At 48.1% G+C, this 138,821-nt stretch overlaps 10 protein-coding genes and 2 long non-coding RNA genes across 25 annotated transcripts in view; 7 read left to right on the top strand and 5 right to left on the bottom strand.

Annotated features, from left to right (window-relative positions):
• kcnv1 (potassium voltage-gated channel modifier subfamily V member 1) overlaps positions 1 to 4,444 on the top strand; it is an 11,948-nt gene extending 7,504 nt beyond the window's left edge. For all 3 annotated transcript variants that reach the window (XM_040030957.1, XM_040030956.1, XM_040030955.1), the window contains one exon: positions 3,137 to 4,444. In XM_040030957.1, the coding sequence (XP_039886891.1) occupies positions 3,137 to 3,648 (512 nt within the window). In that variant the 3' untranslated portion in view covers positions 3,649 to 4,444. The remainder of the gene's footprint in view (positions 1 to 3,136) is intronic.
• Positions 4,445 to 15,655: 11,211 nt separating this feature from the next.
• Positions 15,656 to 33,278, bottom strand: LOC120733005. The gene is made up of 3 exons (XR_005695722.1): positions 33,264 to 33,278; positions 31,864 to 31,868; positions 15,656 to 15,782 (listed from the first exon to the last, which is right to left on the bottom strand). It is a non-coding gene; the product is annotated as an uncharacterized LOC120733005 (long non-coding RNA).
• On the bottom strand, positions 21,003 to 23,554 carry LOC120733002 (glycogen synthase kinase binding protein). The gene has a single exon (XM_040030977.1). It carries the CDS (start codon positions 22,427 to 22,429, stop codon positions 21,656 to 21,658), a length of 774 nt encoding a protein of 257 aa, XP_039886911.1. The 5' UTR covers positions 22,430 to 23,554; the 3' UTR covers positions 21,003 to 21,655.
• Positions 25,561 to 31,535, top strand: LOC120733006. The gene is made up of 2 exons (XR_005695723.1): positions 25,561 to 26,220; positions 26,956 to 31,535. It is a non-coding gene; the product is annotated as an uncharacterized LOC120733006 (long non-coding RNA).
• A 1,441-nt stretch (positions 33,279 to 34,719) lies between the features above and the next one.
• On the bottom strand, positions 34,720 to 39,200 carry LOC120733004. The gene is made up of 5 exons (XM_040030980.1): positions 39,101 to 39,200; positions 38,900 to 39,017; positions 38,184 to 38,358; positions 38,004 to 38,063; positions 34,720 to 35,282 (listed from the first exon to the last, which is right to left on the bottom strand). The coding sequence occupies exons 1-5, from the start codon at positions 39,163 to 39,165 to the stop codon at positions 35,035 to 35,037; spliced, it is 666 nt and encodes a 221-aa protein (XP_039886914.1). The 5' UTR covers positions 39,166 to 39,200; the 3' UTR covers positions 34,720 to 35,034.
• LOC120732994 (mothers against decapentaplegic homolog 4-like) lies at positions 39,167 to 59,662 on the top strand. The gene is made up of 13 exons (XM_040030954.1): positions 39,167 to 39,259; positions 43,016 to 43,211; positions 43,818 to 44,066; positions 47,589 to 47,763; positions 53,092 to 53,220; positions 53,295 to 53,510; positions 53,592 to 53,732; positions 53,830 to 53,883; positions 54,198 to 54,381; positions 54,463 to 54,631; positions 55,252 to 55,390; positions 56,347 to 56,513; positions 57,111 to 59,662. Exons 2-13 carry the CDS (start codon positions 43,116 to 43,118, stop codon positions 57,150 to 57,152), a joined length of 1,761 nt encoding a protein of 586 aa, XP_039886888.1. The 5' UTR covers positions 39,167 to 39,259; positions 43,016 to 43,115; the 3' UTR covers positions 57,153 to 59,662.
• A 337-nt stretch (positions 59,663 to 59,999) lies between these two features.
• On the top strand, positions 60,000 to 66,904 carry LOC120733003 (acidic leucine-rich nuclear phosphoprotein 32 family member E-like). 2 transcript variants are annotated; one of them, XM_040030978.1, is made up of 7 exons: positions 60,000 to 60,206; positions 63,629 to 63,778; positions 64,336 to 64,458; positions 64,615 to 64,774; positions 64,989 to 65,107; positions 65,227 to 65,293; positions 65,717 to 66,904. In XM_040030978.1, exons 1-7 carry the CDS (start codon positions 60,153 to 60,155, stop codon positions 65,794 to 65,796), a joined length of 753 nt encoding a protein of 250 aa, XP_039886912.1. In that variant the 5' UTR covers positions 60,000 to 60,152; the 3' UTR covers positions 65,797 to 66,904. The 2 variants fall into 2 exon arrangements, with proteins under 2 accessions (XP_039886912.1, XP_039886913.1); XM_040030979.1 differs by lacking the exon at positions 60,000 to 60,206 and adding an exon at positions 63,494 to 63,529.
• Positions 66,905 to 69,440: 2,536 nt separating this feature from the next.
• plekho1b (pleckstrin homology domain containing, family O member 1b) lies at positions 69,441 to 82,573 on the bottom strand. Its single transcript, XM_040030970.1, has 6 exons — positions 82,272 to 82,573; positions 81,419 to 81,565; positions 74,854 to 74,994; positions 73,319 to 73,423; positions 72,181 to 72,279; positions 69,441 to 71,664 (listed from the first exon to the last, which is right to left on the bottom strand). The coding sequence occupies exons 1-6, from the start codon at positions 82,296 to 82,298 to the stop codon at positions 71,011 to 71,013; spliced, it is 1,173 nt and encodes a 390-aa protein (XP_039886904.1). The 5' UTR covers positions 82,299 to 82,573; the 3' UTR covers positions 69,441 to 71,010.
• Positions 82,574 to 84,472: 1,899 nt separating this feature from the next.
• creb3l4 (cAMP responsive element binding protein 3-like 4) lies at positions 84,473 to 91,431 on the bottom strand. Of its 6 annotated transcripts, none has more exons than XM_040030968.1 (10): positions 90,935 to 91,431; positions 89,658 to 89,876; positions 89,264 to 89,528; positions 88,047 to 88,156; positions 87,866 to 87,955; positions 87,677 to 87,783; positions 86,859 to 86,927; positions 86,235 to 86,319; positions 85,760 to 85,850; positions 84,473 to 85,413 (listed from the first exon to the last, which is right to left on the bottom strand). In XM_040030968.1, the coding sequence occupies exons 2-10, from the start codon at positions 89,796 to 89,798 to the stop codon at positions 85,103 to 85,105; spliced, it is 1,269 nt and encodes a 422-aa protein (XP_039886902.1). In that variant the 5' UTR covers positions 89,799 to 89,876; positions 90,935 to 91,431; the 3' UTR covers positions 84,473 to 85,102. The 6 variants fall into 6 exon arrangements, with proteins under 6 accessions (XP_039886902.1, XP_039886900.1, XP_039886901.1 ...); XM_040030966.1 differs by having other exon boundaries at positions 89,658 to 89,801; XM_040030967.1 differs by having other exon boundaries at positions 90,940 to 91,431.
• Positions 91,432 to 92,287: 856 nt separating this feature from the next.
• On the top strand, positions 92,288 to 96,363 carry LOC120733001 (histidine N-acetyltransferase-like). Its single transcript, XM_040030976.1, has 4 exons — positions 92,288 to 93,107; positions 93,899 to 94,018; positions 94,116 to 94,340; positions 95,074 to 96,363. Exons 1-4 carry the CDS (start codon positions 93,042 to 93,044, stop codon positions 95,626 to 95,628), a joined length of 966 nt encoding a protein of 321 aa, XP_039886910.1. The 5' UTR covers positions 92,288 to 93,041; the 3' UTR covers positions 95,629 to 96,363.
• A 1,706-nt stretch (positions 96,364 to 98,069) lies between these two features.
• LOC120733000 (zinc transporter ZIP1-like) lies at positions 98,070 to 103,714 on the top strand. Of its 4 annotated transcripts, none has more exons than XM_040030971.1 (4): positions 98,070 to 98,440; positions 99,419 to 99,672; positions 100,646 to 100,776; positions 102,144 to 103,714. In XM_040030971.1, the coding sequence occupies exons 2-4, from the start codon at positions 99,471 to 99,473 to the stop codon at positions 102,807 to 102,809; spliced, it is 999 nt and encodes a 332-aa protein (XP_039886905.1). In that variant the 5' UTR covers positions 98,070 to 98,440; positions 99,419 to 99,470; the 3' UTR covers positions 102,810 to 103,714. The 4 variants fall into 4 exon arrangements, with proteins under 4 accessions (XP_039886905.1, XP_039886907.1, XP_039886909.1 ...); XM_040030973.1 differs by lacking the exon at positions 98,070 to 98,440 and adding an exon at positions 98,447 to 99,163; XM_040030975.1 differs by lacking the exon at positions 98,070 to 98,440 and adding an exon at positions 99,171 to 99,284.
• A 3,335-nt stretch (positions 103,715 to 107,049) lies between these two features.
• On the top strand, positions 107,050 to 132,371 carry LOC120732993 (CREB-regulated transcription coactivator 2). Of its 3 annotated transcripts, none has more exons than XM_040030952.1 (16): positions 107,050 to 107,263; positions 113,427 to 113,528; positions 114,787 to 114,897; positions 115,909 to 115,970; positions 117,125 to 117,193; positions 118,206 to 118,312; positions 118,656 to 118,682; positions 119,018 to 119,097; positions 119,402 to 119,451; positions 123,250 to 123,515; positions 124,872 to 125,347; positions 125,439 to 125,657; positions 125,738 to 125,926; positions 128,152 to 128,223; positions 128,604 to 128,805; positions 128,887 to 132,371. In XM_040030952.1, exons 1-16 carry the CDS (start codon positions 107,096 to 107,098, stop codon positions 129,075 to 129,077), a joined length of 2,391 nt encoding a protein of 796 aa, XP_039886886.1. In that variant the 5' UTR covers positions 107,050 to 107,095; the 3' UTR covers positions 129,078 to 132,371. The 3 variants fall into 3 exon arrangements, with proteins under 3 accessions (XP_039886886.1, XP_039886885.1, XP_039886887.1); XM_040030951.1 differs by having other exon boundaries at positions 125,735 to 125,926; XM_040030953.1 differs by lacking the exon at positions 117,125 to 117,193 and having other exon boundaries at positions 125,735 to 125,926.
• The last annotated feature ends 6,450 nt before the right edge of the window (positions 132,372 to 138,821 follow it).

Here is a 138,821-nt window from a genome sequence, read left to right as displayed (position 1 = left end):
AAGAAATGGAAATCCTGTCAGAGCGAAACCGCTGCTGTGAGATTACAGCCGGGAGGTTCTCCGAGGACAACAAAGACCAGAATATATATAGATTCTCATCCTGGCGAATGAGCGAGGAAGTATGATTACGTGAGCCCGAGTGTGTCAGGCTGACGTACGAGCGCTTTGATCTGAGTGATTTGGGGAAGGCTGATCATCCCTGGACTCAGCTCATGAATAATAAAAGGAAACGGCAGAGGGAGGAACTTTAATCATCTTAAACTATTGAAAGAAATAATACAGAGAAAAGGCAAAGACTGAAGTCGAGCTGTAAAACTGAGAGAAAAATAGGTTACAAGTGTAATCTGCAGGTATAACAGCTGAGGGTGACTAACGGTCTGCTGCGCAAACACACTCACTGAGCACATCACACGCCAGAGTCCTGAAGAGGCTTCATCTCCTGTGACCTAAAAACGATAGGGAACCACCGAGGGAACTAAAGATCAGGACTGAAGATCCAACAATACCACCAGGATCTCCAAACCCTGACGTTGTGAAATGAACGTTTCAGAAAGCTTTTTATATACATATATACATATATACGTATATATATACGTATATATGTATATATATACGTATATACATATATACGTATATATATACGTATATATGTATATACGTATATATTAGGGGTGCAACGATATTCGTATCGATATTGAACCGTTCGATACAGTGCTTTCGGTTCGGTACGCATATGTATCGAACAATACAACATTTGTAATTTATTTTATCAACTTTCCTTCTGACGATGCTGTCTGTGTTGAGCGCTCAGTGAATCTGCATTCGACTACTCCGCCTAGGCTGCACTGTCGAGCGCAGATCCACTGAGCGCTCAACACAGACAGCATAGTCAGAAGGAAGAGCGCAGGGCAAGCTAGCAAGACAGAAGTTAAGCTCTCCTTGCAACATGGACCTCCCCCACCCTCATTCAGATCTGGCGTTTGGAATTATTTTGGTTTTCATGTGACGTATGACCCTGAAGGTAAGCGAGTCATGGACTAAAGTAAAACAGTATGTTGGATGTGCCATGCAATGCTCAATTACATGGGTGGGAACTAGTGTGTTAGCGCAGTTAGCTCGTTAACGTGTTGGCCGTCTAGCCCCATGCACGGGGCGATCGGCGGTAGCTCGTTAACGGAGATTTGCCGTGTTGTGGCATTAAGGTCATTTCAACGAGATTAACCTGAAAGCACTAGTGGGAACACAACGAATATGACTGCACATTTACGCCGACATCATCCTAGTGCAAAGACAAAAACAACAAGCATGCTACTAACTTTAGCCGAGTCATTTAGACAGCTGTTAGCACATGATTCTCCTTTATGCTGCTGAGAATATAGCCCAGAAGAAGCGGATAGTATAGCTTTTATTTTGAGACATTTCTCTGTAATAAACTCTCTTTTCCAAAGATGAGTGATTCCTCAATCAGATACAGGGCTTGCAATATCGCTAGCCCGACGTCCCGGGGCTAGCGATTTTTTTCAGTCGGGCTACCAAAATCTATCTCTGCCCTGCCCGTCGGGCTATTGTAGGAAGGAAAAATATATGTCAATGCTTTTGCATTCTTTCAGAAATGTAGCTGGGTAATTATGTCATTGGCATCGGTGAGCCACTGTCAATATGTGACATATTGAAATCACGTTTGAATTTGCACTTGTTTTTTTGCTTTCACTTTGCAATCGAGTGAACTGTGTATAGAGAGCGACAGCACTGATCTGTGAGTGATGATAATTTGCGCACCAATTCCTCTGACATCGTCTTATTAATTGTTAGCTTACTATGCAAACATGACAAGTGAAATCTCCCGCAGCAAGCTTAAACATGTGAGAGGTTGATTGTGCAGAGAATCGCTGAGCTTATGTGAGTGCGTGTGTAAAACCAGCAGCATATATATTTGACTACGATGACCTGGATGACTGAGAACCTTCACAGACAGATATATATTTTAGTTCTGCTGAGCCAAATAAGACAGGTCAGGGTGAAGAAGTGACAGCCAAAGAAAAGCTTACCACAAAACGGAGAAGTTATGACAAATCAGACTATAAGGCAAAAAGAAAGTGCAGCTTTATGGTTTCATGGACAAAAGAATTTCTGTGGCTGCAATACGACGAGCTAAATAACCAGGGCTGCACATAAGTGGTCCGCAGGTGCGCATTCGCTGTCAAAATAAAAAACACGCACAAGGGTTAGGGTTAAATTTAAAAACTGTACTTTTGAGTTAAAATATATATTTATAATTTTAATAAATGACAAATTAAAAAGGCATGAACATTTTTTTTGTATCGAAAAAATATCGAACCGTGACACCAAAGTATCGAACCGAACCGAACCGTGAATTTTGTGTATCGTTGCACCCCTAATATATATATATGTGTGTGTGTGTGTATATATATTTTCTCTGCATGTATTATTTTAGGGTCTACCTTACAATATAAAGCACCTTGAGGCGACTGTTGTTGTGATTTGGCGTTGTTTAAATAAAATTGAATTGAATATATAGGCAGCACGGTGGTTAGCACAGCAAGAAGGTCCTGAGTTCAATTCCCCCATCAGGCCGGGGTCTTTCTGTGTGGAGTTTGCACATTCTCCCCGTGTTTGTGTGGGTTCTCCCCGGGCTCTCCCGTTTCGTCCCACAGTCCAAAGACATGCTCTTTGTGGGGACAGGTGAATTGAAAAATCTAAATTGCCCATAGGTGTGAATGCGGGAGTGAATGGTTGTCTGTCACTGTGACAGACTGGCAACCTGTCCAGGGTGTACCCCACCTCTCACCCTATGACAGCTGGGATAGGCTCCAGCACCCCCCACGACCCTGAAAAGGATAAGCGGGAGCGAATGGATGGATGAATTGAATATATATGTAATGTGACAAAGAATCATAACAACTTGCCTTGAGGGTCTTTATATTGTGAGGTAGGCCCTGCAATAATCCAGAGAAGGGAAGGAAAAACTCGCTTGGAACAGGAAGAAACGTGCAGCAGAACCAAGCTCAGGAAGGGAGCTGTTGGGTTAGGGGGAGGAAGTCGTGAGAAAGACAGGATTAATAATAGTAAGAGGTGTATAAACGCCGTCTGTGACCTCCGTCTCTCTTCCTTCCAGGTTTGAAGTCTCTCGGTATGACCATTGCGCAGTGCTACGAGGAGGTCGGCCTTCTGCTCCTCTTCCTCGGTGTGGGCATCTCCATCTTCGCGACCGCAGTCTTCGCCCTGGAGCACGACCTTCCTGCCACCACCTTCACCAGCGTTCCCACCGCCTGGTGGTGGGCGACCACGTCTATGACCACGGTGGGCTACGGGGACGTGCGGCCTGACACGGCGGTGGGTAAGGTGCTCGCCTTCCTCTGCATCCTGTCTGGGATCCTAATCCTGGCGCTCCCCATCGCCATCATCAACGACCGCTTCTCTGCCTGCTACTTCACCCTGAAGATGAAGGAGGCGGCGATACGACACGGCGAGATGCTGAAGCGGCTGGCCCGTGGCTCGGTGGGGGAGGCGGGGCCGGGCGTGAACCTGAGGGACGCCTATGCCCGGAGTGTGCTGGAGATGATGAGGCTGCACGGGCGGGAGAGGGCGAGCACTAGAAGCAGCGGGGGCGACGAGCTGTGGTGGTAGCAAGAACAGCTCCGCCCCTATGCCCTCTGACCCCTCTGAGAAACGCACACACGATGACCCCAGCAGCAGCAGAGCCCGTGATTGGACAGGAGGACGACAGCAGGAGGACGACAGCAGGAAGACGAGTGTGAGCATGCTTAGACCGCCCCGCTGTACGTCCTGTGTGTCACGTATGTGTCCAGCAGCAGCGTGTTCCCGTTTAACTCGTGACTTTATTTACAAAACACATTTTCTCTCTGAACATTAGCCCCACCCCCAAAATAATTAGGCGGCGCAGATGTCTTCCTCATGGGCAGTGGGTGTAACTCTGCAAGTCTGAACATTAAAAATCCTCAGATGAGCGCACTCAGGCCTGTTCTGATTGGCTGTTGGGTTTGTCTTACATGTCTCAGATGTCTAACACTAAATCTGTGCTTTGATCTTAAGCTACATTCACACGTTTCCCTCAGAGGCAATGAACCTCGTGTTCAATCATCATCGTCACGATCAATAAAGCTTTATTCAAGGATGGTTTGTGATTCATTTCTGTCATGGTGTCGATGTGGAAGGTAAATAAAATACAGACTCGGGGGGAGGAGATAAACTGAAAGCTAGCCATCATTATAAAATTACTCATCATTACGGAACATTAGTATATCATCATCATCATCATTATTATTATGTCATCAGCTGTTATTATAATGTTATTACACTAATATTATTATGTCATTCAATTCTGTTTTATTCGAACAGCGCCAAATCACAACAACAGTCACCTCAAGGCACTTTATATTGAAAGGTAGACTCTACAGAGAAAAGCCCAACAATCATTTGACCCCCTGTGAGCAGCACTTTGGCGACAGTGGGAAGGAAAAACTCCCTTTTAACAGGAAGAAACCTCCAACAGAACCAGGCTCAGGGAGGGGCGGGGCCATCTGCTGTGATTGGTTGGGGTGAAAGAAGGAAGACAGGATAAAACAGCGGTCTCCAACCCCCGGGCCAGTCGTTTGGTACCGGGCCCTGAGAGTTGAGGCTCGGGTGGGAAATTTATGGGGGGGGGGGGGGTTTATTGTTTTTATTGTTAACTCAGTTTCCCTGGGTCTTTTCCTGTATGTTATGGATAAATATTCTTTTTTCTGGTACCGGTACTGGTTTTATTTTGTTGTATTTATCTGCGACAAGTAGATATCTACAATAACTATATTATACAAACTGGAAAAAACAGAGAACAACATCATGGAAAACAAAACAGGAAGTAAAACTGGGACGCAAAACTGAACGACAAAAACAAAGAACTAACAAGCAGAAAAAACCATAACTGAAAACGGCCCAGGACCACAACGGTTCCTCCGTTTAAAACTTGTCACTGATGCAGACTCAGAGACTTCAGGGAGCTGCAGAACTGAAGAGTGCAAATATCTGAGGCTGAGGCAGAGCCCAACGAAGCAGCAGAGACATGAGCCCTCAAACACGTCACTGTGGGTAAAAAGTGTGCTGCAGACCAAGCTGGCATCCAGTGAAGGCTTTCTTAGTCCTGCGTGGACAGTGTTGGTGAGTAACGGAGTACATGTGCCGCCGTTACGTATTTAAAATACAGAATATGAGTAACTGTATTCCGTTACAGTTACTGTTTAAAAAGGTGGTATTCAGAATACAGTTACTTTGTTGAAATAAATGGATTACACGGCGGTATTTTCCTGTTTCATATGTTCGGCTAGGCCCTCTCTGTTTTTGGTAATTCCACGCCCCAAACACGCATTAAGAGGCTCTAATGTCTGTGTCTCAATCTCACGGCCCATGTCACCTCTACATGCTGCCGCATAATGATGGGAAGAAATATTATTGTTCAAAAAATGATTTTAATATGAAGGCAACAGGCAGAATGCTACAAGCATAGCTCTAAAGAATGTAGCCTCATGGGCAGTGTAGTCCGTGTTGCAGGGAGAATGGACTGCCATACACGTTATGGGTCTGTGAGCGAGGGAGGGAGAGAAAGGAAAAGTACGAGCTGTCACCGAGCAGAAACGGGAGCTGGAAGCATGTAAATATAATAATAACCACTGCAGCCAAGTCAGTGCCTGACGAGCCCAGTTGTAAGTAAGCTATTAAGACTCGACTGTACACTGTGTTCGTGTTTTCCTCCGAAACCATAAGTTCTGTTGGAGCAGCCTTTCAACGCCTCTCTCTGTCTCTCACTAGCAAAGTCGACCCAGACAACAAAGTAAAGCTAGTTTTCAGCTACGAGCCCGACACGAACCCGACGTATTAGTCAGAGGTCCCTTTACTACGGAGCCGCGGACCTGTTTTATATACGCGAGGAATAGTTTTCTACACAAGATCGCTGCAAAAAGTGCAGCCTTACCTAATGTCCACCTACTGTTACTCATTTATATTAAGATTTAAACATCTTGAGTGTGTTGGTGGTGTTGGTATGGAGAGTAACCTTCAGTAATAGTAATAAATCACACAGCAATAGGACATTCATGTAGTTGTAAAAAGCATGATAATATATTAACTAATCCAAAGTATTCAGAATACGTTACAAAATACATTTTGGGGCATGTAATCTGTAATCTGTAGTGGAATACATTTTAAAAGTAACCTTCCCAACACTGTGCGTGGACCAGTGTTGGTCAAGTTACTTGAAAAAAGCAATCAGTAACTAATTATTGATTACTTCCCAAAAACGTAATCCTGTTACTTTACTCATTACTTATTTTCAAGAGTAATCAAATGGAAAAGTCTCTTTTTAAAACTTGTTTTATTAGTTTTAACCTTTTAACTTTATGCATCAAGCAAAAATTTAATTATATACAACATTCTCTGACTAGAAGAAATTAGTTTAACATTTAAACCTATATTCTGCACATTCCAGCACATAAAATAAAATATTTTTTGTGTTTACACTCAGTCTCTCAAATAGATGCAAGTAAAACACAGCAGAAAATAAATAAAGTCACAGACTCAGCGGTCCTGTTGCTCTATTTTCACCTGTAAAGCAGGAGTGGGGTAGGCGGAGGTTTACCCTGGTGCAGGTGTGCCGCGGTCAGTGGAAGAATCCGCGAGTTTCTCTGTGAGTTTCCCATTACGTCGTAGCTACTCGGTGCTTGTTTGGAAGTTTAGGGGTTTTTTTGCTGTAAAAAGAAGTTTTCTTCCCACGCACAGCGGACACTAATGTTTTTGTCACTTTTTATGGAATCAAACTCAAAGTAAGGTCAGTACTTCCACGCTTCAAACGCTGCACGCTCATACTCTCTCTGCACTCGATATATGATCCATTGTTGATTTGCACACAGCTGTTGTCACGACCGTCGCACTTGCTTACGTCGCTGTCATGAGACATTCTCGCAAAAGAATAGTAACGCAGTAACGCAGCGTGCTTACAGGAAAGTAACAGTAATCTAATTACCTTTTTTACAATAGTAATCCCTTACTTTACTCGTTACTCGAAAAAAGTAATCGGATTACAGTAATGTGTTACTTGTAACGCGTTACTGCCCATCTCTGGCGTGGACACCAAGCTAACTGCTGAAGACAGAAAATACAGTCTTTTATTCTGAAAGGCTCAATGTGCACAATTCAATTAAATTTTATTTCTACACCAAATCCCCACAACAGTCACCTCGGAGCACTTTGTATTGTAAGGTAAACCCCAAAGAGAAAACCCCAACAATCACATGATCCCCTATGAGCAGCACTTTGGCAACAGCAGGAAGGAAAAACTCCCTTTTAACAGGAAGAAACCTCCAACAGAACCAGGCTCAGGGAGCCTAATCTTAAAAGTAGAGATAGTGTCTGTCTCACACTCAGGATAAACTTAACGTGTCTGGACTATCGTCTGCTGGAGGTCAGAGGTGAGGGTGGACTTTCTCCTCGTGAGCTTCCTCCAGCTGAGAACGTGTTTCATGATTGTTGACAGGAAGCCTAACAGGAGCACTCGGGTGATGCTGTTAATTTGGACACATGATCTGAGTTGTGTCAGCTGACAGTTGTTCATCATGGAAATGTTTCCTGGGATGGTCTGCAGGTGAGGGGACGTCCAGGAACACGTGAGCTCAGCTCTCATTGGACAGATTTATTGTTTGTTTGAATTAACGAGCTCTCAGCAGTTTTCTGCTGAAGAATAAAAACTTTCCTGTTCACAGGTGGGACTCATTGACTGAGCCTGGTTCTGTTGGAGGTGTCTTCCTGTTAAAAGGAAGTTTTTCCTTCCCACTGTCGCCAAGGTGCTGCTCATAGAGGGTTGTCAGATTGTCGGGGTTTCCCTCTATTATTGTAGGATCTTTACCTTACGATTTAAAGCACCTTGAGGCGACTGTTGTTGTGATTTGGTGCTGTATAAATACAATTGAAATGAACTGAGATGATTGGTGGAGGCTGTGAGGTCAGCACGGTGAAGGTCTGAGTGAGACGTGAGATGTTCACGCACCTCAGTGATGGCTCTGACCCTCCTGTGGCATCGTCTCACAGTGGACGCACACCTGAGCGGCTGCAGCAGGAGGTCCCCTGCGGTGTTTCTGGTATCCTGCTGCTTCCTGTTTCCAGGCCACTGCTCTGCTGAGGTCACAGAGGTCGCCTCAAATACCATGGTAACGCCTGAAGTCGTGAATCCAACCACTGGGTGTTTAAAGCAGCTCTCATTTCTGTGATCTCTGCAGATGGTCAGCATCCTCTGTCAGTGTGACCCACCATCATCATCTCCTTCACCGCCATCAGCCCGCCCTCACTGTCTGTTAGATCAGGGTAAGTCTCTACATTTTTCTTACTTGACTTTATTTTCCCACCTAAAAACCTCCAAACAGTCTCTCAGTGTGACCCAAGTCTGTGCCACAGATGCATGCTTCACTCCCAGTGTCTCTAATTTGATCTAATTTCATTCCAACTCGCCTGAAGCTGCAGGAAGCCTGCTGTGACCGGTTGAATGCATGCCGGAGGCCGAGAACACCGCAGCATGAGCGTTCAGAAAGCTCGCCACGTGTAAGGTAAACATGACAGTCTGAACACGTGAACATGTCTGTGTGCAGGTGTCTCAGAGGACATGTGAAGCTGCTGCGTGTTGAGGACACGCTGATGCTGACTGAGGGTTGTTTCTGCAGCACAGGTACAGATCACATGACCTCCTGCTGGCTGCTTTCATGGCTGACCTGGATTCTCGGTTTGATGCCAGCAGCAGTGCAGTGACACAGAAACTGGAACATCACATTTGCATTTCAGGCATTTAAGGAGGAAGATCGCAGACATCCACAGAGAGCGGGAGAGACTGCAAAGGGAGAGCAGAGAGACACGGGGTCCAGGAGGGCAGAGGTCACAGCGTTGGGGTTCATCTGTAAGTCTGAGAATTCAGAATTCAGAGAAGAAAATATCCACCCTGCCCTGATCTCGCTGTGACTTAAAAGTTCATCAGTAGCTGAAGTCACGTGGGAAACGAACGAGTGGTAATGAGGCTAAAAGCAGACAAGACCTGACCTGCAGCTCGCAAAGGAATCTCTGCTGATGTGATCTGACTCCATGAAGCACCTGAACACCTTCTCCGTGTCATCACAGCACCCCGGGTACTCTGCCTGGAAATGTCCAAGGCTAACCAGGCTCAGGGAGGGGCGGGGCCATCTGCTGAGAAGGAAGACAGGACAAAGACATGCTGTGGAAGAGAGACAGAGGTTAATAACAGATATGATTCAATGCAGAGAGTCTGTGAACACATAGTGAGTGAAGAAGAAACACCCAGTGCATCATGGGAAGCCCCAGCAGGCTACGTCTATTGCAGCATAACTAAGGGAGGATTCAGGGTCACCTGGTCCAGCCCTAACTATATGCTAAAGTTAGAAGCCTAATCTTAAAACAATCCACGCTGATGATGGTGGTGATGATGACGGTATTGTTATTGGTTACCGAAAGGCTCATTTTTGTTCCTTCATGCATTCAGCTCGCCTTCTCACACAAAACGTGTGAATAACGTGTCGGAGTCGGTTTAATCTGGTGTGATTAAAATCATGAGCATGGATAAAATCTCAGTGTTGTCTCTGAGTTCAGATCATGGCTGTTCTTCAGAAACTCTCCTGCTGACGGTTGGGGGAGGAGCCTGAAGCGAAGCACAGCAAAGCTGCTGAACCTCGGAGCCAGAGGAACGCTGACGCTGTGCAGCTGCACTCCAAACACTGAGGCCGCTGGATGAAAAACAGGAGCAGTTAAATCATTTCAGCCAACAGGATGAAGGTCCTCACATCTGGAAACACTTTCAGGAAGTCGCAGGCTCTGTTGTCAGAGGCGCTCCGAGTGTTTCTTCGGCTCTCCTGATGATCGGAGTGTCGCAGCGGTCAACCTTTGAGCTGTTTTATGTCCCACTGTAATGAAGCACAGACAGTCTTGCAGTGAGGACACGGAGGCCCATTTAGAGGAACATGAAGTGTATTCGCCTAAAAACCACAACCAAACTCCAGAAGCTGAGAGCTGAGGGTGAATCTGATGCTGCGTTTGCTCTTCCTCTGCTCAGGTGCAGGCTAATTAAACGCACAGACTCCAGGACGTAGATGGTGACGGACAAGCTTCCCTTCAAAGAGCCAAACAGAATCAGAATCAGCATACTTATTAATCCCTAAGGAAATGATGTGGGTTACAGTTGCTCCAGCACAGTAACAGAAGCAGACTAAACTATTTAACAGTACAGTATGTTACAGATTTACAGATTTAATAGCACACTATATACGAATCACTCAGTAATAAATATCAAAGTGTTACGATTCGATGTTGTCACAGTGTTTTGTTTTAGGCGTGACTGTTATGTGTTTCCTGTTTTACTTTGAAGGTCTGTCTTATCTCAGTGTGTTCAGATTACGCTTCCTTGTCTCGTCAGTTCTGATTTGCCCCAGCTGTGTTTCCCTCCTGTTGTCCATTCCCTGATTGCTCCCTCTATGTATTTAAGCCCTGTGTTTCAGTTTGTCATGGTTGTGATCGCTGCTGTGTTGTATATAGGTTGTTGTATATAGGTTGTTGTATATAGGTTGTTGTATATAGGTTGTTGTATATAGGTTGTTGTATATAGGTTGTTGTATATAGATGTAAATAGTTGTCGATATATTTTTTTTTACTCTGTAGCTGTAGGGGTGAGAAGCCATTTTTCTTTGGGAACCTTTTCTCCTGTTTTTGGTTAGGGAGGCAGGTAAGACACCTGTAATTTTTGTTTGGGGTTTTCTGTGAAGGCAAGCCAGCTGCATTTCATTTCTAGAGTTTTTGTTTGTTGTTTTGGCCATGCTCACCCTGACGCCTGCTACCTTTTGGGACTTGATAAATTGACTGGCTGTTGTGAAATCTGTGGTAGCTGTTTTTTGTTGGTTCGTCTTCCTTGAGAGCAGGGAGTGTGGGGGCATTTCTCCGTATTTTTATTTTTCTTATGTTGCACGCCAGTTTTCCCTGGGCTGGGGTGTAACAAAAGACTGACGGCAACATTACTGAGTAGAACAGTGTGCAAACAGGCTGTAACTATTGCAGCGTTTACAGTGTGTTACATGGAGGAGTTATACAGGGAGCCCCAGGCAGGAATCACTTCCTGTGTTGTTCAGTGGTGCATTATGGGTAATCTCAGTCGCTCACTGAGCGTGCTCCTGTGACTGCCCAGCATGCCATGGAGTGGGTGGGAGGTGTTATCCAGCATCGTCCTTATCTTGGACAACATCTGCCTCTGAAACACCACCCTAATAGGGTCCAGCTCCATCCCTACATGCTTGTGATCAGTTTGAGTCTGTTGGCATCTGTGACCCTCAACCTGCTGTCCCAGCATGCAACAGCACAGAGGATCGCACTGACCACAACAGACTCTCAGAAAATCCTGAGCGTTGTCCGACAGACGTTGAAGGACCTCAGAGACGACTCTGGCCCTTCCTGTAAAGCGCAGTGGTGTTTCTAACCCAGTCCAGTTTATAGTCTGTATGTACTCTGAGGTACTTATAATCCTCCACAACGTCCATGTTGACCCCGTGGATTGAAACAGGGGGTCACAGGTCTTCCTGGTCTTCCAAAAATCCACAGTCAATTCCTTGGTCTTTGCCACATTGAGCTGCAGCTCATTCTGCTCGCACCGCGTGACAAAGGAGTCGCCCACAGCCCGGTATTGTGACTCATCACCCTCACTAGTGCATCCAGCCACCAGAGTCATCGGAGAAAAACACCTTGCAGGCAACATCCTGGAGTCTTCAGGAGTACGTCCTGACCCTCTGCAGGTGAGGAAACACCTGAGCTGACCCAGAGCAGGCTGGAGCGACGCAGCAGATGCTGATTTCATGTTTCTTGGACCTGTTTGTTCCGCCTCACCATCAGCACGTTCACATGTACACGCTGTGACTGCTGGAAGCTTCTTCTGTATCTGACCTGCTGTAGTTCTGCTCCTTCGCTCAGTAATGGGTTTGTGTTGGTGCGGTGTTTCAGGTGGTGTGAGCTGGATTCAGGTGTGTCCTGAAGGGTAGTGATGTGACGTTCTGTATCGAGGCTTCGAAGCTTGTGTCGAGTAATGGAGGGGGCGTTTCCGCGATGCGCGTATCGAGGCTTGCTTCATTTATGGGAGGAGCTGAAAATGATGACGTCTGAAGCCTCGCTGCCCGGCTGTACCACGTGATTGGTTTATGAAGTGGTTCGAACTTTGCCGCGAGCTATGACAGCGATATAAACCCCTCAGACTTCATTCAAAATGTGGGTGTTTGATGGAGAGTTGCGGTTAGTGAGAGTTTGGAGAGAGTTTGGAGGTTTATGAGAGTGAGGAGAGAAAGTCAGGAGAGAATGGAGCCAGCTAAGAAGAGGAGGATGTCCTCCCCTGTATGGGAACATTTTGATCTTATTCCTCCCAACAGGGTATGTAAATTTCCACAGAAGATGTATTTTCATAATACTGATGGTGCAACACAATTTATGTTAAGCTGTCTGTACTTTTGTACAAGGTGAGGTGTTTGCTATGTGCCAGGGAGCTGGGATATAACAACAACACCTCATCCATGCTTAGGCACTACAGAGCTGTGCATGAGAATAAGGGGAACACCGATTGTGGAGCAAGACCAGGTGAGCCATCAAATGCCAGGATAATATAGCATGCAGTAATGTTGCTAAATGATATAACAATATTATACAATGCAATAAGTTACGTGTGTGATATTTATATTTGTGCTTTGTCTTTATTGTCTTTCCTCAGGAGAACAATCTCAAATAGATGAAGACCTGGTTAGCATGGTGATTGAGGACTCCCAGCCATTTAGCATTGTGGAGGACAAAGGATTCAAAAGATTTGTTAAATCATTAAATCCTAGCTATGTTCTCCCCACTGAAGGTTATAAAAGCAGTGAAAATTTAGTTTTTACAGAATAAAATATGGGCAGGACTGATGTCTCAGTGTGTAGCTGTCCATACCTCAACGTTACAAAAGCACGTCCAGTAGATGTCCTACTAGAGCAAATGAAGCTTCAAGAAGCTTTGCGCTGGGGTGAACCAATTGGATGAAAAGCTTCAGTGCTTCATGAAGCTTCATCTGCCCATCACTACTGAAGGGTGATCTGGGCTGTTGGTCGGACCCTCCTCATCTGTCTGCTCTCTCTCTGCCCCCCGAATTAGTCCCGGAGCAACGAGTGAACAGGCCTCACACGGACATCCTTCCCACTGTCGTCAAAGTGCTTGCTCATAGGGGTCATATGATTGTTGGGTTTTCTCTGTATGTATTATTGTAGGGTCGACCTTACAATAAAGTTTTAAAGTGTGTGTGTGTGTGTATCAGGATGATGTCACATCCTGTCAGAGGTGTTTATCGAACAGCAAAGGAAGCATTCGCTCGTATCTGAACTTTACTGAGGCATATTTTTTATTCTCACCGACATAAAATGAAAACCATCACTGACTCGCTGTCCTCTGATAACACCCTTCCACCCTACGGTCACTTCCTGAACCAAATCCAACATGGCGGCAGCAAGGACTGAAATTGACCTTTGTCTGTATGTTTATCAGTTCAATATACCTGTGTATACATACATACATTATGTATGCATACAGTCTGTATGCATACATAAAAGTTAACCCTCACGTTAACTTTTATCGAGTGGGGAAATAGTTAGTGTTCATCCTCCAGCTTCACTGTGTTTGTAATGCTAACATAGCTGTGTCGCTAGCATTCGTATATCATTATATACCAGCTAGCCCAACTTCAGTAACCCTACAAACGTCACTGCTGTTTAGCTTTCTGTCTTCATTTATGTTGGAAGTGATAGCAGAGCTGTACGCTTGAATTAGTTTCAAAAACCTCTCAGTCAGAACATGCTATATCATGTTTATGTGGAAGCTAGCGAGCTAACTTCCTGCTAACTTCTAAGTCTGTTAAATGTAATAAATCCTGTTTTCATGGATGTTAAACTTAAGTGTTACACCTGGTAAAGCAGCAACGCTGATCATTTTATTAAAGATGAAAGAATTTAGACAGTTTTTAACTCTCAGTGATGCTGCAGTGTTTGTTTGACTTTGGGACCTGAAGCAGAGTTTGGGCCCAGGCACAGCTAATGATGTCAGACTTAGAGACCCTTTCTCAATATGCGTACTTGTGCGTACTTGTGTACTCGTGATACGTCATCAGTCGGAGACCAAGTACTGTTCCAATTCGAAGTACGCATCAAGCCGAGAACGCGAAAAAGTCCCGGATGTGTTCTCGCGCCGCCCGTTTTATCGAGCATGCATTGGTGGTGACTTGTGTGGACTTGGTACAGCTATATATCCCAGAATGCATTTCGTCCAAAACTCAAACGCGGCAATGGTGGACGAGCGGGGCTAAAAACTTAAATATTACTCTTTCTGGGTCACAAAATAAACCTTTAAGTTATTTTCAAGCGAGAAAGTAGCTGTGTAAACTTCAAATATCTGCTCGATTTATCAAGATATCATACATTTCCAAACGCGCTCCGACGTTTTCGGAGACGTCTGTGACCCGCCAGCTCCATAGCAGACGGCGAGGTCGAGGATTATTAGAGCCGGCGAGAACGGCGGACTCCCGGCACATCGTTTTCAACCCCCCCGCGGTCTTTTCGCTACTCAGGTTAAACAAACCCCAGCAGCTGTCTATTGTATTGCGTGTCCACTACAATAAAAACAAAAGCGTTCTAACATCTCATCTGCTTGTTTTTATTAAATGGCCTGTATTTATGGTAAATGGCCTGTATTTATATAGCGCTTTACTAGTCCCTAAGGACCCCAAAGCGCTTTACATATCCAGTCATCCACCCATTCACACACACATTCACACACTGGTGATGGCAGCTACATTGTAGCCACAGCCACCCTGGGGCGCACTGACAGAGGCGAGGCTGCCGAACACTGGCGCCACCAGGCCCTCTGACCACCACCAGTAGGCAACGGGTGAAGTGTCTTGCCCAAGGACACAACGACCGAGACTGTCCGAGCCGGGGCTCGAACCGGCAACCTTCCGATTACAAGGTAATTAAGGTATGTACGCGTATGTACAGTACATGTACACTATTTTTATTAATGGAGATTTCACTACTGAGGTTAAACATGATATATAAGTCACTTAGATCACTTCTAAATGTTAATATTTGGTTTATTTGAGTTTTTTATTTGTTCCTGAGTAAACCGGTTTGGCTGTGATTAAAGCTTCATAACATATTACTCAGTTAAATTAAGAGGGGACGGCAGTAAAAACTCCAGACCTGAGACATCATCAAGTACGCTGGCGTTCCAATTGTACAAATCACGAGTCCGTGCTCACGTTCTCGGCAAGTCCGGTCTCGCCGAGAACGCGAGTACGTACTCACGTACTTAGAATTGAGAAAGGGCCAAAGACTGGATAGACATAGGCTGCTGGGGGATTCCCATGATGCACTGGGTGTTTCTTCTTCACTCACTATGTGTTAACAGACCTCTCTGCACTGAATCATATCTGTTATTAACCTCTGTCTCTCTTCCACAGCATGTCTTTATCCTGTCTTCCTTCTCTCACCCCACCCAGTCGCAGCAGATGGCCCCGCCCCTCCCTGAGCCTGGTTCTGCTGGAGGTTTCTTCCTGTTAAAAGGGAGTTTTTCCTTCCCACTGTCGCCAAAGTGCTGCTCATAGGGGGTCATATGATTGTTGGGTTTTTCTCTGTATGTATTATTGCAGGGTCGACCTTACTATATAAAGCGCCCTGAGGCGACTGTTGTTGTGATTTGGCGCTGTATAAATAAATAAGGACATGCTGGTGGTGATTCAAGCTGTCAGCCTGATGACGGAGGTCGGGCCAGAGGTGTCCTGAAGCAGCAAACAGAAACAAAAACTTGGAGGCAGAACGAGGTCAGGAAGGTCACACAGAGAGAGAGTCGTGATTGGCTTGTTCAGAGAGGCGAGCAGCAACCCTCTCTGAGGTAGGAGGCTTCACCGGTGAGACAAGCAGAGGATGGAGACGAGGACGAAGGCTCGTCACTTTGTGGGTCATCCTGCTGTTTGACGCTCTGATGAGCACTTTGGGAGGAAAAACAGTAATTCTTAAACTAAAGGATGGAACAGCGTTAATATTTCAGGGCTGAAAGCAGATCTGCTCTCAGGGAATGTCACTCCCAGAATTCCCAGTGTTCCCAGAATTCCCAGAGTGGGACGCCTCATTAGCCCCGTTCTCTGAAAGGCGTAAAGCGTTCCGTGGAGCTGTGAGACAGCTGAAGCAGAAGTGTCTCAGACTGGACGGAAACATTCTGTTTCCTGTCTGCGTGGCGTTTTCAGGAGGTGGCCGTGACCACGCGCTCTGAGAACATCAGCTCTTTGTTTCTGCGTCCTGACGACACTCCAGAACTCTGATGACAGACGCCAGCGTCTGAGCCGCTGCAGCAGGAAGTCCTGCGGTGTTTAATGTCAGCCTGTGGCAGGAATAAACATCCTGGAGTGCATCATCACAGAGTGAGCGCGGGGAGCAGCGAGCTCCGCCTCCGCCTTGCAGCTGGAGCTGATGGAGAGGCAATAGCAATGGAATCTGTTCACCGTCAGCCCGACAGACGCTGGTCTGCACACGCTCACGGGTCGACGCGACACAGGATACAGGATACCTGAACTGGTCCCGGACGCTGCACAGCAAGCAGGAGGCACCATGCTCCGCCCCCGGCTCCGCCCTCCCAGTGCAGGACGCTGAAGGACTCAAAGATTTATACCTGGACACAAATCCACAGAGCGAAAAACACTAGAGGCAGTGAGGAGCTCCTGCAGGCCGTGGACTGAACATCCCTGTGATGCTGCTGCTTACATCACTTCCTGTCATCTCTAGTAGACGCCGCCTGTCAGCAGCTGCCGGCTTCACTGTGAGCGTCCAATCGGCACTGAGCCACACCTGAAGCAGCAGGTAAAGGCAGAGGGTCATGCTGGATGTCCTCAGCATCATCTGGAGCTCCGCCTCTTGGCCGACACGCAGACGCCATCGAAGTGGAACCAATCGCTTCTCTGCTGACAGCGATGCAATTGAAGTCCAGCACAGAGCTTCTGTTTGTGCAGCAGCGCCTACAAAGACGCCAACGTGTCAGAGCCGAGCCATCGGGCGATGGCAAGGTGCCCCCCCCCATCTTTGATATACAGGCTGTGGTTGAGACACAGCACGTTTTATATTTAAACGTGAGGGGCGGGCTAGGTCTGAGGTCAGAGCCGAAGCTGTTCTGTGCTCTGAATCATCCTCACTGCGATCGGGTCAGAGCGGCGGAGCATCATCAGAGCTTCATCGGACGCTGACGGAGGCTTAGCGAGGCGCAGAAGAAGAAAGCTGTAAATATTTGATGGCACTCGTCTCAGAGAGGAAACTGACTCCTCTCCTTCCTTCATCATAGCTTCTCCTCAGCAGAGCAGCTCAAAACCTTCATCCTGGAAAGTTGTTAAATGTCCTTGATTTAAAGTCCAGATTTCCACTGAACATTAAAGGGCCCAGCCAGCAGGGTTGGCAGTTTGATTCTCGGCCTCTGCCTGAGATAAAGGGTGTTTGGGTAAGACGCTGGCAGGTTCAAGCTGCTGAAAGGTCTCATTTTCTGTGCTTTGATATTTTTCAGAGGATCAGCATGTGTCAGAGACGCTGACGCCACATCAGAGGCACAAAGCACCGTTTCAAGCTCCCAGCATCCTTTGCATGATATTTGCACTGTCTGCTTCATGCTTACATTGTTAGAGTTCCCTGCTATTGTACTTGTGTATACAAGTACATACGTTAATATAGTGTACTGACGTCTTGCGGACTCTGTTTTCATTATTTCAAACATGCTGCTGATTATTTTAACTCTTTAAAGCCAGCAGGCTTGAACAGGTGCAGCTTTTACTCTGAAGGTCTGTCTGCTTACATCCTGTCTGTTCAGGGTTCTCTAATGTCATGTCTCTCGTCACAGAGTAAACAGTGTTTCGTGTCCCAAACATTAAAGTAAACACGAGCGCAGCCGGCAGCCAAACTGAGTGACTCACGCCGCACATCAAAGTGAAATTAGTGCTGCTCATCCCTGCGGAGCTCTCTCTGCTTCAGTCCTAAAATAAATGCTGCGATACGCGCCGGCGCTCACAGGCAGAACTTCGTTTCATCATTCACTGCATCCTGACGAGCACCGGCTGCTTCGACACCACGAAACAGAAGAAGAAAATCAACAACCAATAAAAGTGAGGGTTCAGCCTCCAGTCGTACCAACATGCTTTCAGTGCCTGGCATTAATGCTGCTTGCAGCCATGTTCACCTTTGCAAACCTAAATCAGCTGGTTGGATGACCCACTGCTAAGAAGGAGTCAGTCAATAATTTTCAACATAACTGATCTGTTTTTAATGATGGACGCTCGATCAAACCTGAGGCAGAGGATCGGTCATGCCGACCACGAGTTTACAAAGTAAGCGAAGAACAAAGCAGAGAAGCACGGAGAGCATTAAAGGTTTCTGACTCATACAAATCCTCAGTGTGCTGTGCAGAACGTGGGCCCTGAAACGGCCCCCTGGGGTGCCGAAGGTCCAGTAATACAGCTCAAGACATCTGTAGCCTGTCGCTGTTGCGTGAGGGCAGCACGTTCAGAGCGACAGCTGACCTATCACCACTGAGAACACGCAGCAGCGACACTGCTACATCACTCTCCTCGCTGACGTTCAGGTAACGTGCAGTTGAACCTGCACCACCGAGTCGCCACGAGACAGCCTGTCTTATCTGTCAGGGACGAACCCGAAGCCTCAGCGTGGGTGCGCTGTGACATCATCACAGGAAGAGCCCTCTTTTCTCTGTCCACTCTCCAACAGAGAGGAACGTGTTCCTTCAGTGTGCTGGCGGCAGCAGGGCACAGCGTTGGTTCAGCACTCCTTCACAGTCAGTGACGACAGCAGTGTGTGCTCCGGCCCGGCTCTACTTTCTCATCATTTAACTGTTTCCGTTATAAAATACATCTTGATATTCTATCTCGTGTGTTCATGGCTTGATTCTTGATGTCAGTCAGCTGATGAATCACCACCATCCGCCTCAGCTCTACTTCTGACCCTGCAGTGACCTTTAGCACAGTTTAATCATGTGACCTGTGCCAGCTCACCTGTAGCAGCTCAGGTGTTCAGAGGCGTTAGGACAGAAGCTTCGTGGTGTCGTGCTGCCCTCTGGTGTGTGCATGCAGTCATTGCACTGCAGAGCCTCTACATTACATTACATTGGTTGGATTCAGTCTGAACTCCATTAGAATAAAAACTCTGATGAAGTCTTCGTCTCATGAACCATCATCATCATTTTTGTGCTTCATCAGCTGCTGGCAAACTTCACGTGGAGACAGCTGTGTACCACTGCAAAGCCTCCGGACCACCGGTCCCACAGCCCGTCAGCTCCTCATGCCCTCGGACTCATGTCCACACTCACCACATAAACATCTTGCATGTCTGCACGATCGGAGTCCACGGGTTTGGTACGGTGGGAGTCACAGCCAGAGGGTCAGAGCATCGAGCAGGAAGCCTCCTGCACCCTCCAGTCATGTGTTCTGGGAGGAGAGCTGTGCGGCCATCATCACCACAGAGTTAATGTGATCTGTGAATTGTGGTACGTCCTGAGATTTGATTTTCACCCAAGTGTCATCCACATATCTGAACCAATGGCTTGGTGCTGTTCCAGGGTAGGATAGCAAAGCCCTCTTTTCCACTTCTTCCAAGTACAAATTGGCCACGATGGGTGAAACTGGGGAGCCCACGGCACACCCATGTTTCTGCCTGTAGAACTGACCCTTGTATATGAAACAGGTGGAATGAAGACACAGTTCAAACACACTAGGTCGATGCTGAGAGCGGTCCTGTTGCTGCGGTTGGGGTCATCATGCAAGTGAAGAGAGATGTAACATTGTACGAGATCATGGTTTCACCTGCCTGTTCATCTGTCTCTCACCTTCTCAACACAATCCAACGTGTTCTGGATGTGGTGTTCAGAGCTGCCCACCAGCGGGTTGAGGTTGAGCCAGAAACTTGGAGATGTTGTAGGTGACAGAGTTGATCATGCAGATAATCGGTCTTAGAGGTGCACCCTGTTTATGTAACTTCGGTAAACCATACACAGCATTGTTAGTCAGTCCGCTGGTTTCAGTCATTGTGCAGATGTCCTGTTTGTAAGGTTGGAAACCTGCAGTCAGCTGAGACTGAAGAACTCACCTGAAGATGACGAACACGCTATGTCACATGACCAGAATCAACTTTTTCATTCATTCATTCCCAGTTTACTCAGAGGATCATTTAACTTCTCACTCTGCTTTTTTACTTAAAGATTCTTTATCAAATTTTAATTTTATTGTAATGTTTTGGGGGTTTTTTTCTAATATTTATTCTTTTCAGCCTTTAACATTTTACTGTGTATTATTGATCTTTATTTTATCTTTTATTCTAGTTAATTGGCCATTTTTTCTTTGTTTGATATCCTACTTTTATTATTTAAAGTTGGATTGCTCCTCCTGGCTTCTGTAAAACAGAAAATTTGTGATAAATAAAGTAACTTTCTTGAATTTCTTCTCCATGAGTCTGTTGGACCTGCTCCTATGAGGACTCCATGAAGTAACAGAGCAGGTACAACAGGGGGCGCCACAGCCCGCAGGACCCACAGCCCACCACAGGTAAACATGTTTTTCTGCAGGAGTCACCCTGCTGTGACACAGGGGTGGGGGTGGGGTGGGTATTTAAAGGCTGATAATGAGCGTGTGGCCTCTAAGACCACGTCAACCACAGGAAGAGGAGGGGGGCGTGTGTGCGTGCGCGAAGGCTCATTACTGAGCTTCAAACCATCAGACTTGTGCAGTTAGAATCAAACATCTCTATTGACTCATCTGGACAATGTGGCAGGTTAAACCAGCAGGTGTGGTCAGAGTGTCCCTGCTGGAGTCTCCTCCTGCAGGAGGTCCTCGGACGAGGGTGGAAAGCTTTCAGACCTCCTAGAAAATAAGACAACGTGTTTCCAGGTTTATTTCCTGATGTGAGATCAGCTGATTTCACATCAGTAACACCTGTCTGAAGCTACCTATGCTAATCAGCTGATCGGTCTTATGGATCTGTCCAATCAGTGTATTCGTCCAGGTGTGATTCAGTAACGGCACTGCCGGTGCTCTGACAAAGACACTCTGCACAGGTGTGAAAAAAAAACAGGTGAGTTTATTAAGACAACAAAAGCCTGAATACTCAGGAACGGCAGGTACTCCGGTACGGAGCAGAGGCATTCTTCACACAACAAAAAGTACAACAACACAAGTCCTGCTGGGAGTTCCCACAGGTGAGAGCACCTGAGCCCACACAGGCCCAAGGGGCAGCCCGGCCCCCTACCTGTGCAGGTAAAACCCCACCATGAGACTGTAAACAAACCCAGCTGCTCATTTGCACGTGAAGCAGAGAGCAGCCACATGTGTGCCTGGCAGCAACCTCACCTTTACCTGGCCTCAAGGTGAGCACCCCCCCAGTCAAACATAAACATCATTAGCATAGCTGAGCTAGCTGCCGGCCTCGCGACCAAACGGAGAAATTAGAAAAAGTCCGAGCGGAGTTTCCGGTGAGCGGCTCAGGTGTGAGTCCGTGCCCGGTGTCCGGGCTCAGTCTCCGCAGTCCGCGGACAGCTGCAGCCGCCTCACGGCCTCCTTGATCAGGTTCCCGGAGAGCAGCAGCTCCTGTAGCAGCCGGTGCGGGTCGTCCTCCGGCCCGCCGAGCCGCTTTCGGTTCCAGGGGCGAATCCGGTCCCAGTCCGAGTCTCCGGAGCCGGGCACGCCGTACGGGCTCGGCCTGACGCCGGCCCGCGGCCCCCGGCGGCTCCGGAGCCGCATGCAGTAGCCGGTCCGCGCCTGCGTTGGAGCCCCTGCACCGCCGGCCGCCGGTTTGGTCACGGGGCCGCCGGCGAGGCCGTGCAGACGGCTCACCGACACCGGCGTTTGGGCGGAGCCGTGCAGCTGCAGCGCCTCTCCGATCCGCGTCACCAGTGCGTCCACCTCCGCTGAGTCCACGGTCACCGACTGCTCCAGCAGCAGGTAGTCATGCTTCCGGCACGGCATGGCGGCTGTCCTCCGTCTGGTCCTTCGTTGTGTTGGTGCGGGTCGGTGCTGTGTGGGTGCTCGGTGTCCTCGCTGCTCTCTCAGTTCATTTGTAAACAATGGCTGACGCGCTGCGGACTGTACCAAGTGCCCGCAGAGGCGGGGGAGCGGGGCGAACCCAAACACAGAGCCGGTCCCGACAGCGCGGCGCCGAGGCTCCGGTTCACTCTTAATCCACTCAGGCGCGCTCCTGCTGCTCCGGTGCCAGAGCTCCGGACGAGAGCACCGGAGCCCCGCGAAACGGGGCCTTCCCATTCCGCCCCCCCCCGGCCCCGCGCGCATTGGGCCGCTCCGCCGTCGCGGACGTTACATAACGGCGCGTGTGCAGGCAAAACAAACAAAGGCCCGAGTCCGTGTCACACTCACAGAGGAGCACGCGCACACGCTACTCCCCTGCTGTCTGCTAGCCCGTGCGCGTTCACGAGTCCACTGGACTGTGGGAGCCTTCAGGTGAAGGTGGCACGCGCTTCTGCACCTGTATAAAATCATCCCGGAGTGTTTCCGGTTTGTCTTCCTGTCCCCCATTCAATAAACTTTATTAACATGGCGGGAAACTCAAGTCACTGTTGTTATGGTGGAAGTCCCGTGTGTGCGCGCGCGTGGGAACACGGTGTACGTTTGTTTCTGAGAAGTAGCAGCCGGTCTGAACCTGATGCTCCGTCGCCAACGAGCCTCACCACCGTAAAAGGAGCTACTATCACTGCAGACACGTGGTGCAGCAGCCAATCAGAGCGCTCGGCTGAGGTTTCCTCCGTGTGTGTGTGTAAAAACAGTCACCACTTCCTGAAACAGCAGCACATTCTTTGGCTCTGAGTGTGTCTTTGGGCCATGTTTAAATAAAGCGCGAGCTGTAAAGGAGCCGTTTCAGGCTGTGAACCAATAAAGTTTATTTGAAACGTGTAATCAGCAGAGCAGTGATGAAGTCACTCTCAGTTCAGGTGAGCAGGTGAAACACAGGTACCCTTCATCTGTCTGCCGTCCTCTGATGAACGCGCTCAACTTATCACAATCCCACTGTCCTCACTCACACCTGAGCTTGGCGGCGGGCGTCCATCTTGTAATATACACGTTCTAACATACATGTTCTAGAACATTCTCAAGGTTTCGTTCGGGCCAAGCAGCGATGACCTCACAGTGAGGTGTCGTGAATGATGTTTGAAGATTTTAGTCGTGTCCAAATTCATGGGCTGCATCCTCCTGAGGACCCGGCCTTCGCAGTCTACGTGGGCCGGGTCCTCAGAAGGTCGGGTAGGCCGGAAGTAAAGGGCTGTGAAATTGGACGGTCTCGCCTTCTGATCTGCGTCAGCGCTGTCTCGGTGGAGTTTAATAAACTCGGCCATCTGCTCCGTGCTATCTAAAATATAACAGGACACTGATGTAAACTCTCGACCGTCTCACACTTCTGTTTAATCAGTTTTCTGTTTGACGTTTAGTCAGCTGTGTGAAAACCACCCAATGGATTAATAAAGTTTAATCTAATAACTTTAATCTCACTACTACTAATCTACTCATGAACAAATAAAAACACTGAGAAAAGACAAACAATAACATTTGTAGGTTGTCTAAGTGACTTATATATCACGTTTAACCTGAGTAGCGAAAGTCCGCGGTGATCTGAACATGATGTGCCGGGAGTTGTGCCGTTCTCTGCGGCTCCAGTGACCCTCGAGCTCCCGGTCAGCTATCGAGCTGGTGGGTAGCAGACGTGTCCGAAAACGTCGAAGCACTTTTGCAAATATGTGGTGTCTTGATAAACTGAGCAGATATTTACACAACTACATTCTCGCCTGAAAATATGTTAAAACTTTATTTTGTGACCCAGAAAGATTAATAAGAGTAATTTTAAAACTAAGCAGCTGCCGCCATTGTTGGAAACTGGAATTGGCTGGGCCGCGCTATGAATTCTGGGATATGGTGGGCCATGAAGGACACACCCGACCCATCCTTCAAATTCGGGGAAAAGGAGGACGCATTTGTCGGCTGCATTCGGAGGAATCAACGAATTTGGACAGCCTTCATCGCGTCGCTGTGACGTAATCGGTCTACAGATGCGTCCTCAGGAGGATGCAGCCCATGAATTTGGACACCCCCTTTGACACAGCACACTCTGCCACCTGTGTCCCGTCCGATGATCTGATTGGTCAGGGTTAGGTTTTGACGTTGGAGTGGTTGGGTCCTGCTAGCACCACTGCGCTACATCAGTCCCGATGCCTTCATGTTTTCATGCTTACTGCTGACCAATCATAGTTCTCCCACAGATATCCAAGCACCTCCTTCCTGTGCGTCACAGTCACCTGGGGACTGCCATGTGTCCGCTACATCACCACGACGACGTCCCCAAACTCTGACGTGCTCAAACAATGACGTCACCAACGACAGACTGGCAGGATGAAACATGGACGCTCTGGAAACTGAAGGCAGTGCAGAAACATCTGAAGTCGTCATTCTTATGAGAGACCTGTCAATCACAAGGCCTCACCAGTGAGGTTTCACAGCCAGCTCCGCCCCTTGCTTATCACGTCCGATTTGAAAACACAGACACATGACACGTTACAAGCGTTGTTTGTAACGTGTCAGGTCAGACTGGCTGAAGCCAGATTTGTGTGTAACGCTGGATTTTCAGAGTAAAGGTCGAACCTTCAGAGTGAATCAGTTAGCCCAGCCTGCTGTCAGGTATAACATGTCTATTACATGTTTATAAAAACCAGGTCAGACTGAAAATGAGAGCTCGCTGTGATGAAAGCACGTCCTCGCAGGTGAAAGTTTCACATGGAGCCATGTTCATGCCGACAGCAGAACCTCACACTGTTAATGTGAACCGTGCAATAAAGCGGCGCACCGAGTGCTTCCTGTCTGCACGTCAACACCTGAGCGAGGCTGTTTCAGAGGTCGCCTCCTCTGCTGCAGCCAGCGAGGGTTTGGCTGTGCGCTCCTGTGTTTGTGCAGGATCAGCAGGGCCACCTCAGAGCCGGCTGACATCAATAAAACACCCAGACACCAAAGCAGCGGCTGCTTCGCATCATGAACATGCTAACGGTGACGCGGGAGTCTGTGGGGACTGGCTCACTGCTGCCTCTGCTGGGCACCAGAGGAACTGCAGGACTGGTGGTTTATTCCAGGCTGGTTTCCTGGAAACTAAAATAATCTTTGTTTTAGCCGTTGAGCTTGAGAAACATGCCAGAGCGCCCCCTAGGTGAACTGCAAGGTTACTGACAGGAAGCGCTGCGGTGTTAAACGCAGTGGTTTCTGGGTGCTGATTGGAGGATTCATTTCAATGAATTTGTTTTTGAATCCCAGGTTTGGACTCAGTCAGCTGCTGGTTCACAGTGTGGGTTGTGTTTGCTAATTGGCGAGGCCGCAGAAAAGAAAACAGGCCTTTGAGCCAGAGGATCAACTTTGATAGCAGTGGGAGCGCCGCCAGCAGCTCGGGTTCACCGAGTTTGTTTCCTCATTCAGAGAGAGGGGGATGCCCCCCCCGCTCCACGAGGAATGTGAGGCGGCTGCACATGGCAGGAAGTGATATCACAGGATTTATGAGCCCCTGCAGTTATAAACACAGAGAAGGCGAGGCGAGCAGAAAGCAAACAAACCTCCTTCAGCTTTACTCGGCCGGCCAAAAGTCTATAGATACCCCTCTCTGTTTCAACGTGCACTGAGCCCCCAGATCAGCCGACTCCACCCCACTCGCACTCTGAGGCGGTGAGGTCAGAGCCCAGATGAAGACGGCAGATGATATCTGCTTCCTGTCAGTCAGACCGAAAACAAACATGTCACATGACTCCCATTAAATCCTCATTACAGCAGATTAGCAGCTCGCCCGCTCCTCGCTCTGAGCGACAGACATCGCATCATACACACAGAGACCTGCTAATCAGCACCATCCAATCAAAAGCCTCGAATTTCACTCATTAAAACCGGAGCTCAGCTTTCTCAGGCGCTCTGTTAATACAGTACCCTCACAGCAGCCGTGTCATTGGTCAGAGGAGGCTCCAGCAGCACAAACAGGGTCCAGACGGCTAACAGCTACAGCTGCCTGTCAGTCAAAGAGACCACGCCTCTAATAATGCACACAGGTGAGTTTTAGAAACCTCTTCCCCCGCACAGGTGTTATGAAGGTGGAAATCATCCAGAGAAAGGCGCAGCGTCTGCTTCAGACTGTAAACATGTTTATTGAACAATGTCTGTGGGGTCTGACTCACTGCTGCCTCTGCTGGACACCAGAGGAACTGCAGTGAGCTGAGGTGAAGCCTCTGAGTAAAATCTGTCATTGTGTACGGTGGACGTTTAATGACTGTCATTAAATCGCCGTCGGCCCCGCCCTCCTGCTGGTTCCGCCATGTTTGTACTGAAGTCAGCATTTCCATCAGGCTGAAGCTGAACCCTGTGCTCTGCCACAAGTAAAAACATGGATTACATAACAGTGCATGAAACCGCCACACACACCACGTGCTTTGTGTGTGAGCGTGGATGTACGTGAGCAGTGAGGGGTTCTCCTCAGCAGCCCCGGGGCATTGTGGGATTGATAAACAGAGCTGATATGACTGATGGGGCAACACCTCTACAGTTATATAACACACCCCGGGTATGTATGCATACGTGTGTGAACACACCCTGCACGTTGAGCTTTCCCAGTGACACACGGTGTCAGATGGAGGGTCTGAGAGGATGTTCCTCACCTGCTCTCAAGGGCTTTTAAAGTGGACTTTAAGGTGGACTGCTCATTTTGTTGTCAAACCCTATCAGAGCAGCTTTGTATGAGTCACAGTTCACAATAATGCTTCTTTATTTGACACTGCTGCTCTATCCAGCCCCTTAGTTCCTGCTCTGTCTGAAACCAGAAACGTACCCGCGGGTTGAGCTGACGACGGCTGTGATTGGACGCTTGCTCAGTGCATTTCCACCTGAGGAACGCAGCAGCTCTGAGGAAAGACGCCGGCTGCACGCTGCCACGCAACGCAGTGCTAACAGGTGACCTCACACCTGCACAGGTGGGAACAAGAACAGAGGAAGGAAGTAAAAACACATAATCTGATCTTCAAAATAAAACAGGAAGTGAACTGAAGACAGAGGAAAAGAAAGACCCAAAGAAACACAAAGCCCTCAAAACAAATACACTGATGAGCACGCGGTGAGCAGCTGTGTTAAAGCGTCGCGCTGCACACAAACTGAAGGCCGAGGCCAGCTGTTATCCGCCGGCCGGTTCAGTCTCAGTTTCTGAGAACACGCCACTGCCCCCGCCTCCCTCTCTTGCAGCCAAAACAGTCGACGTTGTTTTTGTTGTTGTTGAGACTGAGGCGGAGCACATGGGCCAGAGAGAGCGCTGCAGGACCAATCGTCTGCTCGCTGCCAAATAAGGAATCGCAACTTTATACAGACAGGTGAAGCCCTGCTTTCAAAGGTCAGAGGGCAAGAAACCAGAGAGACGACAGGCAAAAAGTCATCTCATCATAAAAACAAGAAGAAGAACTCAAACTGTGTAATCAGGTTTTTACAGTTGTGCTGATCAAACAGCTGCAGGAGTATCTCCCAGCCGGAATTGAACTAATTCCTTTTAAGTTATCCAGAAACCAGCAGAAACCAGCAGCACCTGCAGCTCCAGTTCCCACCAACCAACAGGCTAAAGACAGAAGTGCCACCTGCTGGCCACAGGGACACAGTGCAGGTCCAGCATCTGAGACTGCGAGAACAACAGTGACAGAATCATCATCATCAGTGTCGTGGTCACGATGATGATGAAGGCTTGGAGCAGCACACGGAGAGCAGCTGCACGAGTGGGCGTCGATTCCCCGAGTCCAGCCCACAGCACCACCCACTGAAACATCTGCAGCAGCTGGAGTTCAAACAATCTTTAATTCACACAGTTTGATTCTGACCAACATTTCGTGTTGTTTAAACGTTTTCTCTCAGCATCACCAAAATGTCCCGAGAAGAACGTTTTGGCAGCGGCCTCGTGAGAGACCGCCTGTTTCTGGCTAGGGAATAGGAAGTTGAACTTCTGTAACCCCGCCTCCTCAGCTCTGATTGGTCACCCATGCAGGTGCAGAGCAGCAGAGGAATCTGCAGCGTCATGCCGTGGATGTGCTCAGCGTCTAAATCCAGACACTCCAGCTGCCAGCTTCCTAGAAGGACTGCAGACAGCGTGCGGGACAGAAATAACCTGCTGCTGATGCTCCTGATATCATGTGACCCACGCCGAGTGTTTCTAAACACGTGTTGTTGTGTGTGAGCGATCAGATGTGTGAGTATCCTGACGTCAGGGATCAAGGAGGCGGAGCCGCTCTCAGGTCAGCTCTTGGTCCGAACACGTCTTCTGAACGTGAACTCAAACGTGAGCTGCCATCGTCACACCCATTTCATCACCTTCATCCGTCACTTCATCTTCGCTTCCAGATCTTTCCTTCAGGTCAGAACAGACTCTACGTGTCTCCTGACAGGAAGCCCGCTGTCCTGCCTGGGAGCGTCTCGTGACCTCGCCGCTGCGCCCATCGTGTGCAGCGCTCGGTTCAGACGCTCTTGGAGATACGAAAGAGTCCTGAATGGTTTCAGAGCAGACAGGCCGGCACGCTTAGTGCAGCGCCAGCTTCCTGCGAAGGTGACGGGAGCGGGGTCAGTGACCGGCGGCAGATGATGGAGGCGTTTTTTGAATCCACGAAGAATAAAAGTAGCCGTGAGCGGATGACACGCAGAGCACGTCGTCGCTGCTCGAGTTTCGGTGCAGTCAGATCCCGTGTGAGGCGGCAGTGGCGGGGGGTCTGAGGCCAGCTGGCACCCGGAGACTGGGTCAGGTGTCAGAGTTGAGCGGGTTCGCCGCTCTGGTCGGGGTCAACCCAGGACACGTGATCCCCTCCTCACACGGGGCCCACGGTTCTATTTTAATCCATTTAAATGTCACATTTGTTTTTAGCTCAAGGCCTGAAACAAACAAACGAGAAACCAGTCATGGTGATGATGATGATGGTGTTTAAAGTCCAGCCTGATTATTTTCTGCTGATAATTCTAATAAATAATTCCTTTTTATTGATATCATTTGTTAAATATAAACATTTCTATTTCACGTCCACTGTGGAGCGACTGCAGCTGAACAGACGCCATCGTGCACATGGCTCTCTGAACTTTATCGTTGATAAACGGCGCCCCCTTCAGTGAGGAGGTGACCTTTACCCTGATTATGGTTGCTTCGTTTTGAAGGTACGAGCTGTGACGATGCCTCTGTGCAAAGAAACAGCAACAAAACAAAACTGTTGCCATCCAACGACAGGTGAGTTCTGGAAACAGGTGATATTCTCCTGCCCGTCAGCTCAGACATGCTACACAAATACTGTAATACCTGAAGAGGTACCGCCTCTTCAGGCGAGTCATCAGTGAGGTTTCTGTAATTCCTCTAAATGAGGAAAAGATTAAGTGTTTCAGGAGGCAGATTAACAGTTTAGTGACAGAGTCACACCTGAAACACCCAACAGGTGGCCTCACCTGAAAAATTCAGTGAGAATCACGTGAAGGCTCAGAGTGTCAGGATCTAGCAGGTAAGATCAGAGCCCGCCCACAGACACACACCAAACCGCCAACAGCTTCACTTCCTCCGATGTCCACAAACAAGCCATCTTTTATATAGTCTGTGGTCTCCAGTTGCGCTGAGGTGAAGACGCAGCAAAGAATGTCCATAGACCCTCCCCCTGGTGTGGCGTTTAAGATGATGTCACAGGTAAAGTCCTGGCTGTGTGGGCGTGGCGTGAGGAATGAACGCGAGGGCCGGAGGAAATCTGTGCAATCCGATTAAAGCCGCCGTGTTTCCTCCTCGACGCTCGGTTACTTAAGTAGGTGAACTGAGCGTCACACCTGAGCTGCACTCAGCTCCGGTACCTGTTTCTCCCTCAGCGTCCGTCTCAAGCTCCTTCTCTGCTGTCCTGCAGGACGAGGTGAGGGCGGGAGGAGGACAGAGAGCTGGTCAGTGCTCTTGTTTACAGATGTAGAACATCTGTCGCTGCAGGGTCAGGGGTCAGAGCAGCACTCACGGTTTCAGTTCGGCGGTCCTTCGTGGTCAGAGCGAGACCGGTACCTGAGCATCAAGTGACAGCGGCAGCTCGGCTTCCTGCTGACCGAGGTCCCACATCGCCGCAGCGTTTACCTGCTCAGGTGTGTGGTTTCAGTTTGACGTCACCCTCGCCGTGCTGTAGGCCAGGAAACGTCACAGGTAAAAAACAGACCATCAAACAACCAGAGGACCCCCGGGGTCCAGGGACTCCCCGTGTTTGCGTGGGTTCTCTTTGGGTTCTCCGACTTCCTCCACAATGAAATGCAGTTCGTGGGGTTAGCTTAACTGCAAACACTAAAATTGCCCATAGGCGTGAATGTGGGAGTGAATGCGATTGGTTGCCCTGCAACAGACTGGCGTCCTGTCCACGGTGTACCCGGCCTCTCGCCCTAGGACACTGGGATAGGCTCCCGCCCCCCGCGACCCTGAAAAAGGATGGACAGTCTGTACCACCAGGGGGAACACACACATTCTCTAAACCACATGTGTCAAAGTCAAGGCCCGCGGGCCACATCTGGCCCGGTGCACATTTATATCCGGCCCGCGAGATCATTTTATATAGATGTACTATTATTGTTATGCATGGCCCGGTGATATGAGGCGCTAATAATATACAAACTACAGATCCCATGATGCAGCGCTGCAGAGAGACAAGTTGATTCTGAAAGCAGAGCCTTTCAGCGCCAGTGGGAGGCTGAATATATGTTTACAGACATGCTGGTAAACCGTGCGTCTTATTAGTGGAGCTGATGTGGCTGTAATTTAATTTAAGACGGCACTACGAGACAAAACGTCAGGATAAGCTGAAAAACCTAAACGCAGAAACTACAGAAAGTAGAATCTGACATTTCAGCAGACGTTTGTCACCAGAGCAAAATCACAAAGCGAAGCTGTTGTGAAATTTTTTATCGTAGCAGAGGAGCCAAAGCAGCCCGGTACCACTCTGAAGCTGCAGGATGAAGCTGTGCGACGGCTTCTGTCCAGACAAAACGCAGAGTTTGGCAAATGTGAGCCTGAGCAGAAATACGATTGCTGATCGGGTTTGTGAGATGGCCACTGATTTAAGAACACAGTTGTGTGAAAGAAGCAAAAACTTTATTGCATACTCGGCTGTGGATGAAAGTACAGACATGATGGACACTGCACAGCTGACCATCTTCATCCGTGGAGAGGAAATATTGGACATTAAATCGATGCACGGGACAGCGACAGGAAAAGGCATTTTTTAAAACGTATGTCAAAGTGTAACGACATGAAACTGTCCTGGGACAAACTTGTTGGACTTACAACAGATGGAGCGCCGGTGCTGTGCGGTGAAAAAAGCGGACTAGTCAGCAGGATGCGAGTAAAGATGCAGGAGGAGAAATGTACCTGTGAGTTAACAGCACATCACTGCATCACACACCAGGAAACGCTGTGTGGTAAAGTCCTAAAAATGGAGCATGTAATGATCCCCGTGACGCAGACCGTACATTTTATCTGAGCTAAAAGTTTAAATCACCGTCAGTTTCAGTCTTTTATGTGGGAAACAGATTCAGAGTTTGCAGCTGGCTGAGTTGGGATAAAAGTTCTCAACAGAGTTTTTGAGCTCAGCAAGGAAACCTGTCAGTTCATGGACATGTGTGATGCAGTGAAGACATTTCAAGTGAAGCTGTCACAAATGCACCAGTGCAACCTGCCTCACTTTCCCTGTTGCAGTAATGTTGAACCAAGTCAGCGCACTTTGCTGAGCTGCACCTGTGCAGATTCAGATGCAGCTGCAGTGTAACGATGCACTCAGGGAAAGACACTGAACGGCCCGCACAGTTTATTAGCTCCACTCCTGCAGCTCCGTCTACATGCAGCTCCAACCTTGTGTTTGCTCTCATTTATTTTTTCTGGGGTTTTGGCAGCATGTTCTTGTTTCTAACTTGCATAATTTTGACAGGATATATTTTTATGAAGAGCAAAATATTTAAAGAAAGTTATTTTTTTTTAAGTTTATTTAATCTGGATTGATATTCCTGTCTGTTTCTATTCATATTTATGTTTAAAAAACTGTTTGTGTTTATAAATGTTGATCTTGTTTGGCCCGCGACCTGACGTGTGCCTTGAGTTTGACGCCCCTGCTCCAAACTGTGCGTGCACGTCAGCTGACTTGCCATACACGTTGCTCCTTACAGGACATCAGTGTGTTTGAGTCTACTGGTCTCAACTGGAAATAACTAACACGTCTCTTGATACTGGCTCAACTCCCAGCTTCTGTAGTTGAACCAACGGTTTGGAGAAAAATGATGTTCTGGACATTTTCCAGTCTGGTTCCCACAAACTGCACTGAAACAGCTTTACTTAAAGTGTGTGGTGACATGTTGATGGCAGCAGACTCTGGAGAGTACACCGTACTGGTTATACTGGATCAAAGGCCTGTTCGGGATTACTGGTGTTGTTTTAAATATCGTATCTATCAGAGACATCTTTTACCGTCTGTGTGAATCAAGTGTTGTCATCAGCTCTGCCACCTCAAGGATGTGGCGAGGTCCAGTTCTGCCTCCAGGCCAAATGATGAGACCACAGCATCTCCTGTCATCTCTGTGCTGATGGCATCAGGTGTTCTGCTCTTTCAAAGCTTCTGAGTTTTATAAATTGTCTTGTTTGAATAATTGTCAGAAATCAAACAGTGGTTGAACCACAGCTTCCTCCAGCTAAATACAGATAAGACAGGAACTTTTGCTCCTGATCACATGATCTCAGCTTTTAAGGCTCTTCTGTTCAATAGCGTGTCAGAAATGTGTGCGTCCTATCTGACGCTTCAGTCTGAGAATCTGCGCACGGCTCGTTCGAGCTGCTTCTGTCATATAAGAAACATCTGTAACCTCTGCTGGACTCAAACGCTGAGCCTCAGGTGATTCTTCCTGCTTTCATTTCTTCTTGTTGGGATTTCAACCAATCACCGGCACTAACAGGAGGTCACATGTTACCTTCTTGCCTGTAAATTTTTGGTTTCATTTTAAAATGTTCGATTGAACGTTTAGAGCCGTGCGTGGTGAAGCTCCTGCTGAAACCTCGAGGCTTTTCAGGCACTGGAGTCCTCCGTGTCGACCCCACTGACATTTCTATACAAACAAGCTTTTATTAATATTAGTTTGTATTTGTATTTCAGGTTCTACTGTGAAGCACTTTGTGATATCTATAAAAAGTGCTGCATAAATACATTTTCCTGTATGAAAACGTGTTTTTGTTTTGAAGCCGACTCCAATAGTTTCTACCCACAAGCCATCAGGCCTTTGACCTGCTGCGCACACCTTTACACGCTCACTACAGCTACAGCACTCGACTGTGCAAAAAACTTGAGCATTTAAGTTTCAGTTGTTGAAGTGACAAACTAAATACCAACAATTGTCTTAAATTCCCTAAATATTAAATACTTTAGGATTTCATTTGTTTTTCCTTTCAGTATTTTTAGTATTATTTTCTTCTTAAATATTGCTGCACACTTTCTATCTGCTCATGTAAAGCTAAACAGTTTCATTATGGGTCAATGTGGCTACACTGTTTATCTGTACATGACAAGAAAACCTCATCTGCGTCAAACGAGACGGTTTAGCTCCTCCCACTAACCAGCAGGAAGGTGAAGACCTTTGAAAACGTCCTGTCTGACATCACGCAGATGCAGGAGAAGCCTGAGCTCATCATCAGAAACCCTGTTTAACATGAACGTCCGGCACCAGAGGAGTCACATGACCGGAGTCACATGACAGGAAGGGTAAAACGGTCTCGAGGGTTCAGTCTCCTGAGGCTACGTCCACACTGGCCCGGATAGATTTGAAAACGGCGTTTTCAAATCTATGAATGTGGAGGAAAAGCAGCGAGTTTGTTAAATGGACTCACAGTGAGGTGGAGTTGTTGCTGCAAGTAACACAAAAGTACAAAGTTGCAAAAGCGAGTGAGAGTTAAAGAATTTGAGGAAAAGCTTTTCGGAGCGCGTACAGACTGATGTTCATCTTTAACAGGGCTGTCAAACAGAACAGCTGCTGTGTAACGCCCTCCGCTACCTTTGTTTAATTGGCCACATGGCTAACATGCGTCATCGTTTTTAGAAAGTTTGCACTGTTTTCAAATCTTTTCGTTTTCGACAGCGTTTTGAAAACGCGGCGTTTTCCGTGAACGAAAACGCCGCCTCGGTGTGGACAGGACGCCAAAACGGAGAGAAAATGTTTTCAAAAGAACACGCATTAGTGTGGGCGTAGCCTGGAAGTCGGTAATGCATCTGTAGCGACCTCGCCTCCTTCATCCCATTTAAATGCGAAGCACTTCAAACCTACCAGCAGGGGCGAGTCCTCATCAGCTGACCCGAGCTCAGTGAGGAGTGGCGCCCAGCTCGCGGCCTCGTCGACGCCGCTTCTGCATTTTGGTTTTTGGAGCTCAAAGTGGATTTGTAACCTGAAGTGCACACGTGCAGCTCGTGACCGAACGGTCGCCGATGCCTCGTCTCTGGAGAGATGATGATTGGCCGAGAGGACAGACACATCGATGAACTGCTCCTGAGGACTCGGCGATGGCGTACAGACAAGAGCGAACGAACGTCTTTTATTCTTTTAAATGTTGGGAACAAAAACTTCAGAATTACAAACGACCCATTAAAAATTCCAACACACAGAGGGTCAGTGAAGGACACACGACCACTTCAGGAACACATACAAACCAACAGAAAACTGAACGCTCTGGTTTGAAAACAAAGAAATGCTTAATGCACCTGAGAGCATGAGCCAATCAGCAGCCTGAGAGCTGCGGCCTTCAGTCACCAAATAAAACTCGTGTACACTTGGAGAGGCGGTTCCAAAGTAAGAACAAACCTTTGGTCCCGCCCGTCACAGTTTCAGTCCCACAGCGGCTGCGGCTGTCCCGCCATCGACATGTACTCGTCCAGCTCGGCGTCCAATCGGCTCCGGGACGTGGACATGTAGTCGTCCAGCTGTTTGTCCAGTCGGCTCCGGGACATGGACATGTAGTCGTCCAGCTCAGCGTCCAGCTGCTTCTTCGTTGGCACCACCTTTCTGCTGCCACCACGCCCCTTTGAAATGGCGGCCCCGCCTATCCGCAGCTTTACCCCACGCCGTCTTCGTCCTGCCAGAAACAAAATTGATAGATTTACACAAACAGGAGTCAGCAGGTCAAAGGTCAGCAATGTAATGCCACTCCCTCTTTGGTTTGTTTCCATGGAGACAGGATTCACTTTTAGTTTTCCTGCTGTCGGTTCTTGTGCGTTTGTGTCCTGAGAGAAACCGTGAAGTTTCTTCATCTCTTTATTATCTGACCCTTTAGGCCCCTCCCTCCTGGGCGGCTCGCCCGCATGGTCATTTCCTGTTGGGTGTCAAGGCCAAGCCAGAACAAAGTCATGAGCCTGTAAATATAACCATGCAATGTTCTGTGGAAGCCCCTCCCCCTCTGTAACGCTCATAGGTACAGGTAACCCCGAGCTCCAGCCACAGAGGCTGTGTCCCGATTCAGGGTCTGCAGCCTTAAATTCAACCCAATTCAAAGGCTGCTCGAAATGTGGCCCTCAAATGCGTCCTTCATCTCCCTGAATTTTAAGGCTGTGGCGGTGTAGACTTCGTGGCCCAACATATCCCAGAATGCATAGCGTGGCAGTGGGTGTGGATAATTTTGCCGCAGACGGCAGAAGCGGAGCCGCCGAAGAGTGAACTGTGAAAAGTAAGTACTGAATATTATGTCACTTATTTCTGTGCGAATGTTTAATAATGAAGAACATTAAAACATGACTGTTGGCCACATGCCGGCAGAGTTATGTGACATTAGTGACGTTTGTACTAACTTGGTTTTAAAGCCTTTAAATATGCGCCGTTCGATAGTCGACCTTAATCTCACAGAGATGTGATGATTTTGTGGATAATTAAAGTCAGTCATATATCCACAAACACAACAAGCTGAAAGTCAGTGATGCTGCTCGGTTTGCAGTCCTGAACATCACGGCACAAGCAGGATTCACTGCACTGTTAATGTTAGCTGTGTTATATTGCTGCCTCTGTTCGGTGGTGTCGAGCCAAACGGACTTTAACGTGTGTTTGAACGAGCTGACGGTTCACTCGTTAAGCTGAAAGAAAGATGCTTTAATCACAGCAGTCACACATGTGTCCACTGCACCATCTGGGACTCTTCTTGTTTACACTCGTAATAACACAAACACTAAATCCTGCTTCTCTGGTGCTGTTGTGTAGCAGTGTGTACACCTGAGACCGTCACCTGTCTGTCTGTCTGCACTCTCTCTCTGTTTCTTTCTCTCTGATTGTGGAATAAAAGTATGAACATGTGTTTATAAGTTACACTTGTGTTTGAATCCTGCAGCTTATCACACATTTGATTTCCATGTGTGACGACTGCAAGTGTCCAGAGTGAGGACAGACTGAGGGACCCACTGCTGCACATCATCTGTGAGGCTTTGCAGCCCTGATGATCCACCAGGACAAACTCAGCAGTGTGTGAGGAAGAGGAGGAGGAAGAGCCAGCAGCAGCTGACAGATGGAGAGAATAGACAGACTGTTCCCTGTTTGTGAAGGACTGCTAGGAAAGTTTAACATAACTGTCTGTGCTGAATCAGTCTTATTAGGTAATGTTCAAATAATGTGATCATCCCAGTGTTTCCAGTGTGGGAGAAAGTACTCAGGGCCTTCAAGCTACACACTATGAAAGGCAGCAACAAGTTTAATGTTCAGAAACCTAAAGTATGTATCAGCAGCAGAATGGAGCTAAAAATACATGTTGGTTTCAGTTCTATGAAGCTTTGAGTATTTTGGATCAGTAGCTGCTGTGTTTGTTGCATCATATTGCTGTAACTGTTTATATGCTTTATATATTCTGAGCTAAGTTGATCTATAGTGTTACATCATATTCTATAAGGATGTTATGTGTTTGTAGACTTTCTGTCCAGTTTGACCCATTTAGTAGACGTCAGCCTGTTTAAGAGGCTCAAGAGGAGTTTTTATCCTCAGACCGTTCGTGTGTTGAATCAGCCACCAAAAGAACAACATTTGTCTCTTATATATGATACATCTATATATACACTGTCAGAGATGCTTGACTGTCTTTGAGTGAAGATTTAAGGTGATTGGAAATGTAAATAACTGCAACTTGAATCTTTACTCAAAGTAGAGTTCAAGCTCACCGCTGTAATAAATCATAATATAATAATAAATATAATATTGGCCATATTATATTTAATTACCACAGTGAGATGACTTTAGTCTCATGAACAACATTAACTAATTGTTATTTACTAGCTAATCTTAAATGACTGTTCAGCACAGAAATGAAGCCCAACAATCATGTTTCAGTCCCGTGGTCTCAGATACTCAGCTAATCAAACACAGCTCATGTAAAAACAAACACATGAACAAAAGATTTTCTCCTTCCTTTCTTTCAAATAAAGCCGTCTGAAACGCTTCCAGCAGTTGGTGTCATGGTTGCATTTCACAGGCCTCGCACTTCTTAGTGGTCCTTGAGCACCGTCAAGGCTGCAGACCCTGAATTGGGACACAGCCAGTGCACCAGAGCAACCTTTAGCCTCTGGCAAAGGGCCTTTGACCTCTGAGGAGGGGAGATTTCAAAGCTCTGACTCAGTAGGGATCAGCTTAGTAGAGCTACTGGGACACGCCCCCCTGGCGGTCAGCCCTCCAGCTGTATTTAAACGTCTTTGAATTTAACTGGCAGACAGTAGCTGCGCCATCAGATGCACGAATCAGAGCGCAGCTCTCCTAACCCCACCTAACAAGCCAAATCGCACCAACCTTTTCTGCACAGCTCAGCATGAAGCTGTGCTGAGAAACTCACCTGAGGTCAGCGGTCTCAGCTGGCTCCGCCTCCCGAGTCGACCGCGCAGACCTACTGCTCCTGCAGAGGAAACGCACGCACAAGTGGAGCACAGGTGAGAATTCTACTGCAGCTTCAGTCTAGCGAAGAAGGCCACACACTGCTGCCCCGCCCACTGCGCCCCGTGTTTCAGATACTCACGCCTGCAGGTGGAGGTGACCCGCGCTCTCCACCTGTATTTGTTCATGAAGCTCCAGAAGCCTTGATGCGCAGAGGCTGACGGGCGGCGAGTTACCCGCTGCCAGCCGAGTCGAGTCCAGACGCTCCTCTTCCTCCTCAGGTGACGATGCTCCGCCCTCTCAGAGCTCCCGGCAGCCTGCAACACAGAGACACAGCAGCTCGCTTTTACGGTGCAGTAGCTCGCCATCCACCTGTAAAAACGGATGAGTGTGCACGTGCTGGGAACCCTTATGATGACGCAGCGGTGACCCGTGTGGGCGATATAACGAATGCACTCGATGCACCGCGAGTTTTCCACGTACGATGGCTAAAATGACTTTATCCTAACTATCCAGTACAGGTTGCCATGGAATTCTGCACCAAATGCATCATTAACCCCGCCCCCCAACCAGACACTGTTCTACCTGCGCTGAGCGTGCATGTTTATACCAGAGAGGGAAGAAGACTGCGACAGAGTTTCAGACTCGCTGTCGTTTGATTTCACGAGGATGTCGAACAAAACCTCACACTGGTTTGGTCCCACAAACACCTCACGACCCCATCGTGCCTGGGATGGTTTCACTGTTTTCAACTCCACGTGGCGGCTGCAGCGTGTCAGACGAGCAGGCCGGTGGTCCTCCGATGAACACCTGGGCCGCCCTTCTTCACAGGTGACCTGTGACCCCTCTGGGACTCACCTGTGGAAGAAGCAGCGATAAGGGAGCTGACTTCATCAGCAGGACCACGGGCAGGGCAGCGGATGCCCTCTGATGCAACCTGGAGCAGGTCTGCTGTTCCACCAGGACTCTGGAGAAGCTGCCGGCAGAGAGAGGAGGGAACGTCAGCACAGTGTCCCTGACCTTTAACTTTGCAGGACGCAGGAGGTCATGGTAACTCACCGCTCGTGCAGGGATACCGTGGATGTTCCTCTGGGGCGACACGAGCCTGGCTCTGATGACTCCATCTGCCTCTGGATGCCGGACCCTGTTCACCTGCCGCCTGATTCAACAGGATAAAAGCTTCATTCAGCACGGAAACCGGAAAAAGCAGCAGCTCCGGTAAAACTGCCACTTCCTGATGTCTGCCTTCATATCGGCACTCTTCAAAGAGCCCACACACGACCCTGTTTATTTACACAGCTGTTTAACTCACACAGATATCTCCCGTCTTTGAGCCGGAAACGCAGATAAAAATTTAATTAATCTCGCTTCGTGGTTCAAAGGTCAGCCGAATTTAAGAGGAGGCCTCAGCGGCCTCGTGGTGTTCAACACAGTCTGTGAGCGCTCTCAGTTTCCGCAGGTAACACGGAAATTTCTAATTTCGCTCTGTGCTAAAGCGGCGCTGGCCCGCCATTTTGTGTCCGCGCAAAAAAAGCAGCGCTCACAGCTAACGTTAGCTTCCACAGTTCACCTGTTCAGTTATAATACGTCACGCACGCTTACCTGTATCTGAACGTCCTAACGGGAGAAGCTCACGGCCTAAAACAGACACACCTGTTACTAACTGTAAGGTCACTTCCGCTTGCTAACACTCGTGCTAATTAAGCGCAATGCTAACCCACAAGCTGCTGTTAGCATTAGTTTTACAAAGTTTAGTTTTTACAGATCAGCTAATTCCTCTCCACAGGTTGTAGGTGAGCTCAGGTGAGGTGAGCAACAGCACCTGGTGTTTCTCTCACAGCTCAGCCGCTAAATGTAGAGGCCAAACCGCCGTTAAAGTCATGCTCTGTCCGGGTTAACCGCAGCTAACGGCCCGCTCTGGGGTCAAGTTCACGTCTATAAGTCAGCAGCACACACACCTGTGTCAGACCCACAAACACAGAAGCCCACACAGGTGAATGTGTGTGTTCTCCTGCTGATTTATCCTTTAGAAACATGTTTGATCCGCAGGCAGAACTTTAAGGCTCCAGCAGTACAGAAGGCTATTTCTGCCAATAATTATTATTATTTTGTTTAACCAGGAAGATCCCATTGAGATTAAAAACCTATTTTTCAAGGGAGACCTGGCCAAGACAGGCAACAGCAAGTGTCTCACATTTACAAAAATTACTCAGTTAAACTCAGGCAGCAAAAACACGCATGCAAAAATAAATGAAATTTTAAAAAAAAGAATGTAATTCAATAAAATTCAGTTAAAATGACAAACAATCTAATTGAAACAGTTGCATGTTGTGGACTTGGCCTCAAGGATTCTTAGTTTAGATTTCAAACCACTTAATGAAAGTCGTTTCCTGCAGTCCGTTCCAAGCCGAGGGGGCTAAATGGACAAAATCTCTTTTGCCAAGTTCAGTTCAGGCGGATGAAGAGGATACTATGGAAGCCCGTTTCCGCCACTAAAAAAAAAAAAAAAGCTAGTATCCATAACTCGAAATTTCGAGTTATTTTCTCGAAATTTCGAGTTATTATCTCGAAATTTCGAGAAATATAACTCGAAATTTCGAGTTACTTTTCTCAAAATTTCGAGTTAGCTCTGCCAATCAAAAATATACGTGAATGAGGTCGCTTTCTTGTTACCCGGAAGCATATGGCGCACGACTGCGCACTCAAAAACGGATCCCAACAAATTAAAGTATGTTTGCTGATAGTAACACCATGTGATTCAGCTAATAACACAGGGATTTCATCATTTGTGAAGCCAGGCTGAAAACACTCAGCAATCTGTGCATTCACGACTGGATGTAATACCGGTAGCTTAGCTGTAGCATTTGTAGCTGAGGGCTTCAGCTTCCAGGTAACATGGAAATGACGTCATTCACGTAGATTACTGATTGGCAGCGCTAACTCGAAATTTCGAGTTGCTTTTCTCAAAATTTTGAGTTAATATGTCAAATTTCGAGAAAATAACTCGAAATTTCGAGAAAATAACTCGAAATTTTGAGTTATGGATCCTTTTTTTTTTTTTTTTAGTGGCGGAAACGGGCTTCCATAGGATACGACCAGCATGTTTCACTGCAAGCAGGGAACATATGAAGGCAGCAATCCGATTATTGCCTTATATGTAAAACTGTATAAATGAGAGTTCCTCCGAATGGCCAAAGCAGGCCGTCGTACCTGAGAGTAGAACTCACAGTGGTGAGTCTGAGATTTACTGTTAGTGATGAACCTCAGAAGCACGACACACAGTATCAACACGAAGCATTCATATATAGAATAGACATTTTTATCTGTCTCCAGCACAGATAAAAACGTTGCAGCAACAAACTGCTTCTTTGTATTAAAGAAAAACGTGACTTATTTTGAAAATCGCAGTATTAACTTCAGTGTTTTTACGAGATTCTCTTCATGTGGTTTGAAGGTGAGCGACTCATCCAGATATTTCTACGTGTGAACCAAAACATCGAGTCGTGGTTTAAAGGAGAAAACACAGTTAAAGAAAAATCTACAAATCAAAGGTTAAAAACAAACAAACATCCAAATTAAATTAAAGACTGGAAAGGTGGTCATGAGTAAAACATCAGGCTTGGTGGGTGGGGTGGGTTTTTCAAAATTGCCTTCATATTCTTTTTTTTTTTACTATATAAATAAAACAGAAGAAAATATGAGACATTTGAGGCTGGGACTTTGGTTTTCTATTAAAGCAGCATCACTGACCGCTCATGGCTTCAGTTGTGGATGCTGGTCCCCAAAGACGTCCACAGACTGGAGGCCTCGGCCTGCTCGGTGAGGGCGTTCTCCCTGTGGGAGCTTGACAGAGCTGCCGTCCTCGGTGCAGGACCAGTCAGTCTGGGACTGAAACCGCAGAGGTTTCCATGGCAGACGGTCGGAAAGCCAAGAGTTGGCCTGAAAGAGGAAGAGGACGTTTTATTGTGAAAGAGTGTGTGCAGCAGCTGCAGAGTTTTAGATTAACGAGAGGAACACACTCTTGTTTTTGTGTCTTTATTTATTGTAGGGCCTGAGTGCAGACAAATGTCACTCTGTCCCTTTTTGTTTCATCATAAAGGTCAGCTGTTTTTATTTTGCAGCTTCAATGTTTCTGTCAAACACGAGAAATGTGTTTCCTCGACTTTCGCCACCAGATGGCGCCAAACACACACACACACACACACACACACACACACACACACACACACACACACACACACACACACACACACAGGAGGGCTGTGATTGGCTCTCTCACGGCTGAAGTCACGCGCACAAACTTTCTGACAAGGCAAAGCGTGTTTCCGGCAGTATCACAAAATAAAAGCTGCAGTAACTGGTGCGGAAATGCGGGAAAATGAGTGAAAGGAGAGTTTTTGAAGCTGCATTTTGGAAATATTTTAGTTGAGTTGAGTTTTAAAACGTTTCTTTAACCCAGGAAACATCTCTAATAAGTGTTAATATATTTCCGTTAATCATTTTAATCATTTTAAGCCTTAATGAGTAAGCTTGCCCTAAAGGGATTTGATGCTTTTCTTTGTGACATGAGAATGAATTTAGGTTCACAATGAAGTAAAACTAGGTCGACTAAAAGAAAGGAAAACTTTAGAACCGCTGAGAGCTTAGAAATAACTAAAACTAGACAGCGAAAGCACGATTACAGGTGAATAACCGAATAGCCACTTTTCAATAACATAAAAAATAAAATAACATAAATTTTAAAAAGAACAAAAATGAAACCACGCAGAAAAATAAGGCAAACTGTAATTATCATTGTATAAAACTTAAATTGACTGTGCAGTGAACTCAGACAACGCACATAGGCAACATTACAGTGACATCGATGACAGGTGGCAGGTGTGCAGGCAGGAAGCACAAACAGGTAAACCGCAGGTAAACGCTCCACATCTTAACAACGCTCACAGTTTTGTCTCTGTGCTCTTATTTTGGAAGGCCCCAGAGGTCGCCAGACTTCCTGTTATGTCTGGCCGTCGGGGGAGCATGACATAGCCCCCACCTCCTCCTCCCCCCGGTGAGCGTGCAGACAGTCTGGATGCAGACGGAGTCGCACGCGGACGCGCCGACGGACGAACCTCCGGCCTCACGGACCCGGCAGCGGATCATAGCCGAGCGGAGAGCGCCGAGCCCGGTGAGTGCGCCGCAGGAGCCCGCTGAGAGCTTTTGTAATTCTTCTGTGAACAACTGTTGATGCAGCAGTCGGGTCAGCCAGTGAGCGTCAGGCATCGTCAGCATCTGATGACGTCATAGAGCCACGGTCACGACGTCATGTTGCTTACAGTTTAATGAAAAAATGAAAGGAATCAGTAGTGAGACGAGGATGTGCATGTGTGGTGATCCTGTCTCCTCCTCACCTCTCTGTCTGTCTCAGAGGGAAGTGACGTGTGTGGGGGGACAGGAGTATTCCTGATCACTGACCAATACGATCAATATCAGCCCCTGCTCTGTATCTGTGCTCAGGGACCGTATGAGGTCACCTGTGGATCAGCTATAGGATCTGTTCCTGGCCCACGGGCACACCTGAGCGTCCCACCTGTCTGTGTGTTCCTGTCATGTATTTCCTGTTCCTCTGGCTGGTGGGTTCACGTGAAACCTGACAACGACCTCAGCGTTTATCACGGGTCTGTGTGATATCACCGAGGGCACACAAGCCCCACCCACATAGATCTGTCCGGGGAAGTCTTTTTATGGATCTGATTGTTGAGCCGTCTGAGCAGATTCTGTTTTACTTTATCAGGTGACCATGTCGGTGCTCGGCCCCGCCCCCAGCAGCGCAGACGCCTGCCTCAGCATCGTCCACAGTCTGATGTGCCACCGGCAGGGCGGCGAGAACGAGGGCTTTGCCAAGCGCGCCATCGAGAGTCTGGTGAAAAAGCTGAAGGAGAAGAAGGACGAACTGGACTCGCTCATCACCGCCGTCACCACTAACGGCGTGCACCCCAGCAAGTGTGTCACCATCCAGAGGACGCTGGACGGCCGGCTGCAGGTACGGCGGTGAAAACCCGACAGAGGGCCCACAGGAAGGCTTGAGGCTCAGAGAGGAAGTAGTCACCTTATTTTATTCTGAAAGAGTTAGAAAGATAACAGGACTTCAAAGAAAAAGTCTTTAAAGTCTTCAGGCTCCGCCCCTCACCTGGTCTGCACCTGATCCTGTCCTTCCTGTGTCCTCTGTCGGCGCTCCAGGAGCTCCTCACCGCTGATATAATAATCATAATAATGATGATGATGATGATGATGGAGCTGTGAGCAGCAGCCTGGGTGTGTCCCACAGTCTCTCAGTAATTATGAGACCAGAGGACAGAGCACACCTCAGTCTGCTGAGCAGGTTCACACCAGGACCAGCTGATCCAGCCCACAGCGCACCCCTCCCCCCACAGTCCCACTAAAACATGAGACACCTTCTCAGGAACTTCTGAAACATTCACAGACCCTTTAAACCAAAATGTCCCCACCCCACGAACCGTAAAAGGAGACGTGGTTCACCTGAGGACATTGTCTCCATCCCCGCTCCGTCATCCTGTGTATGCTGCTGTTAAAATGTTTCTGTGATAAGTTCAGGTTGGTGGGAATACGCTTTAAGGATGCAGGGCTGGGCGGGGCACACAGGTGAGCCGCACACCTGTAGCAGGCTCCTGTCACGGAGCGCTGCTTTGTTAAACCTCAGCCTCCGTTCGCCGCAGCGCCGCCTGATGAGCGAGTTCTGGAGCGCGTGCCTGTGCGAGGGCGGTGGGCCTGAGCTGACGCCGTTTCAGTCTGAGGGTCGGCATGTGAGCGAGGAAGACCCGAGAGATCAAACTTCAAATGCATAACCAATAAAACGGAAGCGGTTAGAACCGCGTTACAGCGTCGGTGTGACTGCAGGATCCTGCAGAACGTCGCAGGTCTCACATCCAAACAGCAGCAGCAGGAGGAGGAGGAGGAGGAAGGGCAGGCTGGCTTGTTTTGTCTGAAACACAGGAAAGGGGCCGGGTTAACTTAAGCCAGACAGTCTGCTGTGTGTGTGTGTGTGTGTGTGTGTGTGTGTGTGTGTGTGTGTGTACAGCTGTCTTTGTGAGCACCTTGTTAGACTCAGGACCCGTTTGTGGCCCTCGCTTCAGAGGCTGTTTGAGGGTTCAGAGCCGGTTTCAGGGCTCAGGTTAGGGTTCAGGGTCGTGTGTGTGTGCGTGTGTGTGTGTGCGTGTGTGTGTGTGTGTGTGAGAGCGTGCGAGGACGGGAATGTGGACTCGTCTGCGACTCTGGTGGATTTCATACCGCAGAGTTTCCACACTGTAAGAAATGACGTGCTGCTGCAGACATTGACCCAGAGAGGACGAGATGATTTTGTCTCCCATTAAAAAATCGAGAAGCTCAGCCTGTGGCCAAAAGCAGAGCTTTGTCTTGACTTTTACATCAAATATTTCTGTTTCTGTTTGGTTTCTGTCGGCTCTTTGAGTTCTTTTCTCCTCGTTTCCTAGTTTTGCTCTAACAGGTGTTTTTACCTTTTAGAGGTTAAAATCTCAGCTTCATGTGTCAGAGTGTAAACGTTTCAGTCAGTGTTTCGCTCTCACTCTTGTCTTAAACATGAAACTTTTACTTCTTGTCTCATAGTTTTAGTTCAGCGAGTCGACGTTTTCGTCATCCTATAGTTTTGTTATTTGATTGGTTTAGTTTTGGATTTTGAAATCAAACCTTTTGCGTCTGAATTTTTTAATCTATTTTTTGTCTCAGTTTTGAATTATAAGCAGTGTTAGTGTAATATCTCACATATTTCTATCACAATCTTCTTCTCAGATATTTGACTTTGTCTGATTTTTTTCTTGAATTTCTTCTTTCAGTCGTAGATTTGCATGAATAAGAATAAGACGTCCTTTTATAATTTTCTTGTGCTTTTTGTTTGGTGATTTTTCTACCCGGGCCTCCGTGTAAACCACTGATTCTCCGTCACCTCGTCAGTTATGTTTCTAAATGATGTCCAACTCGGTCTTTAACGTGTTCGTATTTGAAGGAAAAGTGCGATGTGTGTTTCTTCTCTGATGAGCAGTTTGTGTTTTCACTTTTCGTAGTCAGGAGCAAACCGGAGTCGTTCCTTCTGAATGTGTCATCATGTGAAAGCTCTCCAGATCAAACAAACAAACCCTGGTATATTTGGTATCTTTGGAAAGTTTTGCTAAAATCTTTCTGTGTTGCTGTTTGCTTGTTTTGGGGTTTGGATGTTGTTTTTGCAGCATGCCTGCTTCTCATAGCTCAGAGAGGTGAACACGGCGACACCTTTGGAAAAAACCCAGAAAACAGGAACAAACACAAGTATTAGTTTGAACTTAACACTTAAAGTTTAAGAAACAGAGTAAAGACACGAGGAGAGTCTGAACGAACAGGCGGTCGTTCAAAACGTGGATAAAAGGTGATTTAAAAGAAAGTGCTGTTTCAGTTTACGTTCAGTGTGGGGACCTGGCTCTTTGAGCAGGTTTATGAGGACATTTTTTGCAGCGTGTGTGTGTGAGATTGTTTTGTCTGCAGTCTTATCCCTGCCCTTCACCTGTGCACACAGAACAGACCTCGTCCATCAGATTTAAAGCAGCACATTCACAAACCTGTGGCTTTGAGACGTTTACAGCCTGCGGGGATTTTCTGAGTTTAAAGTTTGTTTAGTGAACGCATCGGTGAGAATAAACATCCTCATTAGGGTTTTCCTACAATTAAGGGACCCGGTTAACACACAGCAACATTCATCATCAAACTTTTTATCGAACAACTTCTAAATACTCGGGACCCGCCTCTCTGTGGACTTCCTGCTCCACAGGGGGCGCTGTCGAGCTCAGCAGAAATGGTTCCACCTTTAGATGTTTCACAGGTGTTCTCCTGCAGTAAACGCTTTTTGTTAGAGATGTCACAGCACTGCGAGGTGCTTTACAGCGTCCTCCATTTTGGTTTGGGGCGTGAAGCGAGCAGCCTCCTGACAGCGTCGCCTTCACCCCGCTGCTCGTCCTGCACACCTGGAGCTCCTGCTGGGCTTTAACTGTGGAAACAGGCACCTGTCCTAAAACCTTAACAGCACAATCAGCACGCGTTAGCAGCATGCTAGTGTTTTATGGTCAGAATTAGCTTCACTGAGAGGAACTGAAGGAGGAAGAGTGCTTTTATCCAGGCTGGATTCATGGACACTAAAATCCAAAGTCTCTGTTTAGCTCCGCTCACTTTGATCTCACAGCGCCCCCTAGGTGAACTGCAGCTAATGTTTGTCTGAAATAGGACATTCAGATGTGCCCACACTCAGCTGAGGACAGAATACAGAGAAACGCCCCCTGCAGGCTGGAGCTATGTTGGCTCTGTGTTGGGATCTCACTGATGTCTGACCTGAACTTTTTGCAGCGTTCTGAGGCTGAGGTCAGACGTGATGTCATGCTTGTGGTTTGGCATAATCACCTGACGCACACGCACAGTGTTTGTGCTCAGCATGACTCAGTCTGCTGTCACAGAGTTTATTTAAGCTTACATGTTTCCTCGCTGACTGTCTGTCTCACCTGTGCAGGTAGCGGGCAGAAAAGGCTTCCCTCATGTGATCTACGCCCGCCTGTGGCGGTGGCCAGACCTCCACAAGAACGAGCTGAAGCACGTCAAGTTCTGTCAGTTTGCCTTCGACCTGAAGTACGACAGCGTGTGTGTGAACCCCTACCACTACGAGAGGGTAGCGTCCCCCGCCACAGGTAACCCTGCACACCTGCTGCCCAATGTGATTGGTCTGATTGGGCCGTGAGTCATCGGGCTGGAGCAGCGTTTGGTTTTAGGTGTCTTTGCTGCTTTGATGGAAACACGGTCACAGCTTTAAACACTGTGTGTGTCTGTGTGTGTCTGTTTCTGTGTGTGTGTGTGTGTGTGTGTGTGTGTGTGTTTCTGTGTGTGTGTGTCTGTGTGTGTGTCTGTGTGTGTGTGTCTGTGTGTGTGTTTCTGTGTGTGTGTGTGTGTGTGTGTGTGTGTCTGTTTCTGTGTGTTTCTGTCTCTGTGTGTGTCTGTGTGTGTGTCTGTGTGTCTGTTTCTGTGTGTTTCTGTGTCTGTGTGTGTGTCTGTGTGTGTGTGTGTGTGTGTGTGTTTCTGTGTGTGTGTCTGTGTGTCTGTTTCTGTGTGTTTCTGTGTCTGTGTGTGTGTCTGTGTGTGTGGGTTCCAGAGTGTCTTCGGAAATAGAAACGGTCACCGCGGTGTTTAGTCTGACTTCTGCTCAGACACGAGGGCAGATAACAGAGACGCTCCAAAACCTTCAGAGCCCAACAGGAGCGACAATACACACACAATCTCACACACACACACACACACACACACACACACACACACACAGAAACACACACACACACACAGAAATGCCAGTTAATTAACTAACATCCAATCAAAACCATCCAATTTCTCTCATCGAACTCGCTCTACCTTCTTCTCAGTCTGTTACTATGGTAACTTCACAGCAGCCATGTTATTGGTCAGATGATGTCATTGAATGCTCCAAAAGGCTCCAACAGCACAAACACAGTTGAAAGGTCCAGAACAATGACTGTAAAAAACATGGACGACGCGACAGCTCCCCAAAAATGAAGCCAAAACGTCTCTTTCGCCCCCTGGTGTCTGGCTGCAGTATAGGTCATAAACCCCGCCTCCTCCATGTTAGCAGATGGGACTGGGGTACGACTAAAAAAAATTTATTCTCCTCAGATAATTTTTTTCCAAAGATTCTTTCTTTTGTTATCAATAGTTCTCATCACGCTGATTTATGTCCAAGGGGTCTCCTCTCCCATAAGTTTGATTCTAATTCCTACCGCGGTGATGTTAAATTGGGGTGAAACGTCATCATAACAGCTTTGACTGGCAGCTGCAGTCACGGAGAAACTTGCGTATCTCTGTTCGGGAATAGCAGATAGAGCGTAAGCTCTGAGAGGAGGGCCAGCGTTTACGCTACGAAGACACGACCGAGTGTTTTAACCTGACAGCCTGAGGTGTTCTTCAGTAAACTGGACTACCCGACAGAAGGACCCGAGGCCCCGCTGCACTTTTTCGGTAAGTTAAACGTGTTTGTAAGCTAATCCGTAACTACCGTCCTTAGCTCGGTCCTGAGACCTAGCTAGCTAAGATGAGCACTAGGCTGTCAGGGTTCGTTTAGCTAATCTGTGCAGGTGAATGAATTTACTAAAGAAATCAAGAGAAACGCTCCGGGCTGCTCAGTCACTAATTACTGTTACTGTACTTTTATTACAAGTATTATACTGTAAAAGCAACAGGCTGCACTCTGCTTCAGCTCCTGTGCAGAGCTGATTATTAAATATGTGCAAACAACAGCATGTTTTCAGTCTCCACATGTGTAAAGACAATAACACCATTTTATTTTTATTTTTTTTAAGCTTGTACTTCAGTAACTCCTCATTAATAAGTAACTATGGATTAAACTGTAGAAGTGAAAAAATATATAAGAGAAGAGCTTCAGATCCTGAGTGTGTGAGGACAGAAGGATCAGCTTTATTTTAGATTTAAGTGATAAACTTTATAATTCAGTTTGTGATGATTCTGTTCTCTTTGTGATTACAGGAGCTGCCCTCAGATTCAGACCTCAGCACCACCCAGTGACAGCAGACAGATCATCCAACATGTTCACATGTTAACTGCAAAATGAACTGATGAAAACAGTACAAAGGTTAAAGTGCCACACGTGCTGTACTGAAAGCTGCAGCTGTTTTATTGATAAAATTAAAGACAAAAAAACAAAAGGATTAATCACTCATGTAACTGTGTCACTATATATCAGCATTAACAGGACCTCAGTTTGATGTTTCACAAAGCTGCTGATCTCAGACCTGCACAGCTTCCGTTTTAATCACTTGATGTACTCAGCTGCATGAAGAGCACGTTTGAGTTTCTCTGACACAATTAAATAAAACCTGATGAAGGTCAAAGGTCGTCACTTGTATGTTAAACTACAAACTGGTGATCTGGAATTCTTTCACAGTTTTTTGCAGATAGTGTGAATCACTTTATGGTAAATAACATAGTTATTCATACCCAAGTAACCAGAGGGGATCATATATTTTTAAATATTAAGCCCGGAGCCTCTGGGGAGTATCTGAGTATTTATAACATTACTCAAACCAAAGGTCTCATCACAGTGTTCATGAAATGCTGGGTTTATCCATCTTCTGGGGCGGGCCTACAGAGGAGTGCTGAAGATTTCCCTGTGAGGGAGCTGCTGGTGAAGATCATGAGTCCTGCTTGATCAATGCGATGAGCTTCAGTCTTCCTGTTGTTTCTTAAATGATGCCTTTTTCAGTGGGTCAACAGAACATCTGGCACCGGACAGCTGTGATAAAAGAAAGGGAAGAAGTTTCTCCAAACCTCTGGACCCAGGAAACCCAGCTTGGTCCTGATGGTCTCCCTCACTAGTTTCTCTCCAGGGTGAATGTAGCTGTTGATATAATATGGACTCTATTATTAAATGAAAAGAACAAATCACACTACACTACTGAAACGTTCTGTTGATGTTTTTAAAGTTTCCATGTTACCAGGCTGTAGATGGCTCTGAAGATTTAAACAGTTTTAGATCCATTACACTCACAGTCTTAAATGTTAAAATCTCAAAGGACAGCATTATATTTTTGATATTAACAGTAACTCTGGGCCTCTGTGGAGTGTGCAGATGATCTCATCGCTGTCTAAAAATGGATAACAAAACCTAAGCAGTGCTGAATCATTCAATAACACAGACTATTAGAGTAACGGAAGTGTAGCATCGCTAACTAGCTAACAACAAGCCTCAAACACATTGCGTATGCTAGCGGCTAATCTAGCATCTAGCACCTTGCTAATCTGTGTGTCTTTTTCATGACAGTGACATGGTTGTATTTACCTTAATTAAACAAGTCGTCAGTCGCGGTAAACCCATCAGCAAATAAACTGGAGCAGCCGGGCTATGTAAAAAGTGTAGGGGGCGTGTTTGCGGTCATGTCCAGCAGGTGTGTGGGCGGGAGCGTAACACAGTCGCTCCACCTTAAGTCCCTACTGCGCAGACTCTGGCAAGATGGCAGCTTCCAGAGGCGGGATATTTTGGCTTCATTTTTGTAGAATGGGAGGAGGTGCTGTCACGTTGTCCATGTTTTCTACAGTCATTGGGTCCAGATCAGGTGAAGCTAACAGACAGTTAGAAGCTACAGTTGCCTGTGTCACCATCCACCTGTCAGTCAAAGAGGCCACGCCCCTAATATTGCAAACAGGTGAAAAGGATACTGTACTCAGAAATACATGTACATTAGTGGGTAATCATGTCTTCCAAGCACCTGAAGCATTCTTATAAACGTATAATTAAAGTATTAAAACAACAGAGGAGCGTGCATCCGACTAACAGTGTGTTAAACATGTGGCTACAGACTGCTGCATATGTAGGCAGACGAGGGAAGAAGTCATAGGACTTCTCATGTGTTCAGACTCAAAATATGAAGGCTGATACTAGTGTTTTCTCTTCAGTGAACAGGGCCTCTTCACCAAAGATAAAGAAAGAGACAACGCCACCGCCATCTTAACAAACACTCATCTTCTTCCTCCTGACCTCCAGCTTCATCTCCTGAACTGAAGTCAGGGCTCTAACTCTTGAAAATGTGCATAAACATGCTTATTTATTCCCGATATTGTCACAGATAATTATTTTCAGCAGTTTAGACCTGCCGTCTCCGGATAGCTAAACAACAGCTTGTTGTAAGCTAACATCATGGCAAACTAATGTCAGGCTCCAGTGTCCTAAAATCATACTTTCCCTCTGATAAACAGTTTAACTACATTCTCAGACTGTATGAGAGTTTATTCACCAAGTGTCCGTGTCCTGCGACAAACAGCCACTTCAAATAAAGTATTACTAACAGTCATTAACAGGAGTTAACAGTCATCAGCAGGAGCTGACAGTCATCAATAGGAGCTGACAGTCATCAATAGGAGCTGACAGTCATCAACAGGGGCTAACAGTCATTAACAGGGGCTAACAGTCATTAACAGGAGTTAACAGTCATCAGCAGGAGCTGACAGTCATCAATAGGAGCTGACAGTCATCAACAGGATCTGACAGTCATCAACAGGGGCTAACAGTCATTAACAGGGGCTAACAGTCATTAACAGGAGTTAACAGTCATCAGCAGGAGCTGACAGTCATCAACAGGGGCTAACAGTCATTAACAGGAGCTGACGGTCATCAACAGGAGCTGACGGTCATCAATAGGAGCTGACGGTCATCAACAGGAGCTGTCATCAACAGGAGCTAACAGTCATCAACAGGGGCTAACAGTCATCAACAGGAGCTGACAGTCATCAACAGGAGCTAACAGTCATTAACAGGGGCTAACAGTCATCAACAGGAGCTAACGGTCATTAACAGGGGCTAACAGTCATTAACAGGAGCTAACAGTCATTAACAGGAGCTGACAGTCATCAACAGGAGCTAACGGTCATCAACAGGGGCTAACGGTCATCAACAGGGGCTAACAGTCATCAACAGGAGCTAACAGTCATCAACAGGGGCTAACGGTCATCAACAGGGGCTAACAGTCATTAACAGGAGCTAACAGTCATTAACAGGGGCTGACAGTCATCAACAGGGGCTGACAGTCATCAACAGGAGCTAACGGTCATCAACAGGGGCTAACGGTCATCAACAGGGGCTAACAGTCATCAACAGGAGCTAACAGTCATTAACAGGGGCTGACAGTCATCAACAGGAGCTAACAGTCATCAACAGGAGCTAACGGTCATCAACAGGGGCTAACAGTCATTAACAGGAGCTAACAGTCATTAACAGGGGCTGACAGTCATCAACAGGAGCTAACGGTCATCAACAAGGGCTAACGGTCATTAACAGGGGCTAACAGTCATTAACAGGGGCTAACAGTCATTAACAGGAGCTAACAGTCATTAACAGGGGCTAACAGTCATCAACGGGACTCTGATTGCTACAGTTGAGTGACTGGGGTACAAACGTCAAACCTGGGGTACAGTCTAAATGTTTGTAATGTCTGCTTTGACAGGTCCTCAGTCTCTCATAAAAGAGGAGTTCATGCAGGAGTGTCTGCAGATCGACCTGCCCCCCCACACCGACCCCTATGGCCACCCACGGCCTGTCGGCATGTATCCCAGCATGCCTTTGTCTCCCCCAGGTCAGTGTGCTGCTCCTTGCTGTCAGCGTGCGAGACGCCGTGACGCTGTTGTAACACAGTCGTGTTTCCTGCAGGCAGCAGCTCCATGGTGCCCGCAGCTCTGACTGCCGGGGGGGTCGGCGGCGGTTTGGACGGACCTGGCCTCCTTCAGATCGCTCCGCCTCCTAACCACGGCGGGCAGGCTTCACCGCCTCACTCAAATCCACCTCACACTCCCCAGCCCCCCCATCCCCCCACCCCAGCCTCCCCACATCAGCAGAGCCCAGAGTACAGTGGCCCCCACAAACCTGGTACTGTACCCTAAGTACTATGTACTACCTGTGCTTAGTACTACTTCTGTAGTATAATGAGTGTCCTGTGTGTCTCCACAGCCAACTGGGCAGGTAACAGTCCTGCCCCCTACACCTCTGCAGGACCGCAGCATAGTGGGCGGGGCAACCAGCCACATCCACCATTGCATCATCATCCTCATCATCATCATCAACAACACCACGCCCCCAACACTCACTTCTGTAAGACAGCATGTTAAATGTTACTGCTCTATTCAGTACTGTAGTACTGCGAGTACTGCAGTATTGCTGAGTACTGGGTCTGTGTTTGTTTCTGCAGGGTCACAGCATCACAGCACCGCTCCGTATCCACAGCCAGTATCCAACCACCCAGGTACCACACCTGTCCACAAACCCCGCCCCCTCACTCTGACCTCACTTTAATAATAAAGATTCAAAACATAGTGGCCGACATCGCCAAAATACAAAATGTCCCTTCTTAGTGAAGCAGGTCCAAGAAATGTTAATGTAAAAATAAAGTGCCCTGATACTCACACCTATCAGTCTGAGTTCCCTGAAACAAAGATGTCCTCACTTACAGAAGTAAAAGCTCAGGTAATAAAAGGTTGAGAAGCACTTTTGTCTCCAGTTTGTCAGGATGTTTGGGGAGCAGGTCCGCCATGTCCTGATCTGTGTCTCGATCCTCAGGTCCAGAGTTCTGGTGCTCCATCTCCTACTTTGAGCTGGACGTTCAGGTTGGTGAGATGTTTAAGGTCCAGTCCAGCTGTCCCCTGGTGACCGTGGACGGGTACGTGGATCCTTCGGGAGGAGATCGATTCTGTTTGGGACAGCTGAGCAATGTCCACCGTACAGCCGCCAGCCACCGCGCCAGGTGAGCGGTCATTTAGTGGGTGGCACCATGAGAGTTATTGTGGTGTTAGTATTTAATGTTGCTGATGTTGTTGCCCTGCAGGCTCCACATCGGACGGGGGGTTCAGCTGGAGTGTCGGGGGGAGGGTGACATCTGGATGCGTTGCCTTAGCGACCACTCTGTGTTTGTCCAGAGTTTCTATCTGGACCGGGAGGCGGGCAGAGCACCAGGCGATGGCGTTCATAAGATCTACCCTGGAGCATACATCAAGGTGAGTGCGTGGAGCGGTAGACGCCGCGAATGACCATCTGAGCCCAGACGGGCTCGGTTTCACTCAGGTCCAAACAGACGTAAAACAGACAGACAAAGACATGTTTGGGGATCGCAGGAAGTAAAGCAGCGAGTCCATCTTCCTTTTACAGATTTGATCTTCCTGATTTGTGAAGAGATCCGAGTTTCTCTGAGAGGTTTGTTTGGGCCGTGTTTCTCGATACTTGGACAGCTTTGTTGTAACTTCTTCAGCAGCTTGTTGACAGTTTTATAGGACATAGATTTGTGCATGATTGGACATAAAAGTGTGAATTGGCTCCTGTTTCTATCAGGTGGTTTTGGCTCTGCTGGCAGTTTTGCTCTTTGTTAACCCTAGCTCATTATGGCGTGTTCAGTACATGGCTGTTTTTGCCCACCATGTTCACGCACATTTACACCTGGATGGATCCATCACAGAGAAATGTGCGGTAGGTTCTTCCCCAAGGATATTTGGCATGCAGACTGGCATCGGACGACCACCTCTACCACCTGAGCTACAGCCACCCCAGTGTCTCACCCGTGTGCCTGTCTCACCCGTCTGCATGCCTCACCCGTCTGCCTGTCTCACCCGTCTGTGTTCAGGTGTTCGACCTGCGGCAGTGTCACCGGCAGATGCAGCAGCAGGCGGCAGCAGCTCAGGCAGCTGTGGAGACTCAGGCAGCAGCGGTGGTCGGTGCAATTCCTGGTCCAAACAGTGTGGGAGGAATCGCGCCTGCTGTCAGTGAGTATCACCTGCCCCACACAGCCAGTGACAGACAGGCACAGGTGTCATTTTTACAGTTTGGTCCGGAGAGCAGACGGTAACTCTTAAATCAGTGACAAGACCGTGTGCACCAACATTTAAGTATTGTGTCGTTTTATAAAGTATTTAAACAAAAGATTAATAATTCTGAAAAAGGAAACTGTCAGCTGTGTGTGCGTGTTTGTGCGCGTGTGTGTGGAGCGCCTCCTGCTGGACACACTGTGACTGCAGACGGAGAGTTTTTGGCCTGAAATTTAAATTGTGAGCTGATGGGCGGGGTTAGGCTGAAGCAGGAAGTGTGTGGAAGGTGAAGCGAGGCCTTCAACGAGTTCTCACTGATCTCTGATTTTAAGATCTGCAGCTCGAATGTTTCACAGGAAAAGGTCCCAATACAATCAGAGCTGACACACAGATGTAATCTGATTACCTGATTCTCCAGCACGGAGGACCAACAATAAAACATCCATAGGAAATAAATCAATTACTCAGTAAATGGATTCATATCTGTAAGTGCAAAACGATCATTAAAACTTAAATGTAGCCATTAATTAGGAGGTAACGAAAAAACGCCTGTGGGTCAGTCAGCTGGTCACCTTACTGTGATTGACAGGCGTCTCTTCTGGAATAAAGAAGTTCAAATCCATAAAACAGGAAAAGGAGAAATCAAAAAATAAACAGGGTGACAAAAGCGAATCGATGAATCAATAAATTATAACATGAACCAGATGCAGGGCTTAAAAGACTTACCTGCAGAGTGAATCGAGTCAGATTCGCGTTGGACATTTTGGGCCTCAGTGCGACTTCCTGCTTTTTCATGCATTTAATGTTATTTCACTTCCTTTTTACGGTGGGCGGCCTCGGCCCTCGGTGTAAGCCTCGTGGTTTTAATTTCACATGTTTTCGTTTCTGTGTCTCACCTGTGCTTCCTCCCGCAGGTGTGCGCTCAGCGGCCGGTCTGGGCGTGGATGACCTCCGCAGGCTGTGCATCGTGCGGCTGAGCTTTGTCAAAGGGTGGGGGTGTGACTACCCACGGCAGAGCATCAAGGACACCCCCTGCTGGCTGGAGGTGCACCTGCACCGAGCGCTGCAGCTGCTCGACCAGGTGCTGCACATGCTGCCGCCGCGAGAGCACGCACTCTAGGACCTCCGCGCTCTGCCCACAAACGTACCACAGCAGGGGTCGGTTCACATGGGTTTCAGACAATCAGCCAATCGCAGCATCTTGTCTCTGCTGTCATTTAAGTTCGTTTCTGTGGAAACCAGTGTGACTCGTTAAAGGGTCAGTTCACGCGAGCTTGGCGTCTGCTTGAGCATCCACGCTGGCCTGCAGTTTATTAGTTCCGCCCCTTATCAGGTGAACTGACCCTTTAAGCCTGATGTCAGAAATCAGCTGATTACCAAAAAAACCTCGTCATCGTCATCTTCCTCCTTCTGTTGGTTTTTAGTTCCTTTAGCTAATTGTCGACCAAAGAGCCATTCCTGTTCCTTTGATGACATCATATCCTGTTTACGTTGCGTTTCTGCTCCCTCTGACGGTCACATTATTTATTCTGTCGTCTGCTTTTTTTCTCACGTTTAACTCATTTAAAGGCTTTTATACTGAAAGGGTGTAAAGCTCTGAATCATCAGCTGTCTCTTCAAATTAAAAGTCTGGTGGATAAAGATCTTCGTCTTTGTTCGTCTTTCACTCTGCATTCAGACACTTCAGAGGAACACTCTCCTCTCCATCCACACGCAGTGATCAGGTAGGGCGCTCCCAGGAAGTCCATCCAGTCGTCAGGACGTTTCATCACTGATCCAGGTGACTTCTGCAGTCTCAGCTGACCGGATGATTAAAGATCTGCGCTGGAAACGATCAAACGAGGAACTTCATGCACGACAGCTGTTCCACTTAGTGCAGCAGGGAGCTGAAACAGAAAACAGGCCACGCCTGGTCCATAAAAAAGGCCACACCCCCTTAAATGTACTGACGCGTTCATGTGACCTGCAGGAAGCAGCAGTAACAACGATGTGCTCAAGTATGTCACATGATCTGTCTGTAGTCCACGTTCAGAACGCTGGAGTTTCTCCGCAGCTGTGGAGACATCTCAGCTCGCTAGCTACTGCAATCCAGAAACACAGTCCAGAGTGTAGCTAAACACATTTTCAGTTACTATGTTTAATTATTTTATTCTTAAATATTTAGTTTTTTAAGACCATTGTTGGTTTTAATCTAGTTTAAACCAAACCGCTCTGCTGGATTTAGCTAGTAGCTAGCGAGCTGATTGGAGACCAAAACAGCCAATCAGAATTTTTGCATCCAAGTCTGTGATTGGTTGGTTTTGTGGCACATTTATGACGTTGAGCGGTTGTTACTGTGTGTTTATGGATATTAGCAAACACTGAAACAGAGTTTTCTTCGCTCAAAGTAATTTTCTCCTCAAAATGCAACATTTGTACTTGCAACAATGATTTCTGTGCGCTCAGAATAGAGGTACAAAAATAAGGCCATTCGAAGGAGTATCAGGGCCACATTAAGAACCTGTTAATGATCGTTTGGACAATAAAGTGGATTACACTTACAGTAGTCGGCTCGGCTGCTGTCCCCTCTACAAATGGCTCGAGTAGACGAATCAGTGAAACGAGTCAATCAGCCTGTACCTGTCCTCTTACTGTTCCAGGCCGTCGATGACCTCACAGCTGTAAAAATCCGCTCTTCCATGATTTCCCGTCTGAGCAGCTTCTGCTGCGTCCTCACGCTGATCACCACCCTGCATCTGTGAGCTGAAGCACAAATCACGTCCTTAACGATTGTGAGGTACGACCTCACAGTTTGTCCTGATACAACATCTGTTATCTGCACAGATCAGTGATAATTGTTTTCTTAATGTGGCCCTGATACTCAGTCATACCCCCCCCCCAAATGTGCTTTCTAAAAGAAGTCCAAACTGAGTACCTCAAAGATGCAGAGTTCCCTGAGGTTCTTTCAGACACTGCACTGACATTTTGTCTGGTTTTGAGTGTTCTAGGTGCTTCGTGCTGCCAGCAGGACTTCAGCTCACAGCACACCCTCAGTCCCACTCAGCCACTCTCACACGTGTGTTCTCAGCCCATCAGGTCTCCATGCTCCTGTTTTATGCATATCTGTGTTTGTTCATGCACACCGGGTCAACACAGTGCAGTGAAGTTAACCATATTTGCATCATAATCTCATCTCAGAGCATTCAGCAGAGAGATCTGCTCTCTGTTCTCAGAATGCTGGTCACAGTGACCTAAAACTTCAAAATTAATAGAATAGCTTCTATTGTCACTACACACATGCACAATGAGATCCAGAGCATCTGTGTTGAAGAAAACCAACCAAAATGAAAACATGGCCGCCTGTACATGCCCGTACTTACATGCATGCAGCACCCGGTGAGGAAATGGAAGTCAGATGCTAAAGAACAGCAGCACACAGAGGTCGAACACTGCCCCCTGCAGGCATGCATGAGTCCCAGTCTAAATGTGACTGGAGGAGCTGAAAGAGTCAAATCTGACCAGCGCACAGGGTTGGTGGAACCAAATGGCAACAGTGCTGAAAATGCTGATGGAGAAAAAGTTTCCAACTGTTACAGAGAGTGACGCGTGAATGACCGCAGCTTGTTGGCCGCCCCTCCCCGAGCCTGGTTCTGCTGGAGGAGTCTTCCTGTTAAAAGGGAGTTTTTCCTTCCCCCTGTCACCATGTGCTTGCTCATGGGGGGTTTTCTCTGTATCATTGAAGGGTCTTTACCTTACAACATAAAGCACCTTAAGGCAACTGTTGTTCTCTGTAGACACACCTGTTACTCTGTAGACTATCAAATTTTGACTCTTCCAAATAACTCCCACACAGGTGGTCCGAGGGTTTCTGGCTGCCTTTAGATTTGTGTCTGGAAAGACTTTGGTGGTATCTAATGTTTACCTCAGCAATCAGACAGGTGGAAGGTTAAAGGTCAGGAAAATCATGGACTCTGATTATCTGATGAAAGCAAAGTCTAAACTTGAAAACGTGAAAATCTGTGTTTCGGTCACTTTGCTTCCTTACAGAAAAAATGTTCAAGTAAATTATCTGATGTATTTGTTTCATATTTTTCTACCAAGTCACCTCCCATGGCTCTTAATAACAAGAAAAAGAAGAAGGAGAATAGACCTTTAATAAATATGAAAAGATTGAGAAAATACTTTGATTAACCATGATATGGATCATGTTTATTGTTGCAATAAATACTTGAAACAACAAACAGCCTCTGTGGTCAGATCAAAGGCACAAAGCTGGATGCTATAATGTGTGTATAAGTGATTTACTGATGTAAACACTGTGGTTATTTTGCGGTAATCAATGAAAAATGATCACGGTGATCATTACAATATGGCGCCAACAAGGACAAAGAGAGGGCGCCTGTAAAGTTTAAACGTTTCATGTTCACCCTCTCATTGGTAACACTAAAGTGACGTATTTGCATTTACAGCCACTCGCAGACGAGGTCTCTGCATACTAAGATGCTAGGGCGGGGCTTAGTGAGTTGATCGTGTTTGGACCAATAGCAGGTTAAGCTTCTTAAAAATATGGATATTCATTAGATTGGGGCGTGGTCTAACAGTGGCGGACCGGCAACAGCGAACATGGAGGTTTAGTTGTCGCCTTGTGTCCGTTGGAGAAGGAGGGTCTCACTGACGCGCATTTTATTTTCACTTTTCCTTTGTTATACTTTGTTTTTTCGCCTTCTGTTCGGGCTTCGACATGGAGATGAAGAAGAGGATTAGTCTGGAGCTGAGGAACAGAAATCCAGCCGAGGCAAGTAACTACAACACTTTAATTTATTTATTTCCCGAAGAAACTGGTGAAGGATGCCGTGTGAAGCTATGACGATGCTGATAACATTCGGCGTGGGCGGCCGTCGACTTTTCCCAACCCGCGGACTGATCTTCTGTCGGTGTTTTTGAACGATTAGACGCGACATGTTTGTGGCTCCAACATGGAGGAAACTCCGCTTGGTCCTGGAGGAATCCGCCGCGTGCAGGCTCGCTCCCTCTCCCGCGCTCACTTCTCGCGGGGCAGCCTCGCGCGAGCCTCCCACAGCTAGCACACGGGCTAACAGGCTAACCTGCCGAGTGCCCAGCCCGCATAACAGAACCGCGGCCGAGTGAGCGCGCCGAGAGCCGCCGCAGGTGCTCGGCGGTACCGAGAAAATGCAGTCGCGGATTGTGGATGGGCTCCGCTGCATTTGTTTGAACGCCCCGGGGCGACCGCTCGGCCGAGCCGGCTCCCATTTTAACCTTCACCGTTAGAGAGTTACTGATCTGCGATGGTCGTGCTGTGATGGCGTTTGCAGCCGGACTCCATTCTCATTTCAGCGTTTAAGTGCACATAGTTCTAGGTCAAGTCATTTTTGCTACCATAACATCATTAAAGGGTCTCCACAGTTTCTTTGTCGGCACGGGTCAGCTCAACACAGGCGCTGTCTAAAATCGATAGTTTGTTCACGTTAAATTGGAGTTCTAACAGTTGTTGTTCAGTCTGCTGTTCCCGCCCTCCTCGCTGTGTTTTCAGGCGCAGGAGTGCCGCGCGCTTAAATCTCACAAAAATTGCACGAGGTTCGGTGGGAGGCGGATTTAAACGACGGAGAGGGTTTTTAAAAAAAAAGTTTCTCGCACGCACAGCTTTGGTGGGTGAGGTGTGCTCTCCCACCGGTGATCGTAACGGTGAAGCTGAGCGCCGGTTTTCTGGTAACGTACTAACCGCTATATGGATGAGATCCAACGGGAGAGGGGGAGTGCTGGCCCGGGCGAAGACCTCTGACCGAAACGGAAGGAAAGTGAACCTCGTTTAGTTTTGTGAAACGTCTGAAACCCGGGTTTACTAGATGGCTCCTCTTCACCAATTGCTGGGTATATACAGCGTTACACCACGTGGTTATTCATGTACCTGAGAACTGCCATACCTGCTTACTTGTTCTACACATGCATGCCCCCCAGCCTGCTGGATCTGTGTTGTTGTTGTTGTCGTCGTCGTTGTCATCGAAACATATAAATCATGATGACCCGCGCATGCTCAAACCCAGGGCTGGTGAAGCTTTACGTGTGTTCTTTGATATTTTTATTTCACCTTTGTACAGGTAAATCTCATTGAGATCTCTATATCATAGCTAAAGCACTTCTGGATGGATGCAAACTGCATTTTGTTGCCTTGTACCTGTGACATGTGCAATGACGATAAAGTTGAATTCTATTCTACAGGGTGGGCCATTTATATGGATACACCGTAATAACATGGGAATGGTTGGTGATATTAAAGTCCTGTTTGGGGCACATTAGTATATGTGAGGGGGCAAACTCCTCAAGATGGGTGGTGGCCATTTAGAAGTCGGCCATCTTGGATACTACTTTTGTTTTTTCAATAGGAAGAGGGCCATGTGACACATCAGACTTATTGGTAATGTCACAAGAACAACAATGGTGTGCTTGGTTTCAACGTAACTTTATTCTTTCATGAGTTATTTACAAGTTTCTGACCACTTATAAAATGTGTTCAATGTGCTGCCCATTGTGTTGGATTGTCAATGCAACCCTCTTCTCCCACTCTTCACACACTGATAGCAACACCGCAGGAGAAATGCCAGCACAGGCATCCAGTATCCGTAGTTTCAGGTGCTGCACATCTCGTATCTTCACACCATAGACAATTGCCTTCAGATGACCCCAAAGATAAAAGTCTAAGGGGGTCAGATCGGGAGACCTTGGGGGCCATTCAACTGGCCCACGACGACCAATCCACTTTCCAGAAAACTGTTTATCTAGGAATGCTCGGACCTGGCACCCATAATGTGGTGGTGCACCATCTTGCTGGACAAACTCAGGGAACGTGCCAGCTTCAGTGCATAAAGAGGGAAACGCATCATCATGTAGCAATTTCAAATATCCAGTGGCCTTGAGGTTTCCATTGATGAAGAATGGACCCACTATCGTTGTACCCCATATACCACACCAAACCATCACTTTTGTTGTTCCAGCAGTCTTGGAGGGATCCATCCAGTGTGGGTTAGTGTCAGACCAATAGCGGTGATTTTGTTTGTTAACTTCACCATTCACATAAAAGTTTGCCTCATCACTGAACAAAATCTTCTGCGTGAACTGAGGGTCCTGTTCCAGTTTTTGTTTTGCCCATTCTGCAAATTCTGTGGCCGATCTGGGTCATCCTCGCTGAGATGCTGCAGCAGCTGGAGTTGGTAAGGGTGCCATTTGTGAGTAGCTAATATCCGCCGAAGGGATGTTCGACTAATGCCACTCTCCAGTGACATGCGGCGAGTGCTACGCTGTGGGCTCTTGCTGAATGAAGCTAGGACAGCCAGTGATGTTTCTTCATCAGTGACAGTTTTCTTGCGTCCACATTTTGGCAAATCCAACACTGAACCAGTTTCACGAAACTTAGCAAGCAGTTGTAGCATGGGAGATGGGTGGTGTCGTAGGGTGTCTTGCATTGAAATCTGCTGCAATGACCCGGTTACTGCGTTCACCAGATATCAACACGATTTCGATCCGCTCCTCACGTGTTAACCTTCGACATGTCAATGGCTGTGAACAAAGAGAAACGTGTAAATAAGTCATGAAAGAATAAAGTTACGTTGAAACCAAGCACACCATTGTTGTTCTTGTGACATTACCAATAAGTTTGATGTGTCACATGGTCCTCTTCCTATTGAAAAACAAAAGTTGTATCCAAGATCGCAGACTTCTAAATGGCCACCATGGTCACCACCCATCTTGAGGAGTTTGCCCCCTCACATATACTAATGTGCCCCAAACAGGACTTTAATATCACCAACCATTCCCATGTTATTACGGTGGATCCATATAAATGGCCCACCCTGTATTCTATATGAGGTCTCGTTTTCAAGCGAGGCCCAGAGGTGTGTATGAAGTTGGGTACACACCTGTAACTGTGGGCAGGGAGATGTGTGAGTGTGTAATAGCCGGGCAAACTGTGTTCTCCCCCCCCCCCCCCCCCCGGCGGGCTACAGTAATTTTTAAATGCGGACGCATTGGAAGATTGTTTATTTAACACATTATATTTTACGGTCACAGACTGCAGTCTGTGTGTACGCCACCAGGTGGCAACAGGTGAGTGTGAGGCATGCAAGCTGAAAGTTTGAATAAACCTGTGATGTATAATGTGGTGTAAATTTTACTCTCTTTGTCATGTGATGCGGTGGCGCTCAGGTGGCCGAGCTGGTGGTGGATAACTGTCGCTCCAGCGACGGTGAGGTGGAAGGACTCACGGACGATTACACGGGGCTGGAGATCCTCAGCATGGTGAATGTCGGCCTCAGCTCGCTCTCCAAACTGCCCTCACTGCCCAAACTACGCAAGGTCAGTTCACCCGCAGCTGCGACACCTGAACACAGCACAGTCAGGATCGGCGTGTGTGCTGTGATGAACATCACATGTGACCTCTGATTGAATGTACCTTCTGAATGTGTCTTATGACCTTTGACCCCAGCACTGACCCTCACACTGAGAAGATGAACGATATTCCACTTTTATACATCAGCTTGTTTCTGCCACAGGAAAGCAGTATTGTGCATTTTGAGATACCTAACTCAAATTTAGAGATATGGCCCACACACATCATCCATCTGCATCCGGATAATAAGGAAATGTCACCCACGGAGCTAGATCCTGGTTAGCAGTACTAACTTGAAATTTCAACTCAGAATTTGGAGTTATGTTTGACTTTATTTGTCTTTCAGTGGTGGAAACAAAGTTTCATACTTTTGGAGATGAATGAAAATATTTGAAGTACTACTGTAGTACTTCTACAGAGTCGATAGATGAGGAAAGATCTGGCGGGAATGAGCTGAGTAGTTGTTGTCTGTGTGCTGCTTCCTCCTCTCAGCGCGCCTGATGATGCGTTTCCTGTGTTTCAGTTGGAGGTGAGCGATAACACCATCTCGGGGGGTCTGGACGCGCTGGCGGAGAAATGTCCCAGCCTGACCTACCTGAACCTGAGCGGGAACAAGATCAAGGATCTGAGCACCATCGAGCCTCTGGTGCGTCCATTCATTAAGCTCGTTAGGCCGATCGCTAACGAAACACCCAAACCTGTCGATGGGAGACCCTGAAACGTAGCAGCAGATTAAAGTCGGGGAGTCTGGCGTTGCTGTCCATGTTTTTGAGGGTTCCTCTGCTTTGTTCTTGTACTGCAGCAAAACCTGAAGAACCTGAAGAGCCTGGACCTGTACAGCTGTGAGGTCTCAGCGCTGGACGACTACAGAGAGGGCGTCTTCGAGCTGCTGCCTCAGCTCACTTACCTGGACGGGTTTGACGAGGAAGACAATGAGGTGCCCGACTCCGAGGCCGAGAACGGTGAGCCGCTAACGCGGAGTCTCTCTGACCCGACCGAGGGGCGGGGTCTATTTGTTTTTCATGTGCACACTTCGTTAAGCCGTAAATGTTTCCGTCCAGTGAGCGCGTGCAGATCTGCTGGTCGCCTTCAGCCGCCTAATTCGGATTAAGGACAGGAAGTGGGCCACGGGGAGGACGAACGTCCTGTTTCTGATGTTAGGATGTTTTGTTCCAGATGAGGATGATGAAGCCGGCCCGCCGGGAGATGACGACGATGAAGACGACGATGAGGATGAGGAAGGCTCTGAGGGAGACGAGGTCGGTCTGTCGTACCTGATGAAGGAGGGAATCCAGGTGAGAGGTCATGACTTACAACTTCATTTATAATGAAGGTAAACGGAGTGCAGAGGAGGAGGAGCCTGCCTCATGGCGTGCTCACAGTTGAGTTTAACGTGTTTTTAACATATTTTAAGGATGAAGAGGACGATGGAGACTACGTCGAGGAGGACGAAGAGGATGAGGAGGAAGAAGAGGATGGAGGTTTGTGTCGCTGAAACGTGATTGGATTCTTTTGGGGGGAGGGGGGTTGTTGTTGTTTTTTCACAGCCCCTGTGGCTGTGGCGGTCGTCACGGTGACTTCACCGTCGATGTCTGTGTTACAGTAACGATCACATCGTGGCGTTTAAACTGCACGCTTAGGCCACGTTTCCCTGGTGACAGCTTTTACATGTGCGTAGTTACCCGATGAGGAGTCATTGCGAGTTTCGCTGTCATGTGATTGATGTGTTCAATGAAACCCGTTCAGTGCAGCGCCACCTAGTGGTAAAAACGCTTTCTGCTCTTCTCTCGGCTGAGTGAAGGAATCGTAGTTCCTTCTGTCAGGGTTGCTTCCTCCTCAGTGTCACCGTGTTATTGATTACTGATTATTGATCAGGTGATTGATGGCTGCTCTGATTTCCTCAGATGAGGACGGCGCCGCTGTTCAGGGCGAGAAGAGGAAGAGAGACGCCGAAGATGAAGGTGAAGATGACGACGACGAGTAGTCCAACCACCTTCGTACGCTATATCGTCTGACACCCCGCCTCCCCCCGCCCCTCCCCACCTCCCCCTGACCCTGGCAGGACGTGGTTTTGGAGCTCCAGACAAACAGGAAACTGCGATCAGGCTCACCGCGGTGATGTCACTCCGCCGGCCAGCTGGTCAGCAGGAGGTCGATAACAGAGCTCAGAAATGCGCCGCGTTCCCTCAGACATGTCACGCACAGATATGGAATTCAAGAAAGTCACGAAGGACAAAAAAATAGGAACACCTCAGCATCTCCTCAGTCTGCTCCAGATTCATCACCTCCTCATCCTCATCACAGACAGCAGGGGGCGGCGACACGCCATTCCCCACTCCTGTGATAGGAATATTTAACAATCCCAGGAACGCCCTTCGTGATTGGTGTTTATCTCAATTGTGTCTGTGAAGGTTCTCAGTCATCCAGGTCATCGTAGTCTAAGGAGCTTGCAAAGCGTCTGGACTGCAGAGGGCAGAGCTGAAGAAGCGTCTCAGATGAGAGGTGAAACATCTTCAAGCCACTTAAAGACGTCCAGACGCTTTTCTTTCCGAGCTCTTAGACATCACAGCGCTGTCAGACTGTCTGCCTAGAGAACGCGGCGTGTTCCTGTCTCTCCTTTATTGATTATTGATCAGCTGGAAGGCGGAGCTCCTCCCAGTCAACCCAGTTCTCCTGAGCCTGTGACTCCACTCTACACTACCCATGATTCTCAGCAGCTGATTGCGCCAAACATGGATCCAGAGTTGCCCTCCTCTCTGATTGGATGACTCCAAAGCTCTCTGTAGTTGGCTCCTCCCCTAAGCTTTTTTTCTTCATTCTTTTAAATTGACTGTTACTGTTTTAACCCCGCCCCCGTCACCTGTGGGTCTGCGGCCTCCCTTCCCACCCCCACGGGTCCCTGTGTAAATAGAAGTGAACTGGTCTCTGTAGGTTTGTGCTGTCGTCCGTTTGGCCTGATCTGTCGTGTTAAGTTTGGAAGCGTGAAGCTGGAGCGATGCTCCTCCTCCTCCGTAATTTTATTTTTTTATTCCTGTGTTCTGATCGTGTTGCTGTAACCAGAGTGTTTTTGAATAAAATGACTGAAATCTCCACGTCTTCTCCTTTCTCGTCACATCTCTTCACGCCCTAAATTATGAAAACAATTTTATTTTTCACTTTAGAATAAAGAACAATCAGAAATGGAAAGGCTCCTCGTGTTCTTCTTCCTGATGTTGCCGTCTCTTGGTGTAGCTACATCTATCACTGCGGCGTGCGTGTCCATCATCACCAGTTTGTCCATCTGGAAGTCCAACAGGAATGTCTCGGGTTTGGCTGCTGTGGCAGCGCCCAGCTCCTGTAGTGTGTTCCTGTGCCGCCTTGATCAGTATCCAGTGATGATGAATCTTTCTTTTTGTGGAAATCTGCTGCAGGTTTCCAACCTGTTGGTTTCCAGCTGTAGTTGCAGCTCTCTGCCTGCAGAGGGCAGAGTTGTCCCTTTGTGAGGGTCATAATGTGTCACCTGAGAACAGGCCAGATGTTTGTCTAAGTTAAAATAAGTTCCCTGGTGAGCCACGCCCATTTTTCAGATGTTTTATTTTGTAATAAGCACATGAATCACTTGCTGATCGATGATTGGTTCTTTCTGCTGACAGCTCATCAAATGATTTCACATCATTTCAGTCACGCTTCCTGCTGTGTGTGTGTGTGTGTGTGTGTGTCTTGACTCGATATACTCCTGTCATGAGCACTCGGTCCTCTGAAGATTTATTTTTTCCTTATATGGATGTACATCACAACGAGGGGCGGAGCCAAGCACACGCAGCTCTGATTTCTGTGATAAAAATGTTTTACTTCACTTTTTAAAGAAACTGTTTGAAGGAGGAAATTAAACAGAATCTGAAGCAGTCTCTGTTTCACAGAGACTGCTCACAGACGAGCGTTCGGGCGTCTTACAGCGTCATGGTGACGATCAGGCGGTCAAAGTTCATCGTGAGGCTCGTAAAGTCATAAAACTGACTTGATAAGCTTCAGGTACCAAATCATTGACCATGTTCCTCATTTTAAACCTGCTCTTTGATCTTTTACCATTATAATCCGTCTCAGAGGTCAGAGGTCACCGTACAGAAGCGCGGGCTCTGTGATCGCAGGTGTTCCCCAGCTCTCTGTCTGTGATCATGAAACTGACCTCGCAGCCCATCGTTGGTCAGTCATGAAGCAGAAGTGGTGTTTATGATGAAACCTGCAGTCAGCTGACACTGATGAGGTAACGCCGTTTAACTCTGAACACACACACACACACACTCTGATCAGTAAATCTGAGCCGATCCATCAATCTGATGTTCACCTGACATTTACTTACAGACTTTGTTTATGGCACTTGGTGTTGTTCCCACAGGGAGGCGACTAACCTGTGTGTGCCTCACCTGTGTGCTGCAGGTGTGTGTGTATATGTAAATGTCTTTGATTTGTTTCAATCATCAGGCTCCACCTGATAAGCAAATGATCTGCAGTTTGCATCCAGTTTGAATGAGACGTCTCAGAGCGACCTGCACACCTGCTGATGCTGGAAAACACCTGCTTTACACTGCAGCAGGGGCGTAGCCAGAGGGTAGGCGTGTCCACCGCAGGGCGGTGACCAGCGAGGGACTTTGAAGCTCTCAGACGTCACTGATGAGTGGGCCTGCTCTTCCTCAGCTTTGTTCTCCTTTTCATGACTCTAAAGTTTTCACAGGCTGGTCACGACGCCTTCAGTGTCCCGCTCTCGTCCTTAGAGGTTTAGAATAATAAATGTGGTGCACGCTGTCTGCTGAATCTCACTGTAACCGAACCCCCTGCAGGTATCACACCTGCGTCTCAGCTCAGCCTCTGCACACACCAGCCGGCTCCTCCGCAGGAGCAACCTTTAACCAGCAGAAGTCACGATGATGCTTCCTGCCTTTAGTCTGAGCTGATCCGAACGCCTGGGAGGCGTTTTTTAGCTGAGGTCCAGGAGTGCGCCCTGAAAACCGGCACGCTGAGCATTTATTAGTACAGACAGGTGAGTCTGCAGGTGTGACCTGAAGGTGTTTCTCATCTCAGCTGAGAGTCAGTTGGCAACAGCAGGTCTCTTAGCAACAAGAGCTCACACACTTCAAGTTCAGCTTTCATCACTTCTGAGGACTTTACATTAACTCACATTCGTTTCCTGCAGATCCTCTGACGTCCAGCAGAGGCAGCAGTGAGTTTGTCTCAGAGACTCCATGTTAAAACGTTACAGCAGAAATAAACGTGTTTAACGTAATAGGGGCGTGGCCTCTTCGACCCACAGGTATCTGTAGCTGCTAGCCATCTGCTAGCATCACCTGAACTGGACCTCTGGACCGTGTTTGTGCTGTCAGAGCCTTTTGCGAGTGAAATTTGAGAATTTTGATTGGATGTTCCTGATTAAATGTGTCTGTGGAAGTAAACTGACAATGTAATTCATCTAAACCTTAAATCTAATCTGAATCCAACGTTCCACAGAATAAACTTAACCCGAGCCCCCCAGTGTAGTCAAACTTCAAGTTTAGTTATTACGAACCAATTTGTGTGGCCCCACATTGACTCAAAACAGGAACACACACACACTCACTCCTCATTAGCAGATCAAACAGACGGCACAGATCCAGGTTGAGTTTGCAGGTTTTATTTTAGCACATGAACTGATCAGGACTCACAGCATCACCACCTGCTTCACATCCCTTCAGGACTACATTTCCCATCATCCCCTCTGGGTTTAAGGCTACAGCAGCTGGCGAGGAGAAGTGCGAGTATAAAATGATCAAAAAAACACAGGAAGATCAGAGGAAACAGGAACAAATACAGCACGTGCAAGGACAAATACAGATCAATAAAATCAATCACAATCAGCCGGTTCTCACACCCACCTCTGACGGATGTGCTGAATGTGAGACACAAAAATGAAGCTACCTGTTTGTTATTTATTGCTCCCACTGAACCTCGATCATCTTCCAGCTCAATACAATCTGATAAAAAAATAAACTTATGCTCCGAGGAAACTCGCTATTTGTTATTGTGGAATCAAAAAACTCCAAATAAAAACAGTTTCTGGTAAACCGTCTGAGCACGCTCATAGGTGTGCACCGCGAAGAAGCTCTCCGTGAGTGTGACGGGTTGTTTCCATGGACACGCATGATTGGAGGTCATGCTATGGCTGTTAAAGATACCCTGGAGTGTTGAACCTGCTTCATAGTGCAGACCTCAGGAGCTCTGATTGGACAGTTGGTCCAGTTCCTGATGAACTTTTACACCTGAGTTTCCAGCTAAGACTGAAGGCGGCCACATTCAGAGAAGAAGAAGAGTCCGAGGAGGACGACTCGGGAAGCAAAAGCCGGTCGCAGCGTAGATCGGTTCATCCTCGCCGGCTTCTGTGACGGCGGCTGAGACGATGACCGGTCGGATTGTTCTTGTGTGAACTTTTCTAACAACGTGTGAAAGTAAGCTGTTTGTTCTGATGAACCAAACATCTGATGTACCGACTTTAAATTCCTTAATAACAACTGCACAAACTGCTTTTTCCTCTGCAGTCAGCAAAGAACAAAACCAGTCGCATTAATTGGTTCTGATGGAAGTCCAGAGCTCCAGAAAAAGCTGGTACGTGAAGCTGAGCGTCTTCTGTGGGGGAAACCAATCATCAGCAGGAAGACCAGTTCGTACCGTCACTTTCAGAGTCGTCCTCCAACTCTGACCTCCACAGTAAACACCCTGCATTCGTACCGTCGACTGATTCCTCTTCAGTTTTTAAGCCTCAAACTGAAGGTTTGTCCCAGGAAGCAGAGCATAAAGGATCCACAGGTAAGGCCGTGGACCAGAATGAGATCGGGGTCCACAGTTTCCACGTCTCCAAACTCTTGTCTTGGCACATTTCCGGTCTCTCTGACACTGACGTCAGGTAAGTTTCCTTTAAAGGAACCTAAACTGAAAAACTACTCGGGTTAATCAAAGGCAGCGACGAGCCGACCAACCAGAATCAGGAACCTTCTGAGGAACACTTCCTGTTAGGTTTGGAGGTTTGAGGGGACCTGTAGGTTAGTCTCTGAGGGATCTATGCCTCAGGTCTCAAGTCCTGGAAGCAGCTAAAACCTGAATTTAAAGAGTTTCAAAGTGATTCGTCCATCTTCATCTGAAGTCCATCGGACACAGCCGTTCACCTGGGCCGGGCTGAGTCGTACCGGCCGGCTCACATCAGGCTCTTGCGGTTTAGTCTGGAACTTTTAGAAGAGGTGATAGGGGAGGTGGAGTCCAGTTGTTGGTACAACGCCCTGAGCTCCTTCACCTCCTCCAGCACCTCCTGCGCCTGACTCCAGGCCGCCTTCGCCTCCTTCAGGAGTCTTTCTGCCTCGGTCGACTCCTTCCCCCACCTCACCATTCCCCGCTCACCCTCGGTGTCACCCCGCACTTCCTTCAGCAGCCTTTCTGTCTTCTCCAACTTCTGGCTGATGAGCTCCTGCAGCTGACTGACGGGGGCCATCGCGGCGGTCGGTGCGGAGGCAGACGAACGACCCGCTGCCGCCGTTTTACTCTTATCGGCTCTAGTCTCAGAGTGGCTCAGGATCTCATCCATGGAGGCGCAGCGGTTTTTCTCTGCCGTCGTGAGGCGTTTTTCTGGCTGGGGGGTCTGCTCTGAGACCACCGTCACCTCACGGGGAAGGCTGTGAGATTTCCCGGCAGCCTCGACAGTCCGAGCTGAGAGCGCGCCATCTGTTTTGGACCTGGCACAGTCCGGACTGAGGTGGGATGCAGAATTTTCCAAGCCGGCTCCTTGAGCGTTTGCAGCATCCTCTTCCTGGATCAGGTCCAGAGTCAGCATCCCATCCGAGGAGGAGGTGGAGGCCTGACAGACAGAGAGAGGAGGAAAATCAACAAAGACACAAAGAGTCTGACGGAAAAAAGCTTTTTCAGGCGGCTCTGACCACCAGAACGAAGAGTCCCACAGTCAGTCTGCACATTCCTGACAGGTCAGAACAAACGTTTTGGTGCAAAGCAGAGGAAAAACGATTCGTGCCAAAGAAAACCCCAAAATAAAAACTGTTCAATGCTTCTATAAAACAAAGAACAACTGTGAGCGGCATCGATAAACTGTTCGAAATATCCAGAAAACAATCTGCTGAAAAAACACGAAAAACTGTGGAAAAACTTACCAACTATTCAAAACGGCTCAAAGCTGCCCCAAAATCTGAATAACACTGAAAATCCCACCAACACCTCCCAAAATAAGGCAAACAGCACACTGTAAAAAGTGTCCCAACAGGACGCGCCCGCTGCTAACCTGTAACCTGCCTCATCATTCGCATCAGAAGTTCGAGGTTTGATGAAGAATAAAGTCCCAGAGGAAGAGGAGGATACTGACCACAGCCAGCAGGTGGCCTCTGGTTGGCAGTCGGCGGTTGTGAGGGATCTTCACTCGATCTCGAGTCAGATGAGACAGCTGCGAGTCTTCGACCATCACCTAAAAACAAACGAAGAAGGCACGTGGCCACCAATCACTGTGGGAGCTCCTCCAGGACAAACCTGACACAATCACATAAAGACACCTTAAGCAGTTAAACGACCTGCAGTCATCATCATCATCATCATCATCATGGTGCTCTCACAGACAGACCGATGGACGGAGCCGCGAACGCTTCCATGTAGGTAACTTAGCATTAGCCAGCACGAGCTCAGGATTGGACGTCCTGCTGACGCTGGCCGTACTTCCTGTTGACTGTTTATGAGGCGTGTTTCTACCTGGTGATTGGATGGATTCCTCACTTTTTTTTTACCACTTTGACACCCAGTCTAAGGCGTGGCCACCGCACATCATGATCTCAAGAGTTTGGATGTAACACAGCACATCATCAATAGGACATGCATGTGCCACTAGCCTGGAACACGCTGTGAAAGACTATTGATCGGGGTATCGACGTGAGTATCGAGCGGTGGAAAAGGCAGACAGCTGCTCTGGCACATGCGCTGCTACAGAATAAACACATCAAAACAGAAAAGTCGCAGGAAACGCCAACATCGAGAGTCAGACCTGCATTAAAATCAGACGCCGCTCAGGCGTGTAACAGGAAGTGAGTGAGTCACATGAAACACGCATGTTCAGGTTCAGTAACTTCTGCTTTCATCGTGTCTACTTCCTTTATAAAAGAATCAAACCACAGAAACACATTCAGAAGCTGCCTGAGAGTCTGATTTTAGCGTCACCGACGTGTTCGACATACGATGGCCACGGACAGTTCTGCACGTCAGACACACTCGGAAACGAAAACCTCGATTCAGTTTCATTTACAGCTCAAGGGTGAAAGGTCGTCGACTGTCCCAGACGTGCTCACCTGATCCGAACAGCTTCCATCTTTAAACCTGGAAAAACTACACAATCTGTCCAGGTGACAAACTGCTAACGACCAAGTCTGCGGCTTTCAGGCTGCTGACGAACAAAGGCGGGCCCAATCTTACTGACTAAACACAGCGGGGCTCCCTGTTTACATAATCAAAGATCACACCTCGTCCAGAACGCTGTTCTTGGCTCTGGTGATGGCGGCATTCAGGACGCTGATCCAGGATTCTTTCTCCTCTGGGCTGACAGCGAGGAAGACGAGGTTGGGAACCTGCAACAGAGCAGAGACACACCAGAGTTAGTCCACGCTCACGCCATCGGACACGCCGGTTTGTATTTTTAATGTTTCAATATTTGGTTCAGTTTTTCAGGCATTTAGAGCTTTTAATGGAGACGCCACAGACGCAGAAATGATTTTACCTCGAGCTGAAAGTATCTGTGTTTATTATTCAGAGCAGGTCTCACACAGACGTCTGTGCGTTATAACAGAAGCTGCTTTACTGTGAACACCGATCGGATAGAACTGCTGACATCACACATATTTGTCCTGTATATGACATCACCAGGAAACCTGCAGCACAGATTCTGGCATTTCATGGCATATTTCAACTTTGGAGGGGTTTCAGGGTTCAAGACCAGGTCCCGTTCAGGTAACACACGTCAGTGATGGTCCTCACAAGTACCCAAAGACAAGTATGTGTGTGTAATAGAATCTGCCACCCAGTCTGCAGGACACTTGATCCGCCCCTCCCCCTTTCCCCAAGAGCATTCTGGGTATCTGCGAACATCTGGTGTGTGTGTGTGCTGCTGTCGAGGAAAGCCTCTTGGAGCTGGAGCTCCACCTGTGCTCACTGACAGCCGCTGCTGAGTCGGGTCGCTCCACCTGCTTTCCTGCACAGTTCAGACGGAGGTTTTATTCAGATTCACTCTGAGCTTCTGCACATGTGCAGACCGTGCGACACACGAGCCGCCTGGGAACATGAATAATCAATGACCTTAGGTTACAGGAGGTTTGATGAATCAGAGCTCTGCCTCTGTGCTGAGCACCGCTGCTGCTGCTCTTTATGGGACAAGTGAGGCGTGGATGGTGTTAATCACAGCGAGTCCTCCCCTGCTGGCGCTCCTTCTGGACTCTGATGGGACCAGCACGTCCAACATGGACGCAGCTTTCATTAGTTTCACACTGGCCTGCTGCAACTTTTTATGGCGGTCACTCCAAACACCATGGGAAGTGTCTGTGGAAGTGGACATGACAGCCGACTCAAATACAGATGAATCTCAGGCCGCCGTCAGGCGGGATTCTCGTGACACCACCAACATGTGGGAGGAGCTTACTGACACTTATCACCAGGAAAAAGGAGCCTTGATGTTCTGAAAATATGTTTCTGTGACCTAATTCCAAGTTTTACAAAGACTCCTCCTCATCCCATTGGCTGTTTGTGAATAATGATAATCATCATCATCATCATAATACAGATGGAGGCCCCGGGGCAGAGCCAGGATGCTGGAGACGTGACATCTCTCAGCTGGCCTGGGAACGCCTCGGTTTCCCTCGGATGAGCTGGAGGAGGAAAAAGGGTGGATGATAATAACGAGGGATCAGGTGTGGTGGCTTTTGGTCGTTTGGGACAGCAGGCTGAGAGCAGACAGGTGAGGTCCACCTGACAGTGAGCTAGCAACAGCACGGTGTGTCAGGTGTACCGTGTTTCCTGGCGAGCTGCAGCGCTGCAGTCTGAACTTGCTGTGGTTCTTCTTGCTGCGGCTCTTGTTCTTCCTGAGTTCCTCGCAGCGCTCGTAGTCCGACAGGTCCAACACCTCGTCAGCTCGACCCAGCTCCTTCACCTACAGACACACAGGTATTACAGGTAAGTAACATAGGCAGGTAATACAGACAGACATCTGGAATCCTCTTTCACGGTTGCTGATTGGTTGAGGCTGTTGCCTAAGGAACAGCTAAGGCACAGGTCGTTACAGCAGGTAACAAAGGTCATTGGACAGGTGAGTCGGGTGTCCTGACCTCACCTGCTAACGGTGTTAGTCTGTGCATGAGTACGAACCTTCATCCTCCTGATCAATCAGCATCACCTCATTATTCTTTTATTTATTATGTGTACAAACTCCTGACAAAGGTCACTACTGTCATTATTACTACTGAACTCTCAACGGACGCGCTTTGACCTTTAACCTTTTAATGAAACTGCAGGATTCCTGATGTTGTCTGTGTCACCTGAGGTGACCTTATCCGTCATTATAATTACTTCTGCGATTGGTGGACGTCATCGCTCACATGACCTCGGCCCGAGTGTCACTTTTTACTGATGTACTGATGTTAAACACGGTCTCGTGGTTTGTCTGACCTCAGACACTCCAGACGGACGTCCTGCGTCTCTCTGGCCTTGGCGGCTTCTCTCTTACATCATCACCACTCTGTCACCTTCGCCAGGTGAAGGTGTTTCCTTACACAGAGAAAGGGGGTGTGGCTGTATGCACATTTCACGCACACAGTAGATGAGGGCCAATGTGTCTCTGTCACATGACCAAAACAACATGTCTTTATTCTCCAGTAAGAGGCTGTTCGGCCACACCCACATCCAGGTGGATCCCCTTAACGGTACTCAGTGAAAGCCTCACACTCACTGAGCCTGATGGGATTTGTAGTCTGACATCAGCTGAACATCTGGAGCTCATCTTTCAGTCTGAGGGACAGATGTTGATGCTAACGCCACTGTGAGGTGCTCTGAAGCATGAAAGCTGATTGGTTGTTGCCTCGTGTTTTGCAGCAGGTGTTTGGATGTGAGCAGCACTGACCCTCCGCTATCAGCTGATCTGCTCTGTGCTTACATCCACTCTGGGTTTAGGTTTACACACACGTGCACGTGCACACACACACACACACACACACCAGCTCTCAGCGTGTTAGCATGTGCTAAGTGAAGGTTTCTCTTGTCACATCAGCTCATCAATCTCCATGGAAACAGCATCCATTATTAACCAGCATTAAAGTGAGACTTCCTGGGAGGCAGGACTCCCCCCCCCCCCACACACACACACTTATTTATAACTCACATCAAACTTCCTCTTCCTCTTTGCAATGTTATTGCGGGGGCGGGGGGGACTGCAGAGTGGGGGGGGGGGGGGGGGTGTAGAAACCAACAGAAATCCTCCTAAGCAGCCCCTCCTCCACCTAGCAGACCTCTTCTCATGGTGATGCGGGTGGAGGGTGTCTGATAGATCGGGGGTAGGGGGTGGTGCACTGAGGGATTATGGGAGATGTAGTAGAGTGAGGAGAAGACAGGAAGCAGGGTGAGAGAGCACCAGAGGGTCTCGGGTGGAAATCGAACCTGGGACGCTGCATTTGACCGTGCAGCACGAGGCCACCAGCTCAGGCGCCATGGTTCTGAGCTCACTTGGCTTTGAAACCAAACAAGTCAGTCATACAGAATTGACTTATTATTCACCGTGTAGCCCCGCCCCTGGCGGTGCTCTGAGGTCACGGGGTCATCGGGATTGCGCTCGTGAATCAGGTCTGATGTTTCGGTGACTGAAACTAAAACCAGGCTGTCCTACACCTGCAGGAGGGTCCGGTCCGAGTGAACCTCCAGAACCGAACCAGGACCGCCAGCTGCAGTCCAACATGGAGGACGAGGAGGAGGAGTCTCTCTGACCACAAGACCAGAAACTTGACTCAGGACGGCTGATCAGCTGTTTACCTGATCACACACATGCAGACAGATGTGTGTAACACAGATGCTGCCTGAGGATTACAGCAGCTTAACACACACACACACACACACACACACACACACACACACACACACACACACACACACACACAGATGGAAATTAAAGTGTGATTCTGTTAACAGACAATAGAAAGTAGAGATGGCACGATACCACTTTTTTATCCGATACCGATATCATAAATTTGGATATCTGCCGATACCGACATGAATCCGATATAGTGTGTTTTAATCAATAAAACGTTTTTTTTAATATCTTGCTGCATTTTGTATAAGTTCATACTAAGTTTAAATAAACAACTACACTAAAGCTATTCTGTTATACCTGTGTGTAAAAAATACACTGCAGCCAAAATATTTCATAGTTCAGCAAAACTGATCAATCTAATAAACTTAAACCTGCTCCATCCTCCCTATTCTGGTATTTTAAAGAGTACTTAGCAGAAATATTAAGCAACCTAACTAATAGGGCTGCAAACTCCCAGCAAAAAAAAAAAAAAATAGGGAACCCCCCCCACCCTCCACCTCATGATGCTTAATCGATGTAATCAACCTTAATTTGATGCAGTGTGAAAAAAAATACACAGAAATCAGTTATTTTTTAAGAATAATTAAATAGATTCAACATCTTTCTTCAACAGAACTGCAGACTGCACAGATGGTTCCCAAAGGAAAAAGTACTATAGTTTACTAGGGTATATTAGACTTAACAGTTACTATATACAGTAATGGACTTCTATACATTTTACATCAGATTAAAACTTTGGGTGCAAGATTCAGATAATTATTTATTAAAAGCTCGACATTTAAAATAAAAATAAGAAAGAAAAGTATGTCTTTGTGCCCCCTTTTCCCTGTTCATGCCCTATCGGCCCCCCTGGCTAAACTTTGCTGAATCCGCCCCTGCACAGTTACCAGCGTCAGCTGCATAGAAAGGATCCTGGTGTAGAAAGTAATATTAAATACATTCTAACAACAGCTTATCAAGCTTAAACGTGCTGCTGTTGTTCAGCCACTGGTTTCCTCTTTCTGGCGCGAAGTGGGCCAAAAACAAAGAAGAGAGAAAAGCCGATCAGCTGATCATTAATCAGTTTCATGATTGAAGTAGCAGCAAGAAGAGGCAGTCGCTCCATAAATCGGTTGTTAAGCTTACAGTGGGAATGCTTTACAAACACTCAGAGATGAACTTACACACTTGCTTTACTTCTCTCTGGGATCACTTCCTCGGAGATGAAATGCTGGTTTGGTAGCGACGCTACAAACACACACAGCCGCTCGATCATGTGACCACACTGCTCCCACGTGCTACGTTTATGAGCCGAGTTACGCCGTGTCGCAAGTTTTGTGAGGTACTTTCATAATATTTAATGGATCGGATTACATTTTTTTATTTGTCTCCGATATCCGATCCAGTAATTTACATCAGTATCGGACCGATACCGATACGTAATATCGGATCGGTCCATCTCTAATAGAAAGCCTACTTCATCCTGATTGGCTGCTGCACCTGCCAGTTATATTTCAGTCAGTTTTCACAGGAACGTTGAGGCTGCAGGTGATTCCTGTGCTGCTGACGGTTTTATGCTGTAACAGCAGACAGGAAGTGATTGATTATGATGGATGTGACACTTGTTATGTAACTCCTCCTCCTCTGGCACCGAACTCTGAATATTGATGATTGATTACACAACTCTGTTTATTTGTGCTGAGGGTCAAAAATACCAATAAACTAACAACAAATAACCAATTAAAAAACAAATAAACCCATAAAAGAACGGGAAAGACGCTTTCACTAAAACTTTATTGTCCCAAACTACAATGCCAACTCTGAGACGAAACCGACGAGCAGAGCGATGTGCCCACACGTGGTTCAGTCCCCACAGAGACAGGACTACAAACCTCTGTGTGTGTGGTTTCAGAGTGTATTTCAGTGTGTGTGGTTTCCCTGGTGTCACACTGGGTTTCTATTCCTGGTAGGACAGGAAGTCGAGCTGCTGACATGTTGAAGCTTCACACATGCCTAACTTAGAGCCACAGAAGCAGAAGAGAGTCTGTCGACCAACAGCAGAGACGCCGCGCACACAGACACATCCTAATTTGGTGGTGAGACAGTTTTCAGGAAGCTTCGATGTGTAACTTCACACTGACGCTGCCAAACGACGGGTGAAAAGAGGAACTGAAGAAAGGAAGCCGAGGAACCTGAACGCACCACGGAGACTGATGTGAACGCACAAACACAAACCAGAGGCCGCCTCGTTTCACAATGTCCCTGACACACACACACACACATTAGCAAACGGAGCAAAAACATATTTCCAGCCCCATCTCGCACAGAGAAGTGGAACACTGAGCAACACGAAACAGATTTTACAACCAGCTAAAATCTTTGAATCTGAAAAAGGGTCAGGAAGTGTAATTCTGTGAACACGCTGCAAAACAGCGCCGCTTCATGTGTTGGAACAAAGCTATTAACTCAGTGGCCACCTAACGAGCTAACCACAGTGATCATTACTGCACCGCTGCACACAGGTACCACACCCAGAACCCGAGAGAACGTGTTAGAAAACCTTTTCACACAGAGGTTGTGTTAGGAGGGAAACTAGGCTCTGTGTGTGATAAGTGTTCTATGACGACGTTCCGTGTGTGATACCAGTTCTATGAAGACGTTCCCTGTCTGATAAGGGTTCTATGACGACGTTCCCTGTGTGATACCGGTTCTATGAAGACGTTCCCTGTCTGATAAGGGTTCTATGAAAACATTCCCTGTGTGATAAGGGTTCTATGACAACGTTCGCTGTGTGATAACGGTTCTATGACAACGTTCCCTGTGTGATAAGGGTTCTATGACAACGTTCCCTGTGTGATAAGGGTTCTATGACAATGTTCCCTGTGTGATAAGGGTTCTATGACCACGTTCCCTGAGTGATAATGGTTCTATGATGACGTTCCCTGGGTGATAAGGGTTCTATGACGACGTTCCCGAGTGATTAAGGGGTTCTATGATGACGTTCCCTGGGTGATAAGGGTTCTATGACGACGATCGCTGTGTGATAAGGGTTCTGTGACAACATTCCCTGTGTGATAAGGGTTCTATGACGACGTTTCCTGTGTGATAAGTGTTCTATGACGACGTTTCCTGTGTGATAAGGCTTCTATGACGACGTTCCCTGTTAGATAAGGGTTCTATGACGACGATCGCTGTGTGATAAGGGTTCTGTGACAACGTTCCCTGTGTGATAAGGGTTCTATGATGACGTTCCATGAGTGATAACGGTTCTATGATGACGTTCCCTGAGTGATAAGGGTTCTATGACGACGTTCCCTGAGTGATAAGGGTTCTATGACGACGTTCCCTGTGTGATAAGGCTTCTATGACGACGTTCCCTGTGTGATAAGGGTTCTATGACAACGTTCCCTGTGTGATAAGGGTTCTATGACGACGTTCTCTGTGTGATAAGGGTTCTATGACGACGTTCCCTGTGTGATAAGGGTTCTATGACGACGTTCTCTGTGTGATAAGGCTTCTATGACGACGTTCCCTGTGTGATAAGGCTTCTATGACGACGTTCTCTGTGTGATAAGGGTTCTATGACGACGTTCCCTGAGTGATAAGGGTTCTATGACGACGTTCCCTGTGTGATAAGGCTTCTATGACGACGTTCCCTGTGTGATAAGGGTTCTATGACGACGTTCCCTGTGTGATAAGGGTTCTATGACGACGTTCTCTGTGTGATAAGTGTTCTATGACGACGTTCCCTGAGTGATAAGGGTTCTATGACGATGTTCCCTGAGTGATAAGGTTTCTATGACGACGTTCCCTGTGTGATAAGTGTTCTATGACGACGTTCCCTGAGTGATAAGGGTTCTATGACGATGTTCCCTGAGTGATAAGGTTTCTATGACGATGTTCCCTGAGTGATAAGGGTTCTATGACGATGTTTCCTGTGTGATAAGTGTTCTATGACGACGTTCTCTGTGTGATAAGGCTTCTATGACGACGTTCCCTGAGTGATAAGGGTTCTGTAAGGACACTTTTCCTGTGCTGCAGCAGTGAAACCGGAGCACTCTGTGTATCTGTAGCTCGGACTGAAACTCGACTCCTGCAGAACGTCGGCTGATGAAACCCGAGGAGAATCTTTCTGTTTGCAAACTGAACTGCAGAATTTGGAGGAAGGCTAAAAATACTACACACAATACTCTCAATGCATGTACATAGAGGTACTTTGGAGTACTCTGAGGTACTTCAGTGTTTACCAGGTTCAACATGTCAGATGTTCTCTGCAAGAGTTCTCCTGTAAGGTTCTGTAACAGTTTCATGAAAAAGCTGCGCAGTCCCTTTAAATCTGTTCCTCGTTAACCTTCTTAATGACATCACAGGTGTCACCTGGCTGCTGGTTACAGGTGATCACGCTGTGAGGATCAGAGACCTTCTACCTCTGATCATGTCCACTGATCGATTGATTGATTGACTGATTGAGTGAGTGTCAGGGGTTGGTCACCTGTAGGCCCCGCCCTCTCTGACTCACCTCCTTCTCACAGATGAACAGCTGGTCTCCTCTCAGAAAGACAAAGCGGTTCTTCCAGATCTCTCTGAAGATCCCTTTGCCGCAGAACTTCCTGATCCAGCCCACTTTATCAGGCGGCGCGTTCTGCAGCGCCGACTCGGACACGCCCTGAGACAAGAAACAGGAAGCCGACAGAGCAGGTGAGGAGCAGGGAAACCTGTCAGCACGGCTCCAGAAGCTCAGCCTAAATCAACCTCATCTCCTCAGTTTGTATTTTTAGTCTTTGTTTATAATACTCTACTTGTGTTTCTATTCATGCTTCTATTACTGTTTCTACTCTGTTTTCTGTTGTGTACAGACTGGGAGACGCTGATTTCTATTACTTTTTGTCCTTTATGTCGTCTGTTTCTGTTTCTTCATCCTCACCTGTGTGAACAGACAGGTGTGTGTAGCACCGACAGAGCCCGCCTCTAACTGCTTTCATTCTGAGTTCAGCCGGTTTGGGGTCAGATGCTTGTTATGCAAGTCCATTAAAGGCTGTAACTGAAACTGGAGCTGCTGAGCAGATTAACCATCACACCACATTCAGGTCACTTTAAAGCCTCCAGGACCGGCCTGGACCTCACAGACCCTCACAGACCCTCACAGACCGGGTCACTGTTAAAAACATCACTTCTCCGTCTGTTTGTTGGCCTTTTGGCACTTTTTAAGCATCAGCAGAGTGAGGCCTTTATTATGAAAACCGGACGTGGGTTCTTGGGAAGCCTGCGGCTCTCAGCCTTCAGAATAAAACTAATCCTCGGGCTTTTGTTCTTCGAGTTCTGCTTTAACGGAGAGAGCCCCGGGGGTCGCCCTCTGTCCCGGTATCACTCACCCGTTTCCCGGAGCTGCTCCTCTTCATGCTGCCGGTGTCCGGCGGCTGATCGCGACACTTCTCCCACTTTCACGGGAACTCCGTTATCCGCTCGATGGAGACTCGGAGAGCCGTTAAAGCAGTCAAACTCCTGCAGGGGAGACCGGAGCCTCCGCCTCAGCTCCGCCGCTCCACGGCTCTGTTGCTCGGTCTCACTGCGCTGAGCGACTCGCTGCTGTGGCTGCCGCCGGGCTCCGCCGCACTCTGACCGGCCAGCAGCCGCTCCGTGCTTGGGTGTCCGGTTACTCCTCCTCCCTGTCCCCCCCGCCTCCCCCGGTCTGCCCGCTAGCTCAGCGGCTCATCGGCAGCCCGGAAGCGCCCCCCTCCGGCGGACAGCGGGAGTGGCCGAGAATGAGAGCTACTGAAAGCGCTGACGTCACAGGGTGGGCAGTAACGCTCGAGCCTGCAGTTCCTCTGGTGTCCAGCAGAGGCTCCGCTGCCTCCGACTGGGAGGACAGTCTCCTCCTTTTGGGCTGAACAGACCCGAGACCTGAAGCTGAGCCTGGTTCCAGCTTCAGCTTCAGGAAACACTCTGTAATCCCACAGACATCTGTGCTAATCCACAGCATGATGTAGATTATGGCGTGTTCACAGAGATAATCCACGAGGGTGAAATGTGTCACACAGACGCCGCCTGCGCCTGGCGAAGGAAACTGACCTCAGCCTGTGGACACAAGCGGGGGAGAGAGGAGGAGGGAGGTGATCTCTAAAGTACTGACAAATATCTGAAAGCCTCAAACTCCAAAAAATGGTGAGCACCATCAGCTCACAGCGAGCATGTCATCGGTCAAGAAACCAAACGACTCAAATGTAGAGAAACAAACTTTAATCAGAATGATGATAAAACGCTTTCTCCGACCCTGCTCACCGAACCAACACGACCGACCGTCTTTACTGTGCTCCATTACAGGATCTTTAATTAGTGCCCTCCTGTGGCCGTCGCATGAACTGCAGCTCCTGCTTGCACTGTTAGCATTGACCAAAACTGTGATGAAACGCGCATCAGACTGCCCCAACATCCTCATCAACTCTGAAATCATGCCATGAACTGCACACTGCAGTTTTGGTTTGCAGATGGTGTCCGTAAACTGCAGACGCCATCTGCAGACGCCGCGTCCTCACGAGTCTGCAGCTGCTCTGCAGTCCTCGTCTCTGATCTGCATCTGGTTGATCTGACAGATATGTTTCCAGGTTCGGCTCTGATCTGGAGTCAGTTTCAGTCCCAGTGTAGATCACAAACTGGGTCACAGCGAGAGGTGGCGGCTCATCTGCAGATTATCCCCGACCCCATCATTAAAGGGACAATCCGCCCAAAACAACAACAGCAGCAGATTAGAGCCACAGGTTCAACCTGATCAGCTCGGACTCACCAGCAGCCGACACCCACGGCCAACAGAACTGCTCACCTATAAATAATAATAAACAGTAACAATGAAAAAATAACTTCAATAAATAAATAAATGATTAAAAAGGAAACTCTGAAAACTCAGAAATTATTAAATTAAATAGAAAAAATATTAAAATAAGGAACTGACAAAAATCAATTCAAATCATAAAAATCATAACGAATAAAAACACCAATTGTTAAAGTAATAATTATGAAGCCACAACTGGAAAAGATATCAAAACATATAATAATAATAATATAAATATTAATCTAAAAATGCTTTCATGACATAATAAATCAAAAAATAAAAACGTATCAAAGTTTTGTGACAAGTGACCTGCAAGTTTTACGAAAGTAAAACCTGATTTTATAAACGATTTATTTTTAGTGTTTCATGAGACGCCCAATCAGATCGAAGCTGAGACTCACTGCCTTTGGTCTGTGACGCCCTCTGGTGGTTTCTGTGTGAAGTGCAGCAGTGTCTGAATGATTCCAAACATCAGCACAGAAACGTCACTTTATTTTTTATTCATTACAAAAAAAAAAAAAAAAACAGCTGGCAGCTCCAGTCAGACCAGTCGGCCTCGCCGTGCTGCTGCACACGCTCGGTTTCCCTTTAATGAAGCAGATCCTGAAACGAAGCTGGGAGGTACGGAGGTGAAACTGAAGCAGGTTCCTCTGCTCGGCCTGCAGGGACCAGTGGATCCGTGAAGTCTGACAGTGTTTAAAGGTCAAAGTTCAGACGCAGCAAAACAAGCGAATCAATCCAAGAAACTGAGATCAGCAAAAACAGTTTAATTCACCCAGAAAGACATTTACACACGTTTCACTTCAGGGGGCGCTCTGCACATTCAGCGTGGCCAAAGTCTGAAATGATGAGGTCACCACGTGTCACAAAGGTGCACGAGCTCCTCGCAGCAGTTTGTAGATGATTTAGCTCCTTTATGATCAGGACACGCTACAAGAAAAAATCAAACTTGGCAATAATCACTCCAGACGTCACAACTGATTCATTTTTCATCCCAGAAAGAAAAAGAAAAACGGTCGCCGCACTGCACCGCGCTGCTAACATCCACACGTTTATGTGGCGTGTGAGCAACGCAGCAACTCAAACAAGTAACGTTTGCTCACGTATTTGTGAAGAAAACCTTTTATTTATTAAACAGACAAAGACTTTTGGCGTACTCGTGACTTAGCATGCTAACAGGCGACGGTGAAAAGCCACGGCGAGTTTGAACCTTCACCTTCGTGCTGGATGTCCGTAGATGCTAACAGGGTTTGTTTCGGCGTGAATAATACCGTCTGGTGTTTTTGATCATTTGAAATCCACCACCATAAATCAGCACCGATCAGCTGATCGATCGGCAGGTCGGGTTTTTTTCCTTCAAAACAGGAAGTCCAGTTTCTACATCTCATCGGCGTGTCCCGGTTTGGCCTGATCGCGCCGTCCTCCTCGGACCGTCGACTTCTGGCCGAGGGCGCCGGGTTCCGTCTGCTCGGCTGCAACCACCGAGCCGTTTCCCGACCGGCTCCCCTCCGTACCGTCTGCGGCTGCGTGTTCGTGGTTTTCTGTTGGTTCTGGGAGATTCGACGTTCCCTCAGGAGGTTTTGATTGGCTGAGAGCGGGGGGCTCAGACTGCAGGGACGTCGCACCGTAGGCGTCGTCTGAGGTCGGCTGGGAGGACGACGGATCCGTCAGGATGTTTCTGGAAATCACTGGAAAGATGAAAAAAATAAATCATGAGTTCAGCGGTTTGACGTGCCGAGGAGAAAACGCGACCGAAGTTATTCCTAAGATTCATTTTCCAGTCTCTGAGGCAACATTCCTGCCACACCGACAACATGAGACCAGGATTTGAAACATCTTTCTGTAAACCAGACTTGTTTACCTGCGCCGCCATATTTACACAGCGAGCGTCAGGAAGCGCTCGAGCGCCTGAAGAACTATTTTTATTTAAAATGTTCAATCCTACAAACTCTCAGCTTCCCCAAAAGCCTCCATCTAAACCCTGTGCTGCCATCACAGATGCTCAAACAGGAAGTGATGTCATCAGGGACCGACCTCCTGTGGGTCTGTAGTCGTCGTCTGCACGGTGGCGGCTGAACGGGCTGAAGCTCGGCAGGATGATCAGACCGAGAGAGACGAGGATGATCTGAAGACACACACGAGGAGTAGGGTCAGAGTGTGTGTGTCTGTGTTCCTGTCTAGCTGTCATTGTGAGGACCGAAATCTGCATTCTACTATACTTGTGAGAACAGTCACTTGTGAGGACACACAACCCGGTCCTCACAAGTCTGAAGACATTTTTGAAGCTCAAAATGTGGTTTCAGTGTCCGGGTTACAATTCGGTTATGGTTAGGTTTAGGGTCAGGCGTTCATTCATGGTTAGGGTTATTAAGGTCAATGAAGGTCCTCACTAAGATAGCTGAACGGGCTTGTGTGTGTGTGTGTGTGTGTAGGAGCAGAACTCAAACAAACAAACAAACAAAAATAAAACAGACTTCATTCCACCTTAACGGGTTTAAGGTGGTCGTACCAGTAGGCAGGTGCTGGTCTGGGCTCCTTTACTGACCGTCTGCTTGATGAGAGACTGAAGCTGCTGCAGCTGAGCCAGCAGAGAGCTGAGGAGCAGGAACACAGGGGCTGGTTAGGGCTTACCTGAGCAGGTGAACCAATCAGCAAGCAGCAAACTCAGCAGGAAGTTCAAGAAGAAACTAAAAAGTAAATCTGACTGTTTCAGACAGACTCAGGTCCTCGTGACTGAGCTGTCCGAGGTTCACATTTAAAGTGAGAGCACAGTGCCCCCTGCTGGTGGGAGTCAGAACCACAGGGAGGTCTCCCTGATGTGGATGTTTCTGATCCTGTTTGTGACAGAAGTGTCAGGAATAACATGTCTGTGGTATTCCTGAACACACTAACAATTAATCCCAACTTTCCTCCTTCATCCTCCGAGTCAGGATTCAGGAGGGAGGGTCACCTGATCAATTATCCTGGAAAAGCTCATAAATAAACTCATGTCACCAAACTGTGTGAGATTACAATAAAACCTACAGAGTGTGAGCTCGACATCGTTCCCTGTGTTTATGTCACAGGAAGTGACCTCTCTGTGACCTTTTATGCAATCTCCTAACGATCAATAATCAGTAAAGCGTGTTCATACTTGTTACGTTTCTCCAGCTGCTCCACCGTCCGCTGCAGCTCTTTGTTCTGCATCGAGCACGCCGCCGCCCTGTCAGCACACACACACACACACACACACACACACACACACACACACACACACACACACACACACACACACAGGTGTTACCATGGGGACCTCTGTGCAGACTTGAACAGGACATGAAGCCGTACACATAAAGGTTATTTACATCACCGCTCACACAGACGTAACACTGCCTGTGAGGCTGAGAGCTTTAAAAACACGTTTAGCGCCGTCTTCGTGACATGACAATTTAACGCCAGTAACCCGGCGACGCCGCTCGGTGTCAAGGCGCTCTGCGCTTTCATCACCAATACAACAGGTGGCGCTGAGGTTTCTCTAAGCTGAAGAAGTCGCAGGAGGAAACACAATATGGGGCGGGGTTTGTGGTCACGACGGACCTATAGCATCGATTTAACACACAGCTGTGACTCCCTCATTACTCTGAACCCACAACAAAAACACATCTGAGCCGCTCTGGCTGACACAGAGCGAGCCCCTCCTTCTCCTGCTCATAGCAGCCAATCTGCAGGTGAACGTGTGACAACGCCGCCCTCATCCAGTGTTAACCCTCGTGACGCGGACTGCGACACTGGAGACGGCTGAAGGGCAGCGGGGTCACGACCCCTGGAGGATGGAAGGAAGTTCAAATTAAAAGTGAGAGCAGATAAACGAAGGCGGGGGGGGCGAACTATCGACTCGCTGAAAAAACCTCACAACACGTCTGGAAATGGAGTCTCTGTTAGCGACGCGGCGGCGGTCAGCTGGCCGGTTACCTGCTCTCCAGCCCGTCTATGTACTCCTTCCTCCGCCGCCGGCTGTCCTGAGCCGACTGCTTGTTGCGGATCTTCCTCCGGACCTTCTTCAGGATTCGCTCCTCGGCCTGTGAATAAAGTTCGGTTCAAAGTCAGCAGCGTGCACCTGACACAGAAACGCGGCGGCCTGAGAGCATCTGTGCACCCGACCTTGGTGAGGGGGAGGTTGCTGGGCAGCGACACGCCCTCCTGGGTCAGCAGCTTCTGCTCCTCCTCGGTCAGCTGAAGATCCAGGCACAGCTGCAACACAAGAAGAAGAGAGAGTCGTTAGGGCGGAGCCTGACGAAGGACAAGGAAAAAAAAAAAAAAAAAAAAGGAAACAGAGGCTCACCAGGTCGTCGTCGAGGCTGGGAGGAGGGATGGCGAGCTGCGGCGCCGAAACCACAGGTAGCTCGCTCACGACGCACGAGTCCGACAGCAGCAGCTGAGAGCTCCAGTGATCTGCAGAGAGAGCGCACCACCATTAACGACGCCACTCCTTCCTGTTTCTGCCGCGCTTACATCACACTGTTGATTTTTTCTTTAAATGGGTGGAGTCATAGTTTTTGGCTTCACACCAGGTCGTTTAACAGGAAGCTGAAAGAATGGTAAAATGGTAAATGGCCTGCATTTGTATAGCGCTTTTCTAGTCCCTTAGGACCCCAAAGCGCTTCACACTACATTCAGTCATTCACCCATTCACACACACATTCACACACTGGCGATGGCAAGCTACGTTGTAGCCACAGCTGCCCTGGGGCGCACTGACAGAGGCGAGGCTGCCGGACACTGGCGCCACCGGGCCCTCTGACCACCACCAGTAGGCAAACATGGGGCTAGTATCTTGCCCAAGGATATTTGGCATGCAGCCAGGAGGCAGCCTGGGATCGAACCACCGACCTTCTGATTAGTGGCTGACCTGCTCTGCCACCTGAGCTACAGCCACCCAAGCCACAAAGCTTCAGTCTCGTGCCGTGAACGCCACCTAAAAATATTAAACAATGATTTAAAATCATCATCGTTCCAAACTAACCATGACGTCACCAGCAGGGGGCAGTGTTTCATCCGTGTGCAAAACCAGCTCGCAGTTTCACCTCAGAACGAGTTCGTAATTAAATTCAATTAACTTTGTTCATGTAGCACCAAATCACAGCAGCAGTCACCTCAAGGCGCTTTATATTGTAAAGACCCTCCAAACATAGAGACAAACACTCAAGCACTTTGGCGACAGTGGGAAGGAAAAACTCCCCTTTAACAGGAAGTAACCTCCAGCAGAGCCAGGCTTGGGAGGGGCGGGGCCATCTGAGGTACCACTGAGCTGGGCATCATCTGCATAGCAATGAAAATGTATGCTATAGCTTCTGTTAATACTCACACGCCCCCTGGTGGAGACACCTGGTACTACACTAAAGTTGGACTTCAGCTGATTCTCAGCATGAATCATCTGCTGATGCTTTAATTAAACAAACTTCTTTAAGCTCAGTCGACGCGAGCATGAAGCTAGCTGCTGCCGCTGAATGTCGCCTGATTCGTCGAATCCTGAACAGCAGAAACAAAGCGTGGCCTCACCGAGCTCGATGGAGATGATGTTCTCCTGTCCAGCTTCAGTCTTAGTACCGCCCAGCCCGCTGATGTCATAAACCAGCTGGTAAACTGTCGTTGGCGCCAGCTGGGTGCCCGCTGCAGTCACCGTGGTGACGGGACTCTCGACGGCGGGGTCCTCGGAGATCCCGCTGTCGCTCTCTGATGACGGGTCAGCCGGTGGCCCGCTGGGAAACACCTCGTTTGGATCGACGGCGTGGAGGACGTCCTCGGAGTCGCTGTCATTGAGAATCTGATAAAGGTCACATTTTACACAGTCACGAACAGCAAGGCCACATCAGACATGGAAAAACTCGCCGCCACTTCAAAGTTTCAGATAAACACTTCCTCTCTGAGTGGTCATGTGATCACAGACACTCACACACTCGGGGTCCACCGCCCAGTCCGGCAGGGGTTTCTCTGAGCCGGCCGGGATGAGCTCTGAGGAGGAGAACGGACCGTCGAGCTGCCAGCTCCCGGATGCCATGACGCCGAGAAACAGCTCCCCGCTCTCTGCATCCATCACCTGCAGACACAGGTTCACACCTGGATCAGTACCAGACAGAGTGGGGGGAGGAGGAGGAGGAGCTAGAGGCGGACACTGTGTGGGAAAGCAGAGCAGAGGTCAGAGGTCACAGCTGAAGCTCTTCAGCTCGAGTTCCTGAATACGACACCTTCGCTGTTCTGAAAGCCTGAGACGCTGCAGCAGTGTGCAAAAGGCATCTGTGTGGGTCACATGACCTAGCAGCAGCTGACAAACAGACAAAGCAGGTGTGTGTGTGTGTGTGTGTGTGTGTGTGTGTGTGTGTGTGTGTGTGTGTGTGTGTGTGTGTGTGTGTGTGTGTGGAGCAGGTAAAGAAGCTCTGAGGAGGACATCCTGGTAGGCACACACCCAAATGCACACACCTGAGCTGAGACCTGATAGGCTGCCAAACGTGTTTCTCTGCAAACAAGCCCGACCTGTCCCACGTCTCTTAGCTTCCAAACACGACAGCGAGGAACCTGCAGACTGAGACCGCCTCCGATTTACCTGAAGTCACATGAGCTGATCAATAAAACAGCCTCACGGGTGAATCCAAGTCGTGCCTCAGAGGGAAACACTCCACCGAGCCAGCCTCAGCTGTACCCACCACACCTATATCATCACCTGTTGTCCCAATTATGGTCTAGCAAAGGTCTTCCTGTTAGACTGTACGTAAAAGATGGACACAAGCTGCAGTCCAGCAGTGAGGTGATCCCTCAGACCCTCAGGTTAAAACTTTACAACATGTTTACAGCCCCCTACGGCAGCCTGCGAGCGCCCAAAGAAACCACAAGGACGTTTCTCCTGCAGACTGAGGGCCATTGGTTCATTGGTCGTTTGGTGGCTGCAAACAACCGATGACATCAACAATCAATGCGGGACTTCAACCAGCGGTCAGTGTCACAGCAGCCGTGTCCATCTTTGATATACAGCCTTTGCAAAGTCTCAGCTTGAGACGAACGACATCACAACAACACACCAGGTGAAACGCTCCAACCCAGAGCACGCTCGCCACAGCCAGGGTGGAGCAGAGCTCATCCAACCGGGCTCATTCACTAATGAGGTCCCCGGTTGAGGCGAGACACCCAGAATGGGATTACTTTAGATTACTCAGTCAGAGATGAAGGTAAACTCACCTTACCTCCAAAACAAATGGTCCAAGCTCCTACTGTCTACCCAGGAGAGGGTCGAACTGAGCATGTGCAGACTCCCACTGGTCACACCTGCAGTGACACTTATGACTTCTCATAACCGCACAGCACACTCCTGTACTTTTACTGTAACAGAGTACTTCTAAACCGAGTACTTTTCTCACTCTTCCTCTTTGTGTGCCATGCAAAAACTTTCCAGCACTCTCCAGGCGCGGTCCCGGTCGGACCGGAGGAGCAGCAGAGGATACTCACAGCTGACACACGGAGCTCTGCTGTTGTCGTTTCCGGTACAAACGCTCCGGATCTTCATCAGCGGTGCTCCTCCTCCTCTCTCTCTCTCTCTCTCTCTCTCTCTCTCTCTCTCTCTCTCACACACACACACACACACACACACACACACACACACACACGGACCTTCGTGTCGCTTCACGGAGGAACACAGAGTCCAGCTGGCAGCTCACAGTCTCCTCCGCCTCTGCGCATGCCCGACTTCTTCTTCTCTTCCTATAATCAGGCAGACTAAACAGAGCCCTCTGCTGTCTGAGGGCCACCAACAGGAATGTTAATAATATTATTATTAATGTCATTATCATAGTAATAATAATAGTAATAATAATAATAATAATACATTTTATTTGAGGGCGCCTTTCAGAAACCCAAGATCACCTACAAAAGAAAAAATGAAAAGGACAATAGTTATAAAAAATATATAAAATAAGTTAGAATTGCAAAACAAAGCTTGACAACAGATAAAATCAGCACTAAAGCGAATCAGCCAGTTTGAACAGTGAGTTCAAATCTGCAGCAGGTTGTTGAAGGTTAAGAGTTGATAAAATGACTCCGGTCTGACGTGATTTACAGCGTCATGGAATATCCAATGACCGTGCATCCGGTGCAGGAGCCCACCCTGGACAAAGATGGAGGGATCGCTTCCATCGGCAGCATGCAGATGTTCCACGTGTCCCTGGACCTGCTCTCCTGCCTCTGGGCTCTGGAGGTTTGAGGCTCTGCTGAAGACGGCTCCTCTGACGGCTCCCGTGTTATCAGAGTCATATGACTCTGTGTCATCGTCAGCTGTGAAGACCTGGGGGGGGCCTAAGGTGTTCCTCTGTAGAGATGCTGAGAGGAGAACCGAATGATTTGAACCTAAGAGGCCTGACCCCACACTTCACCCACATGCCCATCCTGACGGCCACGAGAAGCATTTTCTCAAAGTTAATCTCACAGCAGCTCAATTCACTCTGACCACTACCTGTTGAACCTGAGCAGCAGGTCAGAGGTCAGAGGTTGCTCAGCAGAGGATGTAGAAGCACGAGTGTGATGTGTGCCTCAGGCTGAAGCAGCAGAAAACCTGAACGTCTGTAATTACGAGCACACTGTTCTCTGCGAGTTGGTCAGCACCTGTGCCGACATGTTTGCTTCTCCAACATGAGGCTCCTCCCCTTTGTTTTTCTGTTCATTTTTATTAGTATTTACAAGTCCAAACCAGCAAACCCAACCAGAGCCCTGCTCCTAAACACCCGCCCCGTCACCGTGACTGCAGCGCTGGCACTTCACCACCAGGTGTAACTGTTTGGTCTCTGAAGGTTTCCTCTTACAGGTAACTCTTTAAATCTCACACCTCCACCATCTGATTGGATGCTGATGGATCCTCTGCTGGTGAAATCCTTGGCAGAGGGCGTGGCTTCAGAAGCTGCATTCACAGTCACCCAAAGTTCTGCAGAAGTGGAGTTTGAACAGTTTGAACTTTACGCACCTGCAGAAAGGATTTCACATGTTTTTAATGCTGAAACAAAGCTTTTAATTTGAAAATCTGAATCAGTTTTACCACTAAAGCACTCAGAGACACAAACGATGATAATCTGACAGATGAAACTATCGCTGTGAGAGGCGAACGCTGTCAGCACTCCAGCCCCAGCTGCAGGGGGGTGGATGCTGAACGCAGCCCTGAGCGTTGGCTCAGCAGACAGCTTTCTGACCTCTGGACTCTCCAGAAGGAACCGTCGACCGCTCTCTGCAGGTGCAAAGTGCTTCAGAGGTTCTGGAGACCGAAGCGTGCAGGAAACACCTCAGGGGCTGAAACAGGACCAGGATGTCTGCAGGAGGGGAAGCAGCTGATGTGGTGTACTGCCTGGCCCAGGAGCAGGACTTCCAGCAGGTCCCAACATTTTTCCATTAATAGTCACATGACTGTCTAAAGATCACAGGTCAGAGTGCGAGATGTGAACTCGGGCTGAATGCACAGGCTGAAGCCGCTGATAGGACGACTGACCGCGGCTGCTCGAGCGGTTCTCTTCGCCTTTATGGCGTTTGCTCCATAAAACATATGAGGTGAAGGAGTGCACGCCGCTGCAGCACGCCGCTGAACAGCTTTAAAAAACTTTGAACATCCCATAATTTACTGCTGTGACTAACTAAAAAAACCTCATCGCCTCATTTCCTGTTTGCTTCGTCGCTTTGTCAGGCCGCTTCATTTCTCACAGGGACAAATGACACACAGGAAACAGTGAAAAAAACCTGGTTATGAATTGCAGGAGTCACAAGTTAGAATCGATACCTGAAGAAAATCTGAGCAGTTAAATAAGACCACAGTGATAAACTCTGAGCGCCTCAGACAGACGACGCGTTCAGAGCTGATTGAAAGGTCTAAAGGGGTCTCCGTGGGGACAGACAGAGGCGCGGACCCTTTAGTTTCAGGCGAGGGAGGTTGCTGGGAGCAGCGATGACCTCTGACCTGTGGTTAACCTGGGAGATGTTGTGGAGGTGATTGATGGAGGGCTTTAACAGCCAAACTTAAAATCAGTGCTGAGCGTCACGGACCCGTGTGTCGTCGTTTGCTCTGCGCCAATTAGAAGTTGTCTGTATTCTGACGTCTGTTTGAGGCGGAGTCAGGAACGCCCAGGTGTCCTCAGAGCGTCGTTCCTAACAGAGCGCCGTGTTGTCCCGCAGGTCCTGAACATCTGCACGCCTGAGGACTACAATGGGCTCGATTACATGGCCGCCTTCTTTCACCGCTGGCTGCAGGAGCCTGGACGCGTCGTCTTCATCGCCCGGATCGACGGCAGAGTGGTGAGGCGTGAAGGCGAGCCCTGAGGAAGCAGACCGCAGTTTTCATTTCACGGCTCTGTTTTTTCTACACTGAGCTGCATTCTCCATCTCCCTGCAGGTGGCGCTCGAGTCTGCGCTCCTGGTGGACGGCGGTCAGACGGCAGTACTTCAGGGGCGCAGGGTGGTGTCCGATCTGAGGGGCAGCGGCATCGCCAGCGCCCTCCAGACGCATGTGACCAACTACGTCCGCCGCTACTACCCAGAAGTCTCTGCTGTGAGGCTGAGCCGAGGAGACAATCCTTCAGTGCAGACGCTCGCCAAGTACAGGCTCATCGCAAAGGAGGTGTGTCACAGTCCACCGGTTTGTGATTGTGACCAAAGTTGGTGATAATTCTTCATCACAGCGACGTCGCGCAGCTGTTTGCAGAAGCTGATGCGTCTGTTCGAGCGGCGCCGTTCCCTTTATTCTGACCGTGCTGTGCAGAAATGCCGCGTCCTCCTGAAGCACGCAGACTTTCAGTTCATGAACGTCGTGGTTGAGAAGTAAAGATAATGTGTCGATATTCATAGGAAATGAATCAAAGGGTTTTTAAAAATAAATAACGACTTGAATTAATTTATAATTACTCTCCTGTTAGGACTGCAGGACCGGCACAGCGTCATCACACTGACCTTTGGTCAGAGATCACCGCTGGCTTCTAGTTATTGCAAGGTGGCCTTTGTTGTCGTGGTTACTGTGATGCTGCAGACACATCCTAAGACTGAGCGTGCTCTGGGCACTTACAGTTGAAGAGTCCGCCTGGTTTTTCCAGCCTGGACTGTAAACGATCCCTCCGTGTCCACTGAATGGAAACTACAGATGTGCGGTTCTTAGTTTGGCCTCAGACTCGTGACGGGGGTGAAGAGCACACATGCCACGTGATTGGATGATGGACTGGATCACAGCATGAATAGTTCGGTGGCGTGTTGTGACCAAGCCTGAACTTGGACTTGTTTCCCGAGCGACTGCGATGAGTCGAACCAGAACGGGTAAGTAAACCACAGACTCACCCCGTCCTCTCTGTCGCCCCCTGCAGGCCATCTTGTCTCTGTGCTGTGAGGCGGTCGACCTGGGCTCCTTCATCACTGAGCTTCGATCCAAACATCCGCTCCATGCCGACTCCTCCTGTGGTCCGGTCACGCTGAGCTGGCGGCAGGCTGAGACGCTGGTCCTGTCCGACCACGTGGTTTCCAACCTGCTGCCCGGCAAAACCGTCATCAACGACTGGGAGCCCTTGAAGCCGGTGGAGGCCAACCTAGAGGTGCTGCAGCGCAGAGGCCTAACGTGGATCGTAGACCGTGAGTTCGAGCCCGCTGCCCTCAGTCTGGGCACGCCACCGTATGCCGTGCCCTACCGCCACAATGCCATGCGCCTCAACATCAACATCTTTGGCCGCAGTCTGACATCAGTGTGCGCCGTGTTTCTGGCACAACTGGAAGCTTTCCTGCCGAGTCTTAAAGGTTACCTGGTCTGCCACACCTACGTGGATCCTGGGCTGTGGGCGGGCTTACGTCAGTTCTGTCAGAACGATGCAAACGTGTCATTTTTTAAGGACTACTGGGAGGAAGTCATACTGGAGACAGACCTCTGACTGGCCTCGGCGTGACAGCTTGAATGCTGGCGGATGTTTTGACCTCTGCCAGGATTCCTTCAAACACTTCCAAACCTTTTGTCCTGGATTCCCAGGATCCCGTGAGGTTCCACATGCAGGTTTAATTAAATGTTATAAGTTTGTTTAGAAGCACTAGTGTGAGTTTTAACACTTCAATAGTAAATCATCATCGTCGCTCAGAGGTAACCGCTAGAAGCTGAGAGAACCTCGGTTCTAGGTCAGCTGCTAGAGGTTGTTGTGGAGTTTCAGCACGTTTCAGATATTTTCCATTTTTCCAAACGTTCATAAGTCACGTGTGACAATCGGGAAGGTTTCTCTGTTCTTGGAGGATTGAATTGGCTTTGTGAGGACTTTCTTCATCCTTGAACGGTTAACAGCGGTGCCTCAAATGGCTCCTCGCACTGACGCGTACCTACGAGAAGAGTTTTCTCTGCTAAACAAAGCTTCGTGTTTAAATCTAAGACACCGTCTGATGGACATAAAGTGATTTTTACTGTCTGCGTGTGACAGACGCAGCAGTGTTGACAGGCTTGTCTTTGTGTGGAAGATAACGTTTGTTTATGATCTCATGTGATGCACCTTTACCTGACGCACACCTTTATGTTCACCTGCTGACCCACGCATAAAACGTTCTTAAAATTCTGACTGTGTCGATATGTAATCACCAGGTTGTTGCTGCTTGAATATAAATAAAATCAGATATTTGAATCTTGATCTGGCTCTGTGGTCTTTCTGAGTGCCTCGCCCTGTAAATCCACCGAATCAGACGGGAAACCCATCAGCTGACCTCGCCTCTGGGGGCAAAGGTCAGTTTCTGGAATCGTCCGAGTGAAGTGAGAAGATATTTCTGTTTCTGTCCTCCAGCCACTTTTTACACATGCACACTTTACAAGGTGAACTAAAAGCTAAATGTTTGTTGATTGAGTCTCGATGTTCCTGCAGGGAGCCAAAGACGGCTCGGACTGGACGGAAACGACAAACCCTCAGATTCCCAGAATCACACTGTTCTTTCCCGCATTATAAAAACCTTTCAGACGCTGTGTTGGATTTCTGCAGCGTTATCGGAGAGCTTTACAGGTTGTGAACTTTGAGTGTGGGCTTCTTTGTGCTTCTTGGATTGTGGTGTGTGTTTTTGAATGTTTCCCTGGTGTCCACTGTGGAGTTTACTCGGTGTTGTGAAGGTTCCTGTTTGGGTTCAGACCGAGTAGAAAAGTCCAGAAAAGCATCATGTTGTAATCAGCCACACCTGCCACTCATTAGAGATCACAGAGGAGTCGCCCCCTGCTGGACAGAAGAGGCAATGCAGGTTTAAGGAGCTCTGTCCATCTTTGTTTACAGTCTGTGGTTTAGTACTTTGGCTATTTCAGTGTGTTTCAGGCTCTTTCTGTGTTTCTGCATCTAAATGAAGTTGATAGTTGGACGTCTGGATTTTTTCATGGTATCTGTCTATCCTTGTGTATAATTTAATTTTTTCACTGTGATTGGTCCTAAATTTGAGGTCATCTGCTTTCTTTTTTATGGTTTTTCATGTAAATGAAGTAGACTTTTAGTCATTTTGAATTTTTGTGGTGTGGTTTCCATGGTATCTGTGTCTCAGTAATGATTTTGGATCATGAGGCGTTGCTTCCAAAGGCCAGGACGACTTTTGTTTGTGCTTACTGTGACCTTTGAGCCCGAAGTTTTCACAGCTGCTCTAACCACAAACAGCTTAACAGACGTTTTACTGCTGCCAGAGTGCTGACTGCAGCATCGTGTGATTTATGTACCAGTGAAGCTTCCACAGTGTCATGCACACAGTCACTAACAGACTTCCAGGCAGTGGCGTTTGACCTCTGACCTTCTGTGATTAATGAGTGATGGAAAGTGACACTAACATGGACTCTTGGGATTCCTGTTAAGCTACAAAGTCAACAGCTGGAAGGATCCGCCTCCCGCTCCAGCTGAGTGAAGTCAGAAAACGACAGGGGAATACGGCCTTCACAATAAAAGCCTCAAGTTTAGTTTTTGAGAAAAGAATCAGTAGATGCCTTTGTGTAGGCTGAGAATTAAAAATAAAGATGAACATGAGCTTCTGACAGTTTTCACTGCAGCAAAATAAAAACACAGCAACTTTTTTTAAACAACAATTTATTAATTGAATAAATTAAAGCGCATCAGGAAAATAAAGCTGACGACGAACGCTCACCTCAGAGGAGAGGCAGGCTCTGCTCCCCCACCAATCAGCGGTCAAACGCTTGGATCAATAGGATCAGGTGTGACAGAGCACCTGTGCTGCGAACCCACGCACAGATCCATAAATATTACAGATCAATGATTAAAAACGTAAGACGTGGCTCGTAAAAGGCTGAGATGAACTCAATTACTCTTTTCTGATTTACTTACCCGGATGACTGAGCACACACCACGACACAGTGACTGTTATTGATGACTGTTATTGATGACTGATCATCGAGGGTAAACATGAAGAAAATCTGTGATTTTTCAACATAAATGAAAACTTTAGCGTTATGACGTCACATACATGAGGGACAGGAAGCGTTTGATGGTCTGGGGTCTCCTCCTGCTGGACCCAGGACCGAACCGGAAACCAAACACTGACGGGCTTTTATTTTGTAAAGAGGAAATGCGGTGTTTTATTGCGGAGCGCTTCACAGCAGCTCCCTCAAGAGGCGGGATCAGCTGGTGGGAACTGAGTCACCACTTCCCGGAGAGCATCACCGAGAGAAGCTCACACCGCCGATCAGCTCTGATACCGAGAGCCTCACCTGAGCGCGAGCCCGCGGCTGAACAGGTAAGGGTGTTTGGACACCTGAGCGGAGTCTGTGCGCGGGACCGTGATCTGCTCCGGAGTAAAAATATTCCGTTACCTCGGGATCATCAGCGGGAAACACACGATGGTTACCACGGTTACGCCTCTGTGACTCACAGACTGCGCGTGCGCACTAACTAAAACCCCTTTAACGTCTGATTAGTTGCGCGAGGAAGAGTCGGTGCACATCTTTATGACGTAGCAGATGTTACAGCTGTGGTAAATCTGCGCAGCTGCTTAGTGTTCGGTTATTCGACTCGCCAGCAGTCGGATACAAACTGATCTGACCTCGTGCCTCAGCCTGTAAACATGTTTGTTTCTGCCTGACTCGCTGCTGCCCCTGCGGCACAGCAGAGGAACTGCAGGGGGACCGCCCACTCCGATTTCAGACACGTCCTGAAATAACGTGGGAATCCCCCCCAATCAGATCAGACCCGCCCCTCCGTCTGAGCCACTCACACCTGCTGCCACTTTCAGTTAATCTGCCTTCTTCACCGCACTTCCTGTCAGCGCGCCGCTGCCTCTGTTTGCTGCTCTTATCTGCTCCTATCGATTCCTGGGGTCACATGACTCATGGCGCTCTGCACATCACAAACATCTCTGTTTGCTGCATGAGCTAAACATCACACAGGAAGTTCATCACCCCGCCTATGCCCTAGCCCACAGGAGGGCGGCGAAACTGTGACCTCACCGAGCGACCTGCAGGCGAGGGTTAAACTTTAAGAGCACCGTCCTCATGCTGACTGATTGTGTGTGTGTGTGTGTGTCTGGCTCAGAGCAGCCTGTGAACATCGTATACGTCAGGTTTCATCGTCAGCTGCTAGGAGTACGTAATGCGTTAGTCTTTGCAGACTCACAGGTGTGATCCAGGCGCAGCGCCGCAGTTCGCCCGTACCTGCAGGAAATCATCATTCAAATGAAACACGTGTCTCACTGTGTTGTTCTTCCTCTGTCTGACAGACTCTCGTCCTCAGAGCGAGTCCACGGTTGCGGTCCGGTCCAGAGAGCTGACATGGCTGTCGCAGGCGGAGCATCCTCCTCTGTCCTCGTGTCTTCGGCAAAGGAAACGGCGGCGCTGAAGGTGAACCCGGCTGACGTCCCTGCCCTGGAGATCAAACTAGGAGCGCTGGCGGTCCTGCTGTCAGTCACACTGCTGTTCGGATTTGCCCCGCTCTGCATCGTCCGAGGGGCGGGGCGCTTCAGCGTGCAGCCAGGTAGACTGAGCAGATAAACGTTTCCAACATCGGTTTCTGTGTGAGGAGTTCAGAACGTCACAAAGAAAATATTTGGACTGGGTGGCTGAAATCAGCCGTGCTCATACTGGCTTTGCATGGACAATTCTTCTTTTGAGCACATGGTGTTCTGCAGGTCAGAAACACGCTCCTCCCACTTTCAGCCAACGGTTTTCCAATTGGCCATGCCTCCTAAAGGCAGGTGGGTGGGGCTTCACATGCTCTGGTAGTAAAATACATGAGAGGAAGTGGGGAGACGCAGGATAACGGGTTTAGGTTTAGATCCCGCTGAGCCCGAAGCCACGCTCGGAGCTCCAGGATTAGTCTGCAGTGTTTTCATCTCACAGCTCGACTTCCTGTTTTCTCCTAACCAGCTGATTAGATGTGACGTCGTGTGATCTCTGTGCAGTCACTCGATCAGCTGCAGCAGGAGAACATGAATCCATGAGCGCTGCTCTGCGGGGCTGTTACACGACGCCCTTCAGGAGTCTGACTTTCTGTTTGCTTTCAGTTTCAACCTCTGGCTCTGCAGCAGTGTGATTGATCCGTGTGATCGACCCGTGTGATCGATCTGTGTGATTGACCCGTGTGATCGATCTGTGTGATCGATCCGAGTGATTGATCCGTGTGATCGATCTGTGTGATTGATCCGAGTGATTGATCTGTGTGATTGACCCGTGTGATCGACCCGTGTGATTGATCCGAGTGATTGATCTGTGTGATTGACCCGTGTGATCGACCCGTGTGATCGATCTGTGTGATTGATCCGTGTGATCGATCTGTGTGATCAACCCGTGTGATTGATCCGTGTGATCGATCTGTGTGATTGATCCGTGTGATCGATCTGTGTGATCAACCCGTGTGATTGATCCGTGTGATCGATCTGTGTGATTGATCTGTGTGATCGATCCGTGTGATTGATCTGTGTGATTGATCCGTGCTCTCCGTGTTGCAGATTTACGGCGCCAGCTGTTGAGCTTGATCAGCTGTTTTGCTGGAGGCGTGTTCTTCGCCACCTGCCTGCTGGACCTGCTGCCCGACTACCTGCAGAGCATCAACGAGGCCTTCAGCAGCGCCGGGATTAAGGTAGGAGAGCGCACACGCTCACCTGAGCACACGTTAAAGAGGCCTGAAGAGAAACCGCAGGTAAAGTCTCACCGTCACGCTCAGAGACGCTTTAACGTCTGAGCTGACTGAGCCCACCGATCCTGCTCTCAGACAGTGATTCAACTCTGGATTTAATAAAAAACAGCTTAAAGTCAAAGTTTTAAAATCCTGTTTAGCGCCATCTTGTGTCAGCACGACTGTGACGTCATGTGGTTGGTTGTTAGCTAACTCGTGACAGGATCGATAACTCTGAGGAAACGCTTCAGTGCTGCAACAATGAGCTGATGTTAGAGCGACGCCTGTCTGTGGCAGGAAGTGACTGTTTGACTCGCTGCACTCGAACAGACAATGTTGGTGTTTGTAAAGCACAACCTCCGACACTCCAGCTGTTCAGGCCGGCTGCACCGAGCCTGCAGTCAGCGGCCACGCAGATGTTGGCGAGTGTCTTTGTTTCCCCACCACAAACGGTTTACTGCACGCGTGTCGCACCACAAACATCCATTAGCACGTCTGCAGGAAAACCCTCTGGAAAAAAAGGAAATCTGCAATTAGCACAAAAATAAGGACTTTTAAATAAATATTTAATATTATTTCTCACAATTGTTGAATGAAGTTTATTTATAGATTTGGTCATGTCGGGCCTCCGTAGAGCTCGTTGCTGGAAATTCAGTTTGTCAGCGTTGAAATGCTTTTATTTTGAAGCAGCAGCTGGTTTATTTCCTGTCCTCAGAGTTCGCCACTGAGCGAGAGGGAAGTGAAAACGTTCAAACTCAGAGAGGAAGAGACACAGACGCTGAGCCGTCCGTCACTCCTCTGCTGTTTTCTGAATGTTTGGACCTTCAGTTAATAAAGTCCGACAGATGCTTTTAATTTTGAGGACAAACGTAACAAATTTGAGTTTTTTTGACATTTTATTGACGATGTTGGTTTTTTGTTTTTAGAATATTCACATTTTTGGGACATATTTGTAGTTTTATTTTTATGTATTTATTTAAACTTGGAGGATTTAAAAAAATCTACAAATTTGGACATTTTAATGAATTCTTATGGTTTAATGTCATAAATAAATCTGGCATATAAAAATCATATTTGGAGATTTAAATGTAATCCGGTTGTAGCTGCAGCGCTGATCACGTACGTCACGTGTTATTGATCGTGTCCATGGCGATGAGAACGTTCTGGAGTTTCTACTTTTAACATTTTATTAAATATTGACGTTTTTTCGATGATTTATTCGGACATTCAGATCTGTGAACATTTAGGTCTTAGTTTTGGACCCTGGAGATAAATCCAGGCGCAGGTATCTCAAGCTGACTCTTCTTCTCCTCCTCCTCTTCCTCCCTCAGCTGCAGTTCCCCCTGCCCGAGTTCATCGTGGCTATGGGCTTCTTCCTGGTCCTGGTCCTGGAGCAGATCATCCTGGCCTTCAAGGACCAGACGTCGCCGTCCCCGGAGGAACGGCGCTCTCTGCTGGTGGACTCCAGCATTCAATCCAACGATCACCGCCGCCGGGGCTCAGCGGACTCGGACGGTCACTTCCACGTGGACTTTGGTTCTCAGTCCGCCCTGCGCGCCTTCATCCTGGTCTTCTCGCTGTCGCTGCACTCGGTGTTCGAGGGGCTGGCGGTGGGGCTGCTGGAGGAGGGGCAGGAGGTGCTGGAGATCTGCCTCGCCCTGATGATCCACAAGAGCATCATCTCCTTCAGCCTGACCGTGAAGCTGTGTCAGGCCCGGCTGCGTCGCTCCGTGGTGGTCGGCTGCCTGCTGCTGTTCGCCGTCATGTCGCCGCTGGGCGTCGGCCTGGGCGTCGGCCTCACCGAGACCAAGACGTCGCTGGGGCACCAGCTGGCCCGCTGCACGCTGGAGGGGCTGGCGGCGGGAACCTTCATCTACATCACCTTCATGGAGATCCTACCGCACGAGCTCGCCGCCGGCAGGAACCGCATCGCCAAGGTGGCCGTGCTGCTGGTGGGCTTTGCCATGGTGACCGCCGTGCTGTTCATCAAACTGTAGAGGCAGACGGCGAGAGGGCGAGCTCCGTGTGCGACTTCAGAGACGTCGTATGGTTCAGAGCTTCATTAGGAACACGTGTTTAATTTTTGTGACGTTAACGAGAGACGAAGACTTAAGCCAAAGAGAGACGGCGCGAGAGCGCCAGGGGGAGGAGCAGAACAACCCCGCAAACCTGATCCGTTAAAGTTTCGTGTCCTCCTTCGACAGAAACCCACCAATCAAACCCCCCCGTGAGCCGCACCTGGTGACAGCGGGGAGCGAGAACTCCCTTTTAACTGGAGGAAACCTCTGGCAGGCTCAGGGAGGCGGGATGAAGCTAAGGAGCCGCAGCAGGCGATCGAACACCCAGGGAGGGAAGAAGTGCATCATGGGAAGCAGGCTGGCCTGCTGCGGCGCTATCTCAGAGTTCAGGGTGCAGCGGGAGAGCAGCCATATTTGATGGCTAATAGAGGCGTAATGGCAGGTCGTCGACCCGTTCGAACTTCCTGTTTGGCAGCTTTTATTGGAGGTTCCAGGTGGAGACGCTTTGGCTGTTTAGTTACATCGAAGAAACGACCGACGGAGCAAAGACCCTGATCACATGACCGATACTCCGACCCCCTCGTGAACAAAATCCCGAGGAAGGCCTGAAGTGATCGACCAACCACAAACCTCCGATGTGCTCGCCTCAGAGGAGCGTCCCAGAGCTGCGGTGATTTCAGCTTTTAGAACGAACGTGTTGCTAAACGAGGAAAACCTTCGGAAATCTGACTGGAATGTTTGGAGGCGTCGGAGGAGAGCATGTTTTCGTGGAGAGCTCTTTTAACTGACAGCAGGATTCAAACACTTGTTTTTTGTAATAAAAGTATTTTTAAACATGTAAATTTACTGTAATCAAGTTTGTATAAAATCATGCAGAAAATAAACACGCGTGTTTGAATGTTTATTTCATGAGACGGCGTCCTGCAGCCGCACGGCCACGGGTCAGACGGACGCAGCACCGAGCCGAAACGACAGGAAGCAGAAACGCAGAAACATAAAGCACGTCTGTACTGAAGTAAAAGTACTCGATTACATTAAGACTCAAGTATTTTCAGAGACGTGAGGTCAAACCTCTGCTGCGTGACGCTTTCTCAGCTCCTGGGATCTGATTACTCGGCAAAGATAAACTGATTACTTATCTGTGGATCGGCAGCACTGATCCAGGACGAAGTCCAACAGCTCGACAGTCACATGACCGCCTCGGTACGCGTGACAACAGTCTGAGCAGCGATGACGCGTCGTGACGGATTTTTGTCCTCAGCTTTAGCCGCCGACCGTCCATCGTATCCAAACACGTCGGGCGCTCGAGCCAACGGAAAACGGTTTTATTCTCATTTTATCTGAGAAACAAAAAAGTGTTTTTATGTAAACTGCAGGCGGAAAACCAACATGGCGCCAGTGATTGTGCTAGTCCATCTTTTACATACAGTCTGTGTTCCCGTGGAACAGGAAACAAGCGTTTTCTGTTTGTAAAGCTAAATCAGAGCTGCCCTGGAAACAAGTTTGTACCATGTGGCCTCGGATCGCGGCGAAAAATAAATCACCATGACGATGACCACGTGGCACGGGCCTGCAGACCGAACGGTGACCCCTGTGGGAAATGTCAGCTCTGCTGTCGCTGCAGGTTTCTGGGTCGCTGACAGACGCCCCATTTTTCCCTAGTAACCTGTGGTTGCCATGGTTACAGGCCATTTCCTTGGCAGCTGCTCTTCAGCGATGACCTCGCTGATGTCAGGATGTGAGTTATTCAGGTGAAGAAGCAGTCGGAGCGCCGCTGAGCGTTCCTCTTTCACTTCAGTCCGAGCCGTCTGCGAGCGGCTTTCAGCTCTCCCACCGCAGCCCCGACACGGTGTGTGTGTGAGAGATCACCTCGTTCATGTCACAGTTTCACTGATGAGCCACAAACACAACAGTTCAGCAACACAGCGACACCTGTGTGACCTCATCAGTGCACCTGAGAGGACAGCAGCAGAGCGACCGCAGCTGAACAATCACCGCAAACGGGACAGGAGCTGAATTTCAGGGCTGTGTCCCAGTTCAGGGTCTGCAGCCTCAACGGTCCTCAAGGGCCGCGTACTCAAAGACCGCTGAGGCCGGAAGTGCGAGGCTTGTGAAATGGGCGGTCTAGCCTCCGTCGCGCTGCCTGGGTTACCTAGCAACCATAATAGCTGGAAACGCGTGTTTGACCGAAATGAAGGAACATGTTTTGTTCGTTTGTTTGTTTCTACACGAGCTTTGTGTGATTTAAGTATCTGAGGCTGAGACCACAGGACTGAAACATGATAGTTGGGCTTCATTTCTGTGCTGAACAGTCATTTTAAGATTAGCTAGTAAATAACAATTAGCTGATGTTGTTCATGAGACTAAAGTCAGTGTAAATATGAGATGGCCAATATTATAGTTATTATACTAATCATTATTAGTTATTACAGCAGTGAGTTTGAGCTCTCAAATCAAGTCACTTCTATTGTCACATCACATGTGCAGGTACACTGGTGCAGCACATGTGAGTGAACTCTGTCAAACACTGAGCTTCAGTAAAGATTCAAGTTGCAGCTATTTATGTCCAATCACCTTAAATCTTCACTCAAAGACACTCAAGTATCTTTGACAGTGTATATACAGATGTATTATATATGAGACAAATATTGTTCCTTCAGTATGTTGGCATTACTAAATTTGTCTCAATGCTTACATATATGTGTAAAAAGCAAATGTACGAGCTGTGAAAACTGTTTCTGATAGAATGAAGAGTCGACTGATATATGAAATATTCCTTTATTGGGTGAGAAAGGCAGCACGGTGGTTAGCACTGTTGCCGCACAGCAAGAAGGTCCTGAGTTCAATTCCACCATCAGGCCGGGGTCTTTCTGTGTGGAGTTTGCGTGTTCTCCCCGTGTTTGCGTGGGTTCCCTCCGGGTACTCCGGCTTCCTCCCACCGTCCAAAGACATGCAGCTTGTGGGGATGGGTTAATTGGATAATCCAAATTGTCACTAGGTGTGAATGTGCAAGTGAATGGTTGTCCTTGTGTGTTAGCCCTGCGACAGACTGGCGACCTGTCCAGGGTGTACCCCGCCTCTCGCCCTATGACTGCTGGGATAGGCTCCAGCGCCCCCCGCGACCCTGAAAAGGAGAAGCAGAAGCGAATGAATGGATGGGTGAGAAAATGTCCAAATACCTTCAAAATGAAGGACGCATTTGAGGGCTGCATTTGGAGCAGCCTTTGAATTGGGACAGCCTTCGTCGTGCCGCTGTGACGTAATCGGCCTTAAAATGCGGTCTTTAAGGCTGCAGACCCTGAATCGGGACACAGCGTGAAGGTGCTGGGCGAGCACAGGTGAGAGCAGCAATCACAGAGCGTGTTTACAACAAAACTTTATTGGCAAACAATGAAAAGGCCAAAGTGATCGGCTGACCTCATCGTTACATCAGAAATAAAACAAGAAACCCGCTGCTGACGATAAAAAGAGAAAATAAAAGTAATGGACCAAATGAAGAGATGTCAGGGTCAAGAACTTTGACCCTAAATCACAGTGAACACTCAAAAACGAGGAGACGCGACTGAACTACAGGTGGTCTGAAGGTTTCTTCTTCTGCACTCTGTCTTCCACAGACTCGGATTAACTTTATACTCACACAGTGAGGAAGAATAGGATCCCCACCTTGACCTTTGATCTCTAATCTCTGCAGCTGGAGGGAAATGGGGAGCAGCCTGCAGCGGCTGAACTCTGCCGGCAGGCGGCGCCAACACACCTCAGCCGAGCCATCTTAGCTGGTCTGTGAGCCAGAGGTTACACTCCCCACGAAGAAACGCTGAACTCTGTCCACGTGACCTCACCCCCCCCCCCCCACACACACTTTTTAAATACAACTTTGAATTGTTTAAGAGGACAGAAATAGGTTCGATTATTTAAATCTATTACATTAATTTTGATTTTGTAAATATTTTTAATTCTTAGCAAGATGAACACAAAAAGACTGAACATGCTTTCTTGTTTGTTCAGGATTGAAAAAATAATTAAAAGAAAAACCAACAACAGAGCTGCTGCCTCGTCAGCTCCGGGCTGTGAACCCGGTCCCGGTCTTCCGGCGGCTGTGAACACGGTTCCCCGGCGGGGTGTTTTCGGCCGGGTTTCGGTTGGTCCCGCTGCGGGACTCGCTGCTGGTTTGGGTGCTCAGAAAAAGCGGGGGAGTGATTCCTCTTCACCCCGCCCCTCTCTGAAATCGTTCCACTACGTCAGCTCGTCCCGTCCGCTCGCTGAAGATGTCTGCGACGGGCTCAGGCGGCTGTGGACCCGGGCCCGCCTCGGGCGCCGGCTCCGGGGCGTCCAACCCGCGAAAGTTCAGCGAGAAGATAGCACTGCACACCCAGCGGCAGGCCGAGGAGACGGCCGCCTTCCAGGAGGTCATGATGGACATCACTTCGACCAGGGTGAGTGAAAGGCGGCGGCAGGAGGAGGAGAGCTGCCGGAGGAAGCGAGGCCTTGTCCGGGCTCGTCGGGCTCCGGATAAGCGCTGTGCGGTGTCTCTGCGCGGCGCTTTGCTGAGATTTGGCGCAGTTTTAGCGGCGATCACCTCGTGGGGACGCAGTGTGTGGGTTTTGTTGGGTGTTTGTCTCTCCGGGACGCTCTGCTCTTCATTTCCGATACATCGTTAGCGCTCGAAGCTAACGCGGCTAACTTGTCTTGTTTACTATGTTACGTGAACGTCGCTGTCAGCCTCGCAGTGCCCCGCAGAACTCCGGCCAAAAACCGGATATTTTAACGCGGCGTCACCTCACGTCACACACACATATCCAACACCTTCGACTTAATTAATTCGGGGTGTTTATTTTGTCCCTTTGGCAACTTCGGCGTTAATGTCAGCCATTGACAGGCTTTGCTTTCATGTAAATGAAGCTCCCATTACTCGTGTTTTGTGTCTCCTAAGGAAAATAGTCTGATTTTATTTTTGATTTGTTTCTTTGACTTGTGGAACAAATATGTGCGTTTTACAGATCTGACGTGGTGATTTTATCTTTGTCCACCCTGCCCGGGAAAGATTACCTTAAATCGTGCATACTTTACACGGACTCTGGCCTGGCGGTGCCGTTTTAATGTCAGGGTGGGCGATTGGTTCGGATGTGTTAACGTCACCTTGTCATTGGTGATGTGTGGGTGTCACTGTGATCTGAAACACGCCCTCAGGTGTGAAGCAGGTGAGAGGGTCGGAGTGTGGAGGCAGGTGGTCTCTGCTGGTGTGTTTACTGTCGTGGGAAAATGTGGGAGTCTGGCTGTCAGTTTATTTTTGATGGTTTGAGGTCATTTCTGACAAATTTTTACAAGTTTAAAGGTGTGTTTCTGAAGCTGGTGTTTTTGTTCTGTGAGTCCAGCCCGTGATGCTGCTGTGGGGTTTGGAGTTTTTAGGTGCGTTTGTGTAATTTTATTAGAACACACAGAGCCGTGGCACTGAAATAATCACACAGTGGTAAAAGTTCATCCTTCAAGACTTATTTTGGGTCAAAGTCAGAAAACCTTTATTTTGAAATAAATGCTTCAAAATAAAACTTTTAGTTTCACATCAGATGTGACAGTGATTCTGCACATAGACCACAAAATTAAAGGTAGTTCAGGAGATGCCTGAAGGTGGCTGCTGAGTGGTGGGACTTGCGTATGGACCACAGTAGGCCACAGCTTCTCCCGGACTCAAACCAAAGAGCCGTGGGCCCGACGGCTGAACAGAAACACGAATGCTTCAGGCTGACATCCAGTCACGTCTTTCATAAACGTGTTTATTTCATACACGAGTGAATGAGAAAAGCTCACTGTTTATGAACGTGGTGGGCTGTGGAGGCATCTTTATACTCCCACACTCTTATTCTGAACGTTCAGCTGCTCTGTTCTTCCTGTCTGGAAGCTATGAGTTGCTCTGGACGCTGCTGCAGGTCAGACAGTCTTCTTCCCCTCTCTGTTGAATTGCAGCTCCTGCTGATGGTCCTGGTTTGGTTCTGGAGGGTCACTCGGACCAGAACCTGCAGCAGATGCTGCACCGAGCAGGTCCAGGACCAGCAGCTGCAGCTTCTTATCATTATGAGGGGCTGTTTAGTCTCCTTGTGGGGTCGAGTTGGTCCTGAGAAAGGCCCTGGTTCTGTGCTGGTTCTGTGTAGCTCAGATGGATTTAGTCAGGCACTGTGGGTCCGGACTGATTGTTTAGGTCTTCTGTAAAGATTTTGTCCTCCAGGGTTTGTGAAAGGGTGATCAAACAGAAAATATCCTCAGGTTTGATGGTCTGACCCTCTGGTTTCATGATCCGCATCATTATTGGCTTGACCTCACTGACAGGTGAATGGTGTCAGAGCTGCTCAGTCACTCGTCAGGTAGAAAGCTGCAGGTCTGTAGCAGATCCAGGAGTTTAACCCGAGGACATGATCGAGCTCTCTCTGAACTCATACAGTCATGTGAAGGAGGAGGATCTCACTGGACCCTCTGCAGTGTGAGACAAACGGAGTCCACGCCATGATTCAGCAGCTCGTTGATCCTCCCTCAGCAGTGACAGTTCCTGTGTGACTTTATCAGCCTGTCAGATCTCTGAGGAGGAGTTTGGCTCCACTCTTCTTCACAGCGTTGCTGAAGTTTGCTCCATTCATTTACGCACAGCTCTCTGAGCTCTGCACTCTGGACCGCTGCAGCAGCTCCGTCTGCGCTCGCTGCAGCAGCAGCGTCCTGGCGATTGGTCCGAGCTTCAGCTGCGGGACACACGGCCTCACTCTGACTCTGGAATACTCTGATGTACGGGGAGTTCACGGTCCACTCAGGTCGTCGTCCCTCCTCCACGGCGCTCACAGCGAGCCGTTTGCTGCTGTGCACTTTACTCTCGTCTGTTGCTGAAGTCTGCTGCGGCTTTACAAACCTCAGCTGGCTGTCGTGACCTTTAACCTTCTAAATGAGGCCTGTGGAGTCTGAGATCTGTGGGTTTTTCAGGATGAATGTGTTGGGATGTTCACTCCTGGGAAGATTGTGGCATCCTGTTAGCACACCTGAGTGCTGCAACACTTCTGCTTTTACACAGGTGCTCACACCTGAGTCAATCAGTGGGCAGCAGCTAGTTGCTCCTCTTGAGCTCCTCTGTAAGGATGGACGGGTTTCAGTGAGACGGGTGCTGTAAATGGTTTTTCTGCCTGTGACATGAATGAATGCAGAATAATCCAACCCTGAACATGAATAGTGTTTGGTGCTCGCTCTCTGCGGGTCAGCGGTGCTGGTGTTGGTTGTTTAGAGGTGGGTAAACCTGCCGTCTGACATGCCTCCTGTTTCACTTCACTGCTTTTCTTTCTGAGCGAGGCCAGGTAAGAACACCTTTCGTGCAGCAGAAACACACTGAGTTTATGGAGGCACTTCCTGTGTCTGCAGGCCACAACACGCAGCGTGGTTTTTCTTCTTTAGATTGCAGCTCGTCGGCAGTTTGAAGTTCTTGCGAGAGGAAACGAGGCTGAGGTTATCTGATCTGAGAGCAGGTGATGGACATTCAGGTTTCCCCCCTTAGACCTGAGTTTGTAGCTCTGAGCGTGTTTAAGGTGTTTGATGAACTGAAGCCACAGCACGGAGATGTTCCTGAAGACGTCTCCAGTTTGGCGAGTTCGCTGCTTTCAGGGCTTCAGAGGGCGACACCTCCAAAGGACAGCAGGCTACATAGACGTTCCCAGCAGCCTCTGAAGAGGAACGGCCTCTCTGCTTTTTGATCGCCGTCCATATGACTCTGTTTCTGCAAAGTCTTCCATATCTGAAGTAGGAAAAATGGCCGAACTCAGGGCTTGTTGAAAATCAGCCATTTGAAGCTGTAACCAAACGACTCCCAAAGAATTCAGCGATGAGTCAGTTTGTAAGGAAACGTGTACGGGTCACTGACTCAGGGCTGCGAGGAGGTGATCGCATGTGCAGTAAATCACCGTCACGCTCTCACAGGAAGGATGTCGGCTTTCAAGCGTTAAAATTAGAGCAGGATGTACTTTTCAAATAAATGTAGATCTGTGGCAGTGCAGATGAAGATGTAAGGATGATAACCCCCCCCGTGGGCTTTTCAGATCATAAACCTTATCAGCAGTCTGAGTGGGGCGTCCTCGCACTGCAGGTGGAGCGTCACGTGGACACAGGACGGCGTCGTCGGCATAGAGGAGGATTCTTACAAAATAAAACGGGTCCATGTTGGAGTTAGCTCAGGCGTCCACAAACACATGGATGGAATATTTCTGAGCTAACAGTTTGCTGTGATTACACTGCCTCATTAGCGACGGGGAGCCATCTTTAATTATAACACAAGCGGTTTTCCAAATTTTGGGTTCAGAATTGCAGTAAATCGGCTTTAGTCCATTAAAAAGTTGCATTTCTGAACATGAAACTCTCATCCTGTGACAGCATGACGAGAAAATAGTCGCACGAACAGGCTGTCACAGCTTTTGTTTGGGTGTTGCTTAAGGTAGTTTTGTGGGCGTGGCCTCCTGCCGTTTTGTCCTGACTGAGAGGCAGACAGACAAGCTCACGCTGGTCACGCCGTCTCTGTGCTGATGTATACCGCAGCGTGTACGGCGCCTGCAGCCTGAAGCGATGGACACGGGTTGTGATCCTCATCAGCCTCGGCAGCGAGGAGGTCCTTCAGAGCCTGAGGAGACACTGTGGGTGGAGCTAGAGCTGGGCGGTGTATTTGTGAGGGAGGTCATCTCATTATGGAGGGAAAGCTTTTCAGTCCAGTTTGTGTTCTTCCAGCTGAGCTCTGTGCTCGGCACAGGAAGTCTGAGTTTATTTTCAGAGGCCTGCCTCTTCTCACGATGGAGATGATGGCAGCGGCGGGCAGAGTCCTAAGGCGGGAACAGATGTGTGATTCGGGCCTGATGTCTCTGAATTCCCCAAACTTCACGAACAAAAAAGGAAACTGTTTGTTGTGATGAGTAAGTTCAGAAGTGGGGAACAGATGACAGCCTCGTGGCGTCACAGCAGGCGCTGATGGCGCCGTGCGAGCGCTCCGAGCTGCTGGTGGTTTCTGTGCAGGTCTTTGGAATGACATCATCAGCTTCCTCTGCAGAGGCCGCCTCCTCCTCGACGTTGTGCCGCTTGCGGTCCTGGCTCTGGTCTGTGGGACCCTCCAGAGCCCAACCGCGACCCGCCACACTCAGCAGACAGGAAAGGGCCGGGCTAGAAACTTTCAAAATAAAACCTGAGGCCATCATATTAGGCATAAGCTTTTTAGCACAAGTTGGATCTTTCATGTGGATAATGGAGCGTTTGAGCCGCTGTTCTGACTTCATTTGACTTTACTGTGCAGAGCAGCTTATATACAGATGAGGTCGAATAAAAGGTGGCAGCAGTTATGTCTACAGATGTTTATATCGCTGTACAGATGTGTTGATCAGTACATCTGCACATTGTCCGTAGTATTCTGGGATGCAGACGCGTGTACCTCTTTCTTTGTTCTGACCCCCGTGTTGGCGAGCGTGACCATAAACTGCAGCTTTATGCGTGGATGTAATGGCCGCTCATTTGCGCCGCTCGGCCTGAATTAAACGGCGTTTGTGGACGAAGTTGAGCGTGATTACGTTACGTGTCATGGAGGAGGAGCTGATGTTAAAGAGGAGGAGGTGCTGTGTCTAGCGCAGAACTCTGCGCCGTCTCCTCACATCTTAAGCTGCTCTTCAATTAAACTGGCGCCGTCACTTCACTTCAGATAAGGAAGAAACGGCGTCTGCGCTCCGCTGCTTTAACCTGACGTCCAGCTTGGTCCCCGGTTCCTGGAGCCGGGGCGATCCTGAGAACTCAGACGTTAACGCGGCGTGGCTTTGTCGTTGGTTTGATGCATTTGAGCCGCGCAGACGGCGAATGACTTAAATCTGCTCCTCTGACGGACAGACCCGTCCCTCGGGTTTGTTTAAAGCGAAGATTAAACAGGAAGTTGCCGCTGCGCTCCTCTTTGGTGATCATCCAATCAGAGCTGGACCTGGAGCCTGAAGGGGCGTGGTCAGAAGGTTAAACGAGTTCCGTCTGGCAGAGGATTGAGCCTGAGCACGCTCTGGCTCCGCCCCCTTGTTGCTCATTTATGCACTGGTATTTGCAGGTCTACAAAGATTGTTCTCTTCATAATTCTGCTTCAGAGACTTGGGTGTAAGGTAACCACGGCGCCCTCAGTGGGGCCACCATCTTTGTATTTGGATGTTTGTATTTATGACGTAAACAGTGATGTCATCAATAATCCCAAATCTGTGGTGGAGACCGGTGCGAGGAAGCGGCGTTTTTCTGTGCAGGCTGAGCGAATTGTGCGGAGGTGAACGTGGTGTAGACGATGAGAAGAAAGCAGGGCTTTTTTCACTCTTATCTGTAACACCATCAGCGCTGCTCTTCTTCCCACATCCACCCCTCCGCCTGCTGCCCTCGCGTCATCACAGCACCAAAGCATTAAACGCAACCTTTGACGACATCACTGAAGTGAGCAGGTAACCAGGTGAAGTGATCACCTGGTTACCTGCTCAGGTAACCAGTCTGTATGGGGAAGCACGGTCGGCGAGTTACGGCTCGCCGAGGTTGCGGTCGTCTCATGTATTTGATCTGATTGACGGTGTTTTTCTTTCACAGCTCCAGGCCCAGAAGCTCCGCCTTGCCAGGAATCAGGGGCCGTACTATGGCGGCTCATTACCAAACGTGAACCAGATCGGCAGGACCCCTCAGGACTTCCAGGTAATCGACTGCTACTGCACTTTCACCCTGATGTCACTTCCTGTTTCTTTTCTTCTTATGTCGTAGGTGCAGGTCAGCGAGCGTCAGAGTGTCGGTCGATCTCTGCTGACGTGATAAAGACGCCTGTTTTGTGTAAACGTTACTGCCTACGTTTGAGTATTGGAGTAATAAGGTGGAAATAAAGGTGGGCTGAGGATGGAGCCCTGTGGGGCTCCTGCAGAACATTTAAGGCGGTCTGATGCTTTCGGTGGTTTGCGTGCGGCAGATGTGATCAAAGCCACAGACGGTCTCTGTCGTCGCCTCTCATCCGCTTAGTTTCTCTTTTTGTTTGAGTCTTTGGTCCTGATCGTATCTCTTTACTCTCCTCGTGTATATTTTTAATGCTTTTTTTCCTTCCTGAAAAAAGAAATGTGAGGAAACGTCGCTCTGCCTTCAGCGTCAGTGTTTACTGATTCTTTTGTGACGAGGAAGACGATTGGCTCAGTGTTTTCTCTCCTTTATTCTGGAGGCAATCAGGCACCGGGTCTCTGCTGTGAGCTCCAATCAGATGTGGGCAGCAGGAGTTAGAAAGCCGAGCCAGCTCATCATCTCTGACTCATCAGTGTTTCCATCACACTCTGTCTGTAATGGCGCTGTTTGTGGCTCCTCCTCCTCTGCTGCAGTGGAGCTGAGCGTGGACAGAACGTCTCTCAGGTGTTTGAGTTTCCTCCTGTGCGTCTGATGCAGATGGCTGATCCCACATTAAAGGATCTGTCTGCATCAGAGCGACCCAAACACACACAGGTAGCCTGCAGAAGCTCCACCCCCTGATCCAACGGGGTCTCTGTTGTGTGGCTTGTTAACGCCCTCCTGCAGCTGCTGATCCTCTGATCTAGGAAGGTCTCGCCTGCTCGGGGCTCTCCAGTTCTCCCCTGGGGTCGTGCGGGGAACTCTGGGACCGCGGTTGCCCCGGGACACGAGCTTCACTTTACAAACAGCCGTTGGTCCCTACAGGCTGACCTCACCGCCTCATCTTTGTTCAGTTTGAATTATACTCGAAGATCAGACAAAAATGCTGTTTCAATAACTGCAACACGTGTCAGTGATCGAATTCTCTGAGTAAATATCTGAGATTACAAATACTGAGCAGAGTAATCCCGATCAGGTCACATTATTATGGGCTTTTATTTTGAAGTGTGTGAGGCTTCCTGTTTCCTCAGTATTTACAGGTGTGGAAATGATGCTGACTCTGTCCTCCCCTCTCTGTCCCCCCCCCCAGGGCTCCTTCCCGTCCACTCTGGAGTCCAGTCGGGCGACGCGGCATCACGGGCTGGTGGAGCGAGTGCAGAGGGACCGCCGCTTCGTCTCGCCGGTCCGACCATATCGCAAAGTATCCTTCAGTTTACGCGAGGCTCCCTGTCTTATTCCAGATTGTTCCTGTGCTCCTGACTTCCTGTCTGTCTGTTTACTTCCTGTAAAGACTGTGAAACCTCTCAGCTGCACTTTGATTGCTGGGAACTATTTTCAGCAGCGGATGACCAAAAATCTGCAGCAGCAGCTCCAGGATGGAGTGTGGAATAAATCAGTGTGTGTGTTCGTGGTGACGGAGGATGGCGTGTCAGCTGACAGTGAGCGTTTAGAGATTTCGGCGTGGCGGTAAAATCCAGCGGCGGTGCACTCCTTCTCCTCTGTGGTCGCAGTGATGCGTCATGAAGCCAGTGTTTCAGCTTTTAGGATAACAGAAGGAGACAGGAAGTGCAGGAAAGGCGTCGGGCGGCGAGCTCACAGATGTCGATGCTTTATTGGACGGGGCGTTTTTGTCGCGCTCTTTCTCAGTCGTCCTCTGCAGTCGATGGGGCGAGGGGGCGGGGCTGATGCTGAGAGCCACTGCGAGGAACTTTTATCTAAGAAACTCCGAGTGATCACGTTGAGTTTGTGTCACAGCAGCAGTGAAAAAGCTGCTCAGAGAAACAAGTCGTGCAGGCACGCTCGTCTCCACACTTGGAGCTCCTCCCGTCTGACAGAAGTGCGACCTTTGACCTTGGTTTGAGTAAGAAGTTGTGGTGAAGCTCTGAGTTCTTCAGACTGCACTGAGCGTTCCCTGTGAGGGCGAGAGTTCAGAGTTCATCCTCCTCCGCTCGTGTCCTGCAGAAACCCCGATGATGAATCAGAAAACCTACAAATAAGTTTAAAGAAAAAAACGACATCGGGCTGTCGGGGTTAACGTGTCCTAACAGGGCGGGGTCATTCAAACCCGATGAGCTGATTTAGCCCCCGAGAAGCGACACAGGTGAGTTTCTACAGGTCAGCGTGGTGTCGGCGCCATCTGAAGCTCGTTTAGCTCCTCCTGATACTGAAACTGATGAAGCTCTGAGCTTTCCTTAACCTGCTGCTTCCTCAGATGGACAGCTCCCCGTACAGCCCCGCCTACCTGTCGCCGCCACCCGACCCCAGCTGGAGAAGGTGCTGTCTGTTAACCCCGCCCCCTGCTCTCCCCGCTGTGTGTGTGTGTCCGTGTGTCTGTCGGCAGGTCTGTTTCTTTGGTTTCGCTCCTGCTTGCTGTTCCTTCCTGAAGCCTCAGCGTCGCTGCAGTAAAACCTCGACGCTCCTCTGAGATCAGAAACCGGAGGAGATGAAGCTCCGCCTCAGGCTGTGAAGAAGACACTCTGCTGCAGTGTGACCCGTGAATAACATCTGTACACAGATGTTCTGTGATCGTGACAGGCGTTTAACCCGTGCTGTCGCAGCGCTCGAGGAAGACTCGCCTACCCGCTGCAGTGACGGCGAGGTGACTCTGAGGCTTCAGAGGGTCCCGTGGTCCTCGCGTTGACCGAGAGGAGCCGATTCCAGCCTGTGTTCCCCCTGCTCTTCTTCTTCTTCTTCTTCTTCTTCTTCTTCTGGAATCTTTGGCTCTTTCTTCTTGGCTTCTTCCGCTGTTTCCTGCCTTCTTTCTGCGTTTCCTTCAGAGGGAGGCCGGCTTCCGAACTCCAGGTGTCCTATGAAGCTCCGCCCCCGCAGGTTTCTGCCACTGACTGGTTTCAGATCTGCCTGCGTTCGCTCCACCTCCTTTGTAGGAGCACGGTGGCGTGGTCAGGTTGGGGGTCTGAGCACAAACTACGGTGGCCCCCGAGGCGATAACGCACTCAGAAAAAACCACAACAAAGCAGGAAGGGTGCGTGGGCGGGGCGGTTAAATGTCACGATGTGCAGAAACATCAGCTCAGATCGCGTCCAACAAGCCTCCAGCTGAGCTGACCCCTCCCCGCTGCAGGCGGAGCGTTACGAGGACTGAAGGAGCCGCGGGACCTGAAATCCTCCACGCGAACGCCACCACAGGGAGTGAAAACCACGACACATGAAAAGTGGGAGAAGCTCGACGCTCGATCTTCATCCTGCCGTCACAAACAAATGAACAGAATTCAACCGCTCGGGTTTGTTTGGCAGCTCAGGGCCACCGTACAGCAGGACCCGGCAGCTCGAGGCCGCGGAGCCTCCCTCTCTGCTTGGCTTGTTTGTCTCTGAGCCTCCTCCTCCTGCTCCTCTTCGTCACCCTTTGACTTTTCGTCGCTGCTTCCTGCTCGTCAGACCAAAATAACTTTGTTTTTGTCGATCATAAAGGAATTGGTCTGGAAACTTCCCCGGGGATAAAAGCCAGTTGTTTCGTCTCCCCACCACTGCACTCAACAGGTGAACCCTCCTCGTCCTCCTCTTCCTCCTCCTACCTTCACTTCCTCCTCTTCTTCCTTCCTGCAGCTGTAACCTTCAGAGTGGACTTTTAGAAGAATTAGATCTTTTCGATGCTTCAGACTTTGAAGCTTTCTTCCTTCCTTCATCGCTCGGCCCGAGCTGCTGCTCGTGAAAACCTCTGACCTCGGGTGCAGCAGCTGCTGTCACAGGTCAGAGGTCATGTTGTGCAGCTGTTTGCAGTCAGAGCGAGCCTTCTACGGAGAGCCAGAAGTGCCAAAATCACATTAAACACTCCAATATTTCCTCTTATTGCCTGTTAGACGTTTTTACTTCCTGTGAGTGTCGGTTAAACATCAGGCCCAAGTAAATGGATCAGAATGACTCCGCCTTCATTTACATACAGTAGCACAAATGCAGGAAGACGAGAGATCACATGACCTTCACCCCCGTGGAAACATCTGGAACTCGATCTGCAGATGATCCTTCAAGGCAGCAAATCAGAGTGAAAGGTCAAAGGTCGATGAGTGAGCAGTAAAACACAGAAAACGGACGGCGTCGGAGTTTAGCTGCTCGTCCAGGACAAATATTAAAACCTGAAAGAAAACATCCAAACGTCGGGTCGCGAGGAGAGTCGCGATACATGCTAATGATTATTAGTTAATGATTAATCAGCACTGTGCAGGAGAAAAGACAAAATAATCATTGTTGTTATTACTATGTTTTTACACTCTGACATGACTAACAGCTGAGCATCAGTGAAAACATAAACAGCAAAGTAAATTAATGTCTGCGTTTTGTTTTTTTCATGTTTTGTTGGTCTTTAAAGACAAATTCATTTATTTTTGAGTCGCTTCTTTTCATTTTGGCATTTTTGTCTCTCCGTAGTTCGAAAGAGCGTTTCTTTGGCGTCTCATCTCTTTGTTTCACCCTCGCTAACCTTCACCTCCTCCAAGCCTTTGCTCCTCTCTCTCTCTCCCCCTTTAACTCTCTGTCGGTGTCTCTCGCCCCTCAGGACCAACTCCGACTCAGCGCTCCACACCAGTGTGATGAACCCGCCCTCCGGAGACCCGTTCAGCACTGGTGGACCCACGCTCGCCCTCCAGAACGCCAGAATCGGCGGTGAGTGAAACCGAACGCAACAAGCCAACCGCTGCGTCAGTCAGATTCGAACAGACGCCAGCACAGGTGTGCGTTATCAGAGACTTGGAAGACGGTCCGTGTTCAGGGCGCGAAGCTTCAAACATGTTGGAAAGTTAAAGTGAAACTGTTCAGCAGGATTATCCTTTTTTAATAATTACAGGAAAACATTTAAATCCAGCTCTGATTGTAACGGCGACGACCTGAGCGGACACGTTTCAGTGATTCAGCATGTTTGTAATCACCACTGTGTGTGTGTGTGTGTGTGTGTGTGTGTGTGTGTGTGTGTGTGTGTGTGTGTGTGTGTGTGTGTGTGATGCTGCAGGTCAGAGCGACGGAGAGGGCAGAAGAAGTGAGTAACGCACATTTATCCTACGTCCAAAGGTCAAACTTCCTCTCACTGATGATGACTGTGGATATCAATAGAACAGGAATATTGTTTGTTGTCGGGCAGATGAGCATCTTTACAAAAGTAAAGACCAATAAGAGACTGTACAGGGCAAACATGAGAAGGATGCAACATAGTTACAAAGGAAAGTGCAGCTAGCAGGATAATCTTGTGCTGTATGTTTGTACAACAATGACAAATGCATGAAGGACGCCAGCTTTTCCCTCCTTGAGCTTTTCACATTAAAGCGTCACAGCCCTCCTCTCCGTGTGTGAGTCACGGTGTTTTATGTCCCTCAGTGTTTCCGTATCCTGTCCCTCCCATCGAGGAGAACGTGTTGGACGAGGGGAAGCTGATGAAACCCTGGGACATCAAGAAGGTAAAACCCACAGAAACACCATCTGCCTGTTTCACCCTTACATTAAATATTCACATTTATATTAATTTCTCCCTCCAATCTCCATAAATGTCCTGAGAGTATGCGAAGGACATTTCTCACTAGTTTATGGAAGTTAAATGAGTCAAAATCTCATTATCATCCTGACACAGCTGCTGCAGGGTCCGTTTTAGAAACATGTTGACATTTTAAGTTTTGTGTTTTTAGCTTGTTCTAAAGTTTACTCAGTGATTTTGTGTTTGATGCTTCTGAGTCATTTCTGTTATTCTGGATTTTTCTTTCCCAGCTGCCGTTGTTGTCATCCCGGCCGAAGTCCTGCGAAGTTCCCGGCATCAAGTAAGTCCCAAAAAGCTTCTGTTAATTCAATTCAATTCGATTTTATTTATATAGCGCCAAATCACAACAAAGGTCGCCTCAAGGCGCTTCATAGATACAGAGAAAAACCCAACAATCACATGACCCCCTATGAGCAGCACTTTGGCGACAGTGGGAAGGAAAAACTCCCTTTTAACAGGAAGAAACCTCCAGCAGAACCAGACTCAGGGAGGGGCGGGGCCATCTGCTGTGATTGGTTGGGGTGAGAGAAGGAAGACAGGATAAAGACATGCTGTGGAAGAGAGACAGAGGTTAATAACAGATATGATTCAGTGCAGAGAGGTCTGTTAACACATAGTGAGTGAGAAAGGTGACTGGAAAGGAAAAACTCAATGCATCATGGGAATCCCCCGGCAGCCTACGTCTATTGCAGCATAACTAAGGGAGGATTCAGGGTCACCTGGTCCAGCCCTAACTATATGCTTTAGCAAAAAGGAAAGTTTGAAGCCTAATCTTGAAAGTAGAGATAGTGTCTGTCTCCTGAATCCTAACTGGAAGCTGGTTCCACAGAAGAGGGGCCTGAAAACTGAAGGCTCTGCCTCCCATTCTACTTTTAAATACTCTAGGAACAACAAGTAGGCCTGCAGAGCGAGAGCGAAGTGCTCTAATAGGGTGATATGGTACTACAAGGTCATTAAGATAAGATGGGGCCTGATTATTTAAGACCTTGTATGTGAGGAGCAGGATTTTGAATTCTGGATTTAACAGGAAGCCAAAACAGGAGAAATCTGCTCTCTTTCTAGTCCCTGTCAGGACTCTTGCTGCAGCATTTTGGATTAGCTGAAGGCTTTTCAGGGAGTTTTTAGGACTTCCTGATAATAATGAATTACAGTCGTCCAGCCTGGAAGTAATAAGTGCATGAACTAGTTTTTCAGCGTCACTCTGAGACAGGATATTTCTAACTTTAGAGATGTTGCACAAATGGAAGAAAGCAGTCTTACATATTTGTTTAATATGTGCGTTGAAGGACATGTCCTGGTCAAAAATGACTCCAAGGTTCCTCACAGTGTTACTGGAGGCCAAGGTAATGCCATCCAGAGGAAGAATCTGCTTAGATACCATATTTCTAAGCTTTTCAGGGCCGAGTACAATAACCTCAGTTTGATCTGAATTAAGAAGCAGAAAGTTAGCGGCCATCCAGGTCTTTATGTCTTTAAGACATTCCTGCAGTTTAACTCATTGGTGTGTGTTATCTGGCTTCATGGACAGATAGAGCTGGGTGTCATCAGCATAGCAGTGTAAATGTATGCTATGTCTTCTAATGATGCTGCCTAAGGGAAGCATGTATAATGTAAACAGAATTGGTCCTAGCACTGAACCCTGTGGAACTCCATAATTAACCTCAGTGTGTGAAGAGGACTCTCCATTTACATGCACAAACTGGAGTCTATTAGATAGATATCATACAAACCACTGCAGCGCAGTACCTGTAACACCTACAGCATGTTCTAATCGCTCTAATAGGATATTATGGTCGACAGTATGGAACGCTGCACTGAGGTCTAGCAGGACAAGCACAGAGATGAGTCCACTGTCAGAGGCCATAAGAAGATCATTTGTAACCTTCACTAAAGCTGTTTCTGTGCTGTGCTGAGCTCTGAAACCTGACTGAAACTCTTCAAATAAGCCTCTGCAGATGATCTGTTAGCTGTTTGACAACTACTCTTTCAAGGATGTTTGATATAAAGGAAGGTTGGAGATTGGCCTATAATTAGCTAAGACTGCTGGGTCTAGAGATGCTTTTTGAGTAAAGGTTTAACTACAGCCAGCTTGAAGGCCTGTGCTACATAGCTGATTATTAGAGATAGGTTGATCATATTTAAGATCGAAGCATTAATTAATGGCAGGACTTCTTTGAGCAGTTTTGTAGGAATGGGGTCTAAAAGACACGTTGATGGTTTGGAGGAAGTAATTATTGAAGTTAACTCAGAAAGATCAATTGGAGAAAAAGAGTCAAACGTAACATCAATGGTACTAAGAGTAACTGTAGATAATACTAGTCATTACTAGTTAACTAGTTAACGTTAAAGGGATGGTTGGCTCAACAGAGCTCTGACTGTTTGTCAGCCTGGCTACAGAGCTGAAGAGAAACCTGGGGTTGTTCTTATTTTCTTCAATCAGTGATGAATAGTAAGATGTTCTGGCTTTGCGGAGGGCTTTCTTATAAAGCAGCAAACTATTTCTCCAGGCTAAATGATGATCCTCTACATTTGTGACACGCCATTTCCTCTCCAGCTTACGAGTCATCTGCTTTAGGCTACGTGTTTGAGAATTATACCACGGAGTCAGGTACTTCTGATTAGAGACCTTAGTTTTCACAGGAGCTACAGTATCCAGAGTCGTACGTAGTGAGGAGGTAAAATTATTAACAAGATAATCGACCTCTGTTGGAGCAGCGTTCAGATAGCTGCTCTGCTCTGTGTTGGTACAGGACATTGAAGATGATAACAGTGGGTGGATTATATTCTTAAACTTAGTTACAGTGCTTTCAGAAAGACATCTACTGTGATAAAGTCTACTCTCCACTGCTGTGTAATCAATTATTGTAAATGTAAATGTTATCAGGAAATGATCAGACAGGAGAGGGTTTTCAGGAAACACTGTTAAATGTTCAGTTTCTATGCCATATGTTAAAACAAGATCTAGAGTGTGATTAAAGTGGTGAGTGGGTTCTTTTACATTTTGAGAGAAACCAAATGAGTCTAATAACAGATTAAATGCCATGTTGAGGCTGTCATTTTTAGCATCTACATGGATGTTAAAATCACCCACAATAATTATTTTATCTGAGCTCAGAACTAAATCAGATAAACAGTCTGAGAAATCAGACAGAAACTCTGTGTAAGGCCCAGGTGGACGATAGATGATAACAAGTAAGACTGGTTTCTGAGTTTTACAGCTGGGGTGGACGAGGCTAAGCATCAGGCTTTCAAATGAATTAAAAGTCTGTCTGGGTCTTTGGTTGATTAATAGGCTGTTGTGAAAAATTGCTGCCACACCTCCCCCTCGGCCTGTGCTTCGAGGTTTCTGGTAGTTAGAATGACTCGGGGGTGTTGATTCATTTAAACTAACATAATCATCCTGCTGCAACCAGGTTTCTGTAAGGCAGAGTAAATCAATTTGTTGATCAATTATTAAGTCATGTACTAACAGAGACTTGGAGGAGAGAGACCTAATATTTAATAATCCACATTTCACTGTTTTACTCTTTGGTTCAGATGTGGATACTGTATTGTTCTTTCTTTGTAATTGTTTATGTTTAAGTTGTTTGTTGCTAGTTTTTAGTTTGTTTTTTGTCTGTTTGGGAGCTGACACAGTCTCTATGGAGATGGGTTTTTTGGGGGGGGGGTAGCAAAAACCCATCTCCATAGCTGTTCTCTGTTAGTTTGTAGCTCCTGTTAACCGATCTCTGTTAGTCTGTAGCTCCTGTTAGCCGTTCTCTGTTAGTTTGTTGCTCTTGTTAACCGATCTCTGTTAGTCTGTAGCTCCTGTTAGCCGTTCTCTGTTAGTCTGTTGCTCCTGTTAACCGATCTCTGTTAGTTTGTTGCTCCTGTTAACCGATCTCTGTTAGTCTGTAGCTCCTGTTAACCGATCTCTGTTAGTCTGTAGCCCCTGTTAGCCATACTCTGTCAATCTGAGTGATGCTTTAGCCTGATTTGTTAAGAATGGCCTGGTTTAACCGTTACCTGGAGACGGGTAAAGCTTCAGGAACTTGAGCTGTGATGTGAATCTCTCTGACCTTGTTCTGTTTCCTGTCAGTATCTTCACTTCCCCGGAGCAGCCGTCCACGCCGGCTCATGGTGTTCCCTCGGCGCTGAACACTGGCGGCTCGCTGCCTGACCTCTCCAGCCTCCACTTCCCCTCGCCACTGCCCACGCCACTGGACCAGGACGAACCGGGTTTCCCGGGGTCGTCCTCTTTGAGTGGTGGCAGCAGCACGGGAAACCTGGCCTCCACCCTCACCCAGCTGGGGATCAACGCCGCCAACGCGCAAGGAGGAAACGGCAGCTTCCACCACCCACCAGGTAAGTGAAGCTGTGACCTGTGAGTTTGTGCGTGGCTACAGGTGTTTAACGTCTTTTTGTAACCGCACACGTTTTGCGATGTGTTGAACTGCAGTCTGTCGTGTTAGCAGTGAAATGATTGACAGGTGTGAAATCTGTGCAGGTGAGAGCAGAAAAGGGCTGCAGCTATCGATTATTTTAGTAATTGAGTAATCTATTGACTATTCCATCGATTAATTAAGTAATCGGATAAGAAATACTTTTGTCTTATTAATGGGCAATAATAACAGGTCTGTCAGAACAAACGTTGGTTTTAAAAACTGCAATGTTTTACTGCACACAACATAAACTAAACCCCCGATTGTATTCACGCTATATTAGGATTACATTTTTGAAACATTTTTTAAACAGTTTTTGTGCTGCTGAGAACAACGTTATGATGCTGCAGATGTTTATTAATATAAATAATAACTCAGCGTCCAGCCTGACGACCCTCAGGTCAGCGCCTCGTGTACGTTTGTATTGGTTTGTGAAAAAAGCTTTTAAATAAACAACATTTAACATTGTTTCACTTTCAATCTGAAAAATGTTACAAAAGCCTTGATAGGGTCTCGTACACCCCACGCCCTCCTTTAGACACACCCCTGTTCGCTTCCACGTGTAAAAGGACGGCCGCGGTCGGCCAATATCAGACTAAGTTATCAGGAACTTCTGCTGAACAGCTGCTGTTTCCTCGAGATCCGAGTCTCCATATGTTTCTCGAGAGGCTGTTTGGGACAGCGGTGACTCGGCGGGACCGCACACGGTACAGGAAGTGAGTCCGTGGTCCCGTGTTTCAGAGTAATGTCTGCGACGGCGAGTCAGACAGGTCGTGCTGTTAGCTGCTGAAACGTGCGAAGGTCCGGGAGAATCAGGAAGACTGAAGCTGCCGTAGGAGGAGAACCAGAGGGTGGAGTCGCCGCAGCAGAGGCCACTCTTCCTGCTGCGGCGTTTCTGACAGCGAGCGGCTCTTCCTTTGAGCTCTACTGTCAGAGTCGGCAGAGGAAGTCCGTGGGCGAGCGCTAAATTTAACCCGAGAGGAGGACTTTTGTTGAGGGAGGAAGCGGCGTCGGAAAATGTTGAGTCGTCTGTGAGGCGACCTCAGGCAGGAAGTGGCTGAGAGCTCGACCTCAGGTTACCGTCTGCATCGTCGTCCCGTGCTCTGACAGGCTGCGGACCAGGTGGACGAGGGAACGCGTGTTTATTGTAAATGATGTCAGACAGGACTGCAGTAATGTTTACACCTGCTGCGACCTCCTGGGACGGAGCTGGTAGATGGCGAGGTGCAATCAGCTGAGTGCTCGGTGTTAACGTTGTTGTTGTTCTTGTGTCTTTCAGGACTCCTGGCATCGTTACAGAGCACGCTCGGTAACCCCTCCCTGCAGTCATCGCTAAGCAACCCCAACATCCAGTCATCACTCAGCAGCCACTCCTTCCCCAACTCCCTTAGCTCCGCCTCCCTGCACTCATCGCTCAGCAACCCCTCGCTGCAGTCGTCCCTGAGCTCCTCGCCGTCGCTGCCATCCTCCCTCAGCAGCCAATCGCTGCACTCGTCTCTCAGTAACTCCTCCCTCCAGTCTGCGTCCAGCGGTAACCCTGGTTACAGCAGCGGCGTGGGTGGCTCTGGCTCCTGCTCCTCCTCCTACTCGCCACTGATGAGTGGGCAGGGCCAGCCGCCGCCGCAGCTCAGCACGTCGCCGCGCCGCCGCGTCCAGCTGTCCCCGCTCATCCTGCCGCTGGGCGGCGACTCACGGCGGCATCACTCCAAACAATTCTCCCCGACTATCTCACCCACCCTGTCCTCCATCACACAGGTAAGCGATCACCTGTTCAAAATCAATACAAACAGGAAGTGATGCAGTTTAACAGAGTTTCCCGGGGTTAACGTCCCGCTTCCCTCTGCAGGGCGTCCCGTTGGACACCAGCAGGCTTCCTGTGGATCAGCGGCTGCCTCCGTACCCGCTCAGCCAGTCCCACCAGCACCAGCCCGGCGCGCAGCAAACGACGCTGCCTCAGCACCACCACCAGCCGCCGCTCCGCCTCCAGCAGCCACGGCCCAGCAGCCAGCAGCAGCTCCACCTGCAGAACATGCGGAACCAGCACCTGCAGCAGCACTTCGGAGCGGTACGTCCCCAAATTCAGTCCTGATTCTAAAGTTCCCCTCCGTTAGCTCTGGCGCTCACCACCGTGTTTCCTCGCAGCAGCAGAGGCCGATGGGACCGCAGATGAGCGCAGCGCCCCCTGTGAAGAGCGAGGGCGTGCCGGAGCAGTGCGTCCAGACCTCCTCCTCGTCCACACTCTGCCACGCCAAACAGGAAGCGGAGCAGCAGAGAGCCGGCCTCCATCAGCACCAGCAGCACGCCGGCCACAGCCTCCCCGCCGACATCTACAACGTGAGTGACCTCTGCCGCCAAAGCTCAAGTTAAACACACACACTCGCCTTAAAGTAGGCGGAGCCGGCCGCTGTCCCTGCAGCGTAATGCTTCGTTCTGCTGACACTCAGGTCGCGGCGCCCATGCACGAGCAGTTCTGATTGTTTGAGACGTGGAAACGTCTGATTGGATTTCGGCGTTGTTGTGGTTTTCCTGCGTGTTTGTGGCGGATGCTGGCGAGCGTGTCCCACGTGATGATGTCATCGTTGTTCACGCGGCAGATAAACTCCTGAGACTCGTCTGTGTCGGGGTCAGAGGTGAGGTCCTCCCACCTGGATCAGCTGGTTACTCTTCAGCAGTGACTTCATCAAAGACGTGTTACCGTGAACACTTTCAGAGCACGCAGACGCGTTTCCATCTTGACATTTTTTTGCAGCAGTTTGTGACCTCACGAGGTCAACTGCACTTCCTGGTTCTGAGGAGCAGTTAGAGGCCACGCCCATCATCACGCCCATGACGCTCTACTTGGGGAGACCTGTGGAGCGGGCTCTCAGCCGGGAGGAGGACGCTCCGTCTGTATTTCGACGGCAACGGCTGTTAAACGAGCACCAAAGTTTCATCTGTGCGCAGGTCATAGGGGGAGGAGTCACCTTCACCTGGTTTGAGGTAACGCCGAGGGGTGTGAAGGAGACCATTCCTCGCTCAGTGTGTTGCTGCTCCGGCCTCCAGGATGTGAAACATGCCGGAGGCACCTGGCTGTGACTCCTGGGATGTGACTGCAGCACGAGTGTGGTTACTATAAAGGCAAATAAGCCAATCAGGAGCGGCGCTCTGAGTGTGTATCTCGTAGTTTAGCATCAGCGAAGGATTTCTGCTCTGAAAGTTTGTCTGCTGAGTAGGGGTGGGCGATATAAACGATATACAATAGAAACGATATAAATTTGGCCAACGATAGAGATTTTGACTATACCGCTCTACCACGATAGCGCATGTTGATGATGTCATCAAGCTGCGCCTGTTTTGGTCGAAAGCATCATGGGCAGTGTAGTCCGTGCTGCAGGGAGAATGGACTGCCATACCTGTTATGAGTCTGTGAGCAAGAGGAGAGAGAAAGGAAAAGTACGAGCTGTCACCGAGCAGAAACGGGAGCTGGAAGCATGTAAATATAATAATAACCACTGCAGCCAAACAGAGAGCCTGACGAGCCCAGCTGCAAGTAAGCTGTTAAGACTCGACTGTACGCTGTGTTCGTGTTTTCCTCTGAAACCATAAGCTCCGTTGCAGCAGCCTTTCAACGCCTCTCTCTGTCTCTTGCTAGCAAAGTTGACCCAGACATCAAAGTAAAGCTAGTTTTCAGCTACAAACCCGACGTATTAGTCAGAGGTCCCTTTACTACGGTTCGGAGCCGCGGACCTTCAGTAATAGTAATAAATCACATTCATGTAGTTGTAAACAGCATGATAATATATTAAGTAATCCAAAGTAATTGATTTAACTCCGTTAAATTTAATAACTTCTGTTTTCATGGATGCCTGGATGTTAAACTTAATTATTACACCTGGTAAAGCAGCAACGCTGATGATTTTATTAAAGATGAAAGAATTTAGACAGTTTTTAACTCTCAGTGTTCGTTTGACTTTGGGACCTGAAGCAGACGGAGTTTTGGACCCAGATTACTCCGCGAAGCTCCTCACTACGGCAGCCGTAATGCTCTGACGATCCATCAAGCAGTGCTGCTTACCAAAGTTGTACTAAAACATTTTTAACAGATTTCTGCAGCCAAAATCGGTTCGAGGTCAGTAAGCACAACCAGAATTCATACATAAGGAACACTCTCGATTTTTGAGAAAATTAAAGGATTTTAAGTCCTTATAGTGTGGAAAATACGTTATACAGAAGAAAAGAATATATCGTGATATATATCGTTACCACACGTGCTTCAAATTATATCGCGATACGGCTTTTAGGCCATATCGCCCAGCCCTACTGCTGAGAGATAGTGGCGTTCCCGGGACAGACGCCAGACCCGGGCCGTCCTGGAGGAGGCAGAAGGCGTAAACATCAGCACGCTAGTGAGGACGCTGAGAGTCATGTGACCAGCATGAGGCTGACACCAAACATTAGATTAGTTTAAGTGTGTGCGTGTCTGCGTGTGTGCGTGTCTGCGTGTGTGTCTGCGTGTGTGTTTTACATCCTCGGCTGAAACTGGATTTAATCACTTTGTCTTTCTGTTGTCTTTTTCCCAGGATGCCTTGCTCAGCTCTCTGCTGGACGACCCCTACCTGAGCCTGCAGCTCACCGGCAGATCTGAGCAGCAGGTAAAGGAGTGATGTCACATGTTTGAATAGAAGGAGCTGATTGGTTGTCAGTATAGCTGCAGGGTGTTTGTAAGAGGGGCTGAGATCGTCTGAGCATGTGAGGAGGAGGGAGGGTGGAGGATGAAGGTGGAGAAGAGAAGGAGGTGCAGAGGGTGGGTGGGACAGAAGGAGATGGAGGCAGATGATTGGCTGTGGAGCTCAGGTGGAGGGTAGAGTTTCATCTGTATTCTGTAGCGTGGTTGGTTAAAGAAGTTAAAGTTCATGCTTCTTCAGGTTTTGATGATTTTGAGGATGACCCTCCTGCGCCGTGACAGCCCATCTCAGTTCTGCGCGGCGTCTCTATTGAGTCACGTGACCTCAGCTTTGTCTTCCCGTTGCAGTTCGCCACAGAGACCCAGGCCGACATGCTGTCCCTGAACCACAGCGGTCTGAGCTGCAGCGCAGACAAGAACCAGTTCCCCTCCAACAACCAGGGGGCGCTAGACCTGCAGGACCTCAGTGACCAGCAGCTCCTCAACAATCAGAACCAGAACTTCAGCGGCGGCGACGGACGACATAACGTGCCCAACATCATCCTCACAGGTCAGTGAGATGCGAGCCAAGCGTCGTGTTTTCTGTTTGTTTCTCCTGCACGCCTCTAAACCCCTCCCCCTTCGTCTGCAGGCGACTCTCCGACGGGCCTGTCCAAAGAGATCGCCAGCGCGCTGTCCAACGTCCCTGGCTTTGAGATGGACTCCTTCTCGCTGGATGACCAGCTCCGGATGGACCCGCTGTCCCTGGACATGCTGGAGGGCAACCTGATGCTGGCCGACCCGGCCGTGGAGGACTCCTTCCGCTCGGACCGGCTCAAGTGACGCCGCCGACGCTCCGGGAACGGCGCCCGCACCTGGAGAGGACTCCACCCTTCCGTCGCTCCCCCACAGCCGGTCTGTCGAGCGAGCTTTGGAAGAATGCTCCTTCATCGATGAAGGAGCTGACATCTGTGTTGGGGGAGGGATAAACTGAAGGAGGCGGAGCCTCACTGTCAATGGCACTTAAACTGAAAACGCTCTCGCTTGCTTGAAGTCAGAAACCTGCTGCAGCTTTCTGACCACTCCCCGCCCACACCCGGCCGTCATGATGGCGTCACGCCACAGGAGCGGAGGCGTGAGAGCGGTGTGGAAGCCACTTTCTGCTCTGACAGCTACTTTAACAGGAACTTAGCCATGACCCCTGACCTTTGTCCTCTGACTTCTGTCCCCTGACCCCTGACCGTGCGTGCTGCTTCTGCTCGGGCTGCTCCGCTCTTTTATGCAGAACTCATTTTGACGTGTGAGCATGCTCCGACCCGCCCACCTTTATGTTGCCTCTGACTGGACACGAGCGTCGACCTACGGCAGCTGAGCGTTGCCGTGGTCACGCGGGGCACTTCGAGTTTTCTCCCGCCGAGGCTCGTCAGGAGAACACGCCCCTCAGCTGGAGAACTGCCGTGGCTGCACGAAGTCTGTACATGAAGAATGGACACACCCACCATGTCCCGCTTCGGCGCTGTGAGTCGACGCGTCCCGTGTCATCACACGATCTGCTTGCTCTTCGGCTTCTCTGTGTGAGTGTCAGCTGATCTGAAGGCGGAGCATCGACGGCGCCTTTGACCAGCTGACGTCTGTCTGTTACATCCACATTCCCGCCGCCTGCAGATGGTCAGCTGACCTTTGAACCCAAAGTGATGCTTTTCAAAGAGGAGCGCGAGCCTTCCTCCTCCTCGTGTTTTTATGAACTCAAGTATAAAGTTTTTATTTTTGTAAATAACTCAGATATAAAAATCATATTTAAGAAGAAAGCGTTTAGCTCGCCGCCACCGTTGTGAGATCAGCCCGCACATCCGCCTGACTGCATGAAGGTCGAAGCTCGATGCGCTCGCCCAGGATGGCGAGGTCCCAGCAGAGTCCCAGCCCCGCCTTAAAACAAATGTAAGAGCGCGTTATCAACACATGTGATCAATCAGAGCCTGACAGGAAGCTGCACGACTACAAAATCTCTCTTTCTGTTTTAAACAGATTTGATTTTATTCTGAAAATGTTTGAATGAATTTAAATTTACGTAAGTTTCAAGAGGAGCAAAAAACAAATATAAAAGTCGTACATTTACGAGGAAAATTATTTTTAAATGTTTCCTCGTTTGCTGCTTTAATCTGAAAATTCGACATCATAACCAAAATAAACAAATAGATTATTAGAGCCGCGTTAATGATAGCCGCCTGATGAGGTTTATTAGAAAAAATAATTTATAATCCTGAAAGGATAAATGTTTTTTATATTTAAAGATAAAATATTCCATCATGGCCCTGACGGGCTGCCGTAGGAACCACCCCGAACGATTAAAACTCAATCAAAATCCTTCCTTCAGCCTGGAAAGTTTTGGGAAACCTTGAATCCAAAGCAGTGGGACTGGAGGTTCAGGTGTGTCTGCTGCCCCCTGCAGGTCGCTCACAAGATAAAGGTCACAGTCGAGGACGGGAAAAACGAAATGAAGCTGATCTCTGAGGACCTGCAGACAAGCTCCTCCCACCTCAGCCCGGCCATCAGGAGCAGCAGCCGCTCCAGTCATTGATCGATTGACCTCGTCCTTCAGTCTCAGTGACCCGAGGCGAGAGGTCAACTTCATCTCCAGCTTTCGCTCCGTCGATCAATACCTGATCAGCTCATTGATCCCCTGTGATCGCCACCTGATCAATATGTTCACACTGACAGGCTGCAGTAGAGCAGCCAATAAAAATGCACCGCACTTCGTGTCATCACAGGCGTCAGCCAATCAGGTCACGTCATGAAAATCCCAAGAAGTCAAAGTGCTGCACACGAGTCTGGACGTGTGATCTTTGCACCTCCTCCTGGAGGAGGCGCGGCGGCGCCCTCAGGCCGCGGCGGCGCCTGTGTCAGGACCACCGCAGGTACAGAAAGATTAAAAAGCTCGAATATTTTCTGAGATTAAAGTCGTAATTTTATTAAAATGCTTTTTTCTACTTTTTGAATCTGAGAGAATATTACAAATATAATCGGACACGTTTCACAGGGTTAAATCTTAAATATTTCTTCTTCTAGTTTTCATTTAACAATTATAAATGACTCATTTTGAAAAGCACTTCCTGTTCCAGGCTGTAAAGTTCTGCATAATCTGACCTCCACTCTCACTCCAAATGTTAAGGCCTGATTGGTCAGCTTTTGGAAGCCTGCAGAGGAGCAGATGACCATATAAGGACGTCTGTGCCGAGGCGACGTCAGCCGTCACAGAGGCAGAAAATTTTTTTTTTAAAGAAAAGCTCAGAGGTGACTTTAGTGTTTATAGATGAAGCTTTGATCATGTGACATGTTGACACGTTAATCCTCCGTCCTTCCTCCTTTCGTTTCCTTCGCCCGTGTCGCCGTTCGCACCATGAATACAAATAAAAATATGAAATATTTTATTAAAAGTTTCATGGTGGAATCAGCGACGCCTTCGTGCTCAGCAGCAGCGTTTCTTTTTTCTTCTTCTGTTAGAATAAAACCAAAACGCGTTCGATCAAACGGACGGAGAAGCTTCGTGCGGCGATCCTGGAACAAAATCGTGTTTTACTTCCTGTTTAATGTTTTGTTTGTTTTTTCCTTTCATACGACGTTCAGTAGGTCAAAAAGTTCAAAACTGAGGAAGAAATCCCAGAATTCGTGTGTGTGTGTGTGTGTGTGTGTGTGTGTGTGTGTGTGAGAGAGTGTGAGAGACTGTTTTCTTGTTATGCAATAACTGTGCAGAGTAAGCCTGCAGTTCCAGTCTCTGCCAGTGGAGGGCGCTGCTGACCTGTGTGTGGATTAGGGATCAGTTAAAGGCCATATTTCATATTTTTCATATTTTTTATTGATATTAATTTCTCTCATTAATGTTTATAGTTTTTTTCATGTTTTTTTTAGACTCCAGAGTTAAAAAACAAAACAAGAACATCTGAGCGCTCTGCGTCTGTTGCTTCATATTTGAATAATAAAGTTTGTTTCTATTGAGATTTTTATTGTCATAACCAGGGAACGTTGAGTCTTGTACATATGAAAACGTTTTGAACCCAGAGGTGTTTTTAAAGCGCAGCGGCTGGAGGTTCACCGTGTTTTACAGAAAATAAAGAAATAAAGCTGAAACTGAAACGCTGACTCTTTGTTTCTGTGAAAAGTTTAAGTATCACAGAGGTGTGATGCTGCTTACTCTGGGAACCAGTGAACATACTGGGAGGTGTCTGCGGGAACATCGGGACCAATGAGTGCTGAGCGGCGCTCCAGGACTGGGCGGAGGGGGTGCCGTTTCCCAAAATGGGAATCTGTGTTCTGACCCTACGGTGGCTGATGCAGGACAAACATCTGCCAAGAGAGACCAACACGTTACACGGGGGGAGCTCTGAGGACGCTGGTGACATCACGGACGGGTCATTCAGTAAAAAAAAAAGAGCGGAGCAGCGAGACACTTGAGTTCTCACGGATGATTGGCTGCCATGAACAGCTGACTTGATCAGTGATGTCATAACAGGCGTGGCCTCTGCCTCTTACAGGCTGTAAAGTAAAACTAAAGAGGGATGGGGGAGGAACGACCTTTGACCTCTGAGGTGTTGTTACTTGTGCAGGTCACCTGTGCAGGTGAGCAGTTGTTTACCTGAACACTGACGATGACCGTTCCCGAGCGGTGACGGAGTGGATCGGCCTGAGGAGCCTGATGATGATGATGATGAAGCTGTGAGCTTCAGCAGGTGAGGCGTTCGCTTCCTGGTTTCTGAGGATGATGAAGGTGTGAAATGGCAGATCGGCACGAGCAGATGGTGGCGCTGACCTCTGTGTGGACGCGAGGACACCTCAGCCTGACTTTGGACCAGCTCGAGTCTGGGCTGCTAACGCTCTGAGCATGCTCAGACGACGACAGGCTTCAGACTGACTGATGAAGACGGAATGAAGTTGCTCAGGTAAACTCTGGTGGTGCAGAAGCAGATTGTTGAAGATCATTTCAGCTGCAGCTGATGACAAATGGATGAAGAGTGCCTCCAAGAGGCAACTCCTGACTCTCAGGCCAGGTCAGGTCCTGTTCACACTCAGCACAGGGTCGCTCTGACCTGCCAGCCAATCAATTCAATTCAATTCAATTTTATTTATATAGCGCCAAATCACAACAAAAGTCGCCTCAAGGCGCTTCATAGATACAGAGAAAAACCCAACAATCATATGACCCCCTATGAGCAGCACTTTGGCGACAGTGGGAAGGAAAAACTCCCTTTTAACAGGAAGAAACCTCCGGCAGAACCAGGCTCAGGGAGGGGCGGGGCCATCTGCTGTGATTGGTTGGGGTGAGAGAAGGAAGACAGGATAAAGACATGCTGTGGAAGAGAGACAGAGGTTAATAACAGATATGATTCAATGCAGAGAGGTCTGTTAACACACAGTGAGTGAGAAAGGTGACTGGAAAGGAAAAACTCAATGCATCATGGGAATCCCCGGCAGCCTACACCACATATCTAAGGGAGGATTTAGGGTCACCTGGTCCAGCCCTAACTATATGCTTTAGCAAAAAGGAAAGTTTGAAGCCTAATCTTGAAAGTAGAGATAGTGTCTGTCTCCTGAATCCAAACTGAAGCTGGTTCCACAGAAGAGGGGCCTGAAAACTGAAGGCTCTGCCTCCCATTCTACTTTTAAATACTCTAGGAACAACAAGTAGGCCTGCAGAGCGAGAGCGAAGTGCTCTAATAGGGTGATATGGTACTACAAGGTCATTAAGATAAGATGGGGCCTGATTATTTAAGACCTTGTATGTGAGGAGCAGGATTTTGAATTCTGGATTTAACAGGAAGCCAAAACAGGAGAAATCTGCTCTCTTTCTAGTCCCTGTCAGGACTCTTGCTGCAGCATTTTGGATCAGCTGAAGGCTTTTCAGGGAGTTTTTAGGACTTCCTGATAATAATGAATTACAGTCGTCCAGCCTGGAAGTAATAAATGCATGAACTAGTTTTTCAGCGTCACTCTGAGACAGGATATTTCTAACTTTAGAGATGTTGCACAAATGGAAGAAAGCAGTCTTACATATTTGTTTAATATGTGCGTTGAAGGACATGTCCTGGTCAAAAATGACTCCAAGGTTCTTCACAGCGTTACTGGAGGCCAAGGTAATGCCATCCAGAGTAAGAATCTGCTTAGATACCATATTTCTAAGCTTTTCAGGGCCGAGTACAATAACCTCAGTTTGATCTGAATGAAGAAGCAGAAAGTTAGCGGCCATCCATGTCTTTATCTCTTTAAGACATTCCTGCAGTTTAACTCATTGGTGTGTGTTATCTGGCTTCATGGACAGATAGAGCTGGGTGTCATCTGCATAGCAGTGTAAATGTATGCTATGTCTTCTAATGATGCTGCCTAAGGGAAGCATGTATAATGTAAACAGAATTGGTCCTAGCACTGAACCCTGTGGAACTCCATAATTAACCTCAGTGTGTGAAGAGGACTCTCCATTTACATGCACAAACTGGAGTCTATTAGATAGATATGATACAAACCACTGCAGCACAGTACCTGTAATACCTACAGCATGTTCTAATCGCTCTAATAGGATATTATGGTCGACAGTATGGAACGCTGCACTGAGGTCTAGCAGGACAAGCACAGAGATGAGTCCACTGTCAGAGGCCATAAGAAGATCATTTGTAACCTTCACTAAAGCTGTTTCTGTGCTGTGATGAGCTCTGAAACCTGACTGAAACTCTTCAAATAAACCTCTGCAGATGATCTGTTAGCTGTTTGACAACTACTCTTTCAAGGAGGGGAGCAGGTGCAGTTCGTGTTCCATGACCTTTAAAGCCAACCCTCTGATGATGTCATAGCGCACCTTACCTGCCTAAGGTGGATCTCAGAGCTGCAGATCACCACAAACTCCCCAAAACACAAGAGCATCGAAGAAGAGAAAGAGCTCATTCTCTCATGATTATGGAGGAAAAATTACCCCAGTTCAAAGGTCATCGGGCTGTGATCAGGTTTTCTGGAAGCTGCTTTCGAGCAGCAGCTCTGCTTTGCCCCTCTGTTTCATTCTGGTGGTCCCCACCTGTCCGTCATCACCCGTCTCAGACTTTCTGCTGATAACGAGCTGAAATATCTTCTTCTTCTCTTTTTTGGTAATTGAAGTCTTTATTTGTTTTTAACATTTAACCAAACAAAAACAAACAAACAAACAACAACAACAAAAAAAAGACAGCTTCCAGTCCCATGGTTAAGTCACCTTTGCATTTTGGGTCTATTTTCAATAGTTACTATCGGTACACACAAAAGGGACAATAAAATTAAATTCTTAAGTTATTCCCTTCCTGAGTGCCTAAACAAACATACAACACAGCAAGCATAAAGTTTACCTAAAGATAATTGCCCTGACAAAATAAAATCCAACCATCTCAGCCTAAAACACGTCCCCATGATTTGTCAAAACCCTCCCTGTCATCATTAATCCTAGCCAAGAATTTTTCGTACGACACCATTTTCAGCATATTTTCTTCCCCCCTATTATAGAGACGGTTCCTCCCACACACTGAGAATAACTCGGGCCGCTGCGATCACCCCCACCTTTATAACCACAAAATCATATTTTGAAACCCCAGGTAACACCGACCGATCCCCTAATAAGCACAGTCTTGGTGACAAGGGTATCATCAAACCAATCCACCTCCCTATTCTGTCCAATACTTCTTGCCAAAAGGGACAAACTTTCCCACATTCCCAATAGCATGCATAAATGTCCCTGGATCTGAACTACATTTCCAGCACATATTACTGGGACTGATTCCCATTCTATAAAGTTTGGACGGAGTGAAGTACCATCTGTGTATTAATTTGTACTGAGTAAATGTACCCCTCTTATATATTTATCGGAGAATGACAAAATTCTGCACCAGTCTTCTTTAGAAATTACACAACTCAGATCTCGTTGCCATATAATCCTCAAGTTCTCACAGATCTCTTTTTCTGGATTGTTAAACAGTTTGTAGAGAACAGCTGCTCTGTGTGCTGAACCGGACAATTCTAAAAACTCCACCACCATATTTGAGCTTTGAGTAAATTTTCCTTTGGTAATACAAACCCTTATTTGTAAATATTTCCAAAAATTATTTTCTCTTATCAAACCATATTTTTGGGTTATTTCAGCGAATGACGTAAACCCTCCTCCTGAGTAAAGATGACTTATCCTGTGTATGCCTTTGACAAGCCATTCCTTCCAGAACACCGTTTCTGTACAGCGGTGTTGTTCCATAGCGAGGTATAAGGTTGTCTTAAATGAGATGCCATTTATCTTATAACCTGACAACTTTGAAAATGACTCAACACATGTGAGTAGCGCTGGTAGAGACTGCATGGGATCCGTTAGTACTGCTAAGATGTCGTCAGCATATAGAAATAACGTGTGCTCCATACCCCCTGCATGAACACCTCTGACATCCCTGTTAGCTCGAATAGCCAAGGCCAGTGGTTCCAGAAATATTGTGAAGAGCAGCGGGGACGAAGAACACCCCTGCCGGGTCCCGCGAGTGAGATGGAAAAACTCTGACACCAATCCATTTGTCAAAACTGCTGCCCTTGGACTTGCATATACAGTTTTGACCCAGTTACAAAATCCAGGCCCAAACCCGAACCTTGCGAGGGTTGTCATAAGGAAGCCTTCTCAGCATCAAGACCACAACCGGGGCTAGATTTGCTTTTGTGCATGAGATGAAGAAGTCTAATGTTATCAGCCGAAGACCTATTCTTAATAAAACCAACCTGATCACCATTGATGATATCTGGTAATATGTGATCTAAGCGGAAGGCCAAAACCTTCGTCAAAATTTTGCGATCAACTCCTAAGAGTCTTACTGCCGGTAATCTGCCGGGTCATTAAATGTACTCGGTAAGGAGCCTATTTCTAGTGCCTCAAGATAAACTTTATCAAGACTGGAGCTAAAATATCAATATATTTCTTATAATACTCAATCAGGAAGCCATCCAAGCCTGGCGATTTCCCGTTTTTCATGGATGAGATCGCAGCTCTGACCTCTTCTTCAGTTATAGTCTTGTTTTCTGTTCCTCAGAAAGAGTAGGTCATTGTAGAGCTGAAAATGTCCTCACCTCCTCCTCATTAAGTGCACCAGCAGAGGTGTACAAATCTGATAAAATGATTTGAAAATTGAATTTATTTCTTTTGATGAGTAACCACTTGGCTGTCTTTCTTAATCAAAGATATATTATTTAAATTTTCTTGCTGCTTCGGTTGCTTCGCTAATAGTCTATCATTCTTTGTTTTAAGCCTAAATAAGGCATATTCTGCCTTTTTGTTATAAATGTCATTCAGCTGGTATTTATCATTTGAGTATTGTCTCGCTAAATCCTTCTCCAATTCGCGTATTTCTTTATGTAAAGTTTTTTCCCGTTAGATCACTTTTCTTTTGTCGCATATGCAATTATCTTTCCTCTTATATATGCTTTGGACGCTTCCCAAACTGTGGCTACTTTATCTGTGGAGCCCATATTGATTTCAAAGAAAATTTTAAGCTCGTTTGTTAACTCCTCACTAAAACTGTTGTTCTGCAACAACATCGTGTTCAGCCTCCAGCGACCCGTCTTTGTTCTGTCTGTGTTTAAATCCATTTGCACCTCTATGATCACTAACGGCAATGGCACCAATCTCACGGTCGACAACTGAATCGACCAAAGACTTTGATATTATGGCGAAATCTAACCTTGAATACTTTTTATGACAATTGGAGTAAAATGTATGTTCCCTTGAACTAGGATTAACTAACCTCCAATGTCCACTAGGCAAAGACCCTCCATCAGTAATCGAATAGCCTCTCTGTCCCTGGGTGTAGACCTACCCCTGGGTTTGTTCTTATTGATTACCTGCCCCTCACAATCACCTATTATCTTGTTAATTCTGTGAAAAAAATCTGGCTCTTCTTTATTAGGTGCATAGAAATCACACAAACCCACTCGGACCCCACTGATTAAAGCTTCCAAGCATATAACGCGCCCTTCTTTATCATTATATTTTTCAGCAACACGAAGCTTAATTCTGTATTAATAAGGATCAAAACACCATTTTGTTTACTTGAATATGAAAAACGGAAATATATTCTGATGTTATTTTATTCAGAACATGCCTTTTGAATTTTCAGAGTATTATTATATAAGTATATTTATGAACCCTTGAGAGAGATATGTTTACCTGGTTACTCGGGTGAGGGGTGTCTCACAGGAAGTCTGTGTCGAGTCTGCGTGGGTTCTCGCCCACAAATAATATAATGGGTAGAGATCTTGCTCCGGTGATGTCTCACATCTACACGGGTGGTACGTTTATGAGTAAAGCTAAGGACATAGCCAATTATTTTGCGAATTATTACAGCAATAAAATAACAAATTTAAAATCTAATATGAGCAGAGGCAATCCCACCTTATCACGTCGTCTTATACAGGATGTTATCATGAATAATAAGCAATGCCAATTTAAGTTTGAGGCAGTGAGTGTGGAGATGGTAGAGCGCTTATTGATATCACTTCCTGACGATACATCCTCCGGCTCTGATAACACAGACAGCAAACTGCTCACAGTTGCAG

The sequence above is a fragment of the Simochromis diagramma genome, unplaced genomic scaffold (genome assembly GCF_900408965.1).
Source record: "Simochromis diagramma unplaced genomic scaffold, fSimDia1.1 OVJJ01000361.1, whole genome shotgun sequence".
NCBI classification, from domain to species: domain Eukaryota; kingdom Metazoa; phylum Chordata; class Actinopteri; order Cichliformes; family Cichlidae; genus Simochromis; species Simochromis diagramma.
This window is presented reverse-complemented; position numbering and strand designations above follow the sequence as displayed.

Bases quoted from the DNA above. Each gene is read 5' to 3' on its own strand.
- LOC120733002 (XM_040030977.1), bottom strand. From the start codon at position 22,429: ATGCGCGCGGGGCCGGGGGGGGGCGGAATGGGAAGGCCCCGTTTCGCG.
- LOC120733004 (XM_040030980.1), bottom strand. From the start codon at position 39,165: ATGGAGTCATCAGAGCCAGGCTCGTGTCGCCCCAGAGGAACATCCACG. The intron at 38,359-38,899 runs GTGAGTCCCAGA...TCTGTGTTGCAG, and splicing joins TATCGCTGCTTCTTCCACAG to GCTGCCGGGAGCTCTGAGAG. The intron at 35,283-38,003 runs GTGAGTTTCTCA...TGTTTCTGGCAG, and splicing joins GCTGAGACCGCTGACCTCAG to GACGAAGACGGCGTGGGGTA.
- LOC120732994 (XM_040030954.1), top strand. From the start codon at position 43,116: ATGCAGACGGAGTCGCACGCGGACGCGCCGACGGACGAACCTCCGGCC. The intron at 53,511-53,591 runs GTACTGTACCCT...GTGTCTCCACAG, and splicing joins CAGTGGCCCCCACAAACCTG to CCAACTGGGCAGGTAACAGT. The intron at 54,382-54,462 runs GTGAGCGGTCAT...GTTGCCCTGCAG, and splicing joins GCCGCCAGCCACCGCGCCAG to GCTCCACATCGGACGGGGGG.
- LOC120733003 (XM_040030978.1), top strand. From the start codon at position 60,153: ATGGAGATGAAGAAGAGGATTAGTCTGGAGCTGAGGAACAGAAATCCA. The intron at 64,459-64,614 runs GTGCGTCCATTC...CTTGTACTGCAG, and splicing joins TGAGCACCATCGAGCCTCTG to CAAAACCTGAAGAACCTGAA. The intron at 64,775-64,988 runs GTGAGCCGCTAA...GTTTTGTTCCAG, and splicing joins CGACTCCGAGGCCGAGAACG to ATGAGGATGATGAAGCCGGC.
- plekho1b (XM_040030970.1), bottom strand. From the start codon at position 82,298: ATGAAGAGGAGCAGCTCCGGGAAACGG. The intron at 81,566-82,271 runs GTGAGTGATACC...TTCTTGTCTCAG, and splicing joins GGAGCAGCTCCGGGAAACGG to GGCGTGTCCGAGTCGGCGCT. The intron at 71,665-72,180 runs GTCAGTATCCTC...TCTGTCTGTCAG, and splicing joins GAGGCCACCTGCTGGCTGTG to GCCTCCACCTCCTCCTCGGA.
- creb3l4 (XM_040030968.1), bottom strand. From the start codon at position 89,798: ATGGATGCAGAGAGCGGGGAGCTGTTTCTCGGCGTCATGGCATCCGGG. The intron at 87,956-88,046 runs GTGAGCCTCTGT...CTTGTGTTGCAG, and splicing joins CCAGCCTCGACGACGACCTG to CTGTGCCTGGATCTTCAGCT. The intron at 86,320-86,858 runs GTATGAACACGC...CCTGCTCCTCAG, and splicing joins CAGCTGGAGAAACGTAACAA to CTCTCTGCTGGCTCAGCTGC.
- LOC120733001 (XM_040030976.1), top strand. From the start codon at position 93,042: ATGTCTGCAGGAGGGGAAGCAGCTGATGTGGTGTACTGCCTGGCCCAG. The intron at 93,108-93,898 runs GTCCCAACATTT...GTTGTCCCGCAG, and splicing joins AGGAGCAGGACTTCCAGCAG to GTCCTGAACATCTGCACGCC. The intron at 94,019-94,115 runs GTGAGGCGTGAA...ATCTCCCTGCAG, and splicing joins CCCGGATCGACGGCAGAGTG to GTGGCGCTCGAGTCTGCGCT.
- LOC120733000 (XM_040030971.1), top strand. From the start codon at position 99,471: ATGGCTGTCGCAGGCGGAGCATCCTCCTCTGTCCTCGTGTCTTCGGCA. The intron at 99,673-100,645 runs GTAGACTGAGCA...TCCGTGTTGCAG, and splicing joins GCGCTTCAGCGTGCAGCCAG to ATTTACGGCGCCAGCTGTTG. The intron at 100,777-102,143 runs GTAGGAGAGCGC...TTCCTCCCTCAG, and splicing joins TCAGCAGCGCCGGGATTAAG to CTGCAGTTCCCCCTGCCCGA.
- LOC120732993 (XM_040030951.1), top strand. From the start codon at position 107,096: ATGTCTGCGACGGGCTCAGGCGGCTGTGGACCCGGGCCCGCCTCGGGC. The intron at 119,098-119,401 runs GTAAAACCCACA...TTTCTTTCCCAG, and splicing joins AACCCTGGGACATCAAGAAG to CTGCCGTTGTTGTCATCCCG. The intron at 125,348-125,438 runs GTAAGCGATCAC...TTCCCTCTGCAG, and splicing joins CCCTGTCCTCCATCACACAG to GGCGTCCCGTTGGACACCAG.